Raw genomic sequence first — 144,179 nt, forward strand, 5'->3', positions numbered from 1 at the left:
GAAAATTTTGTGTATAACATTTTTTTATATATAAAATTTGTATAACAGTTTTTCCTATAGAAAAATTTATGTAGAACATAGGTTTCTATGGATGGATTTGTGTATAAGTTTTTCTATAGAAAAAATATCGTATAACAACTTTCTATGGAAATTTTTGTGTATAACACTTATTAACACATACTTTTCTATAGATTAATTTATGTATAACAGTTCCTTCTATGGAAATATTTATGTATAACAATTTTTCTATAGAAAAGTGTGTGTTCATTCTATGGAAATATTTGTATATAAAACTTCGTTCTATAAAAATTTGGCGTATAACAGTTTTTTCTATAGATATATTTGAAACGACGTGTTTCCTATAAATAAATATATGTGTATAACAGTTTCTTGTGTAGAATAAACACTCAATACTATGGATATATTTGTATATAACACTTCTTTCTATAAAAACAGTTTTCTCTACAAATTTGAGAAAAAGTTATTTATAAAATTGTTTTGACAGTTATTCCTATAGAAAAATTTGCGTAAACCAGTTTTCTCTAAAGAAAATTTTGTGTATAAAACTTTAAAAATTTTCGTATAATTCATTTTCTTTACAAAAATTCGTAAATAGTTACTTCTGTAGGAAAACTGTGTATAACAGTTTTTTCTATAGAAATATATAGTACAGTATTTTTACAAAAAATTGTGTATAACAGTTTTCATTATGGAAACATTTGTGTATATATTACAGTTTGTTTTTATGGAAAACAAATATTTTTGCAAATTTTAAATCTTATAGACATTATCTTTTAACTCGTTGACGACCACCCAAAAAATGATGAATCTACCCAGATGCGCACTTCGTTAAATTCCACGAGTACTGCCCGAATATAAATTTTAATCAAAAATGTTGTTGGCATAATAAAACTATATTATTTTATAGTAGTAGACGTAATTGGGATTTACGAGCGACCGTGCTCGACGTCTATAGCCTTCATTTACGTCAACGTGTTAATATAAATATTTCTTCTCATCAAATTAAACTAGACTTTTGTATGAAAACAAAATTTCATTTTGATTTATTTATTATTATTATTATTTGTTTGTTCCATTTTAAATAAATTTAAATTATTAATTAAATATAAGCAATAAAATTAATATGCATTTAAAAACAATTCTTATAAAACATAAGAATATGTTAATAATAAAAGAAAAATAAACATAAAAAATACTTGCAGCATAGTTTACAAAATAGACAGACAGATATTTAAGTAGTATGTATTAGGATTTAATTAGGATGTGCGATTAAAGATAAATACAAAATGTATTTTTTTATTAAGATTGTTAAAATTTAAATTTGGTAAAGAACTGTTAATTTAAAATCAGTTTATTAGTGTTTTATAAACATTTACTTAGTAAATTTTTTTTGGTTTATTTAAGAAAATCCAAACAATTTGTGAAGATTTTTTTTAAATTAAAGATAATGCAAAACATCGCACACCAAAGCTTTTTATTTAAATTAAGTTTTTTTATTTTTTATTAATTAATATAAATATAAATTTAATATTTTTTATACAAAAAAAGTTGCAATAATTGCATATTTCCACTTTTTATATATCGCAAAATATAAACAAAAATAAATGCTAGTGATAAAAATATAACAAATATTTATAACACTTTTTTCCATAGAAATTAAAGAAAAAAACACAATAAAATATATTTAAATATTTTAATACAATTAAGGAAAAAATATAATAAGACAGGAAAAGCAAACCTCTCTTAAAAAAATGACTATATAACTTGTTAATACAAAGAGACTTACTTATAAACTAAAGAAATGGAGGCATTTTTAAACACAATTATTTATTACTATTTTTTTAATTTTCATTAATGTAATTTATCTGACTCGTAGTATCTCTCTTGCTTAGCCTAGTTTTTAAAAAAATTAATTCCTTTAAATTTGTTTTTTTTTTCTTGTTGTTCCTTATTTGAGTTTTTTGTTAAGCATAGAATTTGTAAAGATTTTTCTTGGTTTTGTTTTGTTATTTTTTTTTTTTTTTTTTGGTTAAAGAGTAAATTGTAAATTGTAAAGAAAAAATTGTTATTTTATGTATTGTAGTATTTCCTAAAAGAATGTTTTTGTAAAGTAATTGAATAATAGCTTTTGTATTTGTGTGTATGTAGTGTAGTTTTGTGTGTGTGTGTGTTTAAGGGTAATCTATATTATTTTTAGAAGAAAACAGAAATAAATTATTTTGCTCGTTTTGTTAGAAATCAATATTCTATGGGATTGGGATCACGTTTTTTACGTGAATATTTCAAGCCCAAATTATCGCTGATTTCATCGATAACCTCTAGAGCATAGTCAAGTTGTTCTTTGGTATGTGCAGCCGATAGACAATAACGTATACGGCCCTCCATAATGGGTGTGGCAGGGAAACCAACACCCACAACGGCTATATGGCGGGTAGTTAAGGTACGTACAACAGCTCTGTGTGAGGATATAGGAAAATGTTAGAATTTTTATTATTTTTATATTTCAAAATAGTTCTTACCCAATTTTGGAGAATAGATACACTAACATGGGCACAACTGGTGAATCTTCATGACCATAAATGATGACACCCATTTGTGCTAAACGTTTGCGGAAATATCTTGTATTACGAGCTAATTGATTGATTTTTCTGCGACCCATATCGGTGCCATCTAGGCCCATTATAATGCTCATGGATGTGTAAATTTGTTGTGCCACTGGCGGTGACATTGTCGAGGCATAACAATGGGCATGGCTGTTTGTGCGTAAGAAGTCAATAAGTGTCTGAAAGAGTAAAAAAACATAAGTAATCCAATTTTAAAGCTTTTTATAAAAATTTTGAATATAAAAAAAGTTTTTAATGAAAAGCTTTCTATTAAAAAGTTTTTTCTTGAAAAGTTTATTTAGATAATAGGGTTTAAAAATGCTTAATTTTAAAAAGCTTTTTTAAATGCTTTTATGTTAAAATTCGTCCTCCCTTTCGTTCTGTAAAAAAAGCTTTGTTCTAAAGAAAACATTTTGTTAAAAAGCTTTCCTTTTTTCCTTAAAAAAGTATTTCATTTAAAGCCATCTGTGTTAAGAAACTTTTTTTTAACATAGCTTTTCTTAAAAAGCTTTTTGTGTTAAAAGTATTTTTCGTTAAAAAGCTTCCTTTCTTGGCTTTTGTTAAAACAATCTGTTCATTAAAAGCTAACTTTCTTTAATTTTGTTAAGAAAACTTTTTTTGTTAAAAAAGCTTTCTCGTTAAAAATATGTTTTTTTTCGTTAAACAACCTGTTAGTTAAAAGCTTACTTTCTTTAATTTTGTTAAGAAAGTTTTTTTTATTAAAAAGCTTTTTTGTTAAGAAAGCTTTCTCGTTAAAAAAAAGTTTTTATAAAAGCTTTCTCGTTAAAACTTTTTGAAATACTTAAAAAAAGATTAGTTAAAAAACTTTCTGTGAATTAATCTTGTTGATAAAGAATTTTTTGGAAAAAATAAAGCTTTTCTGCTTAATATTTAAAACTTACCTTTGAACCAGCAATATAGCCACCAGCACTACCAAAACTCTTAGTGAATGTACCCATTAGAATATCAACATCTTTGGGATCAGCACCAAAATAATCCAAAGCACCACCACCATTTGGACCCATTGCACCAATACTGTGCGCTTCATCTAAATACAAATAAGCCTTATATTTCTTTTTCAAGGCGATTATTTCGGGCAGTCGTACAATTGAACCTTCCATACTGAATACACCTTCAACAATAATTAAGATTTTCTTCCATGGTTTGCCACCATCTTTAGTATTGCCATTTACTACACTCGATCTTAGAACACGTTCCAAATCTTTCATATTATTGTGTTTAAAGACTTTAGTAGTGGCACCCGACAAACGAATACCCAAGATAATAGAGGCATGATTTTTCTCATCACTTACTACCAAACAACCAGGCGAGAGGAGAGAAGGCAAATTAAGAGCATTTGTGGCAAAGCCCATGCCAAAGACTATAGCATCTTCTACGCCCAAATAACGGGCGGTTAACTTTTCCAAATCGTTGTGCAACTGAGTAGTACCCAGCTCAACACGTGGACTGCAGAGAGCTAAACCAAATTCCCTGGTGGTCTTCTCAGCATTATCAGCACAAGGACCAGAGTTATCAGCAAAACCCAAATAATTATAAGAGCCCAAATTAAGGCATCTAGTCTCAGTGCCTGTAAACTCAAAGCTCCAACCATAATCATGTGTAACACGATCTTTTAAGGTTAATTCGGCTCCAGGCACACTGCAAATGGGACGATTCCAACAGTCTCTAACACGACGATACACATAACGCGAATAGAAACTTTCAAATGCATCATAGAGTGTAACATAACCCTCACGATTTTCCTCCTTGGCAACTTTGGGTACGAACAGCAATTGATTTAAGTAGCCCAATATCATGAGTAAATAAAAACCTAAATACGTAAAGCAGGCTGTGTGTAAGGGTACCTCTTCAAATGAGGTCTTTTTAAAGTGTTCTTCCGCGGGTGTTAGCTTACGTTCGGCAGCCGAGGGCTTTGAGGCCACACCATATTCTGTGGTGGTTGTGCCGCCGTTCTTAAGAGGAAAGTAGCCATTAGACTGAAAGAGAAGAGAAATGATTTGAGTTTAGTTTTGAAAATATAAAATGTAGGGTATTCAAAATTCCACATTAAGGTGCTAAAATTTCAATTTATTTTAATGTTTTTTCGCCGATAAAAAGCTTTATTACTTTTATATAAAAAGTATCTGTATTTAAAAATAATGGCTTTTACTTTTTTATTTAGTTTTAACAAAAAGCTTTAAATAAAAACTTTAAAGTTTTAATAAAAGGCTTTAAAGAAGTTATTTTTAATCTTTATAAAAAACTTAAACAAAGCTCTTTTAATAAAAAGCTTTAACAAAGCTCTTTTAATAAAAATCTTTGACAAGACTCTTTTAAAAAAAGCTTAAACAAAGCTCTTTTAATGAATTGCTGTAAAAATGCTCTATAATAAATTCCCTTAAAAAGCTCTTTAAATGAAAAGCTTAAAAAAGCTTTTCAGCTTAAAGCTTTTTTAGCTTAAAAATGCTCTTTTAATAAAAAGTTTTAAAACAGCCTTTTCAATAAAAAGCTTTAAAAAAGCTTTTTCAATAAAAAGCTTTAAAAAACCTTTTCAATAAAAAGATTTTTCAAGATAAAAAAGCTTTTTCAAGAAAAAAAGCTTTTTTCAATACTTAGCTTCAAAAAAGCTTTTTCAACGCATTCAACAAAATGTTTTAAAACAGATTTTGTAAATTTATTAAGATTATTTTAGACTCATTGCAACAGAGCAATGCACTACCATTGTTGCTATACAGCTCAAATATCACGGACGAGACAGTGATAAAATCTTTTTATGTTTATTTACCACAAATAACAAACATGTCATCATAAATAAAATAAATAGATATTCATAAATATGTTTGTGTTCTTATCCACATGCAAATAAAAAGATAATATCATGCATACAATATAATATTTCATAATATTAATTTTTTAATTGCTATTTTTTTTTATCTAAACAGCAACAAGATCCAAATAAAAATGTAAAATAAAATCATTAAAAAACGTGTTATAAGCAAACAAAAATGAAACAAAATCTATGTTACAAGGTTTGAATATTAATGAAATGTATACAAACAAAAAGAGTCGTACAAAAAAAAAAAAGGAAATTATTTTTTGTGGCGGTAAATGTACGTACATATGAAGGTATGTACTTTAATCACTGTTAGTAATTTTACGCAGAAAAACAAAATTATTTCAACTCATCATACGTAATTGTTTATATACAACATTTATAATAAATATTAAGCTAAAAACACGCCACTCTCTCTTTATACATATTTTCGTATCTTTTTTTAAGTTTTTTTTTTATACAAAATAATTTGAGTCATTTTACGATAACAATTTTATGATGAGTTAGTGGTTGTTTAATAGTATTTTTTGTCTATTGTTTGGATATTGTTTATTTTGCTGAACCATGTACATATATAATATAAAATAACAAAATTATTGTAAATATTTAATGTTTATTAGCGCAGCAATTAGATTGCAAGTTTTTTTGTTAAGTTTTTACAGTTCTAGTTAAGTGCAGAGGAGGTGTTATAGGAAATAAATAAAGAATATTTAATAAAGTTTTACAAATAGTATTCAAATAGCAAACTAGTCTTAGTTTACTAATAGGAAATGCTATGAAATCAATTAAAAACGTTTAAAAACAAAATTCTTTACAAAATGTGGAAAATTCAAATTGTATATAAACTGCATTTTGAAAACAAGCAAAATAATGAATGAATTATAAAATAAATAAAATTTTCCAAGAAAAATAAGAATTATTTCCATGCAAAATAGTACGTTATTAAGTTTAAATTAATAAAAATAATTTAAATTTATTTAAATTACTGCATATAATTCAATAGTATGTAGTTTACTATTGCTTTAAAATATACATTTTTTTAAAGCAAAGTAAAAATTTACTAATTTTTCAAAAAAATTATAAACATTTTCCCTATAATTTTCCTAAATAACCAATATTTTATTTGAGTCTAAAAATGACAGCATATAATGAACAATGAAATGAACCATGTAAACACTTGTTAATAATTGTAATGGCCACATAAAGTAAATAGTAGTTGTAATGGCAGAAAGTAAATAAACATTTACTTTATTATAAACTTTTATTTGTGGCATTTTAAAATTTTATTTTGAACTAAGAAATAGTTTTTAGTTAAATGGAATAAATGTTCGGTACATTGCGTACTTGTACAAATGTTAAACACATGTTTGTTTGTTAATATTTTACTTTTATATGTCTATTAGCAGCAAAGTGTTAAGTGCAATTGTTGTTAAAGCATAAAAACCTAACTAATCTAACAAAATAGTGAAAACAAACTAGAATAATATAATATCACTAGAAACATCTTAAATAAAACAAGTAGATTGATATTAGATCTGTTTATTTTCCGGGCAGGAGATAGTAAAAATTAGAAAATTTTTTTAAAATAAGAAATAAGTTTATTTGAAAGCATTTCTTAATAACAAGTTTGTTTTTCTGTTTTAAAAATACAAACTTAAGTTGGAATCCTCAAATACGAGTTATAGAACATTGAAAATACTTGATAACTTTGAAATTATTTTCAAAATGTTACGAGATTATTAGAAGTTCTTACGATCTAATCGATTAAATGTATGTGGTGGTTTTATGAGGACCTTAAGCAAAAACTGGACGTAAATTGAAGACGACAATGTTTTGTAGGCTGCGAAAGACGCACACTTGGGTTCTTTTGGTCCCTTTGTTATAGTTGGTTATACTATACTTTGTTATAGTTTGTTATACTTAAAAGTATTAAGTGAAATTAGCCGCATACTAACACATTTCAATGAATTCTGGAACTTAGCTGTCTCACTGGGACTTAATGTACAAAAAGTTGTAGTTATAAGAACTTCAATCTTTTTATCTATATCTACCTTAGACCTTATTTTATGTTAGGTATCAAGGGCAGCTGCCTTATAAGCAGCTCACTTGGGTCTATTAAATTTGGTCCCGTTGAGTTACCCTTGCGGTCTTAGGAAAGTATTCTGATAGCACCCTCTCCTTCCAGAACTAAACCAGGTGGTTTAATTTATGCAGCATAGGATATTCTTCAGACCTAGAAAGCTCTTCCATGCCTGACAAAATGGAAGCACCGAAGTTATGTTCCCTGCTTTCAATGGACGTAGGGCAATAGCAAGGTAGATGCGATACAGTCTCATCTTCCTCTTCATTATGACAACTTCTACAGTAGTCGTTATATCCAAGGCCTAGTCTCAAGATCTGGTTTCACTGAACCACCTGATTTGGCCTTTCCCATAAATTTCATTTAGAACAAATGTCTTACAAGTCGTAAGAGAGATACCATTAAAGGCGTCGATTTTTTTCCTCATCCAACATCGCACCGTTTATAGCTATGTCATTTAGAGATATTCCGCATTATTTGATTAACCTAGATGTAGTAAAGACACCCGATAGATTTTTGATAGCAGCTTTGCTGTCAGTATATACTTATACATGCATATAACCCCCGATATATTCTAGTACCTTAGCCAATTCGCTGCTCGTTTAATAGGAGATATTTCTGCCAGAAGAACATTTAGAACACAGTTTAGACCTTTGTTTCGAGATAAAAGCTCTTAAAACTAGTATATATTAAAGACCGAAGATTGGCTTGAGGTAACAACTTGTTTTCCCATGCAAAAAAAAAAAACTTGAGTTCTCAGACTGGTACAAAAACAAAACTATTTATTTTTCTATCTACAAACAAATTAATATTTCTTATATTCAAGAGCGTAAAAAACACACACCTCAATGATGCAATATTTTTTTTTTTAAATCTGTTCATTTAAATACAGATTTCTATTACGAAATGTATACAGTTAATTAATTTAAAAATGTCAATAGTTCATTTGAGTTAAAGTGGTCACTATACATAGTAAATATTGTTTCTATTAACAAAACAACAAAATCTATGTATATTATTCTAGACATATACATAAAAATGTTTTCTCTAGCCAATAAAAAAAAAATAACAAGAATATTAAATAACTAATAAAACAAGAAGTAATAATAGAAGCGATTGAATTAGAAAAAATCAACTGCCCTACAATTTAAATCATATTAACTGAAATTATTGATTATAAATTAGTTTTTAGTTATTAACTATTAGGCACGCATCAATGCTTTAGATAATGATCAGTTAGAGTTAAAACAAAACATACAGAAATAAACATTCATTTAAATGTTTATTTACAACGAATTAGCTAATTGGAAAAAGGGTGACATTTAGATAAAATTAGGCATTTGTAGGCAAGATTTTTTTAACAATTTAAAATAAACAATGAATATTCAAGCTTTTTATATTAAAAATTAATACACTTGTTATTTTATTAAATATACAATAGTTAAAACTACATAAACTGCAAAAGTAATGTTAAGAGTAGGGACAAAAGTTATTATGGTTACGTATGCGATTAGATAAGCTTTATTACCAAATTTTGTTGGTATATAAAATAACTAAACTAAAATGAACAGTCTCTGGAGCAACTATACATGTACCTTACTAGTAGGTATGCATATACATATATTTTGAAACAATATTTTCAACTATTTAAGAATGTCAACATTTCAAGCTTCAAAATTAAAACGGAAATACAAAAACACAAAGTTTTTGGCAAACTTAAATAAATAGTTTTTATACCTAAGTATATAATAGCCTATAAACAATGACCCTGTAAATATTTACATGAAAAACAACACCTAATAACAAAACTATCAATGCAAAATTAAATGGTAAATGTTCTAATTTTATGGCTTAAAGACAATGACTAATTAACTAAATTTATAAAAGAAATATTTTAATTATTTAAGGTACTTAGGTTATTTTTTTATAAACAAATTTTGGGTATATATACTCTATGATTCATCGTATTTCTGTTTCAAAAATCCCAGTGGTATGTACAAAAAAAAAATATAATAAAAACAATTAAACTGCAACTGATAAGGTGGAAGGTACGCTCGTTATTCAATCATTTCTTATCGATTTTATATGAACGCAAGAAATATTAACGAATCACACATGGCTGTAGATAATTGATAACGAAAAATGTACAACAGTTTAAAAAAAATTTTGGAATTTTGTTTGTTAATGTTAGTGCAATTAATAAATTTTCTCACTTCATTCTACTTAGCACAATTTCGATTTTTTTTAATTAAAAAAGTAAGAAGGAATTGTTGAAAATATTTGTTAATGGTTCAAGAGAACGAAAAAATAATGTTATACACAGAAAAAATTAATACATAACTTGAATGAATTTTGTAATAAATTGAATGAATCGAACATGACTTTTTTTTCCCAAACCATTTTCATTCAGAATATTAAAAGTTCATAAAATGTATGAATTTGTACTTTAAAGATTTTTTTGTTTTTTTTACTCATTTTTTTTTTTTTTTTTGATTTTCATAAAAAATTGGAATAAATATCCGCGTTACCTATTAATATCTTCCATTTTTTAGAAAATAATCACATATTAGCGAATTTTTATGATAAATAAATAAAATGTTGGAAAACAAAATATGAAATAAAAAAACATCAGCATATAGCTAAACATCCATTCTTCAGAAAATGCTGCATGTTACGCGCATATTTCATTGTTTTCAATCTAAAAATCATAAAGAAATAACAAATTTTCCAAAGAAAATTTCAAACATTTTTTAACAAATAGAAAAATATAAAGAAAATTTTTAATATTTCAAGTCAAGGCTTCTAGATTATGTTTAAAAATATAAAAATGAAAAAAATTCATACAATTTAGGAACTTATTCTTAAATATTATTAACTTTAGTCAATGAAAGCAGTTCATAATATTTATGCTGGAACTTTTTTCTGTGTACATTTAAATACAAAGTTCTAAATTATAAATTTTTCATGAAAAATTTTCAAACTAAATCAAAATAAGTTATTTTCGAAAAATTCTATTTAATCTTTCAGTAAAATTAAAAAAAAAAACCCATGAAATTTTTAAAAATATTTTGGATACAAAATTTTATGAATCTTGATGATGTAGGGATTATTTAAACAGCTTTAAACATTTTTTCGAACATAAGTTAGAATTTTCGAAAAATATTTAAGAAATCTCAACACGATTTCAAAGTTTTATTTTAAAAACTTTAAAAAATTTTGGTTTTATTTCAAAAATTTTTAAATTTCAGGGAAATCGCACTACAGTTTACCATTGAGTCATAAATTTTGAGACGTTATATGAAAACTTTTAACCAAAAACAATCTTTAATTTTAAAGTAAAGTTTACCCTACACTATCCGCAAGGAGTACTAGAATTGTCATTTCTCGTATTTTTTTGTTTTAGGAAGTAGAGCAACTAAGAAAACATCCTCTGTTCTTCATTAGTATTCTGGTAGCCCTAGCTTAGCTTCTAGCTAAATGGCCATTAACACTTATTATTAGCAGCTAATTGGTGTCACAAAAAGGTCGAGAGATCCCTCATTTTTAAAGTAAAACTTGCTGTTAACATTGTGAATTTACTAGTCGTCTGCTAGGAAAAGGATTAAAATGAACATTATTAATAAAAACCACCTGGTCACACTAAAGTACTATAAAATAGAACATTTTCTAAATGTCAAAATGAAAATAACTTTCCAATAAGAAAAAAAACAACAACAAAAACAAACATAAACTGAAGTTTGTTGTTTTTAAAAATCAACCCAAAAAATATGCAAAAATGTTGTCTTATAGAATTTTAAACAAGTTCGTTATAAAAATACATTGTTTGTTTTTTTAGGAATATTAATTATTTAAAATTTTTATCTAAGAACAATCGAAAAACACACAAAACAAGCACGCCTTTTTTTATAGCTTCGCAGTAGCAGCGCTTAAAACGCGTAAAGAAAAAAAAAACACACTGCTGCCCAAAAAGATGCCAGACAATTTGTGTAGCATAATTTCTAAATAAAAACAAAAACACTGCACTTTAAATCTCACTTGTTTCTATTTGTCTAAACAGTTTTGATAAAAGTTCGCCAATAAAATTGTAAATATTTGTTAATTATTAGCATTAGAGCTTATCATTTAAACACCTTTTTTATCATAACATTATCTGGCAACTCCCGATTCTATCATTAAAATCACACCACCAACACAAGTTAACAAATTTATAGGTTTTTTTTTAATTTCTTAACACACTTTCAAACATATTCTTCATTCATTCCTTTCAATTTTTACTTTCATTTCTTAATTTGATATGCAAATTTTTAGATTGTTTCACACACGTCCCATATTTTTATTTACCTTAATGCCATTACCGTTCATGGTCACCACTCGTCCATTAGCCTTGAGACCATTTTTTCTTGTGCGTATTTCCTTGTATGCCGGTGCTGCAAATTTTTTCTCATGCAGCTCCCTATCAAATTGGATTTGTTGTTCTATTTCTGCTGCATTATTTGTTAAGGTACTACTACTGGAGCAGCCGCCACTGCCTACTGCTGGTGATGCTGTTAAGCCGTTTTCTGCAAAAGTAGTACCACCGTCAAGGTTTCCCATTTTATTTTTTCAATTTCTGTCTGTCGTCACCACCGCAAACACACACCAAACCAAGCAACAACAATTTTATTAGACACTTTACTCTTAATTAGCAAGAATTCTATTAAACAAGAAATTCTTATCCAAAAAAAAAAAGCCACCAACAAATGACTAAAACTCTATAACGACGGACTAGCCCGACTGAGCAAAAAAAAACTACACACCAGTGCAGACGGAACAAGGTAATATTACTCAAACAGCTGATTATTGTTTTGTTCGTTTTCTGTATATGATAAAACTGTCAGATTTATGTGTTTGTTGTTGTTTAAAATGCAACAAAGCCAATAACAACAGGCGGGCGTTGTCAAATTTTGTTGTAGATTTCGAGGTGTCACTATCCTCTTCGTGTAACATACTTCTGTCAAGTGATGCACTAGTGTTGATAATGTAACAATTTCGTGATTGAGTTTAGCGGGTAGAATAAGAATTTTAGCGATTTCTTACAATAAGTAATAAAATAGGGTTTCTATCATTTCTTTAAAAAGTAAACCTAACTCGTAACAGGGTTCTATAAAAATCGAATTTAAAATTATCGACTTTTTGTCGGAAAGAGTTGAAAAGCCGACTTTTTTGTTTCAACTACAAACAAACAAATAACGTAACTAAACTAACTAAACTAACTAAACTAACTAACTAACTAACTAACTAACTAACTAAACTAACTAAACTAACTAAACTAACTAAACTAACTAAACTAACTAAACTAACTAAACTAACTAAACTAACTAAACTAACTAACTAAACTAACTAACTAACTAACTAACTAACTAACTAACTAACTAACTAACTAACTAACTAACTAACTAACTAACTAACTCCCTCTATCCTAACCTCTCTCTCCATTCGGTTTTTTAGATTTTTTCAATTAATTTAAAAAAATCGCCAAAAATATTTAAAATCGCTAGAATCTGAGAAATTGTCGATAACACGGTAAATGATAATACAGTACATACAAACTCACCTTAGTCGGCAATGCAATTAATTATTTTAAATTATTTTCCAACACTGGAAAAAGCTATTTTACAAATTGTTTACCAACACTGAAAAAGCTCTTATTTGACGTTGTATAACAACTCTGTTCTTTTTTGACATTTCATTATTGCAAAAAAAGGAAAAACAGCTTTTGAGCCGGAAAAAAGGGCTTTTCAAATTTCAAAGTAAATTGCAGAAAGAAAAACATGAATATATTTATTATAATAAAATTAATTTAAATTACACAAAAAATTCTTGGCTTTCCTAGAACAAAAATATAAATCAACCTGTATAAATAAAATAGATACAAAATAAATTTACAAATAAATAAATTTATTGTGAAGCTCAAAAAATATATACACAAACAAAAAGAGAACCCCACTCACTACAGGAAAGAAGAAGCAGATGAAAAAGCACTGCGTACATATTTGAATCATTTACAATTTGGTTTTTGAAGTGCAACCATCATCATTACGCGAAGTCGAAAAAATTGTGTTATTTTCAAACAAAAAGGAGCCGCAATATAAATTTGTAATTTATTTAACAAACATTCGTAATTGAACAAAAAAGTATTATAAAAGTATATTTTTAAAAATAATTTGTGATTAAACAAGAATTATTTGGAAAAATTGTGAAATTCAAAAGAAAAGTTGACACAAGAAAAAAAAAAAAACAAAAAAGAGTCCTCTTAAAGAAGCGTGAGAGATACAATTTGAATAAAGAGAGTTTTTTTTCCAGAGCGAGGTGTGTGTGTGAAAAGTGTGATAAAAACCCCATACGTCACTTTTCGTTGAAAAATAAATTTTCACAACCAATTGGACAAACGAAAGAAAAAACATCCTTTTTCTCTATTCTACAAAAATGGATTTCAATTTTACCGATTTGAAAAAGGAAGCTGCAGCCACAGCTGATGACATCTTCAGTCATTCAAGTGAAGCAGCCAAACAAGTGGGTCAGGATTTGCTAGGAAACCTGGGTGGGGGAGGTGGACGTCAAGATGATAACTCACACACTGAGCAAAGTTTTGGCAACGACCAAAAGGAAATGGATTTTGAACATGTAGATCCACAGACTTTTGTACAACGTATGTCGGCTGGAGCCAAAGAGGCCCAGGAACAATTGGATGCCAAATTTTCACAATCTAAAGATGAGTTGGAAGATTTCTTTGGTCAAACCAGCAATGCAGCCAAGCAAGGTGTGGCTGCTGCCACCAATGATTTCATGAATGCCGAACGCGGTTTTATGAACGCGGCTGGCGACAAGGCCAAGGAAATTGAGAAGAAGGCTGCCCAGGCGGTCGATGATCTTTTCGGTTCACATTTGGGCAGTGGTGATAGTAAGTTTGAGGCCTCTGCTCCGTTGGCTGATAATGTGCAATCTGCCAATAACAATTTCAACAATTTCATGGACGACAATGCTCCCATGACGACATTTGGTAAAACTCCAACGGCCGCTGCCGCTGTTAGCAAAGATTCAGACAACGATTCTCCTTCCATTTCTTATAATCCCTCACCGGTTAAGAAAATACCTGCTACCGATGCTTTAAAAGAACAGGACAATGAGAAATTCATATCCTCCGAAGATCTTTTGGGCGACTTCAAGGAAGAGCGCACCGCTACTCCCGATTCACAGGCTTCCGCTAAACTTCCCACACAAATGAAAGCAGCAGTGACAAACTTACCCACTACCGACCTGGATGTCGAGGACGATGATGAAGACTTTGTTCAAGCTGAAATACCAACTAAACCAGTCGAACAAAAGACTGCTGCGGCTCCTATTCAAGAACCCACACCAGTTCCCGTGGCTAAACCAGCTCCGATTGTACCGGAACCGGTTAAAACTCAGCCACCACCATCACCAGCAACACAGGCGCCAGTAGTTCCAGAAACAAAAACAGAAACACCAACTCCCGTTGTTGTCGACACAAAGCCCAAGACATCTTCGACTGTTACTACAACAAAAACAGCTACGAATGCACAACAACCAAATATTGTATCGGTGGAGGATATTTTCTACAAATATGGTTTGGGTAAGTTTTTTTTGTAATGAATTATTTTTTTTTTTTTTTGATTAAGTTAAATGCCATTTGGTTTACATTGGATATATGAAACATTTTTCTAGCTACAGACCATCATCGAAAAGCACTTTTGATTTCGAAAAGTATATTTTATTTTATTTTTTTTAACAAAATTTGTTTTTAAAAAATTTATGTTCGAATTTTCTAAAATAGTTATGGAAAAATATCTAAAAATTATATTTATTTTGAAAATATTTAATTTTTCTTTTTACGAATTTGAATAATGCTAGAATTGACTTCAAAATATTTTCGAACATTAGGTCGAATTTTCGAAAATTCTTCAAGTAAGCTTGTTTTTTTGAAAATATCTTCATAAAAACATTTAAATTGGAATTTTATGAAATTTTTAAATAATTTTCAAAATTTTTATGTTCGAAATTGTAAAATGTAAGAAATTTGTTTTAAAAGAAAATGGTTTTTAAAGAATCCTTGTAATTTAGATATAATTTTCGAACATTGAAAATGTTCTCGAAATTCTTAAATGAACAAACATTATCACGCCAATTATAAACAATTATTACCCATGAGTTTGTTACCTTTTAAGTGCTTTAAGTATAGAAGAGGGAACAAACTCCCATGAATTCTCCCACATTATAAAGAGTATTTATTTCGAACATAAGTTAGAATTTGAGAAAATTCTGAAAATAAAAAGAATATTAAAAAAATTTCAAATATGTTTGTTTTTATTTCATAAGTTTTCCCACAAAAGTAATTAATTTGTTTGAAAATTGTTTAAATTGTTATTTGAATTATAATTAATTCCCCTCGAAATTAAATTAAATTAAATTGCAATTTAACACTGTTATCGCTTGGAATCATATTACGCAGTTATTAAATTTCAAGTTTATATTACAATTTTTAAATTTAAACTTTGATACGGAGGAGATTCCATCGCCAGTTTGATTTAAATACATTTCATTGAGTGTTTGGTGCTTTTTTTGATGGTCTGTAGAATGCGTCACATCATGTAATATTTGTTTTTACATGTCAATTTTCATTTTGTTTCTTATTCGTTAATTAAACAATTGTTGCAGCTTTTTGTTTGGTTTATTTAAATTATTGTTATAAATTTTAAACTGTTGGAGGTTTTTCATTTGTTTATTTAATCTAATCACAAGTTGATCATACATAAAGCATGTTTGTTTGTTTGTTTGTTTGTTTGGTTATCAACTAAATGCAGAAAATACTAGAGAAATTAGTTAGATAGAATATTGGATTTTAAACTAAAAATTTGGACTTTTGTAGAAGATCAAAGGTCGTTATTTGCATTTCCCTGAGTCCTGAATGAGGTTTTAGGTATTTTTTTTTTTTTCAAATAAAGTAAAAATTTGTTGTTTGTTTTGTTAGTAGGTATGTAAGTGTGTTGTTTTAAACGCCTAGTGACACGTTATTTTTTTTTTTTTTTTTTTTTGTCGATTTTGTTAGATACACTTTTTTCCTTCTATTTTATTCCATTCGTTTTTATTATTATTTAGCATTATTACTTTTTATTTGTTTGTTATGAATCATATTTTTTTCATTCTGCTAACAGATAATGATGTCATACATACAGCAACAATAATAAAAACCACAATGGAAACTACATGTAGCTGAAAATATATTAAAAATTTTCAATGGATGACTTTCATATAATTAAATAGTTCAGTAACTAATTGATTTTCCTTTAATCCCTTAAATTTTTTAATTAATTCATGTTTTCTTTTATGATTAATTTGATTTCGTTATTTCTAAAGAATTTACTTATAAATCTGTCTCTTTTTCATTCATATACATACCGGCTTTTTTTGTTTATTGCATTTTATTTTTTGTTAAATACATTTAACAAAATTGTGAGTCATATGATTGTGAATTTATTTATTTCTCTATATTTAGAAATGTTTCATTTCATTTTGTTTATTGCTTTATATATACATATTTCGTTTTTTGAAAGGTATTTTTCTTTTAAAATGTTTCTTAAGTTTTTTCTTTTTCTTGGTTTTGGTACATCTTTTAAAGCTTCACTTGTTATTGAGTTAACTTGGCTGGCTGCTAAGAAAAAAACGTCTTAAAATGTTCATCGAGTACATTTACTTCTGTTACCAAGAGCGTGTTACTTGGCTTTTTTTGTATTTTCTTTCTTAACAATTTCCTTAAAGTTATTTTCTTACTTTTTTTAGTTATTTCTCTAGTCGTCATGTCTAAAGTACGAAAAAATTGTTTTTACTGGCAATTTCTAATGATTTACCTAAACACTTGAAATTAAAAAGTAGTAGGGGATTATTCATTATTATGTTTTTTCAAGAAGTTTTTAAAGTATTAACTGGTCTGTTAGTTTTTAAACCTGAAGGTTAAAGATTTATTTATAATTTATTATAGTTGCTCGACTTTATCTTAAATGTGAATATATTTTAGAAAATTTAAATTAAAATTTTCTAATTTTATTATTTTCTAATTTCATTTTTTTAATATTTTTAATGAAAAATCGAATTTTATTTTGGTAATTCTTCTTGTGTGAATTTTGAAATGTCGAGATTTGAGTGAAATTTTGAAATTTGAGCGAATTTTCAAATTTTGATAAAATTTTGTATTTTTATTGAACTTTCAATTTTAGTGAATTTCAATGTGATTTCTTGTACAATTTTCAATTGTTAGTGAAATTTCGAATTCTTAGTAAAATTTTTAATTTATAGCAAAATTTTAGAATTTTTTTATAAAATTTTGAACTTCAATAAAATTTCGAAATTTTGGTGAAACTTCAAAATTCTAGTAAAATTTTCATCGATTTAAATTTTAACCCCCTTATTCACAAACAAAATTTTTATTTTATAAACAGTTTATAAATTAAATTTTGTATGGAAATTTTGTTTTATAAACCATTTATAAAATAAAAATGTTGTTTATGAATAAGGGGGTAAATGTTTAATGAAATTTAGAATTTTTAATGAAATTTTGTAAATTCACTGAAATTTATAATTTGAGTGAAATTTCGAATTTTTAGCGAATTGTAAAATTTTTATGAAATTTAGATTATTTTTGCAAAATATCGCAATTTTACTGATAATTTGAAATTTTTGTGAAATTTGTATTGTAGTGAAATTTCAAAATATAATTTTTTAGTGAAATTTTGTATTTTAAGTAAAATTTTAGTGAAAATTAAAATATGGAAATTTTGTTTTATAAACCATTTATAAAATAAAAATGTTGTTTATGAATAAGGGGCTAAATGTTTAATGAAATTTAGAATTTTTAATGAAATTTTGTAAATTCACTGAAATTTATAATTTGAGTGAAATTTCGAATTTTTAGCGAATTGTAAAATTTTTATGAAATTTAGATTATTTTTGCAAAATATAATTTGAGTGAAATTTCGAATTTTTAGCGAATTGTAAAATTTTTATGAAATTTAGATTATTTTTGCAAAATATCGCAATTTTACTGATAATTTGAAATTTTTGTGAAATTTGTATTGTAGTGAAATTTCAAAATATAATTTTTTAGTGAAATTTTGTATTTTAAGTAAAATTTTAGTGAAAATTAAAATTTTTTATAAAAGTTCGATTTTTTTCGAATTGTTATTGTTAACGTATACTGATTTTTCTAATTTTTAATGAAATATTGTAATTTAGTGAAATTTGGAAAGTTTAGTCAAACTTTTTTCTGAAACTTCGAATTTATATAAAATTTTAAATTTCTAGTAAAATTTTAAAGCTTTTGTTAAACTGTTTATGTAAAGAGGAAACAATTTTTAATAAAAAAGCTTTTAACTGAATGAAATTTTGAGTGAAATTTTGAAATTTAGTGAAACTTTTTTCTTTGAATTTGTATACAATTTTTGTAAAATTTCAAATCTCTAATGAAATGTTAAAGCTTTTGTTAAGCGGTTTATATGAAACAGAAATCATTTTTAATGGAAAAGCTTTTACTTAATGAAATTTTGAATCAAATTCGAAATTTTAGTGAAACTTTGAATTTGTGAAATATTTTTGCGAAATTTCAATTTTCTAGTGAAATTTTAAAGCTTTTGTTAAGTTGTTTATATGAAGGAGAAATAATTTTTAATGGAAAAGCTTTTAACTTATGAAATTTTGAGTAAAATTTCGAAATTTTAGTGAAACCTTTTTCTAAAACATCGAATTTGTATAAAATTTTTAATTTATGATATTTCAAATTTCTAGTGAAATTTTAAAGCTTCTGTTAAGCTTTTTATATGTAACCGAAATAATTTTTAATGGAAAAGCTTTTAACTTAATTTTGATCTTCAAAGCTTTTTTTTAAATTTGTGTTTCTTAAGATTTTTCGAAAAAAAAGTTTTTCTAAAAATTTTGGAAAAGAAGATTCTCTAACAAGTTCTAAGATCAAATTTTGGAATATTACAAAATTTTCCTAAGTAAGTAGAGAATTATTTTTAAAATTTACTAGATTTTATGTAAAAAAAAACTCCTTGTAAAAGTTAAGACTCCAACTTTGTACACCAAAAAAAAAAAAAAAATCAATTATCTTCAAAGAAAGATATTTATTAAATCTGTTTGATTTAAATGAAATTTTCTTGCTCAACATTTTCCATTTGTTCTTAATTTAATTGTTGGCCAGCCAACAAGTCTTGTCTCTTGTCTTGTGTTTTATATTCTTTTCTTCGTTCATTATAGTATTCTGTGCTATGTGCCGTCATCAATATTATTGAAAATCTTATTTAAAATAATTTTTCTTTCGTTTTTTTTTTCGTATGCGCTCCAATTGGAATATTTCACATGTTGTTGTAGTAGTTGTTGCATTGCTTTGCTTTTCTTTTCATTGTCATTGACATGAATTGTTATTTTAGTAGTAAACTTAGTCTGTCCATCCATCCATACGTTTCATGTATTTTTTTGATTTTTTTTCTTGTACTTAAGTTTTGGTTGATGCTACAGCTAGCATTACTGGTGCTCTGTTGTCTGTAGCCCGTGAGCACATTTCATTTTATCAATGCCAAATTGTTAAGTCCTAAAAAAAAAACTTAAGTTTGGAATTTGTCTTGTATCTTTTGGGTTTTTCAATTAGTTTATATGAACATGTTTAAGAACCTCTTGTTTAGTTTTTTTTCCTTTTTTTGGATTTTCCACTTGGCATGTGGTGTATTTTGTGGTAACAAAAAAATAATTTTCTTTTTTTTATTGATTATGTTCGATTTTATTTTTAAGCAGGAAAAAAAATTGTCATTTAAAATAGTACAAAATGCTTAACAAATTACACTAGGGCTTGGTTGCTTTAGCTGTCTTGTCTAGTTATTCCATTTATCTTACATTTTTAGTTCTTTGTGACATTTATCGTTGGTTTTATTTTTATAACAATAAAAAGAAAATTAACAAACGGTAATTAAAGTTGCTTTTGCACTTTATTTTTGTTGAAAATTAAAGGAAAGTAATTTTTTTTTAATATTAACACTTTTTAACCACGTTTTGTGAAAAACTGAGTAATTTTTTTAAATAATTTTAAATATTTTAATACATTTTTTGAAATATAAACAACGATTTCGTGCTGTTACAACTATTTGATAGTTACATGAATAGTTTTCATGTAATTTTATTTGAAATCTTTTATAAATCTACATTAAAAACCTTGTAAACAAGTGTAGTTTGTGAATATCTACATTTTTGGTTTCAATTAAAAAATATTTAGCCCTCAAAATCCATACATGTACGTTATATGACCAAATTTTATTACGAGTTTATTAATTCTAATTTTTGCTGAAAGTTACAATTTGGTGAAACATAGAATTTATGTGAAATTTCCAATTTTTAGTGAAACTTTGTATGTTGCGTAAAATTTTGAATTTTTAGTGAAATTTTTTCTTTATTTTATTTAAAATTTTTAGCGATTTTCTTATAGAATTTTTATTACAAAATTTAGATTGTTTTATGAAAAATTGAGTTTTATATAAAGGGGACTGTCACATAATTCCATTCCGCTAGAGAGTATTACTTATTAAATAAATTGATTAAAAAAGAATCATTTTAAACAAATTTTTCTTAAAAGTTGTCGTTTTCTTTTTTTAGAGAAGAAAATTCTATAACAGACTCCTATAATTTGAAAAAGTAGCTTAACCAGTTTACAATAGAGACCGGTGAAGAACGGTAGTATATTACCAAGTCTAGAGAAAGTGTTGTGAAATTGCTTTTGAAGCTTAGGCTAGAAAATCTAAGTCCATTTGTTAATACCTTTAAACCATTCCAACAAAATCCATTTACAAAAAACGATTTAATATGTTTTTATCTCTTTACAAAGTCTAAATAAAAGCAGCAACAGTGTTTTTGTTACAATGAGAATTCATCAACCAGCGTAAAGAGTATTTTGTAAAATTTAGAAAAATCCTTAAGCGCATGTTCCACAATCACTAATACAAAAAAAAAAACGACAACCCTTAATTACAAAAATTCACCACTAGTCAGCACAATTTTGGAACAGAAAATAATCAATAACTTGGAGACTTTATTTTGTATTTCAAACGAAATGTTATTTCGTGTTTGGCAATATCACATAAGGGTCAGGGGTAACCTTAAATATACTGACTAATCTCTAGGCTTTTCAAACAAAGTCTTTGAACTGTCTTTGTTTAGGCATGTTGTTAAACAAAGTTTTTTTTTGCAACTCATAGTTTTTTGCGACATAAAGTCTCCATATGCCTCCATATATACGCTCTTTTAATGCGGATTTAAGCTCTGCGCATTATTTAGGTTGACTGAGGTTTACTATAGGTTTCCTTGTCTAACAATCAGGAAATTCAATCACAATTACGAAAGGACTTCTTCTAGTGTAAGTGTACTTTGGCAAGTGTACTCGTTGTAGTGTTTTAGTAATACTCGTTTCGATTTTAGTTAGTTTTTCGATGTGTTAACGTGATAAACGTAATATTGTTACAATATACTTGGCCATAACAAATAAATAATTATTTTTGCAATCATTTAATATAAATAAAAAAAGTAGAAGCAGAAAAAGAGTTTTAAAAAGAAATTAAAGTTTTTTTATTTATAAGAAGTAATAAAAACAAATTTGATTAATTTGATTTTATAAACAAAAAAATAATTGTCAAAAGAAAAATTAAGCTTTTGTTTTTATATATTGACGGAAATTTCGGTAATTAGCACATTTAAAAAAAAACGCTGACGCCGTTAGTAAACAATTTGCAAAATCAAAAAATTATTTACAAAAAATTTTCTTAAAAAACTAAAGATTTTGGAAGTGAAAAGAAAAAAAGTAATTAAACTATAAAATTAAATAAACAAATAATAAAAAAAAAAACTTAATAAAAAATGGATACAGTTGGAGAACAACCTGCACAAAATGGTGTTTACAAAAAACGTCCTTTTATATGTTCCTTATTAGATCCCAGTAAGTGTCTTTATATTAAACATAAATAAACTATGTATTTAGTTTTCTTTTAAAAAGTAGTAAGCAATTGGTGTGGTAATTTAACTAATAATTAATTTGTATGTATATTAACCTAACAACTATACTCTGCATTTGTTTTTAACTAACCTCCTAAAAGTATGCTTTATATTTATGGTTTTATTAGTTCTTTTCTTTGCCTTAAAAACATCTGTTTTTTTAAATCATTGCATCATTTTTTTTGTATTTTCTTGACTAATCATGCTTTTTTCTCTTAACACCTCTTTACCTTAAAAATAATCAATATTTACTAATTTCAGACGCATGGTTTAAGCCGGAACGCTTACATCCACGAGGTAAGTTAATAAATTCTATGTTATACTCTCTCCATCTCTTTTGTTGCCATATTTTTGGCTTGTCTATAATCCAAGAATTTTAAAACAAGAAAACGCCTGTAAATTTTTGCAATGGACAATAAAACAAAACCCCAGCTAGACTCAGTGTCTATGCCCTAATACTTTTATATTAATTTTGCTTATAATTTTTTTTTTTGCCTATAACTATGCTTACACTTTTTAAAAACTATTTTTGCACAAGTACATATATTGTACAGACACGTATGTAGGTATGTATATATTGTAAATTACCTCTACATGTATGACTTTAAAGCTATTATATATCTATTATCCTTTAGTTCAATGACCACTTGTATATAGTTTTTTTTACGGTTTATAATTTGTACACCATTTCCTTTTACTAAAGATCAACTTTGGTAGGTAGAAAAAATATACTTCAGAAGCAATTTCTAACCCTAGGGAAATGGTGTCTATGTATATATTTAGTATTTCACCAAACCTTATGTCCTTATTAAACTTGTTTAGCTTTTTCTCTTACACCTAACCAAACAGTTCTATATAAAAAGCATTGTTTTAAAAAAAATTGTTTAAAAGAAAATCAATAGTAATTGTTTTTTCTTACTTACTGCTGGCTAACACGTCTGCTATTACGCTCTATATGTATATGGTATTTATATGCTAATTTTCTACACACACATACATATATTCTTTTCTTTTACAATTATATTTTAAAACGCAATTATTTTGCAAAACATGCAATTATTGAAAAGAATTTAAAATTCTATGAAGGTGTATAACATAAAGTACAGTTGTTGGTTTTTTTTGTACATTAACTGTATTAACAACACCATCTCATATTACAAAAAAAAAAAAACATTTCTTTTTTTTTTTTGTGTAAATGTCGTTTTAATGCTTCGTTACATTTCTGAAATGCCATTCATTATTTGCAAAATGACGTCAGTTTTCTCAGCCGAATTTTATTGATGTTTACTGAAAGGAAACACACGAGCAATGTTGCGTTTTTTGCAATCCTTAAATTATGCTATAAATTTTATGTTTTTCTTTTTTTCTTACAATTCAATTCAATGTATTGAGTTTATTATCTGTAAGTGTTTTTATTTTTTTGGCTTTTTGCCAATGTAAAAATTGTTTACGTGGTAATTTTTGTATATACGTCTAGAGAGTCACAATAATGCTTAAGAAACTCATGTCACTTGTAAAACAAGAGACTCATCGATTTAACTTTTATGCTAAGGATATATTTTTCTCATAAAAGATGATGTTAATATGAGTTTTTACTAAAACAATATAAATGAACTGGTATATGGACTAGACTATAGACTAGTCAATGGTCCAAACTATTGATAATTCTCTGGTATAACCTAGGAACTAGACTATTGACTAATCTAATGTATAGTCTAGTAGTGTATGGAGTAGTCAAGGGACTATGTCTATTGACCAGTATATGAACTAATCTATGGGCTAGTATATTGACGGATTTATGGGCAAGTCTATTGATTGATCTATGGGCTAGTCTATGGACCAGTCTATGGAACAGTCTATTGACTAATCTATGGAATTGTCTATTAACTAGTTTAAGCATTAGTCTATGAACTAGAATTTGGTATTTGGATTTCTCTGGACTAGTCTAATCCGTGGTTTAGGCTACGTACTGTACTATTGACTATGGATTAGTCTATTAACTATTTTATGGAACTCAAGTCCATAGACTGCTCAATAGCAGTCTATGGACTTGTCTATTGACTAGTACATGGACTAGGCTATCGACTAGTCTATGGACTAGTCTATTGACAAGTTTATGGACCAGTCTATTGGCTTGTCTATAGAAGATTCTATTCACTAAACTATGAACTAGTTTATACACTAGTCTAAGAACTTGTCTATTGACTAGTCTATAGACTAGTTTCTGAACTGTTTTATTGACTATTTCCTAGTCTATTGACTACTCTATGGACTAGACTTTAGACTAGTTTATTGACTAGTCTGTGGACTAAGCTGTGGTCTACTTAGCAAACGTTTATAATAGTCTAGGACTATTCTATTGAGCAGTCTATGGACTAGTATATTGAAGAGTCTATTAACCAATCTATTGACTAGTATATGGACTAGTACTTGGACCAGACTGTTGACTTGGATATATAAGAGTCTATTAACGAAACTATGGACTAGTTTATACACTAGTCTAGAAACTTGTCTATTGACTAGTCTATAGACAAGTTTATTAACTATTTTATTTTTCAGTGTATTTACTAGTCTATAGACTAGTATATACTCCACTGTGAAGACTAGACTGTGGGCTGGGCTGGTTTGACTAGTCTACAGTCTACTCTATTGACCAAACTATGGTCCATTTAGCAAAAGTTTATAAGATTAGAAAATTACCTACAATTATCGTAGGGTGTAGTATTGCTTTTTCGCAATTTCAAATTCAGCTTGGAAAACAATAGTCTACTTTTAGGTTGTCTTTCTTCAACAATTAAATAGAAAATAAAAATAAACCAGACTCTAGCATTTGTATAATTTTGTTTTCAATTTTGAAAAATGTATTTTTTAACAGCAAATAACAATAATAAAAACCTAAAATTAAAGGTCACAAACACGCTTCATATTACTTTTTTCATAAAGCCAACGAAATATTTTTGGGCAAACAAATAGTCACTATAATTAATGAGTCTTCATGTTATAATTACTAATGCGGAAAATTAAAACCATAGTTACTTGAAAAAAAAAAAAAACAAATCCATTTAGATATCCAAAACCTGGCTGACAACAAGAAACAAACAAGTCAAAATAGATTTATTAGCGCTACAAAAATACATAGTTTCATATGAAGACACCTACAGTGTTAGCAAAAACATGCAACAATTACCGGCCGGTTTTTTTTTTGTTTCTCTACAATAGAAGGTGTTTATAAATATTAATTATGAAGAAAACAAAAAAAATCAGTTTTTAAATACAGCAAGCAAAATTGTATTGTATTTTAATTTAAGATTTGTTTTCTCTCTTTACACTTATTTTTTCATAACGCTAATTTATTTCATTGACTGACTGTACTAATGGGAATATTATTAGCAAATATTTGCTTTTTGCCCAGCTTTATCAGTAGCAGTGTAGTAGTAAAGACAGGATATTAAAAGAATTAATACTTTTACATTCAAAATTTTTGAAAATTTTCCAAAAAAGGTAGCATTTATAACTGTTAGAGGGAATATACAAAATTATTTAAAATTTTCGAAATCTCGTGATTAGTTTTTGTTAAAATATTTAACACTTTTACTTACTGTTAAAAAAATCTGTTTGACAGTACTGTATTATTGTTTGTTTATATTGCAATTCATTGAAATATCTAAACTAATTTGCAGGTTTTTGTGAATATAGCAATATTTTTTAAGATTTTTACCTATACCTTTGCAAAATTTTGCTTGTCACTTATTGTATTATATTCATTAGCAAAAAAAAGTATAGTATAAAAGATGTGAAAATTTTTGCAAATAATATTTTTTGAAAATAATATAAAAAACGATATTATGTATGTTATAAAAAAAATTGTTTACTTTTATTTTTTATATTCACTTCTACAAATATTAAACATGATAACAAGCTAAAAATATAAATTTATTTATCGCTTTACTTGTTTTTTTATTAAAAACGTAATTTTTTTATTTGTTATTGTTTTGGCTGCCGGCATTTGCCAATTTAAATATTAAAATATAAATTTTTTTTGAAACCAACGATTTGGAATTATCATGTATGGTATTTGTAATTAAATGCTAAATATACATATGTTTTATCATTAAAAATTACATTTTTGTTGAGAATTAAATTTGAATTTTAATAGAAATTAAAATTTTGGATTTTATATTTTTAGAAAAATTTCAGATTTTTGGTTTTTTTTACAGAAAATTTGGTTATTTTTTATGAAATTTCGAATTTTTAATTAGTATTTGTTTGATTTTTTCAATAAAAATTTTATCATTTTAGATACATATATTGGTCACGTAGCTATATAGCTATTTTTCTTTGAGCAAAACGCTATCGTTTTGAACGTATTCAAAATATTTCAACAGAAATCTGAGAAAATTACCCCTATTGGCCAAAAAGATTCTAAATTTACCATAAAATTTTAATAACCTTCAAAGGGGAAATTGCTATAGCGATACTATTTCCGTTCAATGTCATTCACAATAGTTAATTTGGTTCCAAATATAAATCCACTTTAAAATAATCGAATAATCGATTTTTTGTCGGAAAAAGTCGAAGTCCAATTTTTTGTCCTAACAAAGTCGAAAAGTCGACTATTTTGTAAGGAAAAAGTTGAAGAATCGATTTTGCAAATAAAATGCGAAAAAAACGAAAAGTTGGTAGAAAAGTCGAAAATAGTCGGAAAAAGTCGAAAAATGCAAATATTTATTTCTTTTCGAAAAATCGAAAAAAGTTGAAAAATTTAAATATGTATGTCCTTCGAAAAGTCAACTTTTCATATATCGCAAAAAGTCGACATTTTGTTTCAACTGTTGAACCCTACCCAAGAGTTTATTGTTTACAAAATTTCATTAAAAAATTTCAAAACAAGGGATATTTTTTGACATGAAAACCATTACAGAAAGTTGATCGAGCTATCTCTTTTAAGAACTAATCTATTGTCATGCTATTTTTTCACCGAAAACCTCCTCTGTGTCTTAAAGGATGACGAAAAATACACGAAATAAAAATTTCCAAAACGTTATTTAATGTAATAAAAAATCCACTTATTTCCTCAAATTAATTGGATTCTTTAAATCCATTGGAAATTAATTTTTATTCCCTACTATCGCCAATAGAAATGAAATTTTTGTTCATTTGAAAAGAGTTATCGTGAACTTGCTATTGTTAACAATTCATTCACAATAGTTGATTTTATATACAACAGCTGTTCATTGTTTACAAAATTCCATCAAAAATTTTCACGTCAAAAAGTTAGTGGACGAAAAAAAAAGTGAAATGTTGATTGGCAATAGGGGTGATGGAATATTTTGGACGTTTTTCTTTAGAATATTCTTGACAACACTGCCGACTTCAAACATGTTCGCTTCATACATGTATAAGTTGTAAAGCTTTTTAAATTTAAGTTTAATTTTTTAATTTTGCAAATTATCATTCTTTAACCTTGAAAATATTCTCAAATTTGTTTTTTGTGTTTTGAATTCATTATGCCGCGTTTTTCTCGTGCAATGAGCTTTAATTGTGTTAAGTAAAACAGTACGTAACATTGATTTGTTTGGGGTACCCTACCCAAGGCAATAGATTCGTTAGTTACTAGCTAGGTTGTCAAATATTTTGGTATTTTGTTTTGATTACTTAGTTTCTAATATGTGTAAAATGTTAAATGATGAAAATGTTATATCCCCATCAGTTATTAATGGGCATGCATAGATCCAGCTAATTTTAGTTCGACCTATAATTTTTACTTCTTGGTTTTGTTTTTAATTTTATTATATTGAAAATTTCCAAATTTCAATTATTTAACATAACTGATTAATAACTGTTATAAAATAACTTACTTCTCCCAATTTTCCTTAATATTATTTAATATTTTTCTTTTGTAATAACACTATAACAAAATATACTATTAAATTTGTTTGGTTATTACAATTTGTACTATATAATTATGTATAATAATTTCATATGTTGCCAACAACAAATTGAATTAATAAAATTATTATATTTTCAAGTTACTCTCTTCTTCATTAGCGTTTGTTTACAGCTCTCTTGGCAACGTCACAACATATTCAAATCTCCCAACACTTTTTATTATTATCTAATTTTATTATAATATTTTTACATTTGAATAATTTCATAGATTTTGTGTATTTGTTGTTTCTAATAACATATCGTACACGTATGTATGTACGTATGTAGAATGTAGCAATTTTCATTCACTAGTTTCGTTTAGTTGCTAATTTTCCGAATTTCTAAATTTAGCATTCAGCCAAAACAAAATTGTTGTTGCTCTTTTCCTTTTTTTGCTGTTAGTTTTCATTAGTACGTTTTGAAGAGAAGAAAAAGAAAAAAAACCAACCCATGTCATTTTCATCATAGTGGATAGAGTGTGTGTGTTGGTATGTTTTGTTGCCAACAAATTTGTTGCTAATCTATGGGTCTCTATGCGTAGCGCAGAACCTCAAAACATTATTTTTCATGCGGTTTAGGTGGAAATAGAGGAATATATCATTAAGATGCCAATAAACCTATTGTGTTTGAGAATTTTGAGAAATTTGGTGGTTTAGATATAATGAAATTCCAAAATGTTTGTGTTATTTTGTAAGGATATGGTGGAGTGTTCATTTCACCCTTCTTCACCACTGTTCTAGAAATTTTTAATCTTTTCTATAATCTAATCTCCGGTGGCCTCCGGTAGGTTAGTGTTTGGTTAGCGTTCTAGTCTGGTAGACCGGAGGTGGTGTGTTCGAATCCCACTTGAGGCCCTGGTTAAGGAGCGTTCAACCGGCCCGTTAGAGGCCTAGGTGTATTTCTTTTGATTTAATGTATATAATTCGTGACTTTATTAAATCTTACTTAGAGTTCATTCATTCTCTATATCCAAACAGATCGGGCTATGTATTGTTGGTAATAGTAGATAATCATATTGATAGTTTCCTAATAGTTTTATTAAGACTTTATATCCTGACAGAACAGGCTTTATGGTTCTGAATCTTCAATGTCTTGACAGGAATATTGGGTAGAAGATTCTGCTAAAGTTCATTCGACTTTATGGCTTGAAAGATCAGACTACATATTCCCGGATATATTAGGTGGTTGTAACTATCAAAATCTCTGTCGTCTATATATAACTATCTATATAGTTATGCCAGAAGTACGACGTTCCAACCGATTCTGCGACGATCAGCAAGCTTAATCAATCGAGATCGAGATCTTCAAATTCTGAAAAATTGTTCCAAAGAAATTTTTATTTCCGAAAACATATTTTATTTGGTCATGTATGATCATTGATTTAATTGATTCCATTGATTCCTTGTCGAAAAAGATGACAATTTTATTCTTTCTTAGAGTTCATTCATTGTATATCTGTATATCTTAACAGATCGGGCTATGTCGATCATTCTAGATGATCATATTTATAGTTTCCCAACAGTTTTAATAAGAATTATTTGAGTTTATTCAGACACTATATCCTGACAGAACAAGCTTTATGTTTCTCAATCTTCAATGTCTTGGAAAAAAATTCTGTTAATTTTCCGTTATATTTGACCTAAGTTCATCCGACTTGATGGCTTCGAAGATCGGACTAGATATTTCCGGATATAGTAAATGATCTCTGTCGTCTATACGTCCAGCTTTAGTTATGCCAGAAATACGACGATCCAATCGATCCTGCTGTCGATTGCTTAAGATCAGCTATCACGATCTTCAATTTCTGAAAAATTGTTCAAAAGAAATTTTAATTTCCTAAAAGATCTTTTATTTGGTCATGCATGATCATTAATTTAAGATATATCACGTTATTATCTTTCTTAGAGTTCATGCATTTACTAAGTAGTATATCCTAACAGATCGTGCTATGTATTGTCGGTTATTGTAGATAATCATATCAATAGTTTCTCAATAGTTTTAGTAAGAATTATTTGAATTTACTCAGACTCTATATCCTAACAGAATAGGTTTTATTGCTCTCAATCTTCAATGTATTGGCAGGAGTATTGGGCAGAAAATTTTGGTAATTTTCCGGTATATTTGCACTATGTTTGTCTGACTTTATGGCATCGATGATCGGACTACATATTTCCGGGTATAGTAAGTGATGGTAGTTATCAAAGTCACAATAATTTCAGTTATTTTAGCGGTAACAGCAGTGGTTCTAAAAAGTTTATTTTAAAATTAAGTTGAATTCTATGAAAATTAAAAATAAAACGAAATGGTTACTTCTCACCGCCAATATAACCTCTATGTGGTTAAACAAATACACTCGTATTTGCAAGTGTATGCAAATGGGTTAACTCTATTAAACTCAATACAATTTATGATTTCATCACACTTCAATTTGATTTTATAATAAAATTATTGTTTAATTTAATTACGAGTACATTTGATTAATAATGACTAAAATATTTGCCAGTAATTCTACTCTTAATGAGCGTTATTTTTCTAGATGAGTTTGTTTGTGAAGTCAAGTGTATACGAATACAATTACGCGTATTAATATCGTATAAAAATGATCATATTCGTTAACTTGCTATCTAAAACTCAATTAAATACACACTCTATGATAAATTATTGTGATCATTATGATGAAGATGATAATGATCGTCTCAAAAATCGACAAGAGAAGAGAGTAATATGCAGTAGTAAAAGTAGTACTAGTAGTAGAAAATAAAATAAATAAAATATTTATTTTATATTGCAGTTGTTCTGAGAGTAATGAAATAAACGGTCAATAAACAAGTCGTAGGTACAGCGACGCAAATATAAAATAATAACAACAAATTACAAAGTTTAACAAGCCGATTTTTTTCAGTTGTTGTACGATATTAAGTCGTCAATCAAAATCTATTTGAGAATTTAAAATTCGAAAATTAATTTAAACAAATTTCTGTATTGTTGAGCATTCATTTCAAGTGACACTTTGTATCTTTCGGATTCCTGGTGTGACAATCTAAGAGAATTTTCGATTTTCTTGTTTATTTTTGTTTTATGTTTTTTTTTGTTCATTCTGTAACAACTTGGGGATTATTTAAAACGACGAAAAATACAACAGAAAAAAGTGACAAAAAATAGTTTTTAATTTTGGTGATGCTACGACGGGCTGGCTGCTGGCGTTTTTATCTCATTGTCGTGTATTTTTGTAGTTTTTAGGCAAAATCTTCCCTTTAGTTTGCCGTATACCGTAATCGACGCACACGGTTTTCGAGAACTCATTTAATTTTCTAAAAAGAAACGAATTTTGTAAAAGTTCTTGCAAAGCAAAGGTGGGGGTCATTTTTGAAAAAAAATCAATTCTTAAAAAGTTTACTTTTATAAAAGTAAATGAATAATATTTAAAAGAATTTTTTTTAATTTAAAAGAGAAAGTGTTGTTGGCAAATTTTACAAAATTCGTCTAAAATAAATTATATAATAGAGATAACAAGATAACAAATTCAATAATAGATAACTACAAACATTTGGTGTGTTCTTTACCTGCCATTATTTCAAACAAAATTCAGTTTCCTTATCTAGAGTGCAAAAAATAAAATAGAAAGTAACTAAGTACTAATAATAATAAGTAATAACAATAATCAAGCAAAAAAGTATTATTGATAACAAAAGTGTTGATCCATACATCCATCCCTACGTCGAATATAGACGAAAAACAAAAACGTTACTTCAATTATCTTTTGAACGCTTAAAATAATCAGTTATTTTCCAACCTTTAGTCACTGCAGCAGTCAGTTGTCATTCAGTTGCATTTCGTAATAAAGTGTGAATGTAAATTTTAATATTTTTTTTAATTTTATTTTTTCTTAAAATTTTAGTTCTTAAATTTTATTTTGTACGTTCGTTGAAAAGAAAGTGTGTTCTTCGTTCCTCTTCTACTATTCTATTATTACATTTAAGTGTGTTTTATTAAGAAAAAAAAACAATATTTTTATTATAAAAATATAAATTGAAAATGGCTGCCTTAGAACAAGTACAAGAAATTTTTGCACTTTTGACAGAAATTACGGAAATGCCGTTAAATCGTGAATCTTGTAAGTATTTTTTTGAAAATTGAAATTATTTTTATCTTTAGTTGAAAATTAATATTAAACCGGCTTTTAAACAAGTTTTTTTTTAAGAAAATATTCCATTTGAATTATCTTTAGTTAATTGCTTTAGTTGTTGTTTTAGAATTACCAGGCAGAAAGTCCGTGTCATTAAATTTTATATTAAATCTCAATTTATTCAAATATTTATAATCATACATGTCATACATTGTTTATTATCTCTATTGTTAATAAAATTTTAATGTTTGCTAACCTGTGCGAATAGAGGCAATTACATACATTCTTTAACCCATTAAGAAACAATAAAATTATCTAAATTATTTAAGTTGAGATCAGTCTAGTCTATAATCTAGTCAATAGTCAAGTCTATAGTGTAGTCTTTAGTCTAGTCAATAGTCTAGTCTATAGTCCAATCTATAGTCTAAGCTATAGTCTATTATATACTATAGTCTATGGTTTAATCTATAGTCTAGTTTATAGTCTAGACTATAGTCTAGTCTAGACTGTAGTTTATAGTCTATGGTTTAATCTATAGTCTAATCTAAAGTCTAGTCTATAGTCTAGTCTATAGTATAGTCTATAGTTTAGTCTATAGTCCAGTCTATAGTCTAGTCTTTAGTCTAGTCTATAGTCTAGTCTTTAGTCTAGTCTATAGTCTAGTCTTTAGTCTAGTCTATAGTCTAATCTTTAGACTAGTCTATAGTCTAGTCTATAATCTAGTCTATAATCTAGTCTATAGTCTAGTCTACAGTCTAGTCTACAGTATAGTCAATAGTCTAATCTATACTCTAGTCTATGGTTTAATCTATTTAATCTATAGTATAGTCTAGTCTACAGTCTAGTCTACAGTATAGTCAATAGTCTAATCTATACTCTAGTCTATAGTCTAGTCTATAGTCTAGTCTATAGTCTAGTCTATAGTCTAGTCTATAGTCTAGTCTATAGTCTAGTCTATAGTCTAGTCTATAGTCTAGTCTATAGTCTAGTCTATAGTCTAGTCTATAGTCTAGTCTATAGTCTAGTCTATAGTCTAGTCTATAGTCTAGTCTATAGTCTAGTCTATAGTCTAGTCTATAGTCTAGTCTATAGTCTAGTCTATAGTCTAGTCTATAGTCTAGTCTATAGTCTAGTCTATAGTCTAGTCTATAGTCTAGTCTATAGTCTAGTCTATAGTCTAGTCTATAGTCTAGTCTATAGTCTAGTCTATAGTCTAGTCTATAGTCTAGTCTATAGTCTAGTCTATAGTCTAGTCTATAGTCTAGTCTATAGTCTAGTCTATAGTCTAGTCTAGTCTAGTCTATAGTCTAAGCTATAGTCTAGTCTATAGTCTAGTCTATAGTCTAGTCTATAGTCTAGTCTATAGTCTAGTCTATAGTTAGTCTATAGTCTAGTCTATAGTTAGTCTATAGTCTAGTCTATAGTCTAGTCTATAGTCTAGTCTATAGTCTAGTCTATAGTCTAGTCTATAGTCTAGTCTATAGTCTAGTCTATAGTCTAGTCTATAGTCTAGTCTATAGTATAGTCTATAGTCTAGTCTATAGTCTAGTCTATAGTCTAGTCTATAGTCTAGTCTATAGTCTAGTCTATAGTCTAGTCTATAGTCTAGTCTATAGTCTAGTCTATAGGTCTAGTCTATAGTCTAGGTCTATAGCTAGTCTATAGTCTAGTCTATAGTCTAGTCTATAGTCTAGTCTATAGTCTAGTCTATAGTCTAGTCTATATCTATAGTCTAGTCTATAGTCTAGTCTATAGTCTAGTCTATAGTCTAGTCTATAGTCTAGTCTATAGTCTAGTCTATAGTCTAGTCTATAGTCTAGTCTATAGTCTAGTCTATAGTCTAGTCTATAGTCTAGTCTATAGTCTAGTCTATAGTCTAGTCTATAGTCTAGTCTATAGTCTAGTCTATAGTCTAGTCTATAGTCTAGTCTATAGTCTAGTCTATAGTCTAGTCTATAGTCTAGTCTATAGTCTAGTCTATAGTCTAGTCTATAGTCTAGTCTATAGTCTAGTCTATAGTCTAGTCTATAGTCTAGTCTATAGTCTAGTCTATAGTCTAGTCTATAGTCTAGTCTATAGTCTAGTCTATAGCCTAGTCTATAGTCTAGTCTATAGTCTAGTCTATAGTCTAGTCTATAGTCTAGTCTAGTCTAGTCTATAGTCTAGTCTATAGCCTAGTCTATAGTCTAGTCTATAGTCTAGTCTATAGTCTAGTCTATAGCCTAGTTTATTGTCTATGCTATAGTCTAGTCTTTAATCTAGTTTATATTCTAGTCTATAGTTTAATCTGTAGTCAAGTCTATAGACTTCTCTATAGTCTAGCATATAGTCGGGTCTATAGTTTATAGTAAACACCACACTGACCCTTAATGGGTTAATATAAGAACCCGAAAAGCGCCTCTCTATATGAAAAACACATTTCATAAAAAAACAAAACTTACACATATAGCACATGCAAATATTATGTAAGAAGTTTTTTGATATTGACAGGTGTAGACAAAATGAAAACAAACACAAAATTATACATGTCAAAATTAAGGGTAACGAACGAATATTAAGAATTTTTAAAACGCAAAGAAAAAGAAAACAAATGCGAATAAAGTAAAAATAATAAATAAATGCAAAATTTTGTAGAAATTATTAAAAACATTTTTGCGTTTTATCAAAAAAAAGCTTCAAACGCGAATTAGTAATAGATGAGATCATTGTTTTTTAAAATCAAATGAAAAAAATCTATGGGCCATAAAATGATATATTGTGGCATTTAAGTGTGTCTACTTATATGAAAAAGGTAATGAATATAGAAGTATACAGTAAAAACTTGCATAAAGCTAGTTTTAACCCAAAAACGGTAAAACAAAAAAGCTAAATTTGCCCATTAAGAAAATATGATATCACCCAAAATTATAAATTTAGTATTAGTTAATTCAGCGGTTCCCACCGATTTTTACTTCGCGGACCCCTTGAAGAACTTATTTAATTTCGCGGACCCCCATACATATTTTGATATATTATTGTTCTAAATAATTGTCCATCCGAAAATTGACCTAGTTCATTAATCCCTTGGTCTAATAAATGTAGCGATGTCATATCTATAAAATATTCCCGTATATTGAGAACAGATATGGGGGTAGTGCACTAAATTATTAGTTAAATCAACTAAATATTATTTTTCAGGAGCTTAGTGGTAGTGAAGCTTATATTTTTAGCACTAATATTTTTTAGTGATAATGTTATTTTTTTAACTATAACTCAATTGAGTGGTAGTGTAGAAAAAAGCACTACACTCAAATAGTTAAAAATTTGAACAGTCACTAACAAAAGGCTTCAATAATTTTCTTTGCACTAATTTTTTTATGATGATGAAAGAATTTGTTAGACAATAAATGATTCAATTTTTTAAAAGGTACATCTATTAAAATGGAAAATACAGATTTTGTTAGCGATGGCACTATGATAGACCCTACATATGCAGTTATCCCAACAACATCTCATGCTTTAAAAAGAAATGGTTGAAACAAAACTTTTGCCTTCTTCTGCTCAAGTATAACGATGTTTTCTTTAGCGGATTGGTGAACTCTCCTCGGAAAATTAAATTAATTGGTTAATTTTGTACCTCGATTGCCACGTCATCTGCGTTGCCAGTTGCCAAAATGATGTGGTTACTGGATGTTTTTTAGGCGATAGCTTGGAACCTTTGTAAATAATGAACGTTTTACTTATTAATAATATTCGTCCAATGAGTTTTTGGTTGACTTAAACCATTTCTAGACTGTCCTATTAACTTAAACTTTCAAATGAGTGAAACATTTCTCTGTTGAAAAAAAAAATAGTGCAGGAATATTTTTTGAACTAATAATTTAGTGTAGAAAAAATTATTTCACTAGGCTGTAAAAACAAATACTTTAACTATTTTTAGTTAAAAATTTTAAATATCACTATCACTATTATTGAATGAGGCTTATATTTTTCAATTCATCACTAAACATAAATAAAAGTAGTGAATAATTTTGAACTACCCCTAATAATTAGTAATAGTTAAAAATTAGTGCACTACCCCCATCTCTGATTGAGAATATATAATATTTCAGATAGGTTTTCAATTGCATGTTTTAAAGATAGAATGACTTCTTTGTTGATATGTTAACATGATGTTTAATTTTATGATCGTGAGATCTTTCATGTTCATTTTCTTATCAAATATTGTCACATGTGCTTAAGGAGTCACGTTTCAAAAATTTGTTGCGATTGCAAAGGGTGAACTGAGTAAGTGAGCTATGTTTTCGGGAAAATAATATAAGAAAGTTGGACTTCTTCTATGTTGTTGCGGAATGCATTATCCGCATAATATATGATTTGAACTCTTTGTTAAAGTACTGTGAATTTGGAACTTAAATTTGAATTTTAAAATACCAACGAATTATTTTACTTCATGGTTTTTGGCTACATATTTACCCGAAACGCTATGGATTTTCTGATGTTAATTTAATAATATGTATTGGTCGACAAAATCAAGATAAAATCTGTGTATCAAGTCGGATTGGAATATTTATAAAGAGATGCATTAAGAGTCACCTCTGTTTTGGATATATATAATTTTAGTCCTTTCAAACAAGAACACTTTTGCTTACAATTTGATAAACTTAAATCTGTAATAAGCTTGTCTTTGAATTGAACTTCATACTCCGGAATACCAGTATCCCTAATTTAATTGTAAGGCAGAGTATTATTTGTCTGAAATAAAAACCATTATTTCAGTACATATACAGGAAATAAAAATTACAAATCACGCAATACTTTACTTTATAAAAGTTATACAATAAATTTGTAGGACCTAGCTTCTTCCTGATAAACAACCGAAACAATAAAATTCAAAAAGTCACAAAAAATTTGGGATTATTGCACAAAAATTGGAGATATTTGCACATACATATTCATGTTTTTTTTCGTTCGTCTTCGCGGACCCCCTAGGATTTTACTACGGACCACTAGGGGTCCGCGGACCCCCATTTGGGAACCGTTGAGTTAATTTATAGGGTTTCCACTGTATATTATATGAAATAAATATGACTAAGGGTGGTTTAGATGCATTTTGAATTTTACTACGTTTCAATTTCAGTAATAATTCTCTCTCAATACACCAACCCAAATGTTATTATAATAATAAATATTTATTTTATGATGTCATTTATGTTCCTTTATATGGCCATGTAACACTGTTGGCCAGTGTTAAAGAAAGTAACGCAAGTTTAAGGAAAAAAAGAAACAAAGAAACTCACATATAAATTAATTAATTAAATTGCATTTAAAAGTGTCTTTCTTTCTTTATTCGCATTATTTGTGCTTTCCTGAAAACGCAATTTAATTTCATTATTACACTCTTATTTTGTATATATGTATTTAAATAGACTTTGGATGGATGGGTTGGATAGATAGAGAGACAAGTTGTCGGACAGATAAAGATACTACTGCTGCATTGACTAGATTTGTTTTGTAAATGCCAATGAACTTTTTTATATCTACGCATTTTTTTCTTTAATTTACTGACGACTGCTGCATTATATTTATTCTTTGTGCAGAATCTCTGTTTATTGACCATTACATGATTGTTGTTTTTGTTGTTATAGTATCTGTTTTGTGTACATTTGTATATATTTTCTTTCTTAATTTTTCTGCGGTGTTGTTAAATTGTTATTTTGTTTTTGTGTTGGATACCTGAACTTTGTTCTCTTGTGGTGAAAAGAGGAGATATGTTTTCTAAAAACTGTGGTCGGCAAAGAGAAAAAACATGATACATAAAAATCTTGTAAAGTATCGGAAAAGAAGTTCTTTGTTTCACGACAATTACATCTTCGGAAAGACTAGAGTTCAGAAAAAATATCGTTCTTCTCATCGTGCTGCGAAAGGCAAAAGTTTTTTAAATACTTTTTGAATATTTTACAGTTCAAAACATAGTTAGTTTGTTAGTTAGTTAATAAGTTAGTTAGTTAGTTAGTAAGTTAGTTAGTTAGTTAGTTAGTTAGTTAGGTAGTTAGTTAGTTAGTTAGTTAGTTAGTTAGTTAGTTAGTTAGTTAGTTAGTTAGTTAGTTAGTTAGTTAGTTAGTTAGTTAGTTAGTTAGTTAGTTAGTTAGTTAGTTAGTTAGTTAGTTAGTTAGTTAGTTAGTTAGTTAGTTAGTTAGTTAGTTAGTTAGTTAGTTAGTTAGTTAGTTAGTTAGTTAGTTAGTTAGTTAGTTAGTTAGTTAGTTAGTTAGTTAGTTAGTTAGTATAGTTAGTTAGTTAGTTAGTTAGTTAGTTAGTTAGTTAGTTAGTTAGTTAGTTAGTTAGTTAGTTAGTTAGTTAGTTAGTTAGTTAGTTAGTTAGTAGTTAGTTAGTTAGTTAGTAGTTAGTTAGTTAGTTAGTTAGTAGTTAGTTAGTTAGTTAGTAGTTAGTTAGTTAGTTAGTTAGTTAGTTAGTTAGTTAGTTAGTTAGTTAGTTAGTTAGTTAGTTAGTTAGTTAGTTAGTTAGTTAGTTAGTTAGTTAGTTAGTTAGTTAGTTAGTTAGTTAGTTAGTTAGTTACTTAGTGTATCTTGTGGGAATCGAACACACGTCCATGAGAGATTACTTAGCTCAATAACTTTTAATGTAAAGTTGTTGAGTTATAAAATACATATTCCGAATATTTCATCAAACTCTATGAAAAAATATACATTCTGTCTGATTAAAAGAGAATGTTCAGCTTGATAATAACTATCCAGATTTTACGAAATCCCATATTCCATGAAAATTAAACATTTTCCTTAACCAATTAGATTCTGATCCCAATAGAAAATCACTGTATTCGACTACTGTGCACCTACCCACCTCCCCGCTTGAGACAACTGCAATTGTTATCTAAATAATTTTATTGTATACCTATGTAAACAATTGAATTGAAAAGACGATAAAATTGAGTTACATATTATAGTGCAGCAGCTACCTTTTTTCCTCTCATTATTTTCTCACTTTTAAACAATAAACAATAGAATATTTCAATTAATTTTTTATGTTTAGTTTGACAAACCATAGCAATGCAGTTGTCAGTCAGTGCATTCATCTTATATTACACGTTTATTTCATGTTCACGTTTAAATTTCTCATATTACTTGCATTTATCCAACCATTATTATTTGCTTAAATGACATACATTTATACAAACAAAATTCCAAAAAAATATAGCAGAAATATAAAACAAATCACGGCGGCATATAAAGTAACAGAAAATAAAAATGGTTACAAAAAACTACGTCATAATTTGTATAAAACGAGTAAAAATTTTACTGCTTTATACAATAAAATCAGTCTCTATATAATTCAATCGTATTTCAATTCTCTTATACATATTACGTAGTTTATTTTTATTCTTTATTCTCTGCTTTTATTGCATTTTTAAAATGATTCATACTTTAACCTAACCGCACCCACAACTACTAACAAACATTAGTTTTGTAGACTTTGTCTGATTCGTTTTTTTTTTTATTACTCTCACTCAGTACTACGTATTTATTACCTTCTCTAAGTCTCCACTAAGAAAACGGAAAAAACCCCCAGACAAAAATAAAAACAAAACATATTGGGTATAATACGAAATACTAACTAACCATGGTTTCACGATGTGTTGAACCCCACCGTCAATCGTCGTGTACTAATGACACGTTGTTTGCTTACGACGGACGAATGTGGTGTGTGTAGCCAGCAGAAGTAGTCTACCGTGTTGTTAAAATACCGAATATAACCTATGCAGGCATGTACCATGAGTCGTATACGTATGTTCCACATTGTTAATCGTAGTACTTTACTACACTATATCGCCCATCGTTGATTTCTGCATTATCTGACATTCTGGCATACATTGTACTTACGTAGATGTGTTTAGTATTTATAATTATGTGGGGGCATTCGGTCTCTCTCTCTCTTTCTCTTATTCTTGTCTATCGTTCAATGATCTTCATAGAGAGTTTTATTTAGTATTTTATAGTTTTTGTATAAAAGTAGTTTTTTCTCTAAAGAATAATTATGATTTTTTGTGGTTTTACGTTGTATTGTTGTGTTTTTTTTTTTACAAAACTGGACCTGCTGTGATGACGTCTATAGATTGTATATACATATGTATTTATGTATGTATATAATGAATGCATATTGTCTGGTTTTTAAATTCAAGTTTAATTATCCCTTTATCAGTTACAGTGGGTTTGGAAAACGCTTTATTATATAATTTATTCCCCTAATAGTTATAATGCCTATGGATCCTATTAACCCTAGTAACAGTTTTCGGGTGATTAAAAATAAACTTATTACATACTTACTAACTGAAAAGTTTAGTATCCGTAACACGATTATGTTATTCAGAATCTTATAGTTTTATAAGAATTTATGTTAATAGATCGATTCAGATTCCCCAAAAATCAGAAATTAACGTCAGCGATTAATTCTGAAGAATATTATTAAAGATGGAACAATTTGAAAGAGAATTAACGGAATTTCAAAATTACGATAATGTTTCTTAATATGTATATCGGTTAAGGTTATCTTTTACCATCAGAATATCATGAATACCTTCAGATCAATATATAACATTTTCGTTGTCGATTTGTCACATGATATATTGGATTTTCAAAAATCACCATAACCCTTTTTAATGGAAGTTCTTTTTACCATTTTCACAGATTGCCACAAAATCAAAAGGGTCTTTGAACATTATATAAATTTTTCACTTTGATTTTATCGCATAAGGAATTGGCCCACAAAGAGTATAATCCGAAGTGAAAAACGTTGCAATGTTGCTCCTGAAGACTATATCTGAAGAATATCATAGTTGTAGGGACTAGAAATTTCAAGGAATAGATAATATTTTAAAACTTCGATAACACTACTCCTACTCCGGTGGAAAATACTTCTAGCTGGTACAGCTGTCGCTGTATGGTTCTGGTCGGCCCTGAGCTAAGATCTAATTGTCATGGGAACGATACATGATTATTTTTGATGCATAATAATGATCGATCGGTCCAAATGCCTTGAGGCGAAAAAGAATTTTCTCATTTAAAGGATCTTTATTCACGAATAATTAAAGAACAAGCTTTTCCTTAGACGATTCCAATGATTGGAATGTTAATTCTCATGACCCATTTTCAATATCTTTGTTTTAATTCCAACTTAAAGTTTGACCCATTTTTACATAACTTTTGGAAAAGATCTTTCCTCTAAACCCACTGTATATACATTTATAATACATAACAACATTTTATCAAGTTCTTGTCTGTAAGTCTTAAAGCCCTATTGAATCCCTCTCTACTTCTCTTTATCACTAAGTACGTAAAAAGTAGTGTGCGAGTTCAAAACTTGTTTCCGACAACAAAAACATAACACAGAGAGGGAGAACTTGCTGTCTCACCAAAAGACATACAATCTTTTTTAATGTATCTGTATCTGTCTTAAGAAACACTTGAACATTTTATATTTGTATTAAGATCGTGTCGTGTAGGTTACGTTGCAACTTTAACACAACCTTTCAAAAACCAAATACGAAATTATAAAAACTTAACTAAACAGATAGAAAACAACAAAACTCATACATTTACTACACTCTCTTCTGAATGAGATACTTAACTATACTCAACCATAACTGACAAACCAGCCATCCAGCCAAGTGCTTTTGGGTTTCTGAGTCTTAAATTTCTTTGGAATACAATAGTCTATTTAGTCATTAAGTAAACGTCATTCCCTGAAAAACGTTGTGACGGTCTGCAGTATCGCCACGATTTACAAACATAAATTTCAAATCAAATAAACCAAGTTTACTTTTTGATTAAACACATACATTAGTTACGCTTAATTGCCAGTTAACACGCATCTTTTTTTATAAAAAAAAAAATATATTAAATTAATTGTTCCTTTGGCGCCAAAACAAAGAAAAGTTTGCCATAATACCAAATTACTTGGGGAAAATAAAAGTGTTCAATATAAAACAAAATTAAACTAAATTTATTAAAAAATATATAACAAATTAAATAAAAATGGCTGGTGGTAGAAAATTTTCACGTAACAATTCATCAGTACAACAATTGCCCGAAAGAGGACCAGGTAAAAATAAGTTAAATTTTTAATTAAAATTGAACAGAAAAAAACTTTCTAAAAGCAGAGCAAGCAAACAGCAACGTAATTAATTTGTTAACACAGTTATTGAAACAAGTAATCGTACATTAGGAAAATTTGAAGTGATAAGAAACTTATTTTATAGGTTATAGATAATATTTATTAAATTTGATTCTTGGAATAAAATATATATTGTATGATTTACTTATTTTCTTTGTCAAAAATGTTGTCAAGTTTAATATTATTCATAATTTGTTAATTATGACTAGTTGTCATTTATTTCTTATGTTGGGCAGATTGTTATTAAGTTTTATCTATGTTGTAATTATCCTGCTGTCATTTGTTGAATTTTATGGTAAAAATCAAGTGTTATAATACGTAATTAGTTTTGCAATTACGCAATAGCATTTTCTGATAACCCCTGACTTTGATATGCACTTTTTTAAATGACAGCAGAGCATAATATGCCTAGTTGTCAATTTTGCCTAGCTGGCAGGGTTTGCTACATTCATACATACATATTTACCTTCTAAAATATTTGAATATTTTTGACAGCCTACTGGGTTTGCTCTAATAATATTTGAGTAAAAGTATGACATAAAATCAGGTGTGTCATCAAAGTTTATTGAAATGATTAGTAATTTTGATAAGATTTATGCCCAAATAAGGAAAAATGTTCAATTAAAATACAGATTTTTATAAATATCCGATCCCTGTTGAAATGTTCGAATTTATTTGTGGCTTATAATATAAAATAGGAAGAAAAAGGTATATGTCCTGTGGTCCGTCGGCCTTTTTGTTCATGACAAAATAGTGACCGATTTGGTCACTATGAATACCTGAATACCGATTTTTTTTAATACTTATTCTGAAAGCAAAAGTGGAAGACCAAACATGGCTCCGAGACACGAATATTAATCGGCCTTTCACACTGATATGACACGAACTTTCAAACCTAAACAATAACATTTTGTTGCATGTTCACTTGCATTAATTTACTCCCATGTAAGGCGTTCTCTTTCTGGTTACCTCGGAATTAGGGTCATATAAAACCGGTTTAAAACTTAAACTTGATATTAATTAAATTTACTTTATTACTTAAACGTTTTTACGTTAATTTATTTTGATAGCAGACTTCATGAGAAAGTACTTTCCAACATTTTAAAAAAAAAGTTTTTGAGAATAAATCCCAAATCACTTGATATTCTAGATTAAGCATTAAAAACTAAACTAATGGATTCTAATAGTCTAACAGTCTATAATCTAGTGCCAAGTATATAGTCTAGTCTATAGTATAGTTTATAGTCTAGTCTATAGTTTAGCCTATAGTCTAGTCTATAGTCTAGTCTATAGTCTAGTCTATAGTCTAGTCTATAGTCTAGTCTATAGTCTAGTCTATAGTCTAGTCTATAGTCTAGTCTATAGTCTGGTCTATGGTCTAGTCTGTAGTATAATATATGGTCTAGTCTGTAGTATAATCTATAATCTATAGTTTAGTTTAGTCTATAGTCTGGTCTATAGTCTGGTCTAGTCTGGTCTATAGTCTGGTCTATAGTCTAGGTCTATAGTCTAGTCTATAGTCTAGTCTATAGTCTAGTCTATAGTCGTCTAGTCTATAGTCTAGTCTATAGTCTAGTCTATAGTCTAGTCTATAGTCTAGTCTATAGTCTAGTCTATAGTCTAGTCTATAGTCTAGTCTATAGTCTAGTCTATAGTCTAGTCTATAGTCTAGTCTATAGTCTAGTCTATAGTCTAGTCTATAGTCTAGTCTATAGTCTAGTCTATAGTCTAGTCTATAGTCTAGTCTATAGTCTAGTCTATAGTCTAGTCTATAGTCTAGTCTATAGTCTAGTCTAGTCTATAGTCTAGTCTATAGTCTAGTCTAGTCTATAGTCTAGTCTATAGTATAGTTTATAGTCCAGTCTAGTCTATAGTCTAGTCTATAATCTAGTCTATAGTCTAGTCTATAGTCTAGTCTATAGTATAGTTTATAGTCTAGTCTATATTCTAGTCTATTGTCTAGTATATATTATTGTCTATATAGTCTAGTCTATAGTATAGTTTATAGTCCAGTCTAGTCTATAGTCAAGTCTATAATCTAGTCTATAGTCTATAGTCTAGTCTATAGTATAGTTTATAGTCTAGTCTATATTCTAGTCTATTGTCTAGTATATATTATTGTCTATAGACTAGTCTTTAGTCTGGTCTATAGTATGTTATCTAGTCTATAGATTTGCGGAATTTATCACCGACTCTGATAAGTCATGAAATATTTCCATAAACTGTTAAAGAAATTTTCAACTGGATAACTTAAGGGCCGTTAAGCTTGATACGATATTGATCAAGTTTATAAATGAAAATTTCTATCATTATAAAATACCACTCTTTGGACCCCGGAAAGCGTTTACAATTTCTGGACAATCTTCCAAAAGTACGTTTAATTTTTCGAAGCACTATATCTTTAAAATAGTATCTCAAATCTTATCTCTTATTTGCGCTGTACGTAAGCTGCTATAGTGCAGTCAGTGATTTTTGTATAAAAATATTAAAGCTCTTATAAATATCTATAAACAACAGCAACAACAAAAAATACACGTTCTTAAAGGTACAACAAATATGTATATTTGTTGTTTAATTTTATATTTTATAAATATAACAAAACAAAATTTGTCAACGTGGCTTCCCCAATGATTTAAACACAACAATTGATCTTATTAATAAAATATAAAAAAAAGAAACACTAACAAAATTTTGTTATTGTTGAATATTTGTAAACGTATACAATTTTATTTTGTTAAGTGTGGCCAAAATTTTGTATTAACCTAAACAATTTTTTTGATTGTCTTCGGTTGTTTAGGTTGTTGTGGTCTGGTAATTGTGTTTTTTTTTTTTTTTTCATTCGCTAGCAAGTGCCACGCTTTCATTTATAGCCTATTTAATTGATTTCATATCATTTATAAAACATTTTAATATTAATAATTATGTTGATTTGTTTTATTTTGTTGTTAACAATAATTGCTGGGGGAATAAAGAACATGTATAAAAAAAAAAATATTGTTTATTTGTTAGATTCAGACAACGCACCCAATATTTGTACAGATTTTTTTCAAGGTTATCTGAAAATATGCATGTATAAATGTTGTTTGGGAGATGTTATAATCATTACTCTCCCTCTTCTCATTAAGTTGTTAGTACCATTTTTAGTCATAGACTTTAAAACAGCTTTGTTTTTGTAAAATTATTCTTAATTTAATTTATACATCTATTCTAGTCATAACCTGTGTGCGGCTCTTAGTGATAGTGAAATGTTATTAATAACTAGTTTGTAGGTTTGTTAGTTTTTTCTCTTTAACACAGAATTATGTATATGTAAATAAAAAAATTTGAATTTTAACACATTTCAGACAAATTAGAGCAAATTTTCTGTAGACAGTATGTGCTAAGCTTTTATAATTTAAAGAATTTTATTTCTGCTTTAAACTGTTTATAACTTGATTCCAATAATTACTTTTTACTACTTTTGTAATTTTCACTTGTCATTTTCAAACTCATTTCATAATGACATCATCATATTTGTCATTATGTTTTTTTTTTGTGAATTGTTACAATAAATGAATGAACAATACGCACAAAATTTTTTTTATACAATAAACAAGTCATAAAGATGTTTGGGTTAGCAACTCAATTCTATTATTATTCATTACTACTGTTTTTTTTATTTACTTTTTAACATAAAACTTTCTAAAATTTAAAGTTTATAGTTAAAAAGTATTGAAATTCTTATCAGAAATCTAATTTAAATGCACACACACACATTTTTAATGAGATTCAGTTTAGCTTTTCGTTTATTGTTTTTTGAATTTATTAAGTTTTTTAAATTTATTAAATATTTAATTTTAATTTTATTTTTTACCAGTTTGAAAGTGAACAAATTATTTAAATAATATTATTATATCAGATTTTTGCACTCGAATTCTAACAATGGGTCTAAAACAGGAAATAGAAATTTCATAAATAGAATCTGAAAAATCTCGTTTTGTTATTTTTGTGACTTAAAATTAAAAATTTTAGATAGATTTTATTATATCATTTAAATGACGCAAATTCTTCGTCTTTCATCTTTTTTATTGCTCTGACTTTTTCATAATTATAATTATATTAAAAAAATATTAAATTGAAAGAAATTCTTAGATTATTATTAGAACTAAATAATAATTCACGTATATATAAACGCTTAATAAACCTTAAATAAACGATAAATACACAGACCGACAAAAGTTTGAATAAAGTCGAAACCTTAAGATCAAGTTAGACGTTTCTAAAGGATTGGGCCGTGCTGAATCCGAATATTACTTTCTACATCGCATCTGGTATTAGAGGTATCGTGTCCTGAAATTTGTAAAATTGCCATTTTTGGTCCTCTTTGAGGCGGTATACCATTGCCAAGTCAACTTTATTTATAAAGTCTATTCTATCAACGTTAAAATTAAGGCTTAACATCTGATATATCATCTTTGTTCTTGAAGATATCTGCACCTTAATCTTGAAAACTCAAAGGTTTGCGGTATATTCTTGGTATTTATACCCTATAGTACTATAGTACGACATCTGTCCGTCCGTCAACTTCAACGGATGATATCTTAGAAACTACAGCAGATTTTTAAACAATTCAAAAAGTATTTTCATAAGAACAAATAGAAAATTTGGAATGTATAGGTTTTTTTGTAAATTATAAACGAAATTTATTGTTATATCAAGCTTTAGATGAAGATAATTTGAAGAAGAGAAAAGATATGTGAGATGTTAAGCCCTTATTTTAAAACTGATAGAGTAGACTTTAAGATGGCATACAACATTTTCGAAATAAAGTTGTCTTGGTGCTGTAACGTCTCAAAAAGGGAATGATATCACAAATTCCAATGTAATGGAGAAATTCGGAGGCAAGATACGGATTCAGCGCGGCTCAATACTTTCGAAATAAAGTTATAACGTCTCTAAAAGAGTACGTTATCTCAAAACCCAGATGTAGTAGATACATTATAGGCTTCTGTGAAAAAAAAAACGTTGAAATAGAGTATTTACATTTAACAAGTTACACATTATAGTAACGCGTCTGCTGCAGCTTATAAAGCGTAAAACGCGTTTCCACCTCAACGCGTGTTGTGTACTTCCACCTTAAGATTGAAGTTAAAATCTGACAAATTTCGTCCGCTGATTCCAAATATAAATTGGGATTATGTTCCGCATACAAAAAACACGATAAAACATAATTTTAGCCAAAACTTAGTATTTCTCTTTTTTTTACAATTCTTATTTTCAAACTATTTTGTACAATTTTAATATTTATTCTATTGTTTATTTTTCGAAAAAAAAACTTAAATTCGCTTTTTTTTTGCAATTTGGTAAACAAAATTTTTTAATAAATTATGAAAAAATATATCGAAATATTTTGTATTATATATAAGTCAATGCATGTGAATTTTAACTCTCTTTTTATCCATTCTCGGCCTTTTTATGCTCTTCTCTTCATAATTTAATGGAAATCCCCCACGCTTTTTATGCAAAATAAACACGAAAATAAAGACATTTTGGGGTTTTGTTCAAATAAAAATAAATTTCGGTAAAATGTTTGTTTAGGCGGTTAAAACGAACGAAATGTACACTTCAGATTTCGATATAAGTTTTTTCCGCGATCTTATAGTTATATCTTATAGGGATATGGTAAATAAAATGAGAAACAAACCAAGTTATAGCGATCGATAACGATCGAAATCTTAATAGAATTTATAAGAAAAATTTCCTTTGTTGTGATAGTTTATTCACAAGGAAACCTTGGGCTTAATTTTTTTTTACAAAGGGATCAACTTTGGACTAACTATGATAACCTAAACGTTGCACTTTTGACGTTTTGCCTCGTACATAATTTTCTTGTTAAAATGTTGACTTGTGAAAACGAACAAGAATTGTTCAGGAATGATGTTTTAAAACATTTCGAATTATTTTTATCCAACTTTAATTTTTTTTTACAAATCTTTGTTTTAATTTAATTTCTTATTTTTGTTAAAATTCTTTAGCCGTGTGGTCATTGATCGAATACCAACGATTTGACAATATAAAAAACTACTCACTACTTACTCTCCCACCTCCATATATGATTGAGGGAGGTTATAATAAAGAAAAACAACAAAAACGAAAAAAAATTAAACAAATGTTTTGTTTATTTTTAAACAATCATTCTCCTCTTCTACGTAAAGAAGAAAATTTCGAATTTTGAAATATTTCTCTTTTTTTCTACATTTTTTTTTGTTGGAAAAAAATTTTTAAGTAAAAGTAACAACGCCAGTCACTCAGTCTTGTCTCATTTGTACGCATTTAAAATTATAGATCCGTTCTAGCTTTTTTTAATAAAGTTTATATATATTTTTTATAAAGTGCATTTATAGTATTTCTTTGCTTCTTAAATTTATCTACAAATATGTCTACAAGTAATTCAAATTTTGTGTTTTACATTTAAAAAAAATACATATAATTAAAAGAAATTATTTTAGAAAATTTTACAAGAATATTTTAAAATTATGAAAAAAAAGAAAATTTAGAAAAATATTTTGTCTAAAGGTTGCATAATTATGATTTTTTTGAGTTTGTGTGTGTTAAGTTATTTTAGCAACTGTGTGTGTTGGTTGTCTCCTCTACGTTTTATTGTGCGGTATTTTTGGCATCTTTTTTTTGAAAATCTAAAAATTTTTTAATTTTTAAAATGTGTGCGATATTATCAATGATTAATGTTTTAACTAAATAGCAACAATAACACAAATTTATTATAGTTATTGTTAAAAAAAAGCTTAAAACAATTGAAATGTGGAAATTAAATTCATATTTCAGCGGAACTTTTCAATCGGATTAGAAATCTTAAACACTTTTATATATTTCAAAAGAAAATTTTTAATTTATAATAAACATAAACTAATCGAAAACCCATTTTGTTTCCTTACAGTGGAGTCCCTTATTTACTGGCGCGATGTGAAAAAATCTGGTATTGTTTTTGGTGCTGGTCTTGTCACACTTTTGGCCATTTCATGTTTCTCTGTCATCAGTGTATTCGCCTATTTGTCATTGATCTTACTGACAGGCACAATTGCATTCAGAATCTATAAATCAGTTATGCAGGCCATACAAAAGACCTCCGATGGTCATCCCTTCAAGTGAGTTATATTTTAAAACTCTTTATTTAAGAAAAAAAGGAGATATTAATAATATTTTGTTTTTGTTTTTTTCTTTCAGAGAATACTTGGAAATCGATTTAACATTGTCTCAAGAGAAAATCCAAAATATTGCTGGTGTTGCTGTAGCTCATGTTAATGGTTTCACTGCTGAATTGAGAAGATTGTTTTTGGTTGAAGATTTAGTCGATTCCATTAAATTCGGTGTTATTATGTGGGTCATGACCTACATTGGCGCTTGGTTCAATGGCATGACATTGGTTATTTTGGGTAAGTTTTAAAATTTGATTTGAAGAAGGTTCGAAAAGTAATTGAGTTTGATAAACTGGACTTGATGCGAAAGCGAAAATGTGAGAATTTGTGTGTTAAAAACATTGTATTTTGAAAACTTTTTCTTTCGAATCCAAATTAACTCCCTTGACCCTTAGGAACATTCATTCGAGAATGTAGATTGTCTTGTACCTAAATGTAGATTGTCTTTGGGGGATGTCAACAGACTCTCAACGGAGAAACTGGTGTCACTTAGAAGCTGGCTCTGCTCTCTGATGAGAAGCATGATATTTCAGTTATATTTGCTTACAGTTAGGGCCTCTTGTACTGACAAGGCAAGATGATACCAAAGGAGATACATGAGAAGATTGCCCAGAAATGGTTCGGCGAGAATCAGGCCTATTCTGATCAATAAACTCCCTGGGACTAATTATTCATAATTGGATTGAATTCCTAGGGCCTCTCCCGGGAAATAATTATTCATAATTGGATTGAATTCCTCTCCATGATATATTAATAACACTTAAATACATACGAAATTGTAGTAGTTTCTTTGATCTCCTGGGGAAACACGGCGCAACTTGCGGATATTATAAAGCGATCTTAATATCCATTTTATTTCTACACTCAATACTTTCAAAACTCTACAAAAAACTTTGATTTCTCACAACAAAATGCGAAAATTTCTCAAAAATCTTCTTATGTATACTAAAAACTGAAGTTTCTCGATATAAAATCAAATTTTACAATAAAATTTTTAACCTAACACTTTTTTCTCTTTACAGCCTTTGTCTCCTTGTTCACCTTGCCCAAGGTTTACGAAAACAACAAACAATCTATTGATACTTACTTGGATTTGGCCAGAAGCAAAGTAGCTGAAGTTACTGAAAAGTAAGTCCTCCTTTTCACATCAACAAAAACAATAAATTTCTAATATAAATTTCACCTAATTTCAATTTCAGGATCAAAGTAGCCATTCCCATTGGCAACAAAAAGCCCATTGCTGCTGAAACCGACAAGGACAAGTAAATTTCAAATGCAACAAACCAACCAACAACCACAATGTTGTAAAGCGACATAAATTTGTATTAACATCTTAAAAAGTAAATAAAAAAAAAACCAACAGAACAAGTTGAAGACGAGATAAAGAAAGAGGAGAAAGCAAACAAACAAACGCAACTTTACTATCTAATTGCAATTACATTTTTTTCTTTGTGTTAAGATAAAAAAACCCAAAAATAATTTACAACAAATGAAAACCAACAACAACAACATTTTTAATAACCAAATAAAACCATTTAAACAAACAACAAATCCTCAAAAACATAAAAATATATTTCAAAAACAGAAAACGTAACAAAAAAAACTTTATTGGTAGCACTTTAAATACAGAAAATTTTCAAACAAATAAAACTCTCAACGAACGATATACAATTTTATTTATTTTTTAAACTTTTTTCCCTGAAAACACTTCTTTCTATATATTTTGTTTTTCAAATCTTTTTTTTTTTCAACCTAATAGACAAAACAATTATTTTGACCTCTTAACTTTTAATCTACAAATTGCAAACAAAAAAAGAGGATATTAATAAATAAAAAATAAAACATTTTTATTTAACAAAAATGTTTGTAAACTGTAGTTTTGACTTTATAATGATGAAGTATATTTATAAAATTAATTTTTTTTTTTTGGCTGATAGAACGTTATGTGTCAATAAAAACTATATATATTTTTTTAATTTTAAATTATTTTTGAAAATATGAATTATATTATTATGATGATGTTTACCATTATAACTAATTGTATAACATTTTATTTGGTAATTTTATTAAAACAGATTTCCTTAAAAAAAAATTAAGAAATGAAGCATAAACCTTTTTAAGGAAAACTTTTTCAAAAAAAAAAAACAATGCAATTTCGAGCTGTTTTTAAACTCTTGTTTTTATTTTCTATATTTATAGTTCTTTATAAAATTAAAAAAAAAATTCCCCATAATTTGTTGATATTTTCTTTTAAAAATTGTAGCTTAATCCTTTGTTTATTAGTTGAAGAAGACTTAAATCTTTTATTATTATTATAATTATTAATTATGACATCATTACTAAGCTAATTAGCTAGCTACATTTACTTGAAAACCCAAGAATAATAAATAACATGAAGAAAAAACCAACAACAACAACAAATTATTAAGATAACTGAGAAATTAAATAAATAAAAAAAAACTTTAAAAACTTAAAAAAATTATATATATAAAATATATCAAAATTTTTTTATTACAAAAAGTAAAGATTTAAAAATTGTCCAAACAACAAAACTTTAACAAACAGGTAGTATAAAAATTATATATTATACACACACACATATAGACACACTCTAATACAGACATTAACGCTAAAAACAAAACAAAAAAACATTTTGATGTATTTAATAATGAATTTTATTTTTAATAATAACGATTCAAGTAAAAGAAAAACTTAATATTAATAAATGTTAGTAAATAAACAACAAATAACAACCACAATATTAAAACATTTAACAATTAAATACATTTATACAAACAAAATACATTAATTAATACTTTTTGCCTTTTATAAGTTGCTTAATACATAATTAAATAAATAAATAGTTTTGTTTAACTTTGTTATCATCAAAATGCCTTAAAATCAAAAAAAAAAAAATATTTAAAATTTTAATAAACAAAAAAAAAAAAAGAAACATTTTTATTTAGCAGAAATATTTTAAATTGTTATTTAAAGTATAAAAAATACTTAAACGTTAGAAGCCTAAAATTCTGCTTTAGTTTTTACTCAATTATGTTGCGCTTTAAAGTATGCTTTATAATTCTCATAAGCTATTAACAAACTCAACATCATACATCATAGCTCATTTAAGCCAATATTTCATTTCATTATTATTAAAGCATGTGCTTGTGTTTTTAAAACCTTTTTTCAGTTTTAAATGTTTTTTTCGTTTTTTTTTTTTTTTCAAGAAAAACACAAAACCTTTATATTATATCATTAAGAAGAGAACAAAAACGAATACAAAATAAAACATTGATTTGCCGCAGTCTAACAAAAAAAAAAAGTAAAGTAAAATATTTCAAATCAATTTAAATTATAATAAAAAAGAAGTATGAAATGAGAAATTAATAAATACAACTTTAAAAAATATATAAAATCATTGAGACGTTAAACACGTTCTGAGTAAAACACGTTAAGAGTAAAAAAGTAAGTATTTAAATCATCTACTCAAATATTAAAAATAGAATCCGAACTTAATGAAAAGTATATATCATAATGTTTAGATAAATGCAACTTTATAAATGACACTGACAACAATTTGAAAAAAGTAGAAACTCAAAGACTAAGGCATACTTTTCTAAAGGATTGAGCAACGCTGAATCCGAAAATTAGAACTTCTCCTCACAGCAGATTTTCCAGATATTGTATCATAAACATTGCGAATACTCAGTTTTTGGCCATATTTGGGACGTTATAACAGCGCAAAGACATCCTTATTTATACAATATGTTATGTCGCCTGAATCTGAATCTGTCGACTTTAATATAAAGGTTTAATATCTAAAGATGTTTGCGCTGTTATAACGTCTCTAAAATGGTCAAAAACTTGATCTGATGGGTAAATTCTGAGGCCAGATTATGTTTGATTAAAATGATTTAAAATCTAGCCTGTATAATGTTGATACATATCTACTCTCTAGATTACTTGGGGACAGAAAGGTTGACGACTGTCTCTGTTCTTGCTTAAAAAGTGACAATTGTCTTCACTGCTTTTTCCTAACGAATTTGAATATAAATGAAGAAGGTTTGATGGGGTTCGTAAAACATATCAATATTAATTACGTATGGACAACACTATCGCCCCTATTCTGCATTTCAATTGGAATCGAAATTTTCTCCGTTTGGCAACTTTGGTATTCTGCATTTCGATTCGACTCTCCGCCGCATAAACAACAACTTACAAAAACGTAGGTACGATCGTAACGCAGAATACACACATTCGTAAAGCATTGAAACGAAATGGAATTGCTTCTTCTTTTTCTTTCGATTTAGTTTTTATACCCACCATCAAAAAAGATGGGGGGTATATTGATTTTATCATTCCGTTTGTAACACATAGAAATATTGGTCATAGACCCACAAAAGTATATATATTCTGGGTCCTCATTAAATTCTAAGACGATCTAGCCATGTCTGTCCGTCTGTCCGTCCGTCCGTCTGTCTGTCTGTTGAAAGCACGATAGAGTCCGAACGGAAAAAGCTAGAAATTTCACATAAATATTTCTTATAGGTAAGGTTTGTTTGGTATTGAAAATGGGCAATATCGGTCCACGTTTTCGGATAGCCCCCATACAAGTGGCCCCTCGAAAAGCAGCTTTAACAGCCATAACTTGTTTAAAAATACGAATATAGCGATGAAATTCGATATAAGTAAGTTTCTTATGATCCAAAATCAATATGCGAAATTTTATGAGGATCGGTCCATAATTGACCCTACTCCCCATATAAGGTCCCCTTCAGAAAATGACTTTAACGCTCATTACTGGCTTAAAAATACTAGTATATAGATGAAATTCGACATAAGTAAGTTTCATACGAGTCAAAATCTATCTAAAAAATTTTATGAGGATCGGTCCATGATTGACCCTACCCCCCATATAAGGTCCCCTTCAGAAAATGACTGCAACGCTCATTAATGGTTTAAAAATATGAGTGTAGCGATGAAATTCGACACAAATAAATTTAATACGAACCAAATTCTACCTACCAAATTTTATGAGGATCGACCCATAATTGACCCTACCCCCCTATACATGGTCCCCTTCAGAAAATTACTTTAACGCTTATAACTGGCCTAAAAAATACGAGTATATAGATGAAATTCGACATAAGTAAGTTTCATTCGAGTCAAACGAGGTTTGATGGTGGGTATATAAGATTCGGCATAGCCGAATATAACACTCTTACTTGTTTTTGTTGGAATACCTTTTTTCGATCGTTGCGTAACTGAATGCGTAAACAAAATCGAAATGCAGAATAGGGGTGTATATTTTATTTTCAGTACGTTCGACCGTGACAAAGAAGATTCAATTCCATTTTATTTCAATGCTTTCCGATTATATGATTATTATCGATTCGAATTGAATTGTTTACGAATTTGTTTAGAAAACGTAACAACGCGTTTCATCATGTGTATAAGACTAAAACTTCATAATCTTCATTCAAATCCACATATTTTGCGTCAAGGAATTTCTTAAATTTTTATAGTTCATTTTGGCCGACAATAGTAATATTTGAGTTTTAATGGTCTTCACCGGGTTATATCCTGGACAAGGAAGGAAAATTCAACCATTCAACCCAGCACATTTCTCATTCATTCGACACTCTCATAGAGAACAACATCCGACACACTCACTCTAGGTATACGGTATACCCCTACATTCATCCTATATCATATACACTTAACACCAACTCATTTCCAACATTTAGTCCCACAGTCACTTCTCTATGGAGTATCTCTGCGAAACTCTGACTTGCGGACTACCAGGTCCCGTGGTTCCAGATTGTGTGTTTCTCTGGTTCCACCGCATGTCAAATCATTCCAAGAAAAGAGGATACATTTTTGATCATCACCAGTTTATAGTCCCGGCAGACTAGATGAACTGGTAGAACCTCTTTTCCCAGAGATTTCAATCACACTAAGATGGGATCATCAAGGTAACATGCCCCGAAGGGAGGATAATGTAAGCAATAGGCAACCTTAAAAAATTACACGAACAATTATGCGAGCTAGATGAAAAACCTGCGAAAGCCAAATAACAGCTATCGGCCTAACCGCCTTTAACAGATAACGATGATGATGTGGGAATTATTCTTTAACTCAGACCTGAATTGCGACTAGCGTAAGCCCACTAGTATTACAATTTCTTCGTGGAAGTCAATCTTAGCATAAAATATGAATTGAGACATGTCATTTATATCAGTGCATACAATTCAGATATTTAGGTAGATGAATTCACTAATCTTCAAGTAGATACCAGTACCTCGTCTCTGTAATTTTCTCGAATCGAGAAAAAACTTAAAATATAACAGTCTTCCAGTTTTTAACAGTGTGACTATGATTATTTTTAAACTGTACTCATTAAAATTTAATAAGCAATTTTTAAATTTCTTGTATTCACCCTGTTTTACACAAGATGATCATGAATTTTTCGACAGATTTTCTCGATGCGAGAATTACAGAAACGGGGTACAGAATGTTATTTATAATTGCACAAACTTCTTCAGCCAATTTTCCAAGTTGTTAGCACACTATTGCGTAATTCCTTATAGAATTTGCATTTCGAATGCTCCTAATCCATCGAATGATCTTTTATGTTAAAAGTTTTTTATCAGCTTTTATTTTAATAAAATAAATATACTAAAATCCGTTAAAAAAGCTTTCCTCTTAACCAAAACTAAACTGTGATCCAATTCTAGTACTTAGTACTTTTTTGTACTAAAAATGACATATAGCAACCAAAAATACTCAACACTGCGAGCTGAAGAACTTTTAAGACCCCCACCACCCACCTCTATGAAAAAAAACAACAATAAACATTTTTCCCCCCAATAGAGTAAATGAAATAACAAATGTTTCTTGTCTGCTAAATGTTTGACAACTATTAGCCACACCGGCTTAACTAGAGGGAGGCAGACGAATGTATACAAAAAGCACAAAATTTCACAGTAACAAAGAAGAGAGAAAATAAAGAGAGCTAAACATATGTGAAAACAAAACATATACGCATGTTTGACCTTCCGACAAGGTGACCGTTAAAATGCATAAAAAGAGCGCTATTTAGCAGAACAAATAACATCATGATTAATTTAAAATTGTTTATTCCAAACAAGCAGCAATATGTACAAATATTTATTCAATGCATTTTATATTAAGAAAACAAAACAACAAGCAAAAGAGCCTAAAGTAAACAGAGGAAATTTAGTTAGTTTTTGTTGTTAATTAAAAGCCCCTTTCTTATTACTAACTACACTAACACTAAATTAGTTTTAAAATGAAAAGAGAGCGTTAATAATGAACATTTTGTGGTGAAAGAGTAAATTTTATTACTTTCTCTCTCTCTCTAACTGTCTAATGCTCTTTTTTTTTTTGAATTTGTATTTCAAAAAAAGAAAGAAAAAACAGGAGTTTTGTTTTGCTATAAAACAATTTTAATGAATTCTACTTTGTTAATTTTTGTGAAACACACTAGTGAGAAAGACTCCAGAGTTCGTGGCAAACGGTTGTTGTTCGTTGTTGTGTTCACTCACTCGGTCGTCGTCTGTCTATCTCTAACGTAGTGCAGAAAAAAATAAGAAAAGAAATTTAATAAAAAAAAGGCAATTCTTTTGAAGAAGAAAATTTGCCAATAGAACAAATCACATAGAAGTGCATTATAATAAATAACATTTTATTAGTTTAAAGAAAACAAAAAGAAATTTGTTAAAATGTCTAAACCCCAATCGGATGCTGATAAGCGCAAGCAAATCTCGGTACGCGGTATTGCAGAGGTGGGCAATGTCACCGAAGTGAAAAAGAATTTCAATCGTCATTTGCATTACACTTTGGTTAAGGATCGTAATGTGGCCACTTTACGCGACTATTACTTTGCCTTGGCCAATACCGTTAAGGATAACATGGTTGGACGTTGGATTCGTACACAACAACACTACTATGAAAAGGATCCTAAGGTAAGTTTGGACAATTTCTTTGAGCATTGCGATCATAATGATTCTTCATCTTCATCATACATTAGGTGAGGTTAGAAATACTTGGGGTGTAAGTAATTGTATTCAGTAAACTTGATACAACATTTTATGTTGACCAGGAATATTGAAGGTTATTTCAACATAAATTTCTGGTGTACATACATATATATAATTTTGAATTTCCTTAGTATACCTAAAATACTAAAAAACAGGAACGCAATTTTCCATGCGCAACTCTGACAGTCAGTCGGTTAGTGTCCCCCCCACTCCTCAAAAAATTTGATTTATTTAATTAAGAAAATCCTACCAGCATTTTCTTATAATTTCAAATATTTTTTTATTAAAAGTCTCGTAATCTCTTACGACATCTTTTCACTGATCAATTATAATTTATTCTTTATTTTATTTCTATTCTTATTCTTGTTTATCGTTTTATCTACATATTTATTTTGCTTTTTTCTTAAGAATATTCAATTCAAAACAAACTGCAGAAATAAATATAACATAAAAGTTTAGATCTTTTTTTTTTGAGGATTGTGGCTGTTATTCTTATTGTCAGGGTTGTTGCTACTTTTATTTATTTAAGTTTTTGTTGACGTCCTTTGCAAATTTGCCAATTCGTTTAGTTTTTTTTGCATTTTTTATAAAATAGAATAAAAACAAATACAACACTACTACAGCCACACTAAATAACGAGATCATTGCCAACCCCACTCACTAATTCAGCGACACAAACTGCAAACATATCCACAAAGCACATATGATGATCGTTTTGTTGGCCTTAAAATGCACCAGACGGACGAATGGACAGACAGACAGTCATGTCAGCAAATTGTATTTGTAACAGGGAATTGCGTTTTTTTAATAATTTCAAAATTCACTTTCACTTTTAGTTTTTTGTGGAAACAAAGCGTCACAATCAGTTTGTTATTTCAAGTACTTACTACCACTTGTTGTTAAGTTGTAATGAAATTTATATTTTCAATCTTGATCGTAAATCAACAAAAGTGACAGTAGATGGATCCATACTACCCAGCAAAAAAACAAAAAAAAGTAGTACTTCCAAAGAGTTACATTTATCACCACCTCAAAAGTAGCACAAAGTGTATTTTATAACATCTGTGGAAGTGATGTTTAATGACTTCCAAAGAAGTCATAATAATTTCTAGTTTTTCAAAACTAAAAATTTATATATTTTTTTGTACTGACATTTTTATGAGACTTCAGATTCTAATAAAAAGGAGATTATTCCTACGACAAGCCTGTTTTAAATAAAAATATCACTTCTGCAGGCCTTTTTCAATACTTCCATAAATTAAAATCTACTTCTTTATCGATTCTTTTGGAAGTTAATTTTTTTGCTGGGTAATACTGTAAACAACATAAGTTTACTAAAATTTTGGGAGTGGATTTTGTTTGTAATAATATTTTATTTTTATTTCGTTGTCTCGTAATTAGGATTTTGATTATGTGAGCCGATAATCATTTGTATTCGACCTAAAACATTCCATTAAATGTTTTGGAATATATTTTTCTTAACATTCGATCAAATATTTCAAGAAATTGTCTTGTAGAGTTCATCAATTTTTAAAAATCTTCTTTAAAATCGATATATCTTGGAAAAAGTTATTTGGGCTAGATTTTTAGTTCTAACTAAGGGAAGAACTTTTACTTACGCTAAATGTAATAATTTCATATAATTTTCAAAACTTAAGTATAATTTCTTTACTTAGGTACAACAGTAAAACCCGGCTTTCCGCTCTTTCAATCGGGAAACATAATAAATTCAGAATTAGACACAAACATAGCTGATTTTTTTTTCTAAAAATTTGTATTTTGTGATAAGAATTTTTTTGATTTTAGTGGAAAATTTAGTTTTAGTTTTTAGTAAAAAATGTATTTTTGTTGAAAATTTTAATTTTTAGACACATTTTAGTCAAAAGTTTACTTATAATTGAAAATTTAGATTTTTATTGAAAAATTGACTTTTAAAAAGTGTTGAAAATCTAGTTTTTGGTGAAATTTGTATTAGATTTTTAACAAAAATATTTTTATGATGAAAATTCGATTTCTGTAAGAATTTTGATTTTCAATGAAAATTTTAATACTGAGTTTTTATAGAAATTTTAATGAAAGGGACCGACTTTAATTCTAACACTATCATGTATGTTCTGTAAATCGATTCGGTTTCAAAACCGAGAAGCTTTTAAAACCGAATTTGGTTTTCTGCAAATCGAATTTTTATTTGAACGTAAAATTCTGAAAAATAATCATATTTTAAATGAAAAAGAGTTTAAAATGCTCATAGCATTTATATTAAGTTACAATTATATTAAAAGATACAAAATATAATTGTTTAATTTATTTGAATAAACTTAAAATCGATTTACTTTCGACTGGATTTGTGAACTCGGTTTTAAAACGAGAAAAATTATGAGATTAGGATTACAGAACAGTCAGGTATATGTATATGAACGAGATCTGTTGTCTTTAAACAAAAATTAACAGTTCTTGGATATTCCCAAAGACAAAGAGAACTGGAAATATAGACAAGACATGTTATTTCGGTATAGGTACCGGTTTCGATTTAAACTCTTTGTATGAAGGAAACCTGTCCCTGAACGAAACAACAAATTACAATTATATTACAATTTCATAAAAATTAGTTTAGAGCGCACAATACTGGAAAAACTTATCAGACCACACATTCTGATCTGAATATTTTCAATTTCATCGTTATTGCTCTGAACGAAAAAGAAGCATAAACAAGCTTATTTTTCTATATCCATAAATTAATGCACAAAAAAGTAATACATCTATTTCTTTAATTTTAGTTGAGGTCTCAAGTTTTTAATAAAGATTTTGATTAAAGTTTTGAGGAAAAAAACATTCCAAGAAAAGTTCTCTTATTAATTTCTCTGAAATATAAAATAAGGAAATAATTATACTTCCGATATTATTAAAAATTGAGCAGTGATTAAATCAAATTATATATTTATATATGTATATATAGGAGTTTCTTCAAAAACATATATCAAAGGTTTAAAATATATGTTTCTGAAGAAACTCCTATATATAATTTGATTTAATCACTGCTAAATATATTTCAACTTATTAATAAGAATATTTTAAAATAATTTTTATATTTTTTATTTTAAATTACATATTATAAATATATTATTTATTTATTTTAAAGAAATAAATGAAACGTTTAGGGATTAAACTGCTATAAAAATTTGTTAGTCACCTAAATTTGCGAAAAGAAAATATTAAAAAAATATATTCATATAAATACATATATGTATTTAAAATTCCATTTTGGCACACTATCATGTATAGATGTCATGGTTAGCCATGTTACCAGGCGTAACATGCACGTGCTATTTCAAAAAACTATGAAAAAAAAAAAACGCACAAAAAATCTTATTGAATAGTAAAAACAATAATTCATTATTGAAAAGGTTATTGGAAGGTGGTAGCAGTACATTTTGAAGTCAAGTACTCTCCATTGAAATTCGTTTCTGACAAATTGTCCTTCTCTGAAAGTCAAGTTAATTTAAAGTAAAAAGTCCAAAAAAAAAAATTAAAAATAAATAGGCGAATACAATTATATATTAATTTGTTTGTTATATTATGAATAATGTACCAAAGATGTTTTTGCTTTTTTACTTATTCTTAGACACAACAATAAATAAAAGTAATTTGCATTTTGTATACTAAGAAAACTAAGATGATGATGATGATGAATGTACAAAACTAAAGAAATAAATTTAATAGAATAGAACAAGTAGTATATATTTTGGCATTAATTCAACTTAATAATTTTAACATTTTTTTTAAATTGTTTAAGAATTTTGAAAAATATACATATTTTATTTAAATTTTTTTAAAATTTTCCTTTTCTAACTTTTACTTTTTAACTATTCAATAAATAATTTTATTTTTATTATCATAAACTTTTTAAATTGTTTAATTTATATAAACTTTACTTTTTTGCTGATTTGTAACAATTATTAAATGAAATAGAACGTTTTTTTTTGTCTTCTAATATATTTCAAGGTCATTGAAAGGTTATTGCTTTAGAATTAGAAAAAAGACCAAAGACCAAAACAGAGAGACAATATCCCAAAAATAAATGTTTTTTTCTTTATTTTTCGTTTTTCATTTTCTATGTTCTATTTATTAGACTCAGAGCAATTTTTTTGTGTCGTTTTGGGAACCGACAGACAATTTGTTTTTTTTATTATTATAAAATGCTCTAAATAAAACGCACAAGAGGGAGGAATGTTTGACATATTAAAATAGATTTATTAATAGGGAGTAACTAGATAAAAGTTTTTCATTTATTTTTTACTATTTATACATAGTTAATTATATACTACATAAGTACATAAGTATGTATCTAGTCATTTATATTTACTTTACATAAAATAGAAATTTTTTGTGAAAGTTTTCCCTTAGTTATTGTTTTATTTATGCGTATACAGTACGTTAGGGTTGATCCAATAATATTTTCATATTTTTGATTATAATGGAAGATTTTTCGATTCTATTTATTAATCCATAAAATATACTATAGATTTGATATATAATTGTATAAGAATTATTGAGTAAAATACGAATTTTATCAAGTCTATCGTGAGTTAATCCAATATAAGGAAATTCCCCTATTTAACCACTTTGGTACCAAAATTTATAATTTAGAAGCTCAAACGTGTTTTTATACACGTGTGAAAGCAGGAGAATAAAACGTTGTAAGAGAGCTCTTAGTCTATCTCTGCTTCTAAATATTCGAGACCTCTATTGTCTAATGTCTGAATAACTGTAAAAGCTCAATTTGGTTTATGTTGTGGTTATCCTAGTACTTCTCAACATCAAAAAATACCACAGCAATCCCATGACATATTTAGTACCTTTTCTATATTACAAACTTTAATTGACTAGTTCATAATCAAGCCAATAGACTAGTACGAAGATTAGTCTAGAAACTAGTCCATAGAATATTCCATTCACTAGTTCATAATCCACTCAATAGACTAGTTCATAGAGTAGTAAATTGATAAGTCAATAAACTAGTTCATAGGCTTTTAAGTAGACTAGTCCATAGATTAGTTTATAACATAGTCAATCGACTATTTAACATACTAATCCATAGATTAGTCCATAGAGTAGGCAATAAACTAGTCTCTAAACTGGTCAATAGTTTCTTCAATACGTTAGTTGATAGACTAGTCCATATACTATTCAAAATATTAGTCTATAGAATAGTCAATCTACTAGTCCATTGAATAATTATTCGATTATAATCGATATACTACTCAAATAAATAGACAATAGACTAGTCCATTTACTTGTCAGTAGACTTGTAAATAGACTAGTTCATAAGATAATCAATCCACTACTTAACAAATAAATTCATAGACTAATCCTTAGAATAGTCAATCGATTAGTCATATAAATAGTCCATAGACTAGTCAATAGACTAACCAATAGAGTAGTCAATGAACTGTTCACTAGACTTGTCAAAGACTAGTTGATAGACTAGTCCATAAACTAGACCATAGACTATTCAAAAGCCTGGTCCAAAGTCAATACACTAGTATATAGACAAGTCGCAAGATAAGTTTATAGATTATTCAAAAGGCTAGACCATATATTAGTCAATAGATAGGCCATAACCTAGTCGATAAAGAAGTACATACGCGAGTTAAAAGGCTAATTCATAGATTAGAGAAGTACATAGGCGAGTCAATATACTAGGTCAATAAACTCGTTTATAGACTAGTCTACTAAATAGATTAGTTAGTTATATTAAAAAAAAAACGAAAAGTAATTTAGTACTTCCATGTTCTATGTCTGTCTTAGACTAAATGATAGTGATACAAGACAAATTCCCTACCTGTTTTGTTGTGGGTATTTAGTGAAAATAGCTTACACTAAAATCAAAGTAATTAATTTCGTGAAAGATCAGAATTTAAGGACCTTAATACATCTATTATAAAATTTTGCTATTATCATCCTTTTGAAGAATGTCGCTTTGATAACACCCAAACAACATTAATCATTTCTCGATCAGACGTTTAACCTTGTATAAACCTAAATTATTAAAAAGAACGTTTTTCCAATAAATGTTTATATTTATAACATTTCATTTTGTTTTTCTATAAACTCTTTATTTTATTAATCAAAACAGAATTAAAAAGATTTATGATTTGCTTTATCTTTAGACCAAAAATAATTGTCTTAAGTGTGACACTTTGGGTTTCAAAAATGATCTTTAATTTATATTAAGTGTCTGTGAACTTATTATCTTTGCCTAAAAACAAACAATAACAAATGTATTAATTAAAGAAACAAATTAAAAAGAAAAAACCCAAATATGACGCATAACACTGGAATGAATGCCTTTGAGAAACATATAACATCTGATCTAAAGATTTAAAATCTATAAAGGATATAAACCTTTTGAATTACAACAAAAATTACATTACAAAATAGGTATTAACGAGATGAATCCAAACCGCAACACTATATACATACATATTTTTAATAAACGCAATTCTTAAACATAGATAAGTAATATAAAATTCGAATCAATTTATACTTAGGAATGTCTAGGATTTTCAAAATCAATACCTCTATTGTTTGATGTGAAATTATCTTAGAAAAAATCATAAAATACTGCAGTACACCCACGACATACTTTTTCTATATTACCGACTTTCATTTAAAGACTTTCTTTGTAGACTAGTCCATAAACAAGTCAGTAGAATAGTACGATAGACTATATACTAGTCCATAAAGCAGACAATAGACTAGTCCATGGCCTTTTCAATAAACTATTACATAGACTTGTCAATTGACTATTTAGTAGCCAATATAATAGTCTAAGGGCTAGTCAATAGACTAACCAAATAAGTAGTAAACTAGTCACTAGACTGGTCAATAGCCTATTCAAAAGACTAGTCTATAGAATAGTTAATCTACTAGTCAAATGAATTGTCCGTAAGCTAGTCAACATAGTAGTCAATAGAATATACAAAGGACTAGTCTATAGACTATACAAAGGAATAGTCTATAAACTAGTCAACAGATAAAAAGAGCTGAAAATTAATTTACTACTTTTAATCCATTACGATAGAAGTTAGTACTACTTCAAAATTTAAATTTTCCATACCTGTCCTAGACTAAGAAGAGAAGATTGCTGCCTGATTCTTTGAGGATACAAATTAATAATAATAAAGATACAACGTCAGAATTCTCGGACTAAATCATGTAATAGAATATGTTCATTTTAAGAACTAATCATTGATCTTTAATATTCATAAACAATGTCAGAAATCATGTATTTATAAACTTTTTAATCTATATAGTAGATCAAATATTTAATCTTGTACAAATTGAAATTTATAACATTTCATTTTGTTTATTAAAATTAGTATTAAAAAGATTTTATGGTTTGCTTTGTCTTTAGACCAAATATAATTGTTTCAGAAATGATCTTTAATTTATTTTAAGTAAGGTCTATGGACTTGTTATCTTTGTCTAAAAACAAACAATAACAAATCTGTTAATTAAAGAAAGAAAAAAATTAAAAAGAAAACACCCAAATATGACGCATGACACTTGAATGCCTTTGAGAATCGTGAAATATAGAAAAAACAAACAACATCTGATCTAAAGATTTTAAAAGCTATAAAGGAAATAAAATATATTGATAGTCTTTTTAAATTACAACAAATATTACATTACAATAGTTATTATTATTACTAAGCGCCACTTTTGAAAGTACTAACCAGATGAATCCAAACCGCAACACTAGATATTTTTTAAAACAAAATGCATAATACATACATACATACATACACATGTATGTATGTATGTATGTACAATTCTAAACAGCAATTCTTATCAATTTTATAAGTATGTCTAGGATTCTTTAAATATGTACATAATAAATATTGAAAACAATCCAAGTAAATAAAATTATTAACACAATTAGAACTCAATTGCTATATTTTTTAGAATCTACAAGTAGGTACTTTTGATGATAATTTTTTGCAATTGACCTTTTTTTTGAAATAATACTTTGTTACTTTTTTCATACATAAAAACATTTGTGTATTAAAACCTTGACGGCATTTTAATGTAAATGTAACAATTATTTCAATTTATATTTAGAAAGAAAATCACAAAACCTTATCAATTGCTATAAAAAAAAATCATATAAAATTTATATTTAACATTATATAGGTAGAAGACACGTTTTCAACTAGTGTTCATATATGAATGTACATGATTGATTTTCTTATCAAACGTTAATAATCATTAAAATAAATCTAATAATTGCAATATTTATTATTAAGCTCTATTTTTAATAAATGGAGGGAAACAAATGTCATGCGAATTATAATAAAATACATAACATTTAATAATTTACTAAATTAGAATACCGGGAGATAATGAAAAGTAATGTTACACTTTAGACCAACATAGTTGGCGCGCGTGTTATTGCCGGCTATTATTTGTTTGTTAACATTGAAAATAACTTGACCTAGACTTCGAGCGATAGATTCTGAAAAAAACAATTGTAAAATGCTTGCGACTTATGTACAGTTAGAGCTGCATTTTAAAGTCATTAGATTGCTGCGTGAACAACAAATTTAACAAAATTTTTAAAATTCAAATAAAAATATTAAATTAGTTTCTGATACAGAACTATAGTTCTGTGACTGTTTCACTGGTATTTGGAACCAGTTTTAACACTTTATAAGAAAAAGATCTGCTATTTTAAAATGGTTATATCTAACGAATAAATTGACCCTTTTGGACTTTATGTTGTAAGTCAGGAAATTGTAATTTTATAATACTTTTGAATTTTATAACTAAAATTATCGTAATATTTTACCAAATAACTTTAAAAAGCAATACAAATTCAGATTTTTTGTTAATATTGACGTGTTAAGTAATATGACCTAAAATAGAAAGAATTTAACACTAAAGAATAACAGTTTTAAAGGTCACTGAAGGAAGCAATATTTTAAAAAAGGATTCGATGCCGATCATTCTTTCGAATTGTATTATCATAGAAAATTTTAATTCTATCACACAAGCTGACAAAATTTGAAAAATCGTCGATACAAAATATTGGATCGAACAAAAATATTGGTGGATCCACACCTACCTGAGGATGTTCCAATCGACTCAAAATCACTTTCTGATTGGATTTCGGATGGTATCTCAGCAATTACAGCGAATTTTTAAACAATTCAAAAAGTATTGTGAAAAATTGGAACATATGTATAAAAATAAAGGCGAAATGTACAATCTTTAGGTGAAGATATTTGGAAGAAGATGTTATGCCGTGTTTTTAAATCTGACAGAATGGAATTACAGATGGCATACAAGTTGTTGTAACGTCTCAAAAGGTCCAAAATGGCGTTTTTTCAAACTTCAGGATACGATATCTCGAATCCAAGATGTGATGAAGTATATGTACTTTGGTCCTGTGTTATTTATGCCCTAAAAAAAAAGAAAATTAGAAAACGTGTTTATTATAAAAAACCCTTTTTAGTTTTATTTTTCTTTAATTTGCTCACTGTTGCCAAATTTCACGTCATTTTGAATAATTTTAGTGCCAACAAACTTGACAACTTTTTGCAAATTTTCTTTAATTAAAATATTTTTAATTTAAAACAAATAGTCACGAATAAGGAGGTAAAGAAGATAATAAGTTAGTTTTCATATTTTTGAAAACTTGAAAAAGTTTTGGATTAGACATTCTTCTATAAAATATTACATTGTTGCCAAATTTCATAACATCGAGACTAGTACATAGATTATTCAATTGATAAGTCAATAGACTAGTCCATAGACTTGTCAGTAGACTAGTCAATAGATTAGTCCATAGACTAGTCAATAGACGAGTCCAATACACTAACACATAGGCGAGTTAATAAGATACTCTATAGACTGGGCAATATATAGAATCGTCCATAGACGAGATTTGCAGAGTAGCGTATCTTACAGTCGAACTTTAATAACTTTGCTTCCCCATGTGTAACTCAAGTTCCCATGAAAGTTGTTTTAAACGATGTGCGTTTGTGTGTTTTGGCAAAATGAGTCTAAAAACAACATGTTGCACTTGATTTTACTGTTCATTAATAAATAGTACATAGTAGCTATTTTTATAAATTGCACACTGACACATATTTTTCAAATGCATCTTAGAGATACTCGTTTTTTAGTGTCATTCAAAATGAGAGCAAATTAACCAAATGAGATTTCCTATAACAAAATTCAAATGCTATAAATTTTTTTCGATTAAGAGAATTTCAACACGTAGAACTCATATTTAAGAGCGTTTTTAAACTCATTTTGCTGAGCATTTTTTTTTTTTTTTTGTGTTTGTTTATATTTTTGTTTGTTTTTCAAGAATGATCGGTAATGTGATTACAGGCGCAAAATAAATAACGAATGTAGACATAAATAATAACGATAGATATGAAAACTTTTTAAAATTTAGCGCCATTTTTATATTTAAAACACTACTTCAATATTAAATTTGTTAAGTTTTAACAAATTTCCAAATTTACTTTCGGATTTTCGTTTTTTTTTAAAGCGCTTGTGTTCTGAAAATAATTTAAAACTGATTTTTAATTTTAAATCAGAAATTGTAAGATGTTGGACCCATAATTTAGAAATTAATTGCAGATTATCTAACAAATTTATTTGAATTTTTTTAATTTTTTAAGAATTCTCAAGATTTTTGAATTAAATATAAAATTTTGGAAGATATTATTACATCATCATCAGGTGTATTTATGACTCCCATATACAGCATATTTAAACTACGAAAAGCTGAACTAATTCCTTTCTGATCAAAGAATATAATTTGACGAAAGTATTTCAAATAAGATGAAATTTGTTCAAAACTTAAAGTCCAATTTTTAATAAATCATGATATCTTTCACGATGCAATAAATGAAGGTAAAATTACTTGGCCTTTTTAATTCATATCAAAAACTTTCTCATTCCATCAAAACTTTATAACCCGAAAACAACAAAATTTAATCTCCCAACTTTCTTCATTTCATCTTCTAGCGTGTTTACTATCTTTCTTTGGAGTATTATATGGGCCGCTCGCTCCAAAACACCATGATCAATTTGGGTATTCAAAGCGAATGCGAAGAGGCCATGTACCAGTTGGGTCTCGATATTGAAAACTTGGAGGAGATGGAAGAAGATGCCGGTTTGGGTAACGGTGGTTTAGGTCGTTTGGCTGCATGTTTCCTTGATTCTATGGCCACCTTGGGTTTGGCTGCTTACGGTTATGGTATTCGTTATGAATACGGTATTTTCGCCCAAAAGATTAAGAACGGCGAACAAGCTGAGGAACCCGATGATTGGTTGCGTTTTGGCAACCCCTGGGAAAAGGCCAGACCCGAATTTATGCTGCCAGTCAACTTTTATGGTCGTGTAATTGATACACCCGAAGGCAAGAAGTGGGTAGACACACAAGTTGTCTTCGCCATGCCTTATGATAACCCCATTCCCGGTTATGGCAACAACCATGTCAACACCTTGAGATTGTGGTCTGCTAAGTCACCCATTGATTTCAACTTGAAATTCTGTAAGTTTTATTGAGATAACCAAAAGAAATATGAATAACTTATATTAACCTTCTCTTCCAGTCAACGATGGTGATTATATCCAAGCTGTTTTGGATCGTAACTTGGCTGAGAATATTTCTCGTGTCTTGTATCCCAACGATAACTTCTTCGAAGGCAAGGAATTGCGTTTGAAACAGGAATACTTCATGTGTGCCGCCACCTTGCAAGATATCATCAGACGTTATAAGGCCTCCAAGTTCGGTTCTCGCGAAGCTGTTCGCACCAACTTCGATCACTTCCCCGATAAGGTGGCCATTCAATTGAACGATACCCATCCTTCATTGGCCATTCCTGAACTTATGCGCATCTTGATCGATGAGGAACACTTGACCTGGGAGAAGGCTTGGGATATCACCGTCCGCACCTGTGCCTACACCAACCATACCGTCCTTCCCGAAGCTTTGGAACGCTGGCCCGTTTCTATGCTCGAGTCTATTTTGCCTCGTCACTTGCAAATTATCTATCACATTAACTTCTTGCATATGGAAAATGTTAAGAAACGCTATCCCGGTGACATGGACCGTATGCGCCGCATGTCTTTGGTAGAAGAAGATGGTGAGAAACGCATTAACATGGCTCATTTGTCCATTGTTGGCTCCCACGCCGTCAACGGTGTAGCTGCTATTCACTCTCAAATCTTGAAGGATGATCTTTTCCGTTTGTTCTACGAGATGGACCCCCATAAGTTCCAAAACAAGACCAATGGTATTACTCCTCGTCGTTGGTTGTTGCTCTGCAACCCTGGTTTGTCTGATTTGATCTGTGAAAAGATTGGCACCGAATGGCCCGTACATTTGGACCAATTGGTAGCCTTGAAGAAGTGGGCTAAGGACCCCAACTTCCAACGCAACGTTGCCCGCGTTAAGCAAGAAAACAAATTGAAGTTGGCTCAAATTTTGGAGAAGGATTATGGTGTCAAGGTCAACCCTGCCTCTATGTTTGATATCCAAGTCAAGCGTATTCACGAGTACAAACGTCAATTGTTGAACTGCATGCACATCATCACTTTGTACAATCGCATTAAGAAGGATCCCACCGCCCAATTTACCCCACGTACCATTATGATCGGTGGCAAGGCTGCCCCTGGTTACTATGTTGCCAAACAAATCATTAAATTGATCTGTGCCGTTGGTAACGTAGTCAACAACGATCCCATTGTTGGTGATAAACTCAAGGTAATCTTCCTTGAAAACTACCGCGTCACCTTGGCCGAGAAGATCATGCCTGCTGCTGATTTGTCTGAACAAATCTCCACCGCTGGTACAGAAGCTTCCGGTACTGGTAACATGAAATTCATGTTGAACGGTGCCTTGACCATTGGTACTTTGGATGGTGCTAATGTTGAGATGGCCGAAGAGATGGGCAATGAGAACATCTTCATTTTCGGTATGACCGTCGAAGAAGTTGAAGCTCTTAAGAGAAAGGGCTACAATGCCTACGATTACTACAACAGCAATCCTGAGATTAAGCAATGTGTTGATCAAATCGCTGGCGGTTTCTTCAGTCCCGGCAATCCCAATGAATTCAAGAATATTGCTGACATTCTCTTGAAATACGATCACTACTACTTGTTGGCTGATTATGGTGCTTACATTAAGGCTCAAGATGAAGTCTCCAAGACTTATCAGGTAATATTAAAATTCATAAATATGTATGTATGTGTTTAGGCAACTTTCTATTAATGCTTTGTTTCCTTTTATAACAGAATCAAGCCAAATGGTTGGAAATGTCCATTAACAACATCGCTTCCAGTGGTAAATTCTCTTCAGATCGTACCATTGCCGAATACGCTCGTGAAATCTGGGGTGTCGAGCCCACTTGGCAAAAGTTGCCAGCTCCTGAAGATGCTCCTGCAAATTAAACAGCTTACTACCCGTATTTATTATTGGGAAACTACAACTATTTTTTTAATATAAACATTTACTTTTAAGTTTTATTATTTTATTTTTTTGTTTTCATATTATAAAAAATAAAAAGAAAATCGAAATCTCTCTATAATTGTAAGAGAAATACAACGTAAAAAACAACTAATAAAATTGCAAGTGTTTATTTTCTTTTTTTAAATTTTAAATTATTTAATAGGAGATATCTTTAAATTTCTTATAAAATAAAACACCTGTACCTACCTTATAAAAACAAAACACCTCAGGAAAAATTATATAAATTTCAAAAAAAAAAAAACTTAGTTTGAATTTGAAAAACATACTTATTAAACTTTTAGTAAAATGTTGTTGTAATGAAAAGAATTTTTAAAACAAAGAAATCTTTAATAAAATATTTGAAATAAGTTGGAAAAAGTTGAAAATTTTAATATATTCTTGTTTTTTTAAATAGATATTAAAAATAGTCGAATATTTTTTTTAATACATATGTAGTTGATTACTAAATGAAGTAAACAATTCAGATTTTGTAATTTTACGGTTGTTCCAAGCTTTAGGTTAAGATATCTTGAAGAAAGAAGACTATATAAATATAATATTTATTTTAAAGTTGATAGATTGAACTTTCAGATGACATAACAAATTATATAAATTAAGGTGTCTTTGCGCTGTTATAGCGTCTCAAATATTGCCCAAAACGGGATTTTTCAAACTTTGTGACCTGGAAACACTGATGTGATGGATAAATTTTGAGACCAGGGCCCAAATTATAGCATACGATATCGATCGAAATCTCAATTGAATCTAGAGATGGAGATTTAGACCGATAACGTATGCCATAATTTGGGCCCAGATTCGTTGCTTAATCCGTAAGAAAAGTATACTTTGGTCTCTGGGTTAAATATTTATTGGCCTGTGTTATTGAAAATCAGCAGGTAGCATTTCATATTAAATGTTGTAGTATAATTTTAGGCTACTAAATATTACTTTTAGTGTTGACAACATTTTAAATATTTAAATCGTTAAAATTACTTGATTTGTATAAAATGTTTAAAATTCTAGAAAGTGAAACGATAAATTCGTTTGATTCAGAATGTTGCCATTTCGATCAGATCGTATAATTTGAATAAATTACATAAATTAATTAAAATTTAAAAGATTTAAAATTATATTTCAAAATAGAATCAACATTAGAACAATCGACTAAAGTATTTGGTAAAACTTTTTAGTCCAATTGAAGGCAATTTTTCGATTAGTTTCCACAAATTCAAAAATATTTTCTAAAATCTCAATTTGTCTACAAAAATCTGCACATTCGAAAGCTATCGATCATAAGTTTTACATAAATTGATATTAAAAGATTTAAAATTTCAAAATAGCATCTATATTAGACTAAATCGACTAAAAGCAATTAGTTTTTGACAAAAGATTTTGATCCAATTTAAACAAACTTTTCGATTAGTTTCCACAAATTTTCCAAAAACCTCAATTTGCCTACAAAAATCTGCAAAATTGAAAGCGATAAGCGATAATATTCTAATAAAAATTTAAATTTTTCATATAAAATTTTAATAAAAAAAAAAATATTCTTAAAAATTGAAATTATTCATATAATTTGAAAATTTTCATAGAACATCCAAAAATTTTTCATAAAAATTTAAAATTTTTCACAAAAATTCGAATTTTTAATAAAAATTGTAATTTTTCAATTATTTTCATCAAAATTCAATGTGATGCCACCATTACTTTTGTAACCATTTCTGTGGAATACTCTAGTGTTTCTAAAGAACTATTAAGGAGTTATCAAGGAACTAGTTCTCTGGCACTAGTTATACATACATTGCTCCTATACTACTACAATTTTTTATCGAAAGATAAGTATAAGTTTTCTAAATGTAATTGCAGTATGAATGTATAGTCGTGGTCATGGCCAACTAGAGATTTTCTAAAAGGGGAGTTATGTGGGGGCAAGGGCAAATATGTGCCTATCCTTATAAATTTTGTTAAAGAGACTTACGTCTACATACATTAACGTTATTTATGCAGAATTTCATTGTGTTTTTAGTGTTTATAACTTTCAAGTTTTGACTTTCAAGTCAATTTCTGAAAGGGACTTTGCCAAATGAGGCCCGATCATTACGGCAGTACCATTTATACTTATATGAAACTAAGTTTTGCCGATTTTTGTAGAGATACTAGAACATTTAACCTAATTATGAGCGAAATAATGGACCGCTTTTAACCATTTCCAATAAACTTCGTCCTTGGATCAAAAGAAGAATATATGCAAAATTTTTTAAAATTATCATGAAAATTGCGACTTGTAGCGTGCGCACAAGTTTTACATGGACACACAGACAGGCGGACGAACAGACGGACATAGCTAAATCGATAAAATTTAACAAATATTCTCTATTACTGCGGTTTGCTTGTGAGGCCTGCGGTAGGTTAGTAGTAAGTGTTCTAGTCTGTTAGGTTCCCATCTGAGGCACTGGTAAGGGAGCGCACAATAGGCCCGATTTAGGTGTATTTCATACATCCTCCTTTCAAACTAACTAATGCAGTTTGCTTGGTATTGAAAATTTACAAGATCGGTCACGATTTGAAAGTAATTTTTAAAGTACTCGTAACAAATCTTAATGAACAGCAGAAGTCTGTTATGCAACTTACCTCTCGCCCATAAAATACTTAATAATAATCTCGAATATGTATTACTTTTTTGTATTACATTTAAATATATATTTTTTTATTATTTCTTTTTTGAAAAATGTGTGAATTTGAACACATTTCTTGTTGTAGTAGTTGTTGGTTTTTCGTTTACATACATAAATTAAATTCTTATTACAAATATGCGATTTTCTTTATTTTTTTTTTTTTTCGTTTTTAAAACATTTAAATTAGAATATATGAAGAAAAGAAACGGAAAAGTTTAAAATAAAATAGTTTATACATGTACACATGTTACAAAAAACGACACATACCATCATCTGTTTTATACTATTAACTAAAAATTTGTTTTATTATTATAATTTTTATAAAATACATTACATGAAAAATAAAATATATTTAAGAAATTGCGAAAAATATAGCAAAAACTTAACAAAACATATTAAAATATATGGAAATGAAAAATGAAAAAAACTAATTTCTTTTTATTTTTCAAAGGGTTCAAAACAAAAAAATCGTTAAACGATAGTTAAGAGAGCGCGGGGGCGGGGCAGGTAGGTCCTTTTTTATATATACAGTTTTTTTTCGGTCAGAGTTAAATTAAATATTTTCTTTTTTAAGAACGTGTTTAACAAAATTAATTTAATTATTTATTGCATTTATTGTTTGTGGCTAAAAAAAAGTTATAACTAAAGAGCGCGCGAGAGAGAGAGAGAGCGAGAGCATGGGCGTGGGTAAAATGGTTTGTGTGGGAAAGAATAGTAAAACAATCAAGCCACCGTCATGGCATTGCCACCTTTGTAACCAACAAAGTAACCAGGATCACCAAAGCGATCATATAACTGAAAATATAAAAAAAGATACAAATTAAAACAAATTAATTCAATTTTCGAAAAGGGGTTTATTTAATAAAAGAAAGCATTCAGTTTAAAATTTAGGTAAAAAATTTAAATAAATTGATATTTAATTTAAGATTTAAGGTAAAAACAAAACTACAATGTTAGCATTTAATGAACTATTTCTACAAGAAATTAAAAATCTTGTTTTTAATATAATATTTCAAACCAAATTATTTAATAGAAATGAAAATTATTAAGGAATTGTAATAAAATATAAAATTTCAGTTTTAGAGTTTTAGGCAAATCCAAAACTTTATCATAAAAAGCAAATTGTTTCTTTCAAAACTTTTAAAATATTCAAAGTGAGGTTATGTTAATTTTATCAAATTTTCAATTTCCAACTTTTACAACAGATTAGTATGATTATCATAGATAACTACATTAAAGCAACAAAGTTTAACTAATATTAAAAGAAAACAAACAAACATACAATACATTAATAAAATAATTAACAATTTTAAAAATAAATAAACCAACAAAATAATTTTCTTTAATATTTACATACCTGGTGTTTAATTTTTACAATTTTCAATTACAAATCCAAAAATTAAGAGAGAAAAAAAAGACCACTAATTGTTGTGTTGTTTTTGTTTTGTTATAACAATAAAATATTGTAAATTTTTATTTTTTTTAGATTTTTGGTTGATATAGTTTTTTTTATTTATATATATTTTTATAATACATAATAAGTAATTAGTTCAGTCAAATATTAATAGTTTTTAAACATATAGACATTATAATTAAGATTGATAGCTTAAAGAAAACACTAAAAAAACTAAATGTTTCAAATTATTAGTAAGTTTAAAGAGAGCAAAAAAAAAGACACACACATAAAAATTAACATGTTTTGTTGTAATATAATTAAAAACTAAAAACTAACTACACTGACAGACGACACAGTTTTTTCTTTTAATTTACTTATAAAACTAAAGCAAAATAATTTTAAAACTATATAAAACACACACACACGTACGTACAAAGAATTACATTACACTTAAGAAAAATAATAGAACATTTAGAATTTTTTTTTATATATTTTTTTTTTCATTTTTAGTTAAAAAGAAAATTGGTCCCTTTTTTGATAGATTTAAAAAAAAAAAAAATTATTTTGTTGGTTGTTTCTTTTTTTTTTTAATAAAATATGAATAATATGGATCAAGTTAAAAGGAGACTTATTATAACTTTAGTTAAGTTAGTTAACATTATATATTTAAGGGACTTTAGTTATGAATTTATTAAAAAAAACTTGGTTCGTAGCACCATTTTTATGTATGATCCTACGAGCTCATGTATTAGTTGCAAAATTTATGATTCTTATTTTCATTTTAAATTAAAAATACTTTAACAAACTTTTAATTTATTTAAAGAACGATATTTTTAAGCAAATTGCTTAAAATGTTGTTATAACTTCTATACAAAGTGATTTTTTTAGAAAATGTTGTCATCTAAAAGAGGCAAAAGATTTTGATACTCTCAAGGCATCTTAAGTACTTTAACAAATTGTTTATAGACTGTCCAAAAGACTATTTTATAGACTAATCTATATATTAGTTTATATACTAGTCTGTAGGCTAGTAAATAGACTAGACAATAATCCACATATTAGTCAATAGACTAGTCAACAACTAGTTAATAGAATAGTTAACAGACTTGTTAATAGATTAGTCAACAGACTTGTCAATAGACTAGTTAACATGCTATTCCGTAGACTAGTCAACAGAACAGTCAATAGACTAGTCAATAAACTAATAAACTAATAAACCAATAGACAAGCCAATAGACATTCAATATACAAGTCAATAGGTTTGTTTAATAACTAGTTCATAGAATAGTCAAAAGACTATTCCATAGACTAATCAATACACTTGTTCATCGACTATTTAATAGACTAAGCCAAAGACTAGACCACAGACTATTCCGTAGACAGAACAGTCAACAGACCAGTCAATAGACTAGCCATAGACATCCAATATACGAGTCAGTAGATTTCTTTACAGACAAATCAACCAACTAGTCTATAGACTAATCAACAGATTATTCAATAATACATTGAACAGAGTAGTCAACAGACTATTCCTAAGACCAATCTATAGACTAATCAATACACTTGTTCATTTACTATTTAACAGACTATGCCACAGACTAGACAACAGACTATTCCGTAGACTAGTCAACAGAACAGTCAATGGACTAGCCAACAGACAAGCCAATATACAAGTCAATAGATTTGTTTACAGACAAATCAACCAACTAGTCTATAAACTAATCAACAGATTATTCAATAGTATATTGAACAGACTAGTCAACAGACTATTCCTAAGACCAGTCCTTAGATTAGTTAATAAACTAGTCCTTAGACTAGTCAGTAGACTAGTTAGTAGACTAGTCCTTAGACTAGTTAAAAGACCAGTCCTTAGACTAATTAATAGACTAGTCCGTAGACAAGTCAGTAGACTAGTCAATAGAGTAGTGAGTTGACAGATCAATTATATTTAGAAATTTCTATTTTCATTGTCTGCTTTAAACCCTATTTTGAGGGAACATAGAATTTTTTTTTTTTCTGAAAAATCCAATTTTTAAGATATTTTCTTATTAACTTAGCAATAACGCCTAGAATAGTTCGTGTATTAAGAATTTAAAAAGAATTTAAGAATCATAAATATTTCATAAAATGTTATTTTTTTTAAATAATTTCTTTCAAGAGTACTTTTTTATAAATGATATATCAGTTTAAAAAAAAGTTTCTTATTTTTGTAAATTAAGTTTTTATATAATTTGGAAAAGATATTTTTCTATAAAAAATTTTTATAAACCAATTTTTCTTTTCTATTTTTTTTAAATATTCTCTACTGTTTTTGTATTAGCTCTACTAAAACATAGAACTTTTGTTTTTAAGATTCCCTTTAAAAATTTTTTTGTTTTAAAAATATTATATGAGCATTCTTGTTTATTTTTATTATGGTTAAATTTCTTTTATAGTTTAAATTATTATGTATATATTATTATGTTTTTGTATATTTTATCATACTAAAAAATTTTAACTATTTTTGTGTTTTTTTTTAATATAAATTTTTTTTGTAGCTTGATTTTTGGTTAACAATACATCATCATTATTTAATTATTATTTAGTAACTTAATTAAGTTATTAACTAAAAATTTGTTTTCCGTTTTTCCGAGATAAACTGAAGGCCAGTTCAGTATATTTCTTTATATAATACAAAAGCTTAACTTTTGTTTAGTTTTCTTTATTATTATTTTTTTGATATTTGCTTTCTTGTTTTGTTTTTAATTATAGAAGCTCACCTTTGAATCGTCAAGATCTTCCATATCACTACTATCGTAGTCACTATCAGGTGGTGTTAAAGGTTCAGCTCCTCTTTTTTCTAAAATATTTTGCATTTCTGATTTATTTAAAATGCAGGCCACCTGATAAGCAGTTAAACCGGCATAAGTAGCTGTTTCTAAATTCAATTTTTGACAATCATCTAAAAGATAATTGGCTAAATCTTCATTGCAGCATTCAATGGCAATGTGTAGAGGAGTGCGTCCCGATTTGCCTTCCTGCAATAACAAAAAAATTACAATAATAATTAAAAAAATATAATTCTTCAAATATTGTTCTAAGAAAAACTTACTCTAGCATTAATATCAGCTCCATATAAAACTAATATGCGTAAAATGTTGATAAAACCAGCTTGAGCGGCCAAATGAACACATCTTTCACCTGTTGAAAATAAAAAAGGAAACATTTTAATTAATTACTGTATATCTTCTTAAATAAAGAAGAAAATTTCTTTTAAACAAACAAATAATTGTAAAAAATTTACTTTTTTAAATATAACGTTTTGTGGCAACAAACAAAGCTTAAGCAGTAAAAGCTTTTTCTTTTGTTTGTATTTAAAAAAACGAAAGAAAATAATGAATGAATGAAATCGTAGTGTGAGTTTTCTATAAATCACAAATCATCCGCCAACTATTAATTTTTATAAATAAACCATTTAAAAAGCTGGTTATAATATTTGTTTAAGCTTTTTTTATAAAGGTTTTTAGACGTTAACAAACTGTGTTGTTTTAAAATAAATATTTCAACGTCTAGTAATACACAGACAATCAAGAATACTATAATAAACGTAAAACAGAAATGAAGGTAACGTCAGCCAAAGTTGACAACGAAAATGCTGATGATGATGAAGATGGTTTTTTTCAGTTGTAGCGTTAGATAGATGGTTTGGTTTGGTTCAGTTCGGTTAGGTTTGGTATGCTTTATATGGTTAATTTGTAGGGGTTATAATAACAATACCAATATCAACAGTTAAAGCAAAATACGAGAAAACACATGTATTGTGTATTTATATTTGTATAAATATCTATCTATAACTATTTGTTGGTATTTGTTGTTTTGATATCTGTGTGTTTATTATACAAAACTCCCTGCTAATGTATGAGTGCAGAAAAACCCCATGAAATTCCCATCATATTAAAACGAGTTAAACACAAAAAAAATTGTTTAATTTCTATACATACCAATAGACATTAAGACATACGTACATACTTACATACGTACGTATGTATGTATATTTGTTTGTATATACATATTTATAAACAAAAGCAACAATTTAAATTAACAATAACAATAAACGGCAAATAATTTTGAATATAAAACAGAAAAAAAATTTATTATAACAAAAACAACAAAAAAAATTTTTGTTTAAAGAAGTGCAAATGTTTAAAGTTTAAATGTAAGAAGAAAAAAAAATAAATATTTTAACAATGACAATTGTTAAATGTTTAAAAAGATTATGTTACAACTTTTTAAAATTACACTACAATTCAAAACAAAACTTTAAAATCCTACAAATTTTTTTAAAACCAAATTTTCGAATTGAAATTTCCTAAAGCAATGAACTTTCTTTAAACAGATTGCAATATTGCAAAACCAATTTATAATACTTGAGCAAAACTAAAAACTATTGCCAATTGGTGTTATAATTATGTTTATTCTTTCACTGAAAGTAATAGCATCAGTTTCGTTAGATGATTTAATAAAATTCTTAATTTCGAGAATTCAAAATCAATTTCAAAATTTCTTGAAAATTATCAAATTTTGCCTAAAATCTTTATTTTATGTCCGACCTTGAGGTTTTAGCGGATTCTTAACAAATTTCCTAATTTCAAATTTAAGTTCGAATTTTCGAAAATTCCAATATTTTTTAAAATATTGCCTAAAACCGTTATTTTATGTCCGCCCTTGAGTTTTTAGCGTATTCTTAACAAATTTCCTAATTTCGAAAATTCGAATTTATGTTCGAATTTTCCAAAATTCCTGTATTTTTTAAAATTTTGCCCAAAATCGTTATTTTTTGTCCGCTCTTGAGTTTTTACGGATTTTAACAAATTTCCTAATTTCGAAAATTCGAATTTATGTTCGAATTTTCTAAAATTAAATTTTTTTTTTAAAATTTTGCATAAAATCGTTATTTTATGTTCGCCCTTGAGTTTTTAGCGTTTTTTTTTTTTAAATTTCCTAATTTCGAAAATTCGAATTTAAGTTCGAATTTTCTAAAATTCCTGTATTTTTTTAAATTTTTGCCTAAAATCGTAATTTTATGTTTGTCCTTGAGTTTTTTAGGGAATTTTTAACTATTTCGAAAATTCGAAATTTAAGTTCGAATTTTCAAAAATTCCTGTATTTTTTTAAATTTTGTCTAAAATTGTTATTTTATGTCCGCCCTTGAGTTTTTAGCGGATTTTTAACAGATTTTCTTATTTCGAAAATTCGAACTTAAATTCTTTATTAATTTTGCCTAATTAATTTTCATATAATTGTTAAATTTTCAAATTCATTATGTTGTTTTTCATAATCATCGCCTTTTTGTTTATTTTCCAAAACTACAAATGGTGTAATTTTTCGGTTACAACCTTAACCGGTTTGGTTTTTCGAAAAAAGTATATTTTTTTAGTTTAGTTAACATTTGTTAAAAAAACAATATTTAAAGAAAGTTTAATCGATCAACATTTTATATGATTTAATTACAACGTTTCGTATGCAAATTTAAACCAGAAAAAAAAACTCTTTTTTTGTTAAAACAAAAGCGTCAAGCAAAACTTAAAATTTATTTATAGATATTTCATTAATTCAAAATTTATATTTATAAAAATTTTGTCAAAGCAAAACTTTTAAGCGCCCTAGTTTGTATGTTTAATATACTGTATATGAGTATGAATGGCAGTCAGAGGCTTTAGCTTTCCGAGCTTATAACATTCATAATAGGATTATTAAATGTGTTTATAATTTTAAATATATTATTATTATTAAGAGGGGCCGTCATTAAGATAATCTTTTGTTTTAAAAAGCCAAATGTAAATGTGTTTGTTTGGATATTTATAAAAACCCTATATAAGTGTATTTATGCAAATTATATAATGCCAAAAGAAAAAAATGGGGGAATTTGGTATTTATGAACATAAATATATACAATATTAATAATATACAAGAGAAGACTTGTTTGTCTTTTCTGCTCTGCTCCATTTCACTTTAATTAATTACAAATCTATTTTTATAGTTTTTGTTTTGTTAATTTATACAAAACTATAAATTTTTTTACCAAACACGTGTAAGTAAGTTACGACTTGACTCATACCACAGACTACAAAAAGATTAAAAAACTTTTTATAAGTTTTTTTTTCTTTTTAGCTTTTTTTGCAAATAAATTAAAATTTTATTTAAATATTTTAGAAAATTGTTATTGAAATTCTATAATATGACCTAAGTTACTGCAATTTGATAATTACGTTGTTGTAAAATAGTTATGTATGTAATTTTACGTCATTTGAGTTTATAAAAAAAAGTGGGTTTTCTCTTACCTCTTCCCTGTCTCTATGTCTTTCTCTCATTGTGTGAACTTACTCTCCTCCATTTCGCTAGATTTGTTTTGTTAGATTTTGAAATAATCTACAAATTTCTAGTATCTTTTTGTTGCTATTGTTTTGTATTCATTTTATTTATTTTCTTTAAACTGAAACTCGTGTATGCAAAATATTTGAATTTTTATTTGTTATTATTGAAACCTTAGAGAGTTTAAGTGAGTTACGCTCACTCAGTTTTGATTTTGAAAATAAAAGAGTTGGAAAAAAAGGTGTTAAGAAAACGTTTAAAAAAAACTGGTTGCTGTCTTCTTATAACTCGAAACCTTAAGATTATAAATAAAAAAAAAAAAAAAACAATTTCGTTTAGTGGCAATTTCATTGTATAATGTAACAATTTTTCAAATTCATTTCTATTCCCCTCGCCTGCCAAGACGTCTGAACTTTTGTTGTTTCTATGTCTAGCTTACAGGCTATAAGAATAAATTATAAATTTGCTTGCAAACAATTTTAAATATTTTATTTAAGCGAAAACGTACGAATAAACGAAAAAAAAAAAATATATTATAATAGTGTCACAAATATTTTTAATAATGCTGATGTCAATTTGTTAATACAAACAAACAAAAAAACTTCATTCATAATACAAAGCTGAATTATCAATAAAATAAAATTATTGAATCAATCATTAATTATTGTTTTTTTGTGGTTACAATTAGCTGAATTTAAGACTCATTACCTAATCCCTGTAGCGTAATGTGTACTTTAAGTACTACATGCATTAAATCTTAAGTTAAACAGTAATTTTTTGTTTTGGGATTTCCCCCTTAACACAACTTTATATAAATGAGAGGTGAGTAATAATCATCATCAGCAGCAGCAGCACACTTTTACTAAATAAAGAAAAAAGCTAATAAAAAGTAGATATTTCTAACAAGATTAAATAGATCTACTTAGTTAAAGAGAAAAAGAGAGAGTGTTATGTGTTACTCAACTTAAACCACAACTTTTAGTTTTAGCATAAATTAAATAAATTTTGAAAAAAATATATATAAATTTTAAAATTAGTAATAAATATTTATAATAAAAGTTTATTTGGTTTGCCTTTCAAGTGACAACATTTAATAAGATTTAAATAAATTGCTATAAATCCAGATTGTATTCGTTTGCAAGAAATAAGCCAAACCTTAATGTTTATGTATGACTACTATTTGTAGTTAAACTTGAAATATTGGAATTATTAGCAAACATATTTAATGCTATACGTTCTAACGGTTATTAACATTTCGTTATTTGTTTGTTTGTTTTGATTGTTGTTGTTTTGTTAAAATAACAAAATTATATACAAAAATTCCCAGAAATAACCAAATAAATTTTAATTAAAAAAATGGCGTTTTAATTTCTTTTTTTTTAAACTTTTTTTGCTTATGATTTTTTTTTTAAAACGGAAATATTTTTAATAGAAATTATTTAACAATAAAAATATGCAATTAAAACAAGTAGTGTTTTGAAATTTAATAAAAATTTTTAATCCAACAGCTATTGAAAGGTCTCTGTCTCTCAAAAAATCTCTCAAATCCCAAAACTTTTAAAAATTTGAATTAAAATTTCCGAGTTTTTAAAAATTTTACATCCAACAGATCTTGAAAGTTCTCTGTTTCTTAGATTTTGGAAAATCTCAAAACTTTTAAAAATTTGAATTAAAATTTCCGAGTTTTTAAAAATTTTACATCCAACAGATCTTGAAAGTTCTCTGTTTCTTAGATTTTGGAAAATCTCAAAACTTTTAAAAATTTGAATTAAAATCTTCCAGTTTTTAAAAAATTTTGAATAAAATTTGATAAATTTCAATATTTTTAAGCTTTTAAAAACATTTTTTCTTAAAAATTATTAACAATTTCTTAATTAAAAAATCTTTTAACAACAATTCTTATACAAACAAATTAACAGTTTGTTTATACAATTAAAACTAACACACAACTTTATTATAAACAAAAAACGCTTGTGTTTTTTTTGGCAAATTTGTAAATAAAAAACAAGTAAGAAATTATAGTTGGGCGAGGCCGACCATATAATACCCTACACCTGTTACAAAAATAAAATTTGATATAGTTTTCATAATAAAGCATTTAAGTTGAAGTGTACTTTGTCTCAGATATACTTAAGCCATTTATTGTTGAATAATATTGTGAACATATAAGTCAAATTTTGAAAGGGGGCTTTGTATAGGGGCTACGGTCAAATGAGACCCTATAATTATAAAATTCATGAGAGTCATCAAGGCTAGTATAGAACTTGGTTTTGCAGCTTTTTGTCGAGATACGATTATATTAAACTTATTCGTCGGGTTCAGTTGTATAGGGGCTAGGTGAAATCATGGACCGATGTTAACCATTTTTAATAGGCTTCGTACCATAGAAGATCATGTGCCAAATTTCATTGAATTATCATAAAAGTGCGACCTGTAGTTTGATTACAAGGTTTACAAGCCCTATTCAGGGGTTCAGTTGTATGGGGGCTAGGTGAAATAATGAACCGATCTTAACCATTTTCAATAGGCTTTGTCCCTGGGACAATGGACAATCATTAGATGGACGGACTGACATAGCTAAATCGACTCAGAAAATGATTCTAAGCCGATTCTAGGACCAATATTATTGTGCGTTACAAACATCAGCACAAAACCCAATATATCCTCCCCACTAAAGTGGTGTAGGGTATAAAAAAAGCAATTTGATATTGATAGATTGAAGATAATTATTTTAACAACATAAATAAACAAAATACGATACAAAACAGACAAAATCTTCAGCAAATTAAAAAATTTATTTTAACAGCTGTTTTTTTTATAATAATAATGTCGGCTTTTATTTTTATTAAAAAAAACTTAAGAATTTCCGTATACACAGGCACAAACTTATAAAACAATTAAGGAAAAACCAAATTATTAATAATCTTGTTTAAGATAAAACAAAACAAAACAGAACAAAAAAAATTATAACAAATATTTGAACAGCTTCTAAATAAAGGGGAATTTGGCTGCTAGAAGATTAAGTGAGTGAGAGATACAAACTTAATCAGTTTATAATATAATGTCCTTCATCATATATGTATAAGAAAAAGATTACAAGTTGAGGGTGGAGGGAAGCAAAGAAAAAAAAGGTAATTAAAAGTTCATTGATTTATAAAAATGTAAGAAACAAATTAGCTGGAACATGAAAAAACACACACTGTTTAACAATATATCAAGTACATTGGTATCAATTTAAATAATGTTAAGTCATTTTTAGGAAATAAATAACAATTGATAAGCTAAAATTTGAAAAAACAAACTTGTTAGATTTCTGTAACTCAGTGTAAATTGTATTTAATATAATTATATAGAAAACCCCAATATAAACAAGCAATTTTTTCAAATGAAAATAATATTTAAAGAAAAATTTTATAAAAAATATGTATAAATATAAAACCACAAAGCCTCCAAAGTCAATTGAAAACAATAACTTTAGGAATTTCTACTAAATGCAATAGATTGGTTATTCCATTACAAATTAATATTCAAAGTTTAAAACATTTGTTTTTTTTTTAATACTATTTTTGAGTCATTCACATTTAGTTTCCAAAAATTCCAAAACACACTGAAATAATGACTGAGGCATGTTTTAAATACGCATTAAAAAGCCACAAAATGAATGTATGAATGTCTTGTTTAGGGATTTTTTTTTTTGTAATCTATTGGCTATACCTAGAATTTTAGACTAAAATCTATTAAATTTGCTAAAACAATTACCAAGTAAATAAAACCAAATTAAGTTTAAAAGAAAGATAAGGATGGAAAAGTTGTTTTAACACAATTAAATAAAACAATTGCGTTTTTTTATTGCTAATTTTCTTGGCCACACATTGTTGGGCTTTTGGAAAAACCCTTAACTTTCGAATATCAAGTTTAAAAACGTCAAACATATGTATTTATATAACGATGAAAGTGGTTTTTCCCTTCATTTTCATTATGTAGCCAAACAAAATAATAATAAAAAAATAAACAAAAAAACATTTAAAACAATTGCTTACAGAAAAAAACAAAAAGAAAAGAAATGCATAATCACGTTCAAAAAGGAAGCATTAATTCATATACACACAACATTTTGTGTTCATTCCAAGCCAACAACCACCAACCATACACCTTACACTGCTTGGAGTAAGTGTAAGCAAATATAAACATTTAAAGCGTGACTTAAAATTCCACCCCACCTTCAGCATTAACAACTAACTACCACAGTAACTAACTGCTGTTAAGTACTGTTGTTTACAATGTGCAAAAAAAAAAGTTATAGCAAAAAAAAAAAAACTGCTGACAATGAAAAAAACCTGGTTGTTTTATGTAAAACCCAGTTTTAAACGCACAACTGATCAGAAAAACAAATTTAATAATAAAAAAAAGGGGGTCGGACACCTCACGCGTGGTAAAAACCTAAAAATGTGAATAAACCCACATACAGTGTAGTGTGTGTATGTAACCAAGAGCATCGAGCCAACAAAATAAACTGAAAAATCATTTAAAATAAACATAAAAATGTCAATAACAAAATAAAGTTAATAAAATTAACAGTATGCACTGTAAGTAACAAAGAAATGTTAATAATAAATGAACCAATGAAAGTCTTTACGAGTAAAAACCCTTTTTAGAAATTATGTCATTTTTTATATACATTCACACATACACTCAAATTGAATATGTGTTAAATAAATCAATACCACGAAAAAAAACCAAAATCTCACTTCACACATTTATTTGGATCAAGTTGATATTTTTTTTTTGGATTGAAAGTTTAAAAATGTTAACCCTTTAAGAGATCACAGTTTGAAAGCTAATGTCGCCAGTTAATAAGATAAGATTTAATCCCAAAAAAGTTGTTTGGATGCTCGATATTTTGTGCAGGACTTTCTTGGAAGGTCTCTTTATAAGAGTACATCTGTATTTGAGTGTTAAAAACTAATAGACAGATAGATCGTTCTATCGCGCTCAATACACTATATCAGATGTCGTTTTAAACTACTTCTCGGAAAATTTCTATTTGATTCCTGATTTGTCAAAGATTGGCTGGCACTTAAAGCCCCCTTTACACGAGCACACAAGTAATATGATCTGTCAAAATTTTGTTTAGAAGAGTACGGATGGAATCGTCTAAACGCAATATGTAATGAAGTATGTAATGAATGACAGTCGTATGACCCTCTTAATTTTTTAAAATTATTCAAAAAACAAGCAAGTCGCATTAGATCAGGGATGTATTTTTATGTAAACACATACAAAAAAAGTGAAACAGCTGTTTCCATCTTACTTTATTATTGTTTTATACCAATCGTGTAAACACCAAAAATATAAACCTTACGACTTTTATTCTCTTTTTATACCCTCCACCACCATCAGTGGTGATAGAGGGTATATATAACTTTGTCATTCCGTGTGTAACACCAAGAAATATTCATCTGAGACCCAACAAAGTATATATATTCTTGGACCTTATGAAATTCTGAGTCGATTTAGCTATGTCCGTCTGTCCGTCCGTCCGTCCGTCTGTCTGTCTGTCTGTATAAAACATTCTCACGTTAACAAGAAGCAATAAAAATTAACGAAATTCACCCAAAATATTTATTATTGTCCTAGGCAGTTTGGTATTGAAAATGAGCAAAATCGGTTTACACCGGGAAAAGTTATGAATCAAAATTTGAAACAACCTCGAAAAAAATAAGCATTTTTTACATATTCTGATGTAATTTTCTCGAAAACTATAAAAGATAATTCCATGAAAATCAGCATACATTCGTTTCTACACAAGATCTTGATTCCTGCTGAAAATTGCCAGAATCGGTCCATAATTTCATATACCTCCCATACAAAAGTACATATTCCCGGAAAATGGGTTTTTTGATAATAACTTCCGTCACAATGTTGATATCTTTACAAAATTTTACAAATTAAAATCTTATGTCAATAGAATTCATTCAGAGAAAAAATTTTCTGGATCGGTCCATAATTGGACATAGCTCCCATACAAGGTCCCCTCCCGAAAATAACTTAAACGCAAATAATTCATTTCTAAATCAAGTTATCTATATAAAATTTGGTACAAGTATTGCCCTCACATACAGAAGTATTACTATGAAATTTTTTTCCGATCGGTCCATTATTGGTCATAGCTCCCATACAAGGTCCCATCCCTAAAATCACTTAAACGCGCATAACTTACTACAAAATTAAGATATCCATATAAAATTTGGTACATGTATTACTCTCACATACAGAAATATTACTGTGAAATTTTTTTCCGATCGGTCCATAATTGGTCTTAGCTCCCATACAAGGTCCCTTCCCGAAAATCACTTAAAAGCGCATAACTCATTACTAAATTAGGATATCTATATAAAATTTGGTACAAGTATTGCTCATATGCAAAGAAATATTACTGTAAAATTTTTTTCCTATCGGTCCATTCTTGGTCATAGCTCCCATGCAAGGTTCCATACTTGGTCATAGCTCTCATACTAGGCCCCCTCCAGAAAATTACTTAATTGTACAATATTCATTACCAAATAATGATACAGATACAGAATTTTGAAATTTTGTTTTTATATACACAATTGGTCATAGCTCCCATACAAGGTCCTCTTTCGAAAATCTCTTAAATGGACATTACTCATTACCAAATAAAGCTATTGATACAAAAATTCTATTTCAAGATTTTTGCACGATCGGTTCATAACACACATTACTTATTACTAAATTACGATATAGATACAGAATTCTACTGAAATATAGCTTTCATGTCCAGAAGTTTTGCTTAAAGAATTTTTTACGATCGGTCTATAATTGGTCATATCTCCCATACTAGGTCCTGCCCCTAAAACCATATTTAACTAGTTGCATTATCAATTTATGTAGAACAAAATTATATATATGTATTTTGAAAATCCTTAAATCTTTCACACACATGCATGCATGCAAATTAATAAAAATCGCCAAGCGTTGGTAATGTTCAATAAATCTTGGAATTGTAATAGATTTGAGCTGTTTGAATCTAGGGATTTTTCTATTTAAGATATGAGAAAACTTATTTCTACAAATATTTGATCAATTAGAAAAGTATTAATATAAAAGTAGCTGGTGGAGGGTATTTAAGATTCGGCTCAGCCGAATATAGCACTCTAACTTGTTTGTCATAAGGATGGCATTTCATTAGACTTTACGTACGTAAAGTGTGATCGTGTAAAGGGCCCTTAACCAGTTCAAATATCACAACTTTAAGTGCATTTTAAAAATGGCTTTAATAGTTCCAATTTTGAGACTCGAGACGATTCAATTTAGCCCCTGCTAGGACATTCCCTGCCAATGAGGCAAGAAGTAGACTAATTTTGTTTCAAATCTATTCTATTGAGACTTTTTAAATATTCTAGATCATTTTAAAAAAAGCATTTCGTCGTTGCTCCGACAAAAGCAGTCATGTGAAAATTTTCAATAATTTTTTTATTTCACTATTTAATGCCTTTATTGGTCATACACCCACCCACCAAATCCCAAGAGTATAATATTTTTTGTTCAGAAATTATGATGGTATTTGATAATTTTTTTTTTGTTTACAAACAAAATCAGTTATTTGTAATAAAATATTCAAATTTTAAAATATTTTGCTCCAAAAAGCTTAAAACAACAACGGTTATGTGTAGGTTTTATTAAATATTTAATTATAAATAAGAAATGGCAAATCATTCTGGAATATATCTACAACACACTTGTAGCTAGTGGGCTTAGGTTCGCACGAAACATATAACTTCAAATGTAGATCGTGAAATTACAAAATAAAACAGTTTTTTTTTTTGCTCTCCTGAAAACCTAACAAAAAACACATAACTGTTTTTGTCGGAACAACGACGATTTTTAAATTCATGTAGAGAACTGTCTAAAGCAGTCAATTAAGCCTCTACCACGATATGCGAACGTTAAGAGAAGAACCAGTCCTAGGGACTATTTTTTTTTTTGTTTTTTAGAACTTTTTAACAAATTTGGCTTCTTAATTAAACTGGCCAACTGGCAGCTGGAAGTTAATATCACACAGTTTATATAAAATAGAAATTTTTAACACATTTTAAATACTTAATATATATTTTTGTGTCATAATATCAATAAATGAAACAAATTAATAAAAATAAATACAAATATACCCCAATGACTCAATCTCAACACGGGAAATTTAGGAAAAAACCATATGGAATCATTTCTAAGAAAATTAAATATTTTATATATAAATTAAAAAGCAGAAATGTTTCCATCCAATTAAACTTTAATCCCAGGGGAGCCACAAAAAACTACAGACGCCTGCTATAAAACAAATTTTTATTGAGAAAATCCCAGCTTAATAATAACTGATAACAGCTACACAAAAACTAATTGAACTAACATAAACTATAGATTTAACAATGGGTTAACTATAATGATAATAATAACTCTGATAATAATGATAATGATCATCATAATGTTAGTTTGTTGAAAAAAATGTCTTGATGCTCAAAATTTTTTTTATTGGGTGGGAATTTCCAAAATAAAAAAAATTTGTTAAGAGTGTGTATACATCCATACATACGTATATGTGGGCTTAAAAAAAAAGAAACCAGTATTTGTTTTAAAAAAAGCTACGTCTGTATATAAAAATAAACTTTAAAATTTATGAAAAAAAAAAGAAATCTTTTAACAAATCAAATTTCAAGAGACAACTAGACTCTTAAAAATATATGTATACGAAAAGAATTAGTTTCATTTGAAATTATTAAGAAATATAAAGGAAATTCTAAATAAATTAATTTATTATTTAGATATTTTAAATAATAAATAACGACTATAGATAAGTCAGTTATAGTCCATAACAATGTTTATGATTTTTTTTTCAAACCGCAAAATTTTTATTCATATAATTTATTAAAGTTGTATGCGTTTATTTTATTAGTTATGTGCTGGTTATTTGTTAGTAATAAATAAGCAGACAAGCCTTCTTTCATGTATGTATGTATGTGGGGATGTGCATATGTATATTGGCGGCATAAGTAATTAACATTGTTTTTTAAAGCTTTTTTTTTTATTTCATGTTTGTTAAAATTGTTGTTTTATTTTCAATAATGACGTATGGATTTCCCCATTAACTTACTAATAAGACAGACGAACAGACAAACCTCAAAATGCGTTGTCAAAAAACTGGGAATATGCGGTTTTAAAGTTTCAAATACTCATCTTTAATACTCATTGCAGCAATAAGGTGAAAGACTTGGCATTTTTTTTATGGCATTTTATTGAACTTTGTATTAATGCCGCTGCTGCTGATTGTTATACATGACGATCAGGCGGTTAAACCCTTGATTCATTTGCTTGTTTTTATTATAATTTATCAAACTCATTTGATGAGTTTGTTATTTTTTTTTTTAACAAACAACAGAGATTATTGAATGAATATACATTTCTTTGTAGTAATTGTCAGGTAGAATGTATTTTATTTCTCATCATGTTTTTTTTTACAGCTCCCTTTGGTGAGCTGTCATCATGATGATGAGTATTGTTATTGTTTGCCTCTTCCCCCCTTGATAAAAATGCCTGTGATTTGTTTAATTTGTTTAACAAAAAGTATTAATTTCCTACAAGTACTTGAAAGTTTAAGTTGTTGACATTTGGTTTTTCTTTTTTTTAGTTTTTAATTAAGAAAAAAATACTAATAATTTTTACTGCAATTTATCTTAGGAAAAACCTAGTTTATTTATTTGTTTAAGATTGTACGTAAACAAGAGAAACAAATTAAATACTTATAGTTATAATTGACAACAATAAAATGCGCGTGTCGAACATTTAAAGTTAAAAAAAATTTAAATATTTACTACCTATTCATAACAATTTATCAAAGATTTATTGAACAAATTTTGTATGAAAAATTGCGTTATAAACCTGTGATAAATTGTTATGAATAAGGTACATACTGTTTATACTAGAGCTGGTAAACTGTGATGTAAAGTTTTTGCAATAAAAAACCTTATGCAAAGGTTGCCCTTGCTATCTCTGAATGTTGACCTCAAACGTTAAGGAAAAGTACTTTTCGTTTTCAAAATATTGCTATTGCAAAAGGCAACATTCTTCTATGGTAGTTTTTAGGATAACATGATTTAAATGTTGCCTTTTCTATTTTAAAATAAATATTTTAAAATTTCTTCAAAACATTTCATTCTAAATTTGTTACTTTAGGCCTCTTAAGAAGTTTACATCAGTATTTGTTTGTCTCAAACCTTAAAAACAAACACATAAATAGAGATCATCCCAAAGTAACCAATGAACAAATCTTAGATTCGGTTTAAACAACTTTTCAGGAAATTTCTACATAATTCCTGATTTTCAGTTCATTCATGTCATAAGAAATTCATTTAGAGATCTGTGTAAAGGGAATCTATTTAGCTCCTTCTAGGACATATTAGAAAGTTAGAACTAGAACAAATCCTTCCGCTAAAGAATCAGTCATGGCACCTAACACTGTTTCAATTCACTTCCCTTGTTTAGTTTAGTTTAAAAGGGTTGTATACCAATGTATACATCTACTCGGAGACCCAAAGGTCCATTGTGAATTCCTTTAATAAAGAACAAGGAGAAATAAAAAGAAGACAGAAGGAGAGAGAGAGAGAGAGATAAGAAGAGTGAGAGTTTCCCTCCCAAAAAGAGAACAAAGAAAAAAGTGGTCATGGAAGAGAAATCCCTAATTGTGTGTTATCTGAAAATTCAAAATATTCCCCTGATGAAGCCCATAATGTCGCCTAGGTTGCACCCTGCTACATCTCATCGGGGAATCCTTTACCTTGCCATTTCAGTCTCAGACTCTGTATTCTGGGACAGTGGCATAAAATATGACCTACTGTATCCAGTTCCTCATCGTCCTCACACAGCCTGCAAAAATCCTGTGTGTTACCGACCCCATTACCCCTAAAGGCTCCAATTGAGCAGTATCCGGTTATTACCCCTACTAAATTCCTTATACTCCTCCTGTCCATTCCTAATAGCATTCTGGTTGCTTTTGGATTTAACTTCGGCCATAGCGTCCTAGAAACCCTACAATCCAGCCTACTATGCCAGGATCGGTTGGTGGAGTTTCTGAAATATTCGGAGATTAGGCTATAGTAATAACAAACTGAGCCCTGTCGGGTTTGTTAGGTTTTGAACAATTAGGTCCTTGAATTAGCTAAATCTAACAGCTGAGAGTTAAATATAACAAAATGCAACATATTTGCCCGAGAAAACTTAGATATAAATACTTATCAATACAATTTATAATAAAATTCAAAATAATATTTATTAAAAATATTTTTCAAAAACCATAAATTATAAATACAAGACATTTTATGTAATTCCTAAGGAAAAAAACTTCAAAAGATATTTTTACTTGCAGCAATTGCTTTTATATCGAAACACATTTTTTAAAATCTATAAACACAAACGTATAGTTCATTATAATACCAACACATGTGTGCATTTTATATTTTTCCGTTTTTTTTCATTTTCTACACCAAATTTCTAAAGACAAGTCATGTGAATTTTTTGCTTTATTTGAAATTTGCTTTTATACATACATATGTATGTATGTATGTAATACATATATACCAAAAGCTAGACATTTAAATACTATATAGAAATGTAAATAAAAAAAAAACAGAATAATTATAGAAAATTTTGAAAATTTGCCAACAAAATGAGAAAAATATTATTTCATAATTCCATTTTAAAATAAATATAAAGCAGAAAAAAACACCAAAAATTGTAAAATTCTTTTACTTTTTTTAAATAAATATATTACAAAATATATAATTAACAGCCCTCGTTTGTTAAATTAACAAAAATATATACAAAGAAAATTGTCTTTATTTTAGTTTTAATTTAAATTTAGTTGCTTTTAAAATATTTTAAAGCAAAAAAAAAAAAACACATTTATTTTAAGTGCCACAGACTATAGGGATTTTTTTTAAATAGTTTAGTACAGCTGCACTATTTACATTCCTTTTGCAAGAAATATTTGTGTTACAGTTTATAACAAAAGTTTTGTTCCTTATTTAACCAGAATTAAGAAAATTTCATCATGATTCACTTAGTTTTTAATAATTTTTCCCTTGTTTTCATTAATAATTTTATGATTTTATTACTACAATTTAAAACAAACAAAAAATATTAATAAACTTATACCAAATTAAACTATTATCAATCAATTTTAAAGGGTATTTTCTGTGACGTATTCTCTAATATTTATTGTATTTTTTATCTATAAAATGTTTTTGCTTAATACTCGAAAATTTGTATTTTTTACAAATTCATTGCAAAATAATATAAATTATCTGTGTTAAAAACTCGTAAGTTTTTCCTTATCATCTGTTATTATATTGTACGTTTATGGTATTGAATTTCTTGGGGAAACCCATGTTAATTAAACGAAAAACAGTCTAGATAACAAAATAAATGTATAATAAATTGTTATTAATTTATATTGTCATATTGAATAAACAGAATTTATTAAATCATTTACATTTTTGAAGATAGAATTAAAAAAAATGATAAAAATTAAAACGCATTTAAAAATTGTAATATTGTTTAGGCCTCAACAGAGTTAAAAAGAAACATATTTTATAACAGGCCTTAACTTTTAAACCGATCGCAGAACTTGCAGAATATTATATTAAATTATAGTCTAACATCTTCAAGCTGAAGTCTAATATAAATTCAATTTAATCTCATCTGTCTAAACCGAAAACATTTCTACATGTGTGTCTAACTCCTGGTTGGTAACTGGTAAGATAAATACAAAAACCCATAACATAATGACTGACAATTTTTTTTGTGATTTACACTATATTATTCTAATCGATTTTTATTGTTCAATTGTTTTTCTTGGGATTTTCACTAATTTTCAATATTTATCTGAACATAGTAACAGTGATTTTGTGAGTGGGACAATATATGTGTGTTTGATGTTTATGTCAAGCACCATAATCTTATCACTCATATCAATGTTAATTTTGTTTGATATTTTTAATAGCTGTCAATATAAAGTTTAATAAACTTATACTTGAAATTTGTTTTTAATTTTTATTCTCTAATATATGAAAACAATAAAGATTTATGACTGGCATAAATTTGTAAATTAATTGTTAATAAAAAGAAACTGTATAGTAGAGGAAAGTATATGGAGAAAAGATGGTTTTCATTCAATATTTTCAAAGCTAATAGTCTATAGTCTATTATATAGTCTAGTCTATAGTCTATTCTATAGTCTATTCTATAGTCTAGTCTGTAGTCTATTCTATAGTCTATTCTATAGTCTAGTCTATAGTCTATTCTATAGTCTAGTCTATAGTTTAGTCTATAGTCTAGTCTATAGTCTAGTCTAGTCTATAGTCTAGTCTATAGTATAGTCTAGTCTATAGTATAGTCTAGTCTATAGTATAGTCTAGTCTATAGTATAGTCTAGTCTATAGTATAGTCTAGTCTATAGTATAGTCTAGTCTAGTCTATAGTCTAGTCTATAGTCTAGTCTATAGTCTAGTCTATAGTCTAGTCTATAGTCTAGTCTATAGTCTAGTCTATAGTCTAGTCTAGTCTATAGTCTAGTCTAGTCTATAGTCTAGTCTATAGTCTAGTCTAGAGTCTAGTCTATAGTCTAGTCTATAGTCTAGTCTATAGTCTAGTCTATAGTCTAGTCTATAGTCTAGTCTATAGTCTAGTCTATAGTCTAGTCTATAGTCTAGTCTATAGTCTAGTATAGTCTAGTCTATAGTCTAGTCTATAGTCTAGTCTATAGTCTAGTCTATAGTCTAGTCTATAGTCTAGTCTATAGTCTAGTCTATAGTCTAGTCTATAGTCTAGTCTATCTATAGTCTAGTCTAGTCTATAGTCTAGTCTATAGTCTAGTCTATAGTCTAGTCTATAGTCTAGTCTATAGTCTAGTCTATAGTCTAGTCTATAGTCTAGTCTATAGTCTAGTCTATAGTCTAGTCTAGTCTAGTCTATAGTCTAGTCTATAGTCTAGTCTATAGTCTAGTCTATAGTCTAGTCTATAGTCTAGTCTATAGTCTAGTCTATAGTCTAGTCTATAGTCTAGTCTATAGTCTAGTCTATAGTCTAGTCTATAGTCTAGTCTATAGTCTAGTCTATAGTCTAGTCTATAGTCTAGTCTATAGTCTAGTCTATAGTCTAGTCTATAGTCTAGTCTATAGTCTAGTCTATAGTCTAGTCTATAGTCTAGTCTATAGTCTAGTCTATAGTCTAGTCTATAGTCTAGTCTATAGTCTAGTCTATAGTCTAGTATCGTCTAGTCTATAGTCTAGTCTATAGTCTAGTCTATAGTCTAGTCTATAGTCTAGTCTATAGTCTAGTCTATAGTCTAGTCTATAGTCTAGTCTATAGTCTAGTCTATAGTCTAGTCTATAGTCTAGTCTATAGTCTAGTCTATAGAGTCTATAGTCTAGTCTATAGTCTAGTCTATAGTCTAGTCTATAGTCTAGTCTATAGTCTAGTCTATAGTCTAGTCTATAGTCTAGTCTATAGTCTAGTCTATAGTCTAGTCTATAGTCTAGTCTATAGTCTAGTCTATAGTCTAGTCTATAGTCTAGTCTATAGTCTAGTCTATAGTCTAGTCTATAGTCTAGTCTATAGTCTAGTCTAAAGCCTAGTCTATAGTCTAGTCTATAGTCTAGTCTATAATCTAGTATATAGTCTAGTCTATAGTCTAGTCTAGAGTCTAGCCTATAGTCTAATCTATAGACTAGTCTATAGTTTAGTCTATAGTCTAGTCTACAGAGTATTCTGTAGTCTAGTCTATAGTCTAGTCTATAGTCTAGTCAATAGTCTAGTCTATAGTCTTTTAAATAGTCTCGTCTTTAGTCCAGTATATAGGTCAGTGTTGTTTATAATCTGTTGGAATTCAGTAAATAACTAAGGGATATAAAACTTCCAATCAGTTCCTTGTACTTGAATACCATTTAACACTTGAAAAATATTCCCGCCAATTCATTTCTTTTTTTTTTTGTACATTTAACAAATAACAACTTATTTTTACAGCTATAAATGACTTTAACAAATTCAATGTTTAACGTCATGGGTAATTTATACCGACATTTAACAAATAACAGAAAAAAAATAAACAAACAAATTTATAAATTAATAAATCAAAACATCATGTAATTAAGCTGCCATTAAACGAAACATTCATTCTTCAAATAAACAACAATTCTAAACTTGTAATTAGGAAATAAAAAAGAATTGCAAAACTTTGAACTTTGAAAATTTTCTTAGAAAAACGTTTATATAGAAAAAAATTCCAAAATATTTTAATGAAACGCTAAAAGGGAAAGTTATTTTCTAAGTAAATTTATTACAAATTTGCCACAAACATTTGTCAAATATTTTTAAAAAATGATCAGATACTTTCAGATATTTGACATATAAAACAGACAAATACAAAGAGCAGCAAATATAGTAGATACTACGTCAAACAACCAAATTTACGTTGGTTGTTTGTAACAAATGAATTTATAATAATTTATAAATTTATACTTTATTAATACTAAAATCACATTTTTATTTGATTCATATATTATGACGGCTACGAAAATGCTATAAGTTGATTTTGCTGCTTTTTTTTTATTTTATACAACGACGACGATGATGATGATGGTGGTGCTTGTGATGATGATAATGATGGGCATGAGTATAAGTATGGATTGGTGGTAGGAAGAGGTGTTGGTGGTGGTGGCGGCGCTGATGTTGAACGCCATCAACACAATTTCAATGTTTCTGCTTTTTATTTTTTGTATTATTTTTGGGAAAAACCCAAAATATTTTTATATTTAGCCGTAGCAGCCAGAGCACCAGCAACCAAAGTTGAAAAAAAAGAAGCACACAACAAGCAATAGCAAAAATATAAATAAATAAAAACGAAAATGAAAATGACAATATGGGCAAAATGTGTGTGAGTGTATGTGCGGTGATGGGGAGGTGTAAAAAATAAATAAACAACAAAAATATGGTGTTTGAAATTGTTGGTTTATGGCTAAGCATATGGAGGGTTTTTAAAAAAAATTTTGTAAAAAAGAATACAAAGTTAAAATGCAGTTTTACACAGAATTTTATACATTTTTTTCTACCTTAGTTTTAAAGTTAATCTAAAAAGAACTTTTTTACTTCAGGAATTCTAATAAATTTATATGGATTTATGTAAAATTAAATTTACCTTGAGTGTTTAGTTTTTTGTAAGTTTTTTTTTGTCATCAAAGGTTAAATTACAAGTGAAGGTTAATTATTATTGGCATTTGTAGTAATGGAAGGTGTTGTTTGGTTGCTGCTTTAACCAAAATAATCAATATAAACAATTTTATTTGTTTCCAAAATTAGATTTTAGTTTTATTAAGCTTTAATATAAACCTTTTAAACACGCAAGCTACCTAATTTTTTGGGGTTTAACATAGTTTAGAGCAAGTTTTTATTTATAACAAAACTTAAAACATAAAATGTTTGGTTAGATTTATTACAAGTTTTGTTTTTGTTATAAATAGGGGTTTTATTTATTTTAGTTTCAGTTTACTTATTACTATTAAGTTCTTGGGTTATTTCTATTATTTATAGAATTTCTAAGAATTAAAACAATATTTGGTTTTTTAACCTATTTAGGATTTTCAAAGTTCTTAAGAATCGGGGATTTTTTTTTGCATTTTTAACATTTGCTTTGATAACATGTCTGAGTAATTAAGGATTTTAGCAAAGAAGCATTATAATAAATGCCTAGTCATAATAATAGCAAAGTTCCCAAAGCTTTTTAACCACAAATTATAAATTATAAAATATCTTTAGTATAATAAATAAGTTTTATAAATTGTTTAAGATTTTAAGAATTCAAAAAAAAAATTATTTAGTTTCTTTTAAGATGTTTAAACAAAAATGATTTTTTTAAATAAAATTTATAATTTCTTTCTATTTTTCTTTTGCCTTGAGTAGTTTTTGTTTAAAACATTTTACTAAGGTTGTTGTGAATGCCACATATGGTGGGCTGACGTCAAATGTTAAAAAAAATTCAAGAAAATATATTGAAAAATTGTTGAAAATTTAGAAAACTTTGAGAAAAAGAAAAAAAATTATACTTCGTATTAATCTAACTAGTCTAATGTTTGTATATTTTTTCATTATAGTCTGACGTCAAATTCATTTTTAAATCAAAAATATATGAATACATTAATTTAAACAAAAAAACATTAGAGAGATTCAAATTAATTAAAAAACTTTTTTAATGTTTAAATAAACGAAAACAAAGCCTTCTAATTATAAATCCCTAATATTTGTAATAATATAGTAAGTAAGTTTTGTTCAACATTTCATCAAGATATAAAGAATATAAATAATCACAATTAATTAAACAAATGAATTCCCCTATTAACGGGTATATACTACAGAAAGTATATAAAAATAGTCAGTCATAAAGACAATAATATAAATTTTCTCAAGAATAAAATTAAGAAAAAAAAATAAACCTCAGACAGCTAAGCGGAAAATTCTTAAATAAAGAACAAAAACAAATTCACAATCACATTTAAGAAAATTCTTATAAAATTGTTATTTTTAAAACAAAATGTTTCACATGAAAGTGTGATAAATATATTTTATTTTTTTTTTTTTGTTCTTTTTTGCAAAAAAAAAAATGTCTATGACTGTGGCTAGCCAAAAGCACAAAAAAATAAGTGACAAAATATACATAAATATAATTAACAAGACGGGACGTCTGAAAAAGAAATGAACGCCTCTGTATAGCAATACATTTGCAAATTTAACAGACAAAGCATTAAATTTTTTTATAAAAATTAGTTCAACGTTATCTTTTAAGTAAAAACAATTTTTGTTTGTTTAAATTTTAAATTTGAAAAGGAATTTTTAATATAATTTAATGGAATTTATTTAAGAACTTACCATCATAATTGCGTATTTCCAAATCGGAGGGTAATTGGGCATATTTCAAATAGGATTTATCATTGGCACGATGACCATATTGACGATGGGCTTCATTAACTTCGGAGGCACTAATGGGTATAGTTAAAGCGCGTACACATTGTTCTTCGCCAGATCTGCAGGCAAGATGTAAAGCTGTATTACCATGACGATCGCGCGCCGTAGGCTTTTGAAGGGAATAGAAAAAAAAAGAAAAGGAATTTTGTGTTAAAACTTTTAAAATCCAAGGAGATTTCTTGAAAAATTTAAAGAATTGCATTTGTCTGTTAAACTTTCAATTCCTATACTATCCGAAGAAGTAAATTTTATAGAAAAAAGAAAAAGTTATTTTTAACTTACCTCTGCTCCCGCTATTAAAAGCATTCTGATAATTTTTGGTTGGGCTGTTAAGGTGGCCAAATGCAATGGTGTCTGGGCTTCATCATTTTGTATATTAAAAAGGCAAGGATGTGGAGCCATACGTATTAGGGCAGCAACAACATCTACATAACCCGAGATGCAGGCCAAATGTAAAGGTCTAAATAAATAAACATAAATATAAATTCAAAAGAAAAGAAAATAAAACAAAGATCTTGTACATGTTTTAAATCCTTAAAATAAATCTGTTTAAAACTATCACCTGCCTTTAGCCTAAAACACCTGTATTATTTACTTAAAACACACACACACAGACACATACAATAACTTCCTCTTAATCCTGGTTACAAACGAAAAAGATCACGTAGTTCAATGGTTGAAAATAAAACACAAAAACCTGTTCAATTGTAAGAAATAATTTGTTTTGGGAATTTTTACGGAACTTAACAAAAGCCACAATGTAACAGGTGATTTATGGCTACATATTTATTATGACCTGTCTGTCACTAACTTTTTAGTTGTACTTAGTTGCAGTTTTATAATCTACCCTGATGAGTTATTGTTTGTGGAAAAAAAGAAAGGTTGTTTTATGAGCGTGTGTTTTGTTCATTAAACTAAGCTACTAAAAACAGGTACTTAAAAATAAACCATTTGCAAAAAAAGTAAGGAAAGGTCACGTTCGAGTTTAATGGAAATCGTTAAAGGAAACTTTAAGGCGACAAGCCTTTTGGTAAAAATACAGAAAATGGCAAGATAATAAAAAAGTAAACTATTTAAAAGAGTTTTAGTTTATTTTCCCCGTTTAATAAAAAAGAAAAATATTTCCATTCCTTGTTCCCACGAAAGATCGGCAAAGTTAAATTTTAATATCTCAAACCACTAAACTCCCTGACTATATTTAAAATATAACAAACTTGAATTCTAATCAATTAAAATTAACTTATAAAATATTTAATTTAACTTACGTATCTCCATCATCGTTTTGTTGATAGTATTTCTCCCAGGCATTAGCTGGAGTTATTTGTTGTGGTATTGTGGCGGTTTGTTGTTGTTGGTACTGTTGTTGAGCAGTTGAACCAGCTGCATAAGAAGATGAGGTTGACGATACTGATGATGAAGATAATTTTGTTTGCTGCGCCGAACGCGTTTGTTTAGGGGCATCTAGATTATTTAAACCAGAAACGGCATTTGTACGAGAATTGGATGCAGTTGAAGCGGTATTAACATTATTGGCAGCATTGGGATTATTGTGCAAACTTAAATTGCAGAACCATTCGGATATGCCAGATTCAACACTATGAGGCAAAATCATTTTTGGTTCGTTTGTAGTTTTTTGTTGTTGCTTTTGTCCAACTGAATCACAATCTCCGTCGTCGTATTCCTCTTCCTCGATAATACCCGAATCCAAATTGGGCTGTTGCGTTTTATGCGTTGGATGTTGTTGTTGTTGTGGTTCACTTAAAGATTCCGGTATATTTAATTTTTTAATATCACCACCACCACGAGCAACACCAGCTTCTTCGTTATCTGTATCCAAAAGGGCCGAAGATGATGTTTGTGGTCCCGAAATAAAGCCGGAATCTGTAGTTTCCCCAGCTAAATCTGAAAATTTCTTATTATCGTCACCTTCTTCTTCTACGTCCAAGTCGTCTCTATTATGACGTTGTTGTTGTTGGATATTTGTAGAGCCTGTCAATTGACCGCCAAATGTTGTTGACGTTTGTTGTTTACTGTTATTTTTTTGTTGTTGCTGCTGGTGTTGTTGATCTAATTGTTCTACGCCACTACATTTACAATCATCTACTTCTACTACTTCCTTAATATTCTGCTTATTATCACTTGACGTCGCTGTTGATGATGACGGTGTTGGATTCCACATTTTGTAGCTTTGTCTGAATTATGTTTATTGTTTTTAAATTTATTTTTATTTCTATTTTGATTTGCTTTTTTAGATTATTTTGCAGCAATTAATTTTTTTCTTACAGTTTTATTGTTTTCTTTTTACATACACTGTTCTGCTATTTTTATAGTTGAAAAAGGAAATTAAAAATTTAGAGTGGTATTTCAAAAGAAAGTAGAAGAGGGAGAGTGCAAAAAAGGAGTAGCTGTAAATTGCAACACTGAAAAATGTCCCCCCATTTAGAGTTTACTTTTAGTACTTGTCAAACTTGTCAGCTAATTAAAGTGTTTTTTAACTACTGTGTGAGCGTGCTTTTCAATAGTTTATTTAATTTATTTAATGTGTACAAAAAAGATAAACAAAGTGTTGATAACTTTATATAAATATTTAACAGAGTATGTATTTTAATTTTTACTTTGTTAATTAATATTATCGCGACATATCATTTTTTAATGTATTTGTTATACACTTCGTTTTGCATAATCTTGCATTCTCCTTTACGCTCTCTACCCCTCTCTTTCTAACACACTGATATAAATGCGTAAATAGGAAATTGACACTTGTTGTTATTGTTTGCAGTGTGTATACGTAAAATAAGAATATTTTCTTTAGTCAACTACTAGTAATTTTGTAATGATTTTTTGTTTCGTTTAAATTTGTAATTTTTTAAAAATTTAACCGAGTTTTGGGAATTTTTCTTGATATTTGTAGTTTTTTTCTGTACGCTTTTTTGAGTTATTTCACTTGCATTAAAAAATATTCTAGATTTTATAACGAAAGCTAAGTGTAGCTTTTCGATTTTTTACAAGTTTTGCTTTTTCTCACACATTCTTCTTTTTTTTTTTTTGATTCGTTTCACAATATTTGTGTAGATGTTAATTTAATCAAAATGGCCACTTGTTTATGAAATTTTATTTCTTTTCTGAAATCTATTTTAAAAATACTTATTTAATACCTTTTCAGATGCCGGGTTATTTTAGCGTAAAGAAAACTATTTATTAATACGTTTTATGTCACTTTTACTTTTTTAATGGCTTTCTATTTGAAGTTTTCTTCAAGTATATTTATTGCTTGTTTTAATTGTGGTATTTTTATATATTTCTCATTTGCTTTTTTATAAGCGCTCAAATGCTTTTTACTTTTTTGTTGTACAATATCTCAATAACGATTGAATTGATTTTTTGTCTGTTGAACACGTCTTAAATCGTTCGCTTTCTCGTTGAGACTAATATTATCGTATAATTACTAATTTTGTTGCTTCTTCTTTATTTCGTATTTTCTCCTCTTTATTATATTTAGTCGGCGTTGCCAACTATATGTATCATGATTAAACAAAAGTATAGTAGAAAGCTTTTTTTAAACTAAAAAGTTTTTCTGAATTTTTTTGTGTTCTGTGAAAAGTTGTACTAAAAAAGCTTTTTTAAATTTAATGCCATTATTGGTAAGTGGTGTAAAAAACGAAAATAGAATTAAAAATACAAAATAGTGAAATACAGTGAATAAATTTTAATAAAATTTATGTAAAAAAATATTTAATTCTATTTCCCAATTGCAATACAACAATTATTCTGTCTTTTTCTCAGTGTGGTTAATTAGTTGCAGTGGTGATTTTCTTTTGAGTGTCAACACTTTTTCAACATTACCGTTATTTTCAACAGAGTTGTATTTTACTTAAATTTCAAATTAAAGCACGTAATACTTTTTTTCTTTCGTTTCTAATACATTTGTTAATAATTATGTACATATTTGAGTTTTAATAAGATATCCCCTTTTTATTTGAAAAGCTTTAATGCATCCCTAGATACACATTAAGAAAAACACGGCTAAAAAAATGTTCAATATAAAGTTGACTACATTTTTAATTTCTTTAAAAGTATTTAAAAGTTTTTTTTATAAAATGTTTTTTGGTATAAATGTACTACAATATTTAAACAGATTTTTATTTAAATGTTTTCTTTAATAAACTATCACTTGTTTGACTTAATAACCATCATCATCATCACAATTGTCGAGTAATAATAAGCAGAATTTTATTTACAACTAATTAAAACAAAATTAAGTAAGAATTTAAGCCAGAAACTTACAGTTTTTATGCTTATTTTAGAAACAAAACAAATATTGAATGATTCACACGTTTATAAATCAATTCTATGTGTAGATGTATTGAGTGTGTATTTTTTGAATGTTGAAGTAATACTAAAAATCTTTTGATTTCATAGCGCACTGCTAGATTTCGACAGAATGTTGTATGAAAGTTCTTATCATTGGGAAAATCCCGGTAAATGAAGAAAATATTCATGCAAGAGAGCATTCAACAAGAAGAGAAATACATATCAATATATCCAAAGGATAATAAACATCCTTTTTCACTGAGAGAAACAGAGACAAAAATGTAAACTGAGAGAAGATAATATACTCCTTTGCTACCTGCTGTCATTTGAAAACATTCTCCTTTTATCTTCAGATAAATATATAAAGCGATCGTGATCCTATTTTGAGATAAATCATTTATGATGATAAATTTATGTAGACTTGAGACTATAGGTACGAGTATCTAATCATGTGTTTATTTTAATATTGACTCATATTTCGCGTGCATTCGTTTCTTCAGCTCCAGCTGTGATTTTATCTCGTTTATAGCGCCATCTAAGAAAAGGAATTTTTCTTGCGATCAATCGATAGATAAGATATGTATAGATATTAACATATGAGTGCATAATTTTGTTTGTAGTATGTTATTGTCATTATTGTCTTTTGGGTTTTACATGCGGAAATATTAGCGGGTTATTCTTTTCTGAAGTGGCTCTTTCTGTTTTGTTATTCCATCCATATTTATCTTGTGTTGACAAAATGTGTGGAATTACGTGGTGTGATGCTTGATGATTCTTATGGGTATTTTTCTTAGTAATATGGAATTTCGTTTTAGTTAAAAAGTCATACATACATATGATGGTAATTGTGAAAGAATCAACATCTGAAAATTGGTATTAAAAGTTTTTTCCAATTGTCAGCAAAATGAAAATATTGAGGGAACGTAATTTTATATTAAAACCCAAATAAACTCATTAACACATTGACATTTATTTGCAACTACTAAATTTAAATAAAATTTGTTTTTGTAACAAAAAATCACCTTAAAAAAATCCCTTAGCTACTTAATCTTAATAATCCGAAAAATGATAAGACCCTCTATAAAAATTTTAAAACATTTTTTACCATAATATTATAATATTGTTTTCAAAAATATTAAACAATTTTAGTCAAACTTATATATTGTGTACATATTTAATGTAAACTATTTTTTTTATCAGAACTACATGTAAATTAAGTATTTGATTTTTTCAAATACTATGAAATAATACGAAGTTCCCCTTAACAAATTTTAAAAGTGGCACATGAAGGGACTATTTATTATTTAATAAAAAAGCACAATTTACAAAAAACTGCGATGATTCAAGAAATAAATTTTGTGCTTATTTCCTTATGAATTAACGAGTCGGAAGATCACTTTTCTTAAGCATAGGTGAATCGTAATTTAACTATTAAAAATTGCGTAAAGCTCAAGAATATATAAAAATATAGATTATTAAATTCAAATTGCTTGAAAATATTAAATTATTGTAGAGATTATATCGATCATGAAAAAATAGTACAATTTTTAGCATTAACATTATATATATCTTAATTTTGTGTTACATGCAGTTTAAAAAAAATATTATAATATAAACAAATTTATATTTTTTTAAATGTGTGTATTGTTCATATAAAAATATTACAAAATCGGTTTTCTTTTCATTATAGCTATGAATATTTATTAATTAGAGGCACTATTTTTTAACGTTTATTTTACTATAAGAAAAATAATCACAAACCCATGATTTTTGTAAAAATTATTTAAAGAATAGTAAATGTATCTTAAATACTGACCACAAAAATGTTTACACTTCATAGGTATTTCACGTAAAATTTGCGTAAAATTCATTAATAAAATATTACTCATTTGCTTGAAAACTGGCTTAACTCAAAATTCACATTTTTGAACTGAACACTAAAAAATTGTCGTTTAAAAAAGAGATTTTTTTAAAACGATGCGTTTACCTATATTTGATTAGCACATATATAATATTAAGTCAGATAAGATAAATATCTCTACTAAATATATTACTATTTTATTATTTAAAATCCCAGGATTTGTTAACAATTTGTAAAACACTTCACCTTATGTTGAAAATATTTCACACAAATATATACAAAATTTTGTGAAGTGATTTGTAAAATAACCCTATTAAAGTCGCTTTTCTCGAAACTTTATTTATTGAGTTATGACAGCCTTTGAGTAAATAAGCTTTATATACTAAAATAAATCATAATTTGTTTAATTATTTATAAACCTACTTCAAATAAGACAAGTCTTTAACCGCAATTATACAAACGTATAAATACTAAATTGCCCGCAAAATGGAATTTAAATTTTAATTTTAAACTATCAGAACGGAAGCCATATGTTTGTAAAATTGATTAATAATGTGGAATTACAGAATTTATATAAACAAATGCGTTTTTTCGCTTTTATTATTATTATTTAAGGTTTTACCTATTTTTTAACTGAACACTAATAGCTTGAGACGTTTCATATCTGAATTTAAATAAGAATATTTACTAATCACAAATATGTGACACATGAAGTATAGTTCAACGTTTCGTTTTAAGGGTCAAATTCAAAATAATAATAAATACATATATATATATATATATATATATATATATATATATATATATATATAATAGGCTCATATTCTGTAGTTATATATACATATATCAGATTTTTTGTAAATGAGCGATATGAAGAACTGAATTGTGAACGCCCCACACAGCAATCTGTTCCTCGCCTTAAAATGACTCAGAATTCAACGAACAGCGGACAAGTATTCATCCAAAATTTCTAATTTTTAGAATTTCTTTACAACATTTTACAATAATAAAACAATAGTCAATAAAATTACCAAATTTCATTTTTGGTTTGATTTCGAATTTTTATTAAATTTATTTATTTATTATTATTTTACTAAATTTTGATTTTTTACTAACAATTTTTTCTTAGATTTCCATTACATTTTGCTAAAAAATACTTTCACAAATTTGATTTAAAGTTTTTTCTTTAAATTCAATTTACAAATCTTTTTAAAGATTATTCGAATTTTTAAAAATATATTTTTGAAGTGAAACGGTACTAATATTTGTTTCTGTGTAGTGATTGTGTTAGTGTTACCAAAAAATAAACAAAAGAGCCAAAATTTGGCAACTCTATTTTTGTTAGTACCAAACAGCTGATTTGAAATGTCAAAATTATTACTCTTCAGTCAACCAGCAGTCTGCACGCGATTTTTGTGTATTTTTTCTAATAGTACGAATTAAATACACAAAAAATGTTAAATTTATTAAACAAAACTACCTTAAGGCTGCTTCCTGCTGTTCGTTCCATATCGCAAACAGCAACAGCTAGAACCGCCACTGAGCAGATTAAGGAAGAACCCTCAAAGAGCCCAGTTGTTAAATCATCAAACGCACCGGCTTTAATTTTGCCACAAAATTTTGAGCAGTATTCTCCAGTGAATCTTAAAGATTGCAGACAAGCTTGGATAGAAAGTTTCGATGGTGTGGCTGAAGAAAAATTGGGTTTGATAGAATTACATCCAGATGTATTTGCCACTCAACCTAGAGTGGATGTTATACAGGAGAATATTGAATGGCAGCGTAAATATCGTTATGTAAGTTTTGCCACCTCCAAGTCTAGAGCAGAAGTACGTGGTGGTGGTCGTAAACCTTGGCCTCAAAAAGGTGGCGGCAGAGCTAGACATGGTTCTTTAAGATCACCTCTCTTAAAAGGTGGTGGCATAGCCCATGGCCCCCGTTCACCTACAACTCACTTCTATATGTTGCCCTTCTTCAAACGCGTTTTGGGTTTAACCTCCACCCTAAGCGTTAAGTTGGCTCAAGATGATTTGCATGTTATCAAAGATGTTGAAATACCCAGCAGAGATCCCGAATTCATACTTGATTTAATAAAGGAAAGAAATTGGGGTCCATCGGTCTTAATAGTTGACAAGTAAGTTTGCTTTGTGAATGCTGTAAAATCAAATTTGTAATTTAATTACATTTTAGGAACGATATATTTCCCGAAAATATTTGTTATGCCACGGATCAATTGGGTTTTGTTAACCTAATGCCCGCCTATGGCTTAAACTGTTATTCCATGCTGAAACATGATACTTTGGTGTTGACTGTAGATGCTGTTAAACACATTGAAGAACGTTTATTGTATCAACTTCATCGTACCGATGCCCATGCTAAGGAGCAAAAGTTCAAATTAGATCAAGTTTAATTTTTTGCAGTTTTGTTAATTTTAATTTTAATAATTCAGATAAAATATATGAAAATAATAAAGTAAAATGTTTGTTTATTATAAAATTAAAACATATTTGCATTGAATTAAACTTTCCCACCAAGTTCAAATTTTCACTAAAATTTCAATTTTCATTAAAAAGTCGTAATTTAGTTTTTTTTTTGAAATTGAAATGTTACTTGAAAAAATCTTCACTAGAAAATATTAATCTTAGTAAATATTTTAGTCTGTTAGTAAAAATTTAAAATTATTGCAATTTCAAATTTTCACTAAAAAATAAAATTTTCAATAAAATTATAAATTGTTACTAAAAATTTAAAATTTTCAATTTCCCTAAAATTTATCAGATGTTAAGAAAAAATTCATAATTGTTTCATATTTTTGTATATCACAGCTGTACAAAAAATTGCTAATTTTTATTAAAGTTTTTTTTTTTTTTGAATTTGCATAACGATTGATTGGTTATTGTATTGTTTACTAAATAATTATTCGACTTAAAAATATAACATGAATGATGGTTTTAAAATTAATTCTTCTTTTTCTTCTTTTCGGTTTGACCCAAACTCAAAGATTCTTGATATTGTCGTACAATTTGTTCTTGAACCTCTGGAAGACAGGGGGAGTAGCGGGAATATTCCATAGTAAATTCACCTTTACCTTGTGTACTGGATCTGTAATATAAGGACAAGGGAAAAAATTAGTTTTTCTTAATATTTCAAATGAAAAATGTTTAATCATTACCTCAATTCACCAGCATAACCGAACATATCGTTCAAAGGAACTTCAGCATAAACGGTGAACCAACCCTCGGCACCGTCTGTGCCGGTAATAATGCCATGTCTTTTACTTAATTGACCCATTACAGCACCCTGGAATTCTTCGGGAGCAGTAACTTCCACCAACATAATAGGTTCAAGAATTTGCCAAGAACCATTTTGGAATACCTCTTTGATGGCGCCATGAGCAGCCAACATGAAAGACAATTCACTGGAATCTACAATGTGATGACCACCATCTTGTAAACGGAAACGTATACCCGAAAGTTTGTGACCGGACAACATGCCCTTTTCGGCCATTTCACGGAAGCCCTTCTCTACACCAGGTACGAATTGTTTGGGCACATTGGTTCCCACAGTTTCATCATTGAATTCAAGCAAGGTGTTTTGGTTGGGGGGTAAAGGTTCCATGACACCAATAATACGGGCATATTGACCCGAGCCGCCAGATTGTTTCTTATGCAAATAATCAAACTCACAAGGTGCTACCAAAGTTTCCCTGAATGCTACCTTAGGTTTGCCGAGTGTAACAGGACAGTTGTATTCACGTTCCATACGTTGCGCATAGATTTCCAAATGTAATTCACCCATGCCAGAAACCAAAGTTTCCTTAACATCATTGTCAAAGTAAAAGTGGAAAGTAGGATCTTCTTTGGTAAATCTGGCTACAGCCTTGGCGAAATTGTCTCTGTCTTTGGGATTATTGGGTTTAATAGCCATGGATACAACAGGTTCGGGTACAAAGATAGATTCCATGGAGAGACCATCACGGGGATTGGTGGTGAAGGTATCACCAGAAGCACAGTCAACACCAAACAAGGCAAATATATCGCCAGCATAAACCTCATTTACATCTTCCATATTATTGGAATGCAAACGAACCAAACGTGCTATGCGCACCTTACGGTTAGTTCTAGCATTGAAAATGTTGTCACCCTTGCGCAAAACACCCTGATAACATCTAAGATAAGTAAGTTGACCAAAACGACCAGCTTCCAATTTGAAAGCCAAACCAACAAAAGGATCTTTACCATCTCTGGCGGGATTTAAGACAATTTTTTGTGGCTCCTTGCCCTCTTCCTCAATAAAGGCCAAATTTTCTACCTCCCCGGGATTGGGTAGATAATCGACGACGGCATCTAATAAAGGCTGGACGCCCTTGTTCTTCAAAGCTGTACCCACCATTACCGGCGTAAAGGTACGTTTAATACAGCTTCTGCGTAGAGCAGCCTTGATATCGTTTTCAGTTGGAGAGGTTTCCTCTAAGAACATTTCTCCCAAAGTCTCATCCACATTCGACAAATGTTCAATAAGTTCTTGACGTCTTTCAGCAGCTTCGGTGCGCATATCTTGAGGTATTTCATCGTAACGTATTTTGGTACCATAGTCTCCCTCAAAATACATGGCCTTATCGCCCACCAAATCTATAATACCCTTGCAATCATTTTCCAAACCAATGGGCAGCTGTATAAAGGCAGCATTGTGATTCATTTTGGAACGCATTTGCGACAATACTCTGTAGGGATTTGAGCCCATACGATCGAGTTTATTGATGAAAGCAATGCAGGGTACATTGTAACGTTTCATTTGTCTGTTGACGGTTAGGGTCTGACTCTGCACACCACCTACAGCGCACAATACCAAAACTGCACCATCCAAAACACGCAAAGCTCTTTCTACTTCCACCGTAAAGTCAACATGTCCAGGTGTATCAATTATATTAATATTGATATCTTTCCACAAAGTATAAGTAGCCGCCGATTGAATGGTTATACCTCTTTGTCTTTCCAACTCCATAGAGTCCATAGTAGCGCCTACATTATCTTTACCTCTTACCTCGTGCATTTGAGCAATGCGGCCGGTGTAAAACAAAATACGTTCGGTCAATGTAGTCTTACCACTGTCAATATGGGCGGAAATACCAATATTACGGATTTTTTCAATGGGTTTGTGTTCGGCAAACTTCAAGTGGGTGCAGTAGCCATTCTATGAAAAGAGGAAATTTTGTTTCTTTTAAAAATGCACTTTTTTTACATTGAATTTTTATTACATTACATAACCTCCATCCCACCTCTTGGAATTTTTATTTTACTTACTTGTTTTAAAGTTTTGATGTTATTTAAACGCGTAATTAAATTACTATTGACTAGACGTTTTATTAAAGTCATTTTTTAATAATTTTAATTGATAATTTCCTATTAATTTCTCATAAAATTTTAGAAAAAAACACACAATTATTTTAATCCAACGACCCTCTTCAACACCAACAAACAACCAACATGTGTGAAACAGACACGAAGAAGAAGATGAAGAATTCTTAATAGTAGGGTTTTATGTGTAAGGTTGTATAAAACGACTTTTTTTGCAAAAAAAATTGAAGTCGACTGTTTTGTTTAAACAAGTCGGTAATAGGGTTCTATAAATCGACTTTCGAATAATCGAACAATCGACTTTTTGTCGAAAAGTCGAAGTCGACTATTTTGTTCCAAAAAAGTCGATAACTCGACTATCGTCTGTGAAAAAAGTCGAAAAGTCGACTTTGTGAATAAAAGTCGAAAAAAGTCGAAAAGTCTGAAAGTCGAAAAGTCGAAAAAAGTCGAATAAAGTCGAAAAAAGTCGAAGTGAAGTAAGTCGAAAAAAGTCGAAAAGTCGGAAAAAGTCGGAAAAAGTCGAAAAAAGTCGGAAAAAGTCGAAAAGTCGGAAAAAGTCGAAAAATCGAAAATTGTAGAAACGAGTCAAAAATAGTCAAAAATTTTAAAAAAGTAGAAAAAAAGTCAAAAACTCTAAAATAGTCGGAAAAACTTGAAAAAAGTCAAAAAATAGTCGGAAAAAAGTAGAAAGAAGTCGAAAATAGACAAAAAGTCGAAAAAAGTCAGAAAAAGTCGAAAAAAGTCGAAAAAGTCGAAAAAAGTCGAAAAAGTCGAAAAAAGTCGGAAAAAGTCGGAAAAAGTCTAAAAGTCGACATTTATTTAAATGAAAAAAATCGAAAAGTCGAAAAATCAACTTTTCATAAAATGCAAAAAGTCGAAAAGTCGACTTTTAACTAAATGAAAAAAGTCGAAAAGTCGACTTTTCTTTTCAACTATAGAACCCTAGTCGGTAACTATCACTGATGGAATACATTTTATTTTAGAGTAGGGTTCTATAGTTGAAACGAAAAGTCGACTTTTCGACTTCTGCATTTAGTTAAAGTCGACTTTCTAACTTTTTGCATTTATGAAAAGTCGATTTTTCAACTTTTTTATTTAATTAAAAGACGACTTTTCGACTTTTAGTATTATATAAATAGTCGACTTTTTCCGACTTTTGTCGAATTTTCGACATTCTTCATTTCGACTTTTGGACTATCTTCGCCTTTTTTCGACTTTTCGATTATTTTCGACTTTTTTCGACCTTTTCCGACTTTTTTGACTTTCCGACTTTTCGATTTTTATTTACAAAGTCGACTTTTCTACTTTTTTTATAGACGATAGTCGAGTTATCTTTTTTGGAACAAAATAGTCGACTTCGACTTTTTCGACAAAAAAGTCGATTGTTAGATAATTCGAAAGTCGAGAAGCGAAAAATGACGTCAGGGTTTGAACTTTTCTCTACATGGGTAATCCAAGAATCGATTTTTTGTTGTAAAAAGTTGACCTTTTATACTAACAAAGTCAAGGTATCGATTTTGCAAATAAAAGTCGGGAAAAATGTGAAAAAAATCATTTAAATTTAACTAATAACTTTTTGTTTCAATGACCAATGAGTTCAATTATAATGTATAATAATAATAATAATTATAATTTATAATAATAATAATTATAATTTATAATAAATATTTAGTCGAAAATTGTCGAAAGTCGACTTTTCATAAAACATAAGCTGAAAAATCGACTTTTCATAAAATGCATAAAGTGAAAGTCGATTTTTTGTTTCAACTATAAGAATTGGTCGATAGCACAGTTTTCTATACACTGTTGTATCTTTTGATTTTTACCTTATTGTTACTTACTTATCATGTTTCGTTAAGTAAATTAAGTTGGAATTTGCAGTGATTTTAAATTATATATTCGTTTTTCGTTCTTTATTATCTTTTTTTAAGTTTTAACAATTACATTTAATAAATTTAACAAAATATTTTCTATATTTACGAGTATTTTACACAAAAAAAAAAAAACAATGGTTTTCTAAAGGATTGATATGTTCGTTCGTTATCTATTTTTAAACGGTATAATGGGTAATAGAGTACAGTTTTCTTTTTCGTTCAATGGTTTTTTGTTTTTGATTTGTTTAATAAAATCGAGTGACTGGGGTATTTAAGTAAATAAATACAGATTTTTGGTTAATATAGACAAAACCTATAAAAATTTATATTATTTTACTGGGAAAAGGGTCAACATATAAAAGTTTTTTACTTTTGTATTGTATTTTTGCTGTCAAATCTGTATTAATACTTCTGGTTTAAATGCAAATTCTTAGATCTCGTTTTGATATAATAAAAAACTTGAATAATTTGATTATATTGCAGCAGACTTTCGACTAATTTTTATATGTATGTATATTCCGGAGAAATTTGGAACTATTTAAAAACTAATAAGTTTATTTTAATTAAATTATACTGAAACAGAATACAATTTATTTGTTGATAATACTACCTCGATTTTATAGTGATCATTTCTATTTTAAAGTGTTATTTGTTGTTGCAGTTCTTTGAAATGTTTGTTTTTCATTTGGATTTATAGTAAAAATACAAATTTGAACACATTTAACTTAAAAATTAACAAATAATAAAAAACGGAAGCTTAAAAAATTAATTATTGTAGAGATCAAACTCTGTTTTTGTTTTGTTATTGGTTTTTGTGTTTTAAAATTCTTTCAAATCATTGATTCAAACCGAGGTTTCTGTTGGTGAAACATAGAAGTGTCGACTACTTGTATTTGTATATCCGTGCCATATTTGCATCGACGAATTAAATGCTTTGTGCTGAAATTTATAAATAAAGCTAAAATTTAGTTTTCAAAATATTAATATTTTGAAATATGTATGTATTTCTTAAATGTTTAAAACTAATCACAAATTGGCAAAATGTATTAAAACATGCAATTTGTTTTTGTTTTTTTTTTTTTTGGTTTTTTGCTAAATAATGAATAAATGATTTGATTATAAAATGTTTTATAATAAATAATGACAGGTGCTGGACATCTAAATGAAAAGTTTCAATTACAAATATTTCAAGAACAAACAACAACATCAACAGCAACAACACTTTCTATTTACTAAATTTCAACTAAAAATTTATAAAAAAATAAAACAACAAATGATTTGCAGATTTTAATGAAGTTTTTTTTGTTTATTTGTAAAATGTTTACTAAAAATTATTAAGTAAAACCATAACAAAGGGATTTCAAAATTGCTATTTATTTAAATGTTTTGTTTGTGACATTTAATTTATTAAATATAAATAAATATGGTACATATTTTATAGGTTAAGTTAATTATTGTTTTAATAATTTATTACTGTAGCAAATTAACATAAAATACTGATAATAATGACAATAAGCTTTTGTCGTTTGCATTAAAATCTTAAGTTTTTAAAATAAATTATTTAAGTTTAAGCCAAATTATTACAACACACTCTGTCAAATTAAACACAGCCTCCTTATAATTAAACTAATTATTTTTCACATTACCTTGCATTCTTTTTAAATAAAAAAAAAACTTAAATTAATTTAAGTAGCATTCTTATAAACTCGTTTTACTTTTCAAGCCTTACAAATGATTTTAGCTAAAATTTGTATAAACGAGTTTATATAGAAATTAGCTTTTGTATATATTGTTTTAATAATACTTATCTGTTCTTTAACTTCTTTTACAATTGTTTGGAGTTGTGTAATACATCATTGCTTTTTGACTATTTTTAAAGTTAATTTATTGAAAATCTATTTTATATTTGGAAGCAAATAAAAATTAGCAGGGAATATAAAAATTAGTTTGAGGTTCTTATCAAAGCATTTTTATAAATTTTCTTTTCTTCCTATTTTACCATTATAAATGTCTTATTAGTTTGCAAATAGTTTTCAAAATTCTTGTGCTTTAAAGAAAATAAAAATAAAATTTTGTTGTTTTTTTTTTTTCTCAGAGATTTTTATCGAAAAATATAAATAATTTTTGTGCGATTCAATTTCATATCACATTAATATATTTTTTTCTATATATTTGAGTTTTGTGCAAATTTTGCCAATATCTTTTCAACATAAAATAATAGAAAAAACGAAATTAATAGTTATTTGGTTTTAGGTTTAATTGACGGTTTCCAAAAATGTATCATGAGTGTACAAAATAGTTTTTTAATTGCTGCCCGAATAAAATTTGAAAAATTTTGATTTTTGACTTCTTTTTATAAAAGATCCGTAAAAGATAGATTTTTAATCTTAATACAGACTTTTTTTGACTTTTTTGCCTTTAATAAAACAAAATCGATTATTTGACTTTCGATATATTGACTTTTGCGGACAAAATAGTATAATTTTGAACTTTTTTTCTTTGAAAAATCGATAGTTCCAAAGTCGATTTAAACAAAACTTGTTGAGACCTTTAGAAAAGAAGTTTCTATGAAAAATTAAGGCGGTCACAGTTAAAAATCGGTGCCGGCTATTTTTGAGACAACTCTCTATGTTTCAAAATTAAATGGTGACTAGTTAGACGAAAAGTGATTCAAAAATGATCGATTTTGGATTTATGCGGAAAGATTTGAGTCTTTGTGATTTCATAAGAAAAAATTGTGAATTGTTATATTATATTCAGATAAGAACAATAACGATAATTTAAAATTCAGAATATAACTATTAAAAATGATCTTTTTTGAAATTCAGAACAACAGCTCTATTAAATTTGTCTTGTTCTTGGAAAATAAAAGAAACTAGACTTTAAAAGTATTAACATTTTTTTGAAAATAGTTGTTCTTCAAAAAGAGACGTTAAATCGTATGTTTCTATAGATTTGTATTTCAACCTTTTTCCGACTTTTATTTACAAAGTCGTCTTTTTGATTTTTTTCCTACGAGATAGTCGACTTTTGAATAAAATAATCAACTTCGACTTTTCGAATATATCCGATAAAAAGTCGATTGTTCGAAAGCCTATTTATAGTCCTACAAGTAGGGTTTTATAAATCGACTTTCGAATAATCGAAAATCGAAACAATTTCGATTAATCGAAAAAAGTCGAAAAGTCGATGTCGACTATTTTGTTCCAAAAAAGTCGATACCTCTACTATCGTCTATGAAAAAGGTCGGAAAGTCGACTTTGTAAATAAAAGTCGTAAAAGTCTAAAAGAGTCGAAAAGTCGGAAAGTCGACTTTTTAAATAAAAGTTGTAAAAGTCTAAAAAAGTCGAAAATAATCAAAAAAGTCGAAAATAATCGAAAAAAGTCGAAAAATCAACTTTTCATAAAATGCAAAAAGTCGAAAAGTCGACTTTTCGTTTCAACTATAGAACCCTACATACAAGATAGAGAAAATGAGTCTTGTTTGTAAATTAAAGTAGAAAAAAGTCGAAATAGGTAGAAAAAATGGATAAAGTCTATAAAAGTAGAAAAAATCGCTACGTACAGACATATTTATAATATTATATAAAAAATCTAAAGTTTGTATTGAAAAAAACTTGAAAAAAGTCGCAAAATCAACTTTTTATACATTGAAAAAAGTCGTAAAGTCAAATTTTTATAGATTGCAAAAACTCAAAAAGTCGCAAACAAACTGACATTGCCAACTTGTACTAAATTTAACAAATAACAGAATTTTGTTTGATTTTAAAAATTGAAAATAGAATACGAAATTAAATTTCTTCCGAACAGTCAACAGCAATTAATTAATATGTACTGCATTTATATGTACTAATGTAAATGGAATCTTTTTTCAATATCTTAATTGTTATTACTTTTAAAAGTATAACAATTACTTAATACATATTCATATTTTATCTTAATACTTGTTATTATTAATATAAAATGTAAGATTATTTTGTTTAAAAAACATCAAATCTCTACTACGATATCTGTTATAAATAAATAATAAATAAATCTCGAGAATTTACATTCTCGTTTTACAAATAGTACATGGAGAGAAATTATAGGTTAATATGTATATAACGCAAAACCGTTTACAATTAGCAATACTTAGTAAATACTACATGATTGACAGATATTCATAATAAATTGCTCATGTGCCACTAAAATCTAGACGGGTGTTATATCATTTTTGCTGAAATCTATAATATTGCTGGAACCATTGTTGGTCATATCCTTGCAGGCTTCAACTTTAAGCGTTAGATTATTGAAATTTTTGGGTGTTGATAAATTTTCGTCATCTTCCTCATTCATGGTAGATAAGCGTTGATTATTTTTACTAAGAATATTTTTATTTTATATAATTTAGATTTAAGTTAATGATATTTTTAAAAGCAGATGAAGAACTTTCTAGCTTAAAATTAAAATGCTAATTTTATAACACTACAGTTTTTTTTTTTGGGCTACATTTATTGGTTTTATAACAATTTTTATGTCTTGTCTTTATTTAATTTATCTATTAGTTATTTTTGTTGTAATTATTTTAATTAGAAAACTAAAAAAAACTTACTTTTGACTGCCATTGATTTGTCGCACCTTGGCAGTTACCGGTATTATCAATTGATCGGCCGATGTACCATCCTTATTAACCTGTTGCCATATGGTGGTTCTTTGAACGTCTTGTGTAACATTTGCTTGTAGATTGGGCGTTGCATTGTTATTGGCTCCCCCATTTGCCAGGGGTATATGTATAGTTGTGGGTCCAGGATTCATAGTTGAATTGTATTTTTCATACTTATCATGATGATGATCCTTAAAATAATAGCATGGTTTGGTATTTTTTGTTTGCTCATATATACAATACATATAACTTTGTGTGTATTATATAATTTGAAATATAAGTTGGTGTAAAATCGGTTATAAGTACATCTAGAAATTTAAACCATTCTATGTCTAGCTTACTAGATTTTTATTAACAAATTGTGTATGGTGCTGTGGTGGGGAAGAAATGTGTTTTTTATATAGAACTTAGATGATTTGAAAAGAACTTTAATCCCATAACTTGTGAAAGCTTATAAAAGGTTTGCTATTTTCTAGCTTATTTTAAAATAAATTGATAAAAATTCTTTAAGTTGAGAACTTTGTATAACAACACTATGTAAGTCCTAGTTCAGTGCAGGGGTTCTCAGAAATATTAACTTCGTTAACTCTTTAAAAAATTAATTTAATTTCGCGGACCCCATAGCTATTTTGATATCTAATTGTTCTAACTGATTGCACGTCTAAAAATTGTGTTCCTTCTAGTCCATAAATCTCAAGGTTGAATAAAAGTACAGATATCATATCTTTTAAATATTCCCGTACATTGAGAATATTTAAACACTATAGACTAGACTATAGACTAGACTATAGACTAGACTATAGACTAGACTATAGACTAGACTATAGACTAGACTATAGACTAGACTACAGACTAGACTATGGACTAGACTATAGAATAGACTATAGACTAGACTATAGAATAGACTATAGACTAGACTATAGAATAGACTATAGACTAGACTATAGAATAGACTATAGACTAGACTATAGACTAGACTATAGACTAGACTATAGACCAGACTATAGACTAGACTATAGATTAGACTATAGATTAGACTATAGACTAGACTATAGACTAGACTATGGACTAGACTATAGACTAGACTATAGACTAGACTATATACTAGACTAGACTATTGACTAGACTATAGACTAGACTATAGACTAGACTATAGACTAGACTATAGACTAGACTATAGACTAGACTATAGACTAGACTATAGACTAGACTATAGACTAGACTATAGACTAGACTATAGACTAGACTATAGACTAGACTATAGACTAGACTATAGACTAGACTATAGACTAGACTATAGACTAGACTATAGACTAGACTATAGACTAGACTATATAGACTAGACTATAGACTAGACTATAGACTAGACTATAGACTAGACTATAGACTAGACTATAGACTAGACTATAGACTAGACTATAGACTAGACTATAGACTAGACTATAGACTAGACTATATAGACTATACTAGACTAGACTAGACTATAGACTAGACTATAGACTAGACTATAGACTAGACTATAGACTAGACTATAGACTAGACTATAGACTAGACTATAGACTAGACTATAGACTAGACTATAGACTAGACTATAGACTAGACTATAGACTAGACTATAGACTAGACTATAGACTAGACTGTAGACTAGACTATAGACTAGACTATAGACTAGACTATAGACTAGACTATAGACTAGACTATAGACTAGACTATAGACTAGACTATAGACTAGACTATAGACTAGACTATAGACTAGACTATAGACTAGACTATAGACTAGACTATAGACTAGACTATAGACTAGACTATAGACTAGACTATAGACTAGACTATAGACTAGACTATAGACTAGACTATAGACTAGACTATAGACTACTATAGACTAGACTATAGACTAGACTATAGACTAGACTATAGACTAGACTATAGACTAGACTATAGACTAGACTATAGACTAGACTATAGACTAGACTATAGACTAGACTATAGACTAGACTATAGACTAGACTATAGACTAGACTATAGACTAGACTATAGACTAGACTATAGACTAGACTATAGGCTACACTACAGACTAGACTATAGACTAGACTATAGGCTACACTACAGACTAGACTATAGACTAGACTGTAGACTAGACTATAGACTAGACTATAGACTAGACTATAGACTAGACTATAGACTAGACTATAGACTAGACTATAGACTAGACTATAGACTAGACTATAGACTAGACTATATACTAGACTATATACTAGACTATAGACTAGACTACAGACTAGACCAGAGATTAGACTATAGATTAGACTATAGACTAGACTATAGACTAGACCAGAGAATAGACTATATATAGACTGGACCATAGACTATATACTGGTCTATTGAGTACTATAAGAACTACTTATCAAAATTTATAAATTTGAAAAAAGTACTAAAAATGTCGTGGGGTACTAAGGTATTTTTCGATATCAAAAGGTACTAAAAAAGTATTAAAGTACTGAATTTTCCATGACTGATATGTATGTATGTAGAAGAAGAGTAGAGTAATAGATAGAGAGAGAAATAAGTGTATATAAATTAAACCAGAATAATTAGAGAAGTAATTACCAATGCTGAAAACTGATAATATTTCGATAATGATTTTGAAAACTTTTAAAACCAATTAATTAAAAGTGGAAAGTAAACAGTGGGTGTAGGGGATATATTTTTTGGTGAATAATTTTATTTAATCACTATAGTATATTTCAAAAAAACAATTACTTAAAAGTAAATTAATTCTTTTTTAAGTTTCGTTTACATAAAGCTTTAAAATTAATTAAACAAACAGTTAAAAAGTATGTGTGATGTTTGGTAATAGATCAGAGTTTTTAATGGTTTCTTTAGGACTGTCTGAATAATTTCTTTAGTTTAAAATCAATTTTCTGTTTCTTTTTTTCAAATTTGTTTATAACTGTTTTATATAAAAATTTTTGTAAAAATCTTTTGCTGATTTATATTTTTATTGGTTTTTTCTTTCTTTTTTTTTTGTTAGGAAATCATTGTCTTTTTTGTAGTTTTTTTTTTGTTGTTATATAATTAAATATAAAATATATTTTTATAGCATTATACATATAATACGTGTTTAGGTACGTTTTTATATTGACTTAGCGGGTTTTCTTTTAAAATATTTAGTTTTTAATAAAAATAATAAAATAATAAAAAAAAATAAAATTGAAAAAAATTAAAAGAAAGCTCTAAAAACAACTATAAACTACGGTATTTGTATGTGGCTTAAAAACAAAATATTTAAATATAAAGGCAACAATTTAAAATACTTAAAAAAAGGGTGGCGTATTAAATATTTAATATAAAATAAAATGACTTTTGAACTTGTTGTTGTAGTTTAAAAATTTGATAATTATAATAAAAAATAATTAATTAATTAAATTATATGGCTGGCTCTATTATTAATATATATTAAAAAAAACAAATGCACATAAATGCATGCCTACTTAAGAAAATAAAATTTTAAATAAAAATTATTCTAAAATAAAATATTTTTCTTTTTTGAACAAATACTGATTTGCTTAGATATTATAAATATATTATACATACATATAACAAAATTATACTTAAGACTAAATTAAAATAATAATTATGCAAATAATTAAAAAAATAATAAAATTTAAACTACAGTGCTAGTATAACGTTTGAAAAGTTACAGAACAGAAAAACTACTGTGCAACAAAAATACACATAGAGAAAAATCATAAAACACAATTTTTATTTTGGTGTTTTTTTTTGAGAAAAAAAAAAAAAAAAAAAAAATTAAATTAAATGAAAAAAATAATAAAGAAATAAAATGAAACAGTTTAAAAAGTTTAAACCTCCTCCTCCCACTTTAAGGTGCAAATAGTAGCAAAGTAAACATAAGTAGTGAGTGGAGTGGTTGTCGCCTTGTAGTGTAAAGGGTGGCTAGAGGTCATAAACTTCTGTGATAAAATGTTTTTTTTATCGTAAAAAGTGCATTGCATTTAATTCTTTTTGTAAAAATTTGTATTTTTTTAAATTGATTTTTTGAGGTTTTGTTTGTTTTTATTTTTTCAATAAGGAACTTTGTGCTTCCAATTCTTTTTCATTCGCCTGTGTTAGACTACCATTTCGAATGTTGATTTTGCTACTATTTTTGGCAGGTTTCTCATTTTTAGAGCTTGACCCACCATCACTACCACCAAAACAAGGTAATAATTTCCTAAATAATCCCACCTCAGCATCCAATTGATGTAGATCATCGGCATTTTGTCTCTTTGTCATCTCGGGCATTATGTCGTCGAGTATCTTAAGTTCACGGCGTGTGAATATCAAATCCAGCGATTTACGTATACCAATCATAACAACCAACATTAGAGGGAACAATATGGAGGTCGATGAGAAGGATTTTATGAGCCATAAGGCTATCAAACAAGCCAATTGTATGAATGTAAAGAGATGAACACGTTTAATGGGGACCTGCAAATAGATTAGAAAAGATATATGATAAATACCATGGTTTTTAAGGGTCGAAATTAAATTTCTATTCTAAAACCCTTAATATCCAAAATTAAAAACCTACCTGTCTAAGGAACATATAGTCAGGTTGATATTTAGCCGGCATAAACATGATTAAAATACGATCGAAGAACTGTAAACCTTTGAGCGAGGCCACACCCATATACAGGAAAACGCCAAACAAAACCGGCATAGGAATATGACACAAAATGGGCGTTAAGAAGACGGACAAACCAATGGTAAGGAAAATCAAGACATGTGTAACACGCTGTTCACGAACACCCAAAAATTGAGGTTTTTCACCGGGAGCTGAGCATTCCGATTCCTGTTTTAGAGAATTAACATGATTAATACTTAAAACAGTAGCGGCCACAAACCTGTAAAGAGAGAAAAGGGAAACATACACTAAATAAAAAGATTCTCTTACAAAATTAACCGCAACTTACCAAGGCAAACCCATGACACTGCAGATTTGTATTAATATGGCCAAAATGAAAAGATCCAAATGATAACCACAACCCTTCTTCAATTTATTCTCTTTGCGATTGATAATAACAGCTGTAATCTGTTGATCCATGAATATAAGTATAGTGCCCAACATGGCTGGTATAACGGCTATAACCGCCGACCAGATGGGATTGTTTTCAGTAAACGGTGGTATAAGCCAATCACGGCTGGGCAATGTAGGTTTCAATTCATGTGGCACCTCTAGTTTAGGCGTATCCACTTGCATTAAAAAGTCCAACAGGCTCATGCTGACAATGGCAATAATAACGGAGAAATCGCTGATATATTGACGTACCACAGTGGGGAAGAATAAAGCATTTTTGAAATCTTTCAAAATGGTAGATATGATAAAGGTACCCAAAAACAATATAACGGACATGAGGAATATATTGGAGTTATCTGGTAGATCACAATCTAAGCCCACTAAAGTGCCATTGTTAGCCTAGAAATGATAAATAAATGTTTATTACTTAATCACTATAAAAAAGAGGGTTTTAGGAAACTTACCAGACAATAATTTTTCTCGTATTTGGCAAAATCCAATATAGTGGCATTACTACCCGGTGGGGGAGTACAAACACAATCATATATCTCCTGATTAACCGGAAACTTTTTACCGATTTTCAAAACATTTTCAACAGCCTGAAATTTTTTAGATTATAGTTTAATAAGAAGATTTAAGGGGTGTTTAACAAATCCTACCTTCATTATAAATATAAATGCAATAAGAGTGGCAAAGTTTTCTTCAGTGAAACGGGTTATATAGCAGACCAAAGCACTGGCATCTATGGCTGTTAGTATCAGTAATATTACCGCTATCCAAGTGCCTATCCAGAAACGGAAGGTCATATAATCCCAACCTTGTTTTAAGCAAAAATCATAAACAATTGTTTCGAATACCAAAACCGGACCAGTTGAACCCAATATGGTCAAAGGTTGACCCGAGAATAGACCATAACCTATGCCGCATACAAAACCAGATACTAAAGATTCCATGGCAGCCATATTTTTACCAGTGGCCTGAGACAATAGGCCACCGAAAGTAATAATAGGAGAGAGACAAGCAAAATACAAGAAAATCCAAGAAGCCACACACTGCATCGAAACGCCATCGGTAAAGTCCGATAAATAAAAGGGAGCCTTACGTTTGACATCGTTTATTAAACCACCAAATAAGCGACCCGAACGCGATAAACCTGATTCTTCTCTGAGGCGTTGTTCTTCCTCTTCTTCGTCTACTTCTTCTTTGGGTACCTCTGGTGGGCGTTTGCGTATCTCTTGTGAAGGAATGGCGGCTGGAGGTTCTATACGTATGGTAGGATCCCATTCACCGGGTGGCAATACCGTCACAGCATCCAAGAACTCATCTATACCCGCCAACAAATGATCACGTTTGCGAGCTCTATAGGCCACTTCATGGAAGATTTCATCAGACATCAGCGTGGCCATGGCACGACCAATTTCATGAAAATTACTTTGACTGCCAGGTGGTCCTAATAATATAAATATAAATCTGTGAAAAAAGAAAAAAACTTTATTTAGAAGGAACTCGCACATTTAAAACTGATGAAGTAATACCTGGTGGGAACTGGTACTTCGGTTAGATCACCCATAACAGAAGCCTCCTTTAAGCGTATAAACCCAGCCAAAGGTTTTTCCAAGAACTCCACTTCACCCACCAAAATATTGCTGGCTTCGGCACCAGGTGGTATTTTGCGCATAAAATGCATATTGCCGCGATGATCGCTCAAATCGGTGCCACTGCTGTTGCGTTGTATCGACTGGCTGCTGGGGCTTTTGATCATGTCTTCTGTTATAACGGGCACTTTATTATTTTTACGTAATTTTTTAGCTTGTTCTTTTTAATATTTTAAACAAATTTTACCAATATTTTTTTTATTGCAAAATACAAATACAAAATTTACCAACAAATTTACAATTGCAAATAAAAGTCAAATTTTACAACAACAGAAATTTACAAGAAATCAAAATAAAATCGTGCAAAAGTAACGAGGATTAGGTGTAAATAAAATAAAAAAGAAGAAATAAATAAAATAATTAAAATTAATATTTGTGTTCTAAATTAAATCAAAAAGCCAGTACAAAGAGAATATTGAGAAAAACATTTATTTTACAAAGAAACGAACATGAAAACTTTGACAGTTTGCCAGCGCAAGATGAGTGTAAGTAGTAATAATGTTAATAGGCAGAGAGGAAAAAGAGGGTGATCATGATGAAAATATATATAGAGAGAGATATGTGTTACTAATTAGTTCTGGTGTTAGAGAGTGTAATTTAGTTATAGTGCTTGTCACAGGATTCATATCCTTAATGTCAAATGTGTTTAATTTTTACAAATGTGTGTAAATATGTAATAGATTTAAAAAATAATACCTCATGCTTATTTTTTTGTTGTATGTTTATCTTGTTTTTGTAGGTTATAACCATTAACTGAACCAATCGGAGTTTTTTTTTTTTAATTATTCACAATATTCAACATATTTATAGTTTTTTATATATAAATTATTAAAGGCAAACAAACCAAAGAATAATAATTTACAGAGATTCAACGAAAAATTTATACAAATGTCTTCAATTTCAACAATAACGTTCTTTTTTTGTTTGTTATATAAAAATTTTATAGGTTTTTACCATTTGGCACGCTTAGGTTTTTCGGTGATTTAGTGCCACCTGGTACGGTTAAGAAACGTCCACCCATGGCACTGATGTCATCACTTTTATTCCCATTCGTACTGGCTGTTAGTGATAGGGGTGATGTTGCTGTCAGACCCGGTGCTGATGAGTAACTATGATCTTCCACTAGAATGGGGGGGTTGGTTTTTATGTTTTAAGTTTTTTTTTATTTTTTTAGACGGGAAACTATTTTTTTATACTAAATATTTGAAAGCTAGATTTCTTTGCAGATTTGTCAGTTAAAAAGCACGATCAGCAAATCAAATACTGATAATTAATATTTAGAATTTTGATACTAGAAAAAGTTCTATATACAAAAGGCTTTATTAAAGATTTTGTTGTTAAAATGTCGTTGAATATATTGAGGAATCAAAGGGTTAACAGAGAAAAGATTACACCGCAGATAAAATATCCTATAACCAACAATTGATAGAGACTTGACCAGATACTGAAATTTGTGATGAGTAAAAAACATGAACTGATTCCAGACAAAGCTTCGACGTCCTGAGAAATCAACAGTTTCGATTTATCTATATTTATTTCGAACCACTAATAAGTTCTAATTCAGCTCTTGTTCAGTTCTAGCTCAGTTCTAGTTCAGTTCTAGTTCAGTTCTAGTTCAGTTCTAGTTCAGTTCTAGTTCAGTTCTAGTTCAGTTCTAGTTCAGTTCTAGTTCAGTTCTAGTTCAGTTCTAGTTCAGTTCTAGTTCAGTTCTAGTTCAGTTCTAGTTCAGTTCTAGTTCAGTTCTAGTTCAGTTCTAGTTCAGTTCTAGTTCAGTTCTAGTTCAGTTCTAGTTCAGTCTAGTTCTAGTTCAGATCTAGTTCAGTTCTAGTTCAGTTCTAGTTCAGTTCTAGTTCAGTTCTAGTTCAGTTCTAGTTCAGTTCTAGTTCAGTTCTAGTTCAGTTCTAGTTCAGTTCTAGTTCAGTTCTAGTTCAGTTCTAGTTCAGTTCTAGTTCAGTTCTAGTTCAGTTCTAGTTCAGTTCTAGTTCAGTTCTAGTTCAGTTCTAGTTCAGTTCTAGTTCAGTTCTAGTTCAGTTCTAGTTCAGTTCTAGTTCAGTTCTAGTTCAGTTCTAGTTCAGTTCTAGTTCAGTTCTAGTTCAGTTCTAGTTCAGTTCTAGTTCAGTTCTAGTTCAGTTCTAGTTCAGTTCTAGTTCAGTTCTAGTTCAGTTCTAGTTCAGTTCTAGTTCAGTTCTAGTTCAGTTCTAGTTCAGTTCTAGTTCAGTTCTAGTTCAGTTCTAGTTCAGTTCTAGTTCAGTTCTAGTTCAGTTCTAGTTCAGTTCTAGTTCAGTTCTAGTTCAGTTCTAGTTCAGTTCTAGTTCAGTTCTAGTTCAGTTCTAGTTCAGTTCTAGTTCAGTTCTAGTTCAGTTCTAGTTCAGTTCTAGTTCAGTTCTAGTTCAGTTCTAGTTCAGTTCTACTTCAGTTCTAGTTCAGTTCTAGTTCAGTTCTAGTTCAGTTCTAGTTCAGTTCTAGTTCAGTTCTAGTTCAGTTCTAGTTCAGTTCTAGTTCAGTTCTAGTTCAGTTCTAGTTCAGTTCTAGTTCAGTTCTAGTTCAGTTCTAGTTCAGTTCTAGTTCAGTTCTAGTTCAGTTCTAGTTCAGTTCTAGTTCAGTTCTAGTTCAGTTCTAGTTCAGTTCTAGTTCAGTTCTAGTTCAGTTCTAGTTCAGTTCTAGTTCAGTTCTAGTTCAGTTCTAGTTCAGTTCTAGTTCAGTTCTAGTTCAGTTCTAGTTCAGTTCTAGTTCAGTTCTAGTTCAGTTCTAGTTCAGTTCTAGTTCAGTTCTAGTTCAGTTCTAGTTCAGTTCTAGTTCAGTTCAGTTCTAGTTCAGTTCTAGTTCAGTTCTAGTTCAGTTCTAGTTCAGTTCTAGTTCAGTTTAGTTAGTTCAGTTCAGTTCTAGTTCAGATCTAGTTCAGTTCTAGTTCAGTTCTAGTTCAGTTCTATTTCTGTTCTAGTTCAGTTCTAGTTCAGTTCTAGTTCAGTTCTAGTTCAGTTCTAGTTCGGTTCTAGTTCGGTTCTAGTTCGGTTCAAGTTCAGTTGTAATACAGTCTTTACTTTTAAAATGTTTGAAAAGTTGTAAAATAATACAAAAATATTATCGGGACATTTTATCGGTTGATTTTGGTGAAAGTGTACTTGCAGTGACCATTCACCTAAAGACTAAATCTGTTCCATATTATTGGATTACAGGTCAAATTATAACATTTGAGCAACGAATACCGCTCTCTTGAATATGATTTTCAATACTGGGAAGTTAAGTAAATCAAAAATTTTCTTATATTATTGTCAAGTTATTCATAATGCATTTATTATTCTGAATTTCCTAAATCCGGGAGTACATGTTCGTAAATATTTCCGGATCGTCGAAATTCAAAAAAGATCGGAAAGTTAAAATAATAAAAAAAAACTTATCAGTTTTAAAACCAGCTAATACTGTAAGCAAAGATTATAGAAAGTGAGAAAGAGAAGGTAAATAGAGAGCCAAAACAAAGTTTGTAACTGAAAAGTTAATATCGATGTTATTAATTTTATTATTAATCTAATCAGAAACTGCTAATTACGGTTTTAATAACATTTTGCACTTAAATGGAAGGACAATTTGAAACGATCTATAAAAATTGACTAGGAACACGAATATTAAGACATGTACAAATTATAAAAATATGTATAAAGTAACAATAAAGATTTTTTTCCATATCAAATTTTGAAACATTAAAATTTATATACAAATATGAAAGTACATATGTATGTAAATAGATTTGATATTTTGAAACAGAGACAAAAGATAGTGTCAAAGAATTTAGACAAATAACATAGAGGTTAGAAAAGGAGTGAGGAGAGAAAAACATATTGCAGAGAATATAAGAGAACATTAAAAGTGTTTTAAATATGTATGTAGAACTTCATATAAAAAAAAAGATTAATAGTTATTAAATAAATGTTAAATTTAAGGTTATTTCATAGTTTAAAGTTTAAATGTAGTTTAAGTAGTAGTAAGTATAATGTATTTTATTATAAACAAAACCTTTGTTATGTTTGTTAGTTGAAAATCCATGAGAACTACAACTAGCTTGACTGTTTTGGGAGGCTGTTGAGGCCCCCGCATGAAACCAGGTGGTAACACCAATGTTTCCCAGATGAGTGGTGGCAATGTGACCAAAATCGGCTAAATTAATTATAACGAATGAATGGGATATATATATAGATACAAATGTAGCAAACAAATTTATTACATATATTTTCTTAATTATTTATAAGGAGTTAGATATGGGGTATAAAGAGAGAGAGAGAGTGTGATTAAGGGAGAGATCGAAGAGATCATATGACTCTCTGTGATGATGAGATGAATTCACAATGATGATTTTTTATAATACAGTAATTGTGGGGGGTGAAAGGGTTTTGATTTCTAGAAACTAGTTAGTTACAGTGATAATGCTGCTGCTGATGATGATCATGAAGAGTGAGTGATTGATGATGATGGCGGTGGAAGTATAGAGGCTGCTTTAGAAGTTTTATAATATTTTGTAGCCATTTTTTAACTTAGGAATCATATACTCAAAGCATTTGCTTAAATTTTGAATAGAAAGTGCTCTGCAACTTTTTTACAAGTGTTACAAAATTAAGATATACAACATTTCCAATGCAAAGAATATATGTTTTTCTTTTAGAATTGGAAATTTTGTATAAGTTTTGAATCATTAAAGATAATATTTTAGAGTTCCAAAAAAGAAGCTGTAATATTCAAGCAAATCTAGATAGAAACAACTTTTGTTGAAATATATTTCTTTTGTACCTGTGGGTACAGCGAGATAACCACCTCGCTGATCTCTACTGGTGGCATACTGTAGATGTGAACTGCTATCAAGTCCTGTTGAGGACACATTCACATGCAAAGAGTGTGTAGAGGCATGTAAATCTTGAAAATTCAATTAATATTAATTTTTATTCATTGTTAGTAAATATTAATCCCACCTATATATATATTAGATACTACTAATTAAGTATGTATTTAAAATAAACGGACTTTAATTAATACTTTACTCTATTAAAACTAAGAGCTACTATGTGATAGTAACGGACTGATTACTTTTCCGGAAATCCATGTTTGATTTTGACTACATACAATTGTAATTGAGGGTATATGTAAGTTATTAGTGTGATAAGACCTTTCTAAATGACTATAATTATAATGAAAAAAAATGTTAATGATGTTCTGATTTTATTTAACTATGCAGATTTTATAAGACAATCAATGTATGTTTAATGAACTTTGTCTGACAAAAGCTTTTTCGTTAAAATGATTTTTTGTTTTAAATTTTCCCAACACACGTATAAGTGTTTGGTTGTATTTTCTAAATTCTATTTTAAAATAAAACCAACATTAACTTACTTTTCGATGATGACTGATTGCGACCAATGTCTGCCAATGAACGTATTATTGGCAATTTTGTTTTCTTATTGTACTCGTGCTGATGACGATGACGCCTTAATAGAGCGTCCTTAACTTTATCACGTGATTCGGGTGGTAGTGCTCTGGCATTGACCATGTGTTCACAGGCTAAATCTGCTATTAAATCCAAATTATTGGCTTCCATGTCAAGTATAACGGTGCCGTTTAGCAGTAGGCTTCTAAGTTCAAACAATGAATGTAATGACAAAGTGGCCACATGTGGCTTTGACCAACGATTACCGCCCTCCTCGACATCCTCTTCGAATTTAATCCATCTTGCTGTTTCTTTCCATTCAATTTCGTCACCTTCCTTAACCAACGTTAAATACTCGGAGAATAGGGGATGTGAAACGTGTGTTCCATCGTCGGCATCTTCTCCCAATATGAATTGTACACGTTGAGCAGGTGGTGTCACTGGAGGTTAAAATGTAATATAAAGAAATTAATTAGCAAGAAATTAAACTTATATTTTATTTGTAATATAATCTTGTTGCTTTAAGAAACAATTAACTAATTGTTTTTGTTTTTGTCTTGCGTCTTGTTATATTTTGTAAAATATGTATTGTGCAATTTAAATTGCATGTCTAATAATAATTTTCAAGTTTATGTTTTAGCATTTCTATTATTTTTAGTTAATTTTAATATCATTTAACTAATGAAATTTGTAACGTTTTATCTTCTAAAATTTTTAAATCGTTTGAATAATTGTTTTTAATTGTAATTTTTTATTTTATTTTATTGAAATCATTAAAAGTATTTTTTTCCTTGTTTTTTTGCAGATTCCGAATCCTGAAAGACAAAATTATTATTGGGTAAGTGAAAATTCTTTCCAAAGAAACGCATGTATAAACTAAATTGATAAGATCGTGATATTAATCGCATGTTCCTGAGTTTAGATGTGTCAATAGAATATACAACTCTACAAACTTTAAACTAGACCATTGTCTAGACTATTAGCAGGGCTATAGTACGGACTACTATCAAGACAATAGACTAGACTATTGTCCAGACTATACTTGATTAAAATCCATATAAGAGACTAAACTATAAACTACGCTATAGTCTATACTATATACTAGGCTATGGTACATATTGTAAACTACACTATAGCCCAGATTATATACTTTTTAAACTATAAACTACGCTATAGTCTATACTATATACTAGGCTATGGTACATATTGTAAACTACACTATAGCCCAGATTATATACTTTTTAGACTATAGTCTAAATAATAGACTAGAGGTCAGATTCTAGAGCAGAATATATTACTTACTATACACTAGGATATATTCCATAATAGACTTGACTATAAACTAGACTACGGACTAGACTATAGACTACACTAGACTAGACTAAATGCTATGCTATGGACTAGACTATAGTCTACAGACTAGGCTATAGACTAGACTATAGACTAGACTATAGACTAGACTATAGACTAGACTATAGACTAGACTATAGACTAGACTATAGACTAGACTATAGACTAGACTATAGACTAGACTATAGACTAGACTATAGACTAGACTATAGACTAGACTATATGACTAGACTATAGACTAGGACTATAGACTAGACTATAGACTAGACTATAGACTAGACTATAGACTAGACATAGACTAGACTATAGACAGACTATAGACTAGACTATAGACTAGACTATAGACTAGACTATAGACTAGACTATAGACTAGACTATAGACTAGACTTATCGACTGACTATAGACTAGACTATAGACTAGACTATAGACTAGACTATAGACTAGACTATAGACTAGACTAGATAGACTAGACTAATAGACTAGACTTAGACTGACTACTTGGACTATAGACTAGACTATAGACTAGACTATAGACTAGACTATAGACTAGACTATAGACTAGACTATAGACTAGACTATAGACTAGACTATAGACTAGACTATAGACTAGACTATAGACTAGACTATAGACTAGACTATAGACTAGACTATAGACTAGACTATAGACTAGACTATAGACTAGACTATAGACTAGACTATAGACTAGACTATAGACTAGACTATAGACTAGACTATAGACTAGACTATAGACTAGACTATAGACTAGACTATAGACTAGACTATAGACTAGACTATAGACTAGACTATAGACTAGACTATAGACTAGACTATAGACTAGACTATAGACTAGACTATAGACTAGACTATAGACTAGACTATAGACTAGACTATAGACTAGACTATAGACTAGACTATAGACTAGACTATAGACTAGACTATAGACTAGACTATAGACTAGACTATAGACTAGACTATAGACTAGACTATAGACTAGACTATAGACTAGACTATAGACTAGACTATAGACTAGACTATAGACTAGACTATAGACTAGACTATAGACTAGACTATAGACTAGACTATAGACTAGACTATAGACTAGACTAGACTAGACTATAGACTAGACTATAGACTAGACTATAGACTAGACTATAGACTAGACTATAGACTAGACTATAGACTAGACTATAGACTAGACTATAGACTAGACTATAGAGTAGACTATAGACTAGACTATAGACTAGACTATAGACTAGACTATAGACTAGACTATAGACTAGACTATAGACTAGACTATAGAGTAGACTATAGACTAGACTATAGAGTAGACTATAGACTAGACTATAGACTAGACTATAGACTAGACTATAGACTAGACTATAGACTAGACTATAGACTAGACTATAGACTAGACTATAGACTAGACTATAGACTAGACTATAGACTAGACTATAGAGACTATAGACTAGACTATAGACTAGACTATAGACTAGACTATAGACTAGACTATAGACTAGACTATAGACTAGACTATAGACTAGACTATAGACTAGACTATAGACTAGACTATAGACTAGACTATAGACTAGACTATAGACTAGACTATAGACTAGACTATAGACTAAACTATAGACTAGACTATAGACTAGACTATAGACTAGACTATAGACTAGACTATAGACTAGACTATAGACTAGGCTATAATCCAAACTTTATACCAGACAATAAACCAGACTAAAGTCCAGATTATAAACTAGACTAGTCCAGACTATAGTCTTGACTATCGAACACTAAAGTTCTTACTTCTTATAGACAATAGTTCTACATTCCAGATTGTAGACTAGAATCATTTTGGAAGCCAGCTTAATTTATTCTTGAAATTTTAAACGAATATCTTGAATGAATGAGACGTCAATATAACATTTAGCTTTTAACTTTGTAATTGCAAATATAACTCACAGTATGAAATCGTTTTGCCATTAATAACTTTTTTCAAATTTCTTAAAAAGGTCCCTTTTTTAAAGCTTTTGTTGTGACACTTTTTAAGCATTACATATTAATATCAATATACACAATATATTTCAATAAACATGTTTTCGATTTTAAAAACCTTAAATAACAAAACAAATAGGGTCAAAATCCTCTATACCCTAACCCACGCAAACCTCTCAATAATGAAAATGTTTTCATTTTCAATATATGTATTTTCAAACACACTTTAGTGTCTACGAAAGAGCGAACATATTTTATGAAAATGTTTTGTTTTCTTTTATAATCGTGTAAGTATCATGTACATATTCCTTACCTGGTCTTTCCACCTCCGGTTGTCTTTCATCGCCGCTACTCTCACTTTTGCTGTGGTGATGTTTGCGTCTTCTTTGTGAATGGCGTCGACCGCCAGGTACATGTACGCCCACATAAACAGAATGTGCTCGATGTCCTGGCAAAATTAACCATAAAAAATGTAAAGAAAATTAAATAAAAGACATTTTAATTATGTCAAATAAAATAAAATTACACTTTCTGCTTATAGATTGTAATTAACAATTTAATATTATTTATTTGAGAGAAACAAACAAACACACACACACATTCAACCCAACAGCTAGACACATGTATCAGATGAAAATATATATATGAAATATATAAAAGCATTATTTGTTTATTATATACTATACATATGTATGTGAATGTATGTATGTTTGTAAGTAGGGTATTGTATTATATACATTTATTATCTGTTGACTGAGTGTGGTGTTACTGACAATTGTTTATATAATAGACACTTGGGCGACATAAGATTAAAATTTATTTCTTTTTATATGTATTTAAACATTAATATTTAATTTTCAATATTTAATTTTGTAAAACGATTTTACCAGAAAAATATTCAATTGACTCGTTCACTACAATTTAACTAGTTCTCAAAATCTTATTAGAGTGAAATTTGTCATTCATCGACAAATTTTAAAACTGATTTCCATATTTTTCGCAAAATTCAAACTCATAATCAAAAAGTTTTTAAAATTTTCGAAAATTCGAACTTATGTACTTTCGAAAGAAACATTTACATATAATTCGAATTTGAAGCTAATTCGTAGAATATTAATTTTTTATTTATAATAAAATTTAGAATAAATTAATATTAAACAGTAGTGTTGTAGGCAAATAAATACATATCTATATTTTGTTTAAATAATAATTAAAATACATTGTTGACATAAATACAAAACCGGCTGCTGTCATACGAATAAGTTATAAACACTTAATCAAATTCATATAACTAATACGTCATGTTGCACGCTTATTGAAAACACTCGAAAAAATTACTTATTAATTTAATTTACACTAAAAAAATTAATGTTACAATTTCAAAAGGATAGCAAAAGGTTAAAATAATTAACATTTTTTCAGGTTTTTTGAAACATTTTATTAAAAAATTAAATAAAATGTTAATTTATTAAATAAATTGTTTTAAAAATTTTTATAAATTCTATTTGAAACTAATTGAATTTTCTTAAAACGAAATATTTTTTATCGCCTTTAAAACACATGCTACAAATTGTTACGCTTTAATAGCTACAGTTCAAATCAAGGTTATCTTTAAATATTTGAAAAAATTTTAATTACATTTAAGCAAATTTATTAAATAATGAATGGGTGGTGGTAAATTAATAGTCTGCTATTAAAATAACAGTTTTGCTCGCCTTACGCACCAAATATTATTTTTTACATAGCGACGCATGACATTAATTTATTTAAAAGTAAGTTTTTTCATAAATTTGTTATTTAGCCAGCAGTTAAAAAAAAAAAACAAAACAAAATCTACAAAAAAAAATTCATACCTAAAAAAAATTACCATAACTGATGTCTGGTTTAACAGGTCTCTGTGTGTTAACATTTTTTTCTACCACATGATACAATGTGTCGCTGTTGTACAATATGTTGTTGTTGGAGTGTAAAGTTACATTATTTACATACATTTAACACATCAAGTTAAGAAAAACACTATTTAAACAAAAAATTCAAAAACCTTAATGGAATGTTAACTCGTGGTAGGTCTTAAATGGTCTGCCTTTTTTGTTTGAAATTTAAAACAGAAATGTTTGGTTTTCTGTTACAAAGTAAACAATTTGTTTTATAATTTGTTAATGAATTGAACAAATTTTTAAACAAATAAATCGTAAGGGAAAAAAGTAATTTTTTCTCACGATAAAATGGAATTGATTTTGTGTTTTTAATTGTAACTAATCAACGTAACTTATACCATATATTTCCCGAATTATAGATTAGACTATAATCCTGGCTATATATTAGACTAAAGACTAGACTAAAGACTAGACTATAGACCAGACTACAAAATAGATTATAATCCAGACTACAGATTAGTCTACAGTCCTGAATATAGACTAGACTATAGTCAAGACTATAGACTAGACTATAGACTTCCATATAGTCCAGACTATAGACTATACTATACTTCAGGCTAGAGACTAGACTATAGTCCACACTAGACACTAGAAAATAGTCCACACTAGAGACTAGACTATTGTCCGACTACTTACTAGACTGTAGCCTAGACTATAGATTATACTATAGTCCAGACTAAACTATACTTCAAACTATGGACTATATACGAGACTAGACTATAGTCCAGACTATAGACTAGACTATAGTCCAGACTATAGATTAGTCGAAACTATAGACTAGACTATAGTCAAGAATATAGACTAGTCTATAGTCCACACAAGAGACTAGACTATAGTCCACACTAGAGACTATAGACTTGACTAGACTATAGACTAGACTATAGTCCAGACTATAAACTAGGCTATAGTCCAGACTATAGACTAGGCTATAGTCCAGACTATAGACTAGACCAAGCTATAGACTAGGCTATAGACCAGACTATAGACTTGGCTATAGTCCAGACTATAGACTAAACTATAGTCCACACCAGAGACTAGACTATAGTCCGCACTAGAGACTAGACTATTGTCCAGTCTAGATACTAGACTATAGTCCAAGCTATAGACTAGGCTATAGTCCAGACTATAGACTAGGCTATAGTCCACACTATAGACTAGAATACAGTCCAGACAATAGCCTAGACTATAGACTAGTCTAGACTATAGTTAAGACTATAGACTAGACTATAGTCCAGACTAGAGACTATAGTCCAGACTATAGACTATTGTCCAGACTATAGACTATAGTCCAGACTATAATTTAGACTATAGTCCAGACTATAGACTATAGTCCAGACTATAGACTTTAGTTTAGACTATAGACTACACTATAGTCAAGACTATATACTTTACTAAACTATAGTCCAGACTATAGACTAGTCCGAACTATAGACTAGGTCTCGACTATATACTAGACTATAGTAACACTAGAGACTAGACTATTGTCCAGACTAGCTACTATAGTCCAAACTATAGACTAGGCTATAGTCCAGACTAGATACTAGACTATAGTCCAAACTATAGACTAGGCTATTATCCAGACTGACTAGACTACAGTCCAGACTATAGACTAGACTATAGTTTAGACTATAGTCTAGACTATTGTTCAGACTATATAGTAGACTAGACTATAGTCCAGATTGCAGAATAGACTATAGACCAGACTATAGCCTAGATTATCGACTAGACTATAGTCAAGTCTATTAACTAGACTATTGACTACCATATAGTCCAGACTATAATCCAGATTATAGACCAGACTAGACTGTAGTCCAGACTATAGACTAGATTATAGTCCGGACTTTGGACTAGACTACAGTCCAGATTATAGACTAGACTATAGTCCATACGAGACTATTTTCCAGACTATGGATTAGACTACACATTAGATTCTAGTCCAGGCTATAGACAAGCTTATAGTCCAGACAATCTTCAAGGCTATAGTCCATATTCGAGACTATACTAAAGTCCATACTATAGACTGGACTTTAGTCCAAATAAAGAATAAACTATATAACTTGGACTATATGCTAGACTAAAGTCTATAGAGTAGGCTATAGTCCATGACATATACTAGACTATAGACTATACTAATATCCAGATTACAGGCTATACTATAGACAAGACTATAGACTAGATTATAGACCATACTATAGACCAGACTATAGACCAGACTATGGACCAGACTATAGACTGGACTATAGTCCAAACTATAGACAAGGCCGTGTACCACCTCATAGACTATACTATAGTCTAGACTATAGACTAGACAATAGTCCAGATTAGAGAATAGACTATAGACAAGTCTTTAGACCATACTATAGAATAGATTATAGACATGACTATAGTTTAGACTATTATTCACAAAAAAACTGATTTTTTTAGTAAAAAGTTTTTCACTCACCTTCAAAATCATTTTCTGTAAATTGTTGTGTAAAATCCTGTTCCCCTATACGAGGATCCTTAGAAGCCTCATCATCACCGCTGGAAGTATGCATGGTCCACGGTCTGTAATTAAACAAAAAATAAATAAAACGTCGTAATTAATAAAAAAATTACTTTTAAATTTAAATATAGACAGTTTAATAGATTAAGTTCTGCGTTATATAATCACATAAAGGTATAAAAAAACAATAACAATGTATAAATAAATTACTAATTATAAATGATTTATGCACATTTAACATTTTTTTCTATTTTATTAAACAAATATTATTTAAAAAGAATTACAATAATCTCAGCGGAATGTGTGTGTTTATTACAACTAGACGTTGGGTGGAGGGTGTTATAATAAATAAATATTTGCATAATTGTATTAAAACTTGTTTGAATTTTGATTACTGCATTTGTCATGATCGACAACACCCACAAAATATGACGAGAATTTATGTAAATTAAAAAAGAAAATAGGATGAACAAATCTTTTGTATTGTTTTGTAATAACTTACAATTTTGTTAATAAATAACAAACTAGAAAATGGTTGAAATTTATTAATCATTACTATGATTAAGTCAATTAAAAAAATAATAATAAATTGTATTTTCATTATAACTTTCGTATAAATTAATAATTTATAAAAATTATTAACAGGATTTGTTGTAAATCTGTTTACTTCACTTTTTAATAATTTCTACATAAATTATTTTTATTCTTTATGGAATTTTTTTTATTAAAAGTTGAGGCATTTTACAAAATTAAAAAATAATTTAAAATCTAAAATATTAGTTATATTTTAAAGATCTTTAATACAAAAGATCATTTCATATTTACATGATCATTTGTTTATTAATTTTTCTGTTTTTTATAAATATTAAAAAAAATTGATAAATATTTACAGATTGTATAAAAAAATTTTAATAAAATTACGTTGTAAATTTACAATTATAACACTTTTTATATAAACCCACCCAGCAAAGATTATTTGTTTTTATAATTTATTTAAATATTTATCTACACTTAACAATTTTGTTTTATTAATTTACATTAATTGTTTTTACTTAATTGGCCGCTTTACATTTCTGTTTCACATTCTTTTCATTTTACACCATTTTACGTTTAAATGCTTTTTTTTTTTTAAATTCATGTTTACATGAATATATTTTGTTGTTCTTTTTTTAATATAATTCTTAAGTTCAAAGTCCCTTAACATTGAAATTTAAGATTATAATTTAGCATTAATTTTTTTTGTATACAAAAATATTGAACAGAAATGAAATATTGTAAAATAAACAAAAATATAAATAATGTTTATTTTGTTTTTGGAGTTTTAAGATCATAGACCAGCCTTGAACCAATTTAACTCGAAGATATTTTTTGTTTGTATTTAATAAAAAAAATAGTGAAATTCTATTATTTTCAAAATGTAAACAATATGTGCGGGTTTACACAGGAAAACTTTTGATTTTGTGTGAGAAAGAAAGAAGTATCAACCATCTCTTTAGTCATCTTGTGATATTTTCGAGATATTCCCGAGATATATCGAGCATATATCATCCGCATTATATTATATTGGAATTAGATTATGCTAAAGTTACTTCTAGAACTGCTATCGATAAAAAGCTCTTATAAGAAAACGCTTGCTCTCTTGTACTCCTATAACTAGTATCGCTAAAAAGCGCTCTCTCTTGATTTTTTACTCACAACAAATAATCCCTTAAAGACCTTATTCATCGAATTACAGCACCTGTTAACATTTCAAATATGTATTACAATAGTATTACTTCTCCATGTATCCATAGTTATATTAAACTTTTAAATAAAATATGCTATAAAACGTCATAATATGCCCCTTCCCCTTAATATCTGGTTTGAAAATGTTTATAGAATATTTTTATAGGAATAATAAAAATAACTATATCTAATCAAAGTAAAATTTTAAAAATACTTTTGTTATAGTTTCTAAAACAAAATGCAATCGTTCAACCACCATATACTAGAGATTTAGATTTATTTAAGTGATTTAACACTGAAAAATTGCGGCTATTAATTAGTAAATTAGATTATCGGTTAAATATAATTTAATAAAATAAACTTGAAAAGCGCAAGTCATTTGAACACGCTTTTCAAATAAAATTTGATTAAAATATTTATTTTGAATTCCCTGAAGGGAATATTGTGTCTGTTGATTCAAGTGGATTAGTTCCATGGTAGTCTAGTCTATAGTCTAGTCTATAGTCTAGTCTATATCTAGTCTTAGTCTAGTCTATAGTCTAGTCTATAGTCTAGTCTATAGTCTAGTCTATAGTCTAGTCTATAGTCTAGTCTATATCTCGTCTATAGTCTAGTCTATAGTCTAGTCTATAGTCTAGTCTATAGTCTAGTCTATAGTCTAGTCTATAGTCTAGTCTATAGTCTAGTCTATAGTCTAGTCTATAGTCTAGTCTATAGTCTAGTCTATAGTCTAGTCTATTCTAGTCTATAGTCTAGTCTATAGTCTAGTCTATAGTCTAGTCTATAGTCTAGTCTATAGTCTAGTCTATAGTCTAGTCTATAGTCTAGTCTATAGTCTAGTCTATAGTCTAGTCTATAGTCTAGTCTATAGTCTAGTCTATAGTCTAGTCTATAGTCTAGTCTATAGTCTAGTCTATAGTCTAGTCTATAGTCTAGTCTCTATAGTCTAGTCTATAGTCTAGTCTAGTCTATAGTCTAGTCTATAGTCTAGTCTATAGTCTAGTCTATAGTCTAGTCTATAGTCTAGTCTATAGTCTAGTCTATAGTCTAGTCTATAGTCTAGTCTATAGTCTAGTCTATAGTCTAGTCTATAGTCTAGTCTATAGTCTAGTCTATAGTCTAGTCTAGTCTAGTCTATAGTCTAGTCTATAGTCTAGTCTATAGTCTAGTCTATAGTCTAGTCTATAGTCTAGTCTATAGTCTAGTCTATAGTCTAGTCTATAGTCTAGTCTATAGTCTAGTCTATAGTCTATAGTCTATAGTCTAGTCTATAGTCTAGTCTATAGTCTAGTCTATAGTCTAGTCTATAGTCTAGTCTATAGTCTAGTCTAGTCTAGTCTATAGTCTAGTCTATAGTCTAGTCTATAGTCTAGTCTATAGTCTAGTCTATAGTCTAGTCTATAGTCTAGTCTAGTCTATAGTCTAGTCTATAGTCTAGTCTATAGTCTAGTCTAGTCTATAGTCTAGTCTATAGTCTAGTCTACTCTAGTCTATAGTCTAGTCTAGTTAGTCTATAGTCTAGTCTATAGTTTAGTCTATTTTATTAATAACAATCTTAATTGTTTTAGTAATTTATTTAATAGTGCTAAAAAGAAAATATTAATTAAGCCAGAAATATAATTATTTAACATTTTAATAACAATTAAATTATAATGAAACTATTACGTTAACTACTTTTTAAAAAAAGCAAAAAAATTTTTGAAAGTAATGAAAAATCAAAATTTTCAAACAATGTAAACAACAAATGCAATGCATAATTATTCTCAACTCTTAATAATTATGTATGTACCGAAGTGCACATGTATTTGTGTAATTAAACAACAATAAAAATGCATTCTAATTATACGGTAGTAATTAAAAGAAAACGCTATAAAAAACCCTTGAACTTGATAAAACCAAACATGAAACACAGCAAAAAAAACTATAAAACTTAAATTGTATTAGAAAAAAAGCTTCCCCCAACAACACACACACTTTTACTAATATGAGAAAGGTCGTGGGGAAAAACTCAAAACTAGAAAAAAGGAAGACAATTTGAAGAGTAAAAAAACAACTTAAGTGCATAAAATCCCACTTGTAGTAAGGAAACTAAAATGAAAAAAAAAATCATAAATCTTTTTATAGAAAATTCGATTTTTATCACTGAACAACAAACACGTGTTGTTGTAAGTGGCAAGTAGCAAGTGGCATATAAATCAGTGTCAGGAAAACTACAAAATAATGCAAAAATAAAAGTTTCAACAATTATGGGGAAAAGTGGAATCTTCTCACATTTTTTTAAAATACCTCATTTGTTTGTATTATTTTATTTTGTCTCAATTGCATTTTAATTGTGGAATTGAAAAATTATTGCAAAATACATATTTAATTAATTATTCAAATACAGTATTTTGTATTTTTTATTGTTTTAGCTTCTTTAGTTGTAGATAATTTGTTTAGATACATATGAATTACGTATAATTAAAAACAAATATATGCAAATTATTAAAAGTATTTTCAACTATGGGATTTATTTTGTTATTTAAAACGTCGTTTCTTCCTATTCGTGTATTTTATATAATTTGGTTTTTCATATTTGGTTTTAATACACTTTAAGAAAAAAATGACTAATTAATGGAAATGTGTTAGAAGTTTTGAAATGTTTTGAGCAAGTGTCAGAAACATTCCATTGTGACAGGATGGTAGGAATTTTAATATTTATATTTTATTATCACTGAATAAAATATAATGACCAGACTATACTACAGATTAGACTGTAAATTAGACTATAGACTAGACTATAAAATAGACTAAGTAGTAGACTATAAACTAGGCTATAGACTAGACTGTAGGCTAAGCTATAGACTAGACTATAGACTAGACTATAGACTACACTATAGACTAGACTATCGACTAGACAATAGACTAGACTATAGACTAGACTAGACTAGACTATAGACTAGACTATAGACTAGACTAGACTATAGACTAGACTATAGACTAGACTATAGACTAGACTATAGACTAGACTATAGACTAGACTATAGACTAGACTATAGACTAGACTATAGACTAGACTAACTAGACTAGACTATAGACTAGACTAGGACTATAGACTAGACTATAGACTAGACTATAGACTAGACTATAGACTAGGACTATAGACTAGACTATAGACTAGACTATAGACTAGACTATAGACTAGACCTATAGACTAGACTATAGACTAGACTATAGGACTAGACTATAGACTAGACTATAGACTAGACTATAGACTAGACTATAGACTTAGACTATAGACTAGACTATAGACTAGACTATAGACTAGACTATAGACTAGACTATAGACTAGACTATAGACTAGACTATAGACTAGACTATAGACTAGACTATAGACTAGACTATAGACTAGACTATAGACTAGACTATAGACTAGACTATAGACTAGACTATAGGACTAGACTATAGACTAGACTATAGACTAGGACTATAGACCTAGACTATAGACCTATGACTATAGACTATAGATAGACTAGACTAGACTATAGACTAGGACGATAGAATAGACTAAGACTAGAATATAGACTAGATCTAGATAGACTATAGACTAGACTATAGACAGACTATAGACTAGACTATAGACTAGACTATAAGACTAGACTATAGACTAGACTATGACTAGACTAGACTAGACTATAGACTAGACTATAGACTAGACTATAGGACTAGACTATAGACTAGACTATAGACTAGACTATAGACTAGACTATAGACTAGACTATAGACTAGACTAAGACTAGACTATAGACGACTATAGACTAGACATAGACTAGACTATAGACTAGACTATAGACTAGACTATAGACTGACTATAGACTAGACTATAGACTAGACTATAGACTAGACTATAGACTAGACTATAGACTAGACTATAGATAGACTATAGACTAGACTATAGACTTAGACTATAACTAGACTATAGAGACTATAGACTAGACTATAGACTAGACTATAGACTAGACTATAGACTAGACTATAGACTAGACTATAGACTAGACTATAGACTAGACTATAGACTAGACTAGACTATAGACTAGACTATAGACTAGACTATAGACTAGACTATAGACTAGACTATAGACTAGACTATAGACTAGACTATAGACTAGACTATAGACTAGACTATAGACTAGACTATAGACTAGACTATAGACTAGACTATAGACTAGACTATAGACTAGACTATAGACTATAGACTAGACTATAGACTAGACTATAGACTAGACTATAGACTAGACTATAGACTAGACTATAGACTAGACTATAGACTAGACTATAGACTAGACTATAGACTAGACTATAGACTAGACTATAGACTAGACTATAGACTA

At 28.4% G+C, this 144,179-nt stretch overlaps 7 protein-coding genes and 1 long non-coding RNA gene across 37 annotated transcripts in view; 4 read left to right on the top strand and 4 right to left on the bottom strand.

The window, feature by feature from the left end:
* Positions 1–1,857: 1,857 nt before the first annotated feature.
* On the bottom strand, positions 1,858–12,311 carry LOC119605278 (serine palmitoyltransferase 2-like). The gene is made up of 4 exons (XM_037958304.1): positions 11,879–12,311; positions 3,527–4,621; positions 2,541–2,803; positions 1,858–2,476 (listed from the first exon to the last, which is right to left on the bottom strand). Exons 1-4 carry the CDS (start codon positions 12,128–12,130, stop codon positions 2,260–2,262), a joined length of 1,827 nt encoding a protein of 608 aa, XP_037814232.1. The 5' UTR covers positions 12,131–12,311; the 3' UTR covers positions 1,858–2,259.
* Positions 12,312–13,304: 993 nt separating this feature from the next.
* LOC119605269 (reticulon-1-A-like) lies at positions 13,305–52,265 on the top strand. Of its 14 annotated transcripts, none has more exons than XM_037958264.1 (6): positions 13,307–15,170; positions 22,880–22,915; positions 49,774–49,981; positions 50,061–50,269; positions 51,055–51,160; positions 51,232–52,265. In XM_037958264.1, exons 1-6 carry the CDS (start codon positions 14,003–14,005, stop codon positions 51,296–51,298), a joined length of 1,794 nt encoding a protein of 597 aa, XP_037814192.1. In that variant the 5' UTR covers positions 13,307–14,002; the 3' UTR covers positions 51,299–52,265. The 14 variants fall into 14 exon arrangements, with proteins under 14 accessions (XP_037814193.1, XP_037814192.1, XP_037814194.1 ...); XM_037958266.1 differs by lacking the exon at positions 13,307–15,170 and adding an exon at positions 22,358–22,562; XM_037958273.1 differs by lacking the exons at positions 13,307–15,170; positions 22,880–22,915 and adding exons at positions 31,277–31,378; positions 32,445–32,660.
* A 4,958-nt stretch (positions 52,266–57,223) lies between these two features.
* On the top strand, positions 57,224–71,752 carry LOC119605270 (glycogen phosphorylase). Its single transcript, XM_037958280.1, has 4 exons — positions 57,224–58,020; positions 69,142–69,670; positions 69,732–71,338; positions 71,416–71,752. The coding sequence occupies exons 1-4, from the start codon at positions 57,778–57,780 to the stop codon at positions 71,569–71,571; spliced, it is 2,535 nt and encodes an 844-aa protein (XP_037814208.1). The 5' UTR covers positions 57,224–57,777; the 3' UTR covers positions 71,572–71,752.
* Positions 71,753–74,318: 2,566 nt separating this feature from the next.
* LOC119605274 (NF-kappa-B inhibitor cactus-like) lies at positions 74,319–103,576 on the bottom strand. 2 transcript variants are annotated; one of them, XM_037958299.1, is made up of 7 exons: positions 103,288–103,576; positions 101,398–102,450; positions 100,415–100,592; positions 100,037–100,241; positions 78,792–78,880; positions 78,460–78,717; positions 74,319–75,099 (listed from the first exon to the last, which is right to left on the bottom strand). In XM_037958299.1, exons 2-7 carry the CDS (start codon positions 102,309–102,311, stop codon positions 75,028–75,030), a joined length of 1,716 nt encoding a protein of 571 aa, XP_037814227.1. In that variant the 5' UTR covers positions 102,312–102,450; positions 103,288–103,576; the 3' UTR covers positions 74,319–75,027. The 2 variants fall into 2 exon arrangements, with proteins under 2 accessions (XP_037814227.1, XP_037814228.1); XM_037958300.1 differs by having other exon boundaries at positions 74,423–75,099; positions 101,398–102,447; positions 103,288–103,573.
* Positions 102,457–144,179, top strand: part of LOC119605276 — a 77,358-nt gene continuing 35,635 nt past the window's right edge. The window contains exons 1-2 of the long non-coding RNA XR_005231574.1: positions 102,457–102,727; positions 131,125–131,157. This is a non-coding gene — a long non-coding RNA (uncharacterized LOC119605276). The remainder of the gene's footprint in view (positions 102,728–131,124; positions 131,158–144,179) is intronic.
* LOC119605275 (39S ribosomal protein L4, mitochondrial) lies at positions 107,666–108,820 on the top strand. The gene is made up of 2 exons (XM_037958301.1): positions 107,666–108,438; positions 108,495–108,820. Exons 1-2 carry the CDS (start codon positions 107,759–107,761, stop codon positions 108,712–108,714), a joined length of 900 nt encoding a protein of 299 aa, XP_037814229.1. The 5' UTR covers positions 107,666–107,758; the 3' UTR covers positions 108,715–108,820.
* Positions 109,112–111,819, bottom strand: LOC119605272 (elongation factor G, mitochondrial). Its single transcript, XM_037958298.1, has 3 exons — positions 111,608–111,819; positions 109,477–111,497; positions 109,112–109,406 (listed from the first exon to the last, which is right to left on the bottom strand). Exons 1-3 carry the CDS (start codon positions 111,677–111,679, stop codon positions 109,262–109,264), a joined length of 2,238 nt encoding a protein of 745 aa, XP_037814226.1. The 5' UTR covers positions 111,680–111,819; the 3' UTR covers positions 109,112–109,261.
* LOC119605271 (sodium bicarbonate cotransporter 3) overlaps positions 113,641–144,179 on the bottom strand; it is an 85,960-nt gene continuing 55,421 nt past the window's right edge. For 5 of the 16 annotated variants that reach the window (XM_037958291.1, XM_037958290.1, XM_037958281.1 and 2 more), the window contains 13 exons: positions 138,043–138,146; positions 133,976–134,110; positions 130,286–130,759; positions 128,921–129,061; positions 125,864–126,031; positions 124,790–125,021; positions 123,914–124,724; positions 123,719–123,853; positions 123,151–123,653; positions 122,769–123,081; positions 122,423–122,665; positions 118,127–118,368; positions 117,223–117,895 (listed from right to left, as the gene is read on the bottom strand). In XM_037958291.1, the coding sequence (XP_037814219.1) occupies positions 117,727–117,895; positions 118,127–118,368; positions 122,423–122,665; positions 122,769–123,081; positions 123,151–123,653; positions 123,719–123,853; positions 123,914–124,724; positions 124,790–125,021; positions 125,864–126,031; positions 128,921–129,061; positions 130,286–130,759; positions 133,976–134,110; positions 138,043–138,136 (3,660 nt within the window). In that variant the 5' untranslated portion in view covers positions 138,137–138,146 and the 3' untranslated portion in view covers positions 117,223–117,726. Of the gene's footprint in view, positions 114,475–117,222; positions 117,896–118,126; positions 118,369–121,962; positions 122,666–122,768; positions 123,082–123,150; positions 123,654–123,718; positions 123,854–123,913; positions 124,725–124,789; positions 125,070–125,863; positions 126,032–128,920; positions 129,062–129,688; positions 129,812–130,285; positions 130,760–133,975; positions 134,111–138,042; positions 138,147–144,179 lie in introns of those variants that run through there. The other 11 variants (XM_037958294.1, XM_037958296.1, XM_037958282.1 and 8 more) reach the window with 10 other exon arrangements.

This window comes from Lucilia sericata, unplaced genomic scaffold, assembly GCF_015586225.1.
Source record: "Lucilia sericata isolate MDLA Ls3-8-SP2 unplaced genomic scaffold, ASM1558622v1 Contig000470F_arrow, whole genome shotgun sequence".
Classification (NCBI taxonomy): Eukaryota; Metazoa; Arthropoda; class Insecta; order Diptera; family Calliphoridae; genus Lucilia; species Lucilia sericata.

Bases quoted from the DNA above. Each gene is read 5' to 3' on its own strand.
- LOC119605278 (XM_037958304.1), bottom strand. From the start codon at position 12,130: ATGGGAAACCTTGACGGTGGTACTACTTTTGCAGAAAACGGCTTAACA. The intron at 4,622-11,878 runs GTAAATAAAAAT...CTTCTCTTTCAG, and splicing joins TGAACGGTAATGGCATTAAG to TCTAATGGCTACTTTCCTCT. The intron at 2,477-2,540 runs GTAAGAACTATT...ATCCTCACACAG, and splicing joins TATCTATTCTCCAAAATTGG to AGCTGTTGTACGTACCTTAA.
- LOC119605269 (XM_037958264.1), top strand. From the start codon at position 14,003: ATGGATTTCAATTTTACCGATTTGAAAAAGGAAGCTGCAGCCACAGCT. The intron at 15,171-22,879 runs GTAAGTTTTTTT...TACTAATTTCAG, and splicing joins TTTCTACAAATATGGTTTGG to ACGCATGGTTTAAGCCGGAA. The intron at 22,916-49,773 runs GTAAGTTAATAA...GTTTCCTTACAG, and splicing joins GGAACGCTTACATCCACGAG to TGGAGTCCCTTATTTACTGG.
- LOC119605270 (XM_037958280.1), top strand. From the start codon at position 57,778: ATGTCTAAACCCCAATCGGATGCTGATAAGCGCAAGCAAATCTCGGTA. The intron at 69,671-69,731 runs GTAAGTTTTATT...CTTCTCTTCCAG, and splicing joins TGATTTCAACTTGAAATTCT to TCAACGATGGTGATTATATC. The intron at 71,339-71,415 runs GTAATATTAAAA...CTTTTATAACAG, and splicing joins AAGTCTCCAAGACTTATCAG to AATCAAGCCAAATGGTTGGA.
- LOC119605274 (XM_037958299.1), bottom strand. From the start codon at position 102,311: ATGTGGAATCCAACACCGTCATCATCAACAGCGACGTCAAGTGATAAT. The intron at 100,242-100,414 runs GTAAGTTAAAAA...TCCCTTCAAAAG, and splicing joins TTTTAATAGCGGGAGCAGAG to CCTACGGCGCGCGATCGTCA. The intron at 78,718-78,791 runs GTAAGTTTTTCT...TTGTTATTGCAG, and splicing joins GAGCTGATATTAATGCTAGA to GAAGGCAAATCGGGACGCAC.
- LOC119605275 (XM_037958301.1), top strand. From the start codon at position 107,759: ATGTTAAATTTATTAAACAAAACTACCTTAAGGCTGCTTCCTGCTGTT. The intron at 108,439-108,494 runs GTAAGTTTGCTT...ATTACATTTTAG, and splicing joins TCGGTCTTAATAGTTGACAA to GAACGATATATTTCCCGAAA.
- LOC119605272 (XM_037958298.1), bottom strand. From the start codon at position 111,679: ATGACTTTAATAAAACGTCTAGTCAATAGTAATTTAATTACGCGTTTA. The intron at 111,498-111,607 runs GTAAGTAAAATA...CTCTTTTCATAG, and splicing joins ACATCAAAACTTTAAAACAA to AATGGCTACTGCACCCACTT. The intron at 109,407-109,476 runs GTAATGATTAAA...CTTATATTACAG, and splicing joins GGTTATGCTGGTGAATTGAG to ATCCAGTACACAAGGTAAAG.